The 125155-nt window shown below is 37.1% G+C and overlaps 3 protein-coding genes across 7 annotated transcripts; 2 read left to right on the forward strand and 1 right to left on the reverse strand.

Annotated features, from left to right (window-relative positions):
* Positions 1-22543: 22543 nt before the first annotated feature.
* mRpL38 (mitochondrial ribosomal protein L38) lies at positions 22544-28721 on the forward strand. 3 transcript variants are annotated; one of them, XM_067785720.1, is made up of 8 exons: positions 22544-22733; positions 22816-22971; positions 23029-23174; positions 25168-25287; positions 25352-25443; positions 26459-26757; positions 26829-27149; positions 27213-28721. In XM_067785720.1, exons 1-7 carry the CDS (start codon positions 22589-22591, stop codon positions 27116-27118), a joined length of 1248 nt encoding a protein of 415 aa, XP_067641821.1. In that variant the 5' UTR covers positions 22544-22588; the 3' UTR covers positions 27119-27149; positions 27213-28721. The 3 variants fall into 3 exon arrangements, with proteins under 3 accessions (XP_067641821.1, XP_067641822.1, XP_067641820.1); XM_067785721.1 differs by having other exon boundaries at positions 27246-28721; XM_067785719.1 differs by having other exon boundaries at positions 26829-27214.
* LOC137251328 (inositol polyphosphate-4-phosphatase type I A) lies at positions 27311-80804 on the reverse strand. 3 transcript variants are annotated; one of them, XM_067785704.1, is made up of 16 exons: positions 80697-80804; positions 76130-76363; positions 56655-56813; positions 56274-56582; positions 52407-52726; positions 52177-52315; positions 51766-51860; positions 51602-51702; positions 47093-47262; positions 45720-45903; positions 45016-45316; positions 43874-44954; positions 37545-37738; positions 37267-37481; positions 36619-37182; positions 27311-36542 (listed from the first exon to the last, which is right to left on the reverse strand). In XM_067785704.1, the coding sequence occupies exons 1-16, from the start codon at positions 80737-80739 to the stop codon at positions 36410-36412; spliced, it is 4242 nt and encodes a 1413-aa protein (XP_067641805.1). In that variant the 5' UTR covers positions 80740-80804; the 3' UTR covers positions 27311-36409. The 3 variants fall into 3 exon arrangements, with proteins under 3 accessions (XP_067641805.1, XP_067641804.1, XP_067641806.1); XM_067785703.1 differs by having other exon boundaries at positions 36619-37185; XM_067785705.1 differs by having other exon boundaries at positions 36619-37185; positions 80382-80797.
* Positions 80805-82279: 1475 nt separating this feature from the next.
* TAF1C-like (TATA box-binding protein-associated factor RNA polymerase I subunit C-like) lies at positions 82280-88124 on the forward strand. Its single transcript, XM_067785724.1, has 5 exons — positions 82280-82437; positions 82495-82834; positions 85337-85531; positions 85597-86850; positions 87054-88124. Exons 1-5 carry the CDS (start codon positions 82378-82380, stop codon positions 87686-87688), a joined length of 2484 nt encoding a protein of 827 aa, XP_067641825.1. The 5' UTR covers positions 82280-82377; the 3' UTR covers positions 87689-88124.
* The last annotated feature ends 37031 nt before the right edge of the window (positions 88125-125155 follow it).

The following is a 125155-nucleotide window of genomic DNA, read 5'->3' on the forward strand; positions in this document are numbered from 1 at the left end:
GTAGATGTCCCAATTAGATTGGGCGAGATTAAGCGAAGGCGAGAGGTGCACATGATCGACCAAGCGGGAAAGGCGTGGGTTCAAGCGTGGGGCTGTAAAGTGTCAAAGATTATGTGTAGGTCTTACAACCTTAGACTAACACAGTTGGTCCTCTCATTAAAAAGAGAGGACTCTAGACTCATGACGGGTATTCTGACTGGACACTGCCTTCTGGCGTCACATGCCTTTAAACTAGGCTTGGTCAGTGATAGCAGATGTAGGAAGTGCGGGTTGGAGGCGGAAACGATCGAGCACGTTCTGTGCTCGTGCCCTGCACTTGCCAGGCTAAGACTCCAGCTATTAGCTGTCAGATCTAGAAGCAGCAAGTGGCTTAAGTCCTAGGAAGCTTCTAGTATTTGCCAAGAGGACGGAGTTATTTTATAACATAGGTCCTGGTTTTTGATAGGGTTTTTCAGTTTGGTCGTTAAAACAAACTTCTGGTAACACTACGGACTCAATCAGTCTATGTGAGGTCCTCATGGACCGGCCAGTTCAACCTACCTACCTACGAATCACGTATTTTAACAATATATGACGTAAACGTAAGTATTTGATGAAACTTGATGAAATTTTAAGCTTCTAGCTCTAAAAAAGGGGCAAAAACGACAGTTTATATGGGGTATAAAATATATATATCACCGATCTCTTTGATTTTTTGAGAAAACAATAGATGCTATATACGTAAGCATTCGTTGAAATTTTAAGCCTCTATCTCTTAAAATGGGGCAGTAATTACGAAAAGTTTCTTATTTGAACAAGCGGTTGTGGGGGATATATGCTACATATACGACCGATGTCATCCATTTTTTCAGGCAACAATATGTGCAATATATGAAAGCATATGGTAAAGTTTGAAGCTTCAATCTGATAAATTGAGGAAGATATGACAAAAATCCTCTTTTTCTGAAAAATCGGTTGTATGGAGGATATATGCTATAGTAGTCCGATCCGGCCGGTTCCGACAAATGTCTAATCGGACACCCAAATACACCCGCTCACCAAATTTTATCAAGATATCTCAAAAATTGAGGGACTAGTTTGCATACAAACAGACAGACGGACAGACGGACATGGCTAAATCAACTCAGCTCTTTATCCTGATCATTTCGGTATACTTATTGGTGGGTCTATCTATTTTCGTTTAAGGACTTACAATTTTGAGATTCGTGCCAAAGTTAATATACCATTTCATTTTCATGAAAGGTATAAGAAATGGTCAGTAAAAACCGATATCGTTATATTTATAGATTCGATTACATTTATATAGCGATGGCAAATGTAGTTAAAAAATTTTGCGAATAAAAAAATAAAAAACAAATGCTTAATGCGAATATTCTTATTAAATTGAATATTAGTTTTATAATATAACCATTTGTATGTGGCGTATGAGTCATCTAATGCCATTAAAAGAAAAAATGGAATAGCACATTTGTTAATATGATTTATCTTCGCATAATTTACTGAAATATTAAAAATTCAGTAAATTTTAAGAAAATGCATAAGTAAATTTCACACGTACGAAAATGCTTTAAACAATTTTTACTAACGGTTTTGTTTTTCCTTTTGTGTGCTTAGTTTACTTGAATACTTTTCCACGCAATCATATATGTATTTATTAAAAACAATTTCTCTCGTTGGTAACACGCTCAACTGGCATTTAATGGCTTAAACAACAAAACAATTGACGCTAAAAGCAGTACTCGACCCAGACATTGAAAGTCACGTCGATGATTTCTGACTAAAAGTGGTTGACGTTGCTGAATTTGAAGGTGGTTTAATTGTACTTACACATATCTAAGCATGGCTTTAGATACAAAATATTAGAGTGCTCGTTTTATGATTAACGGTTCCCCCCATAAATTCAGAAACACATTTTTTCAGAAAACATTAGTCAGAACACTTTTTTTCAGAATGCCAAAATACAGAAGTCACAACTCAGAAACAAAAATTCAAAAATCAAAATTCAGAAAGCAAAATTCCCCGCAAAATTTAATGTTTTTTGCTCTCTGATTACTTTCTGAATTTTGACTTAAGAAATTTAACTTCTGAATTTTTTTTCAGTCATCAGGTAAGTTCCTCGAACACAGCAACATAGAAAGAAGGCGTTATATCCAATCGAATTATAGATGTATTATGTATAATAGCACCAAACTGAGTGAAGCCCGAACAAATAATTATATCGAAGGGTGGCACAGCGTCATTCGAAGTGCGTTTGGGACACACCTTAACATATTTAATTTCATAAATAAAATAAAACGCGAACAGTAATAACAGAAATAAAATTGCAGCATTTTTCAGCTGGAGGCGAGCCATATCGAAAACGCAAGAAAAAATATAAAGACCTCGTTTAATATTGTAAATTCATTTGTTGTTGTTGTATTAACAATAAAGACACTCCCCGAAGGCTTTGGGGAGTGGTATCGATGTTGATGGTCCTTTGCAGGATATAGATTGGTACGTTCCGGTAACAAATTACCATTAAGGTACTAGCCCAACCATATCGGAAACGATTAATATGACCACATTAAACCCTCTAGGCCATACCGCCCCCACCCCCTATTTCCATGAGGAACTTGGGGTCACAAAAGCCTCGCCTGCCAAATATGTGTATGATCATTCATATTTCTAACAGGATTCCTCTCGCGTAGGTAAGGTTGACAATTGGGTTGCGGAAGCTTTGGAGCTATAAAGCTGTATATTGCTCTTATCAACCGCTTGAGTCCCTGTAAATTCATTTGAAAAAGATAAACGCGAAAACGATTTAATTAATTACATGCTTGTACACAATTTAAAACTTTAGATCGTGCTACTTTTCTTTATATTGTGACGAATATTAGCAACACTAAGGCATACTGTCATCTCTAAGCCGATACTAAGCAGTCACTTTTATCTACATAAACAAATCAATCATTATGTCTACACATATGTGCATACAGTAGCGGAGAGTTACTCACAAAAGTATGCAATCATCAACAAAGTATTTCTCACACATACACATGCATATATCTAAGATGCTACAAAAGTAGTCATTTGTGCAAGTATCACTTACATATACACGCGCATATGAGAAGCTATAAAATTGCATCTCTAGTTTATAGCTGGCGAGTTTATAGCTGGTAAACAAGTACTAAATTCTAGAAATAGAAACGCCTAGAAATATGCCAACGAGGAAACCGAAGAGTATAAAAGCAGCACCAGCTGAGGCACGACCAATCAGTTTGATTTAAGCAAGCTATTGGTTGTGAAGTATCAGTGTTATTGGAAGTACTTTAATAAAGGCCATTTTGCATTATTGAATATTAGAGTTATTTATTCAACGTTTTAGCGATACGAACGTTAGTATAAGGTGTAAAATAAGCGGAGTTTCACTAAATTCGTTACAATATGCACAAAATGCCTTCCAAATAAATAAACTAGAGGAATGTTATGTTTTTTCTGTCGTCTGATTACTTTCTTAATTTTGACTTCTGAGACTTCACTTCTGAATTTTGTCGTCTGAATTCTGTCTCTCTGAAAAAAGGGTTCTGACTAATGTTTTCTGCAAAAATGTGTTTCTGAATTTTTGTTTTCTGAATTCATGGGGGCACCATGATTAAAATTTGTTTAATAGAAATCTTTACGAGATTACGCAATCTTTACGAGTCGCATCATAAAAACAATTTTAGGTATGTAAATGCCATTATGAAACTCGAAAGCACGAAGTGTTTGTGCGAGAAAATAGGAGCAACTCATTTGACCACAATTCCCTTTTTAAAGAAATGTTCTTTGCAAAGGTGGTACCATAGTTTAAAAAGATGTTAAATAAAGGAGTACCATTGCCATCATTATTGCTAATGGGAGGCTTGCCGATACTTATAGTTGAGAAAGAAACCAAGCAACACTGTTCAGCCCATTCAGGTCAAGAGGATCGGATTGGATCTATCCTTGTCTGTTACAGCTGGGAATAAACCATAGTAGCTAAAAAGGGCACATCCCTCGAAGCTTGCTACGTAGACGTCGCAATTAGATTAGGCGAGAATAAGAAAAGGCGAGACATGCACATGATCGACCAAGTGGGAAAAACGTGGACATAAGCGCGGGCCTGCAAGTGTCCAAAATCATGTGTAGGCCTTATAAGCTTAGACTAACAAAGTTACTCATATCATTAAAAAGGGAAAACTCATGATAGGTATTCTAACTGGACACTGCCTTCTGGCGCCACAAGCCTTTAAATTAGGCTTGGTTAGTGATAGCAGATGTAGGACGAAAGGGTTGGAGAAGGAAACGATCGAGCACGTTTTGTGCTCGTGCCCTGCGCTTGTCACGCTTATATTCCAGCTATTAGGACTAATACAGCTGTCAGATTTTGAAGCAGCAAGTGGCATAGGTCCTTAAAAGCTTCTAGTATTTTTCAAGAGGATGGAGTTTTTTAATAACATAGGTCTTGGTTTTTGATAGGGTTTTTCAGTTTGGTCGTTAAACGAACTTCTGGTAACCCTAGGCACCCATTCAGTCTATGTGAGGTTATCTTGGACCGGCCAGTTCAACCTTACTTAACCTTCTGGCCAGCAGTGGATAACAGATGATTTGCTGAAACTACTGGTTTTACCTAAACTCATTTGTCAATGGTCATTAGAGTTTTGACTGATCTTTTTACAGACGTACCGCATTATATACATATGTACATATTTCCTCTAACGTCCAGGCACGGATGCTCAAAATGTGAACATAAAATAAATTAACATTTTTTCTTGCAATGCATGATTCAAGGCTCTTGAAAATGAGTCATTTAAAATTTTTTTTCTCATTTCGAACTTATTTCATTTGTTTATTTGATAGTTATGCAAAATATGTGGCTTCTCCCCTAATTGAATCCATTTGGTGTTTATTTTGTGTATTTTTTTTGCCACCCAATGTTTCGTAGACTACCGTGAGGGTGTCAAAATGCATCTGTGGTTTGAGTTTGGATGAATCATTTAAAAAAAACTAACAGTGTTACAGTCGTGTCGTTAGTTCTGCATTTATTTGGCTTGTATAAAGTTGCGAAAGAGGGGGGGAGGGGGGGGGGGGGGTTGGTCTGGCAATGACTAAGCACAAGACCTATGCTGCCACTTCGTTTTAGACTTCAAATTTGAAACTACTTAAGAGAGATTTTAATTGAAGAGTTTCAAATTTTAGCTGCGATCTTCTAGATCTACATGAAGATTTTTCATATTTCAGCGGAATCTTGAATAGACGCTCCGAAATTCAGTCTGCTTTATTAGGTGGTGAAAGGAGCCCCTCATTGATTACTTCACTTAAGCAGTAATGACAGTCCCTGAAAGGATGTGTCAGCTGATCAAAATTAAATTCAACTATGACAAGAAACAAAAAAACTTAAACTATAAGACTATTAATCAAATTGGAGAGTGCCACGACCTCAAGCAAGAATGTGCTTTAATTTGTTAAATTAGAGTCTATTAGGCGTGGATTATTAAAAAGCTTGATATATGCGTCTTAGAAAATTAGCAGTACGCCCTTCTGGAAGAGTGGGCGTTGTCACGCCTCTTTATGGAAAAAATCACAATTCGCCGCATCATTGAGATGTGATTGGGCTGATGGGTTTTATAGATAAGGTTATTTGTATGTGGGGTGCAGAAGGTTAAGTAGAAGAATATGGAGAGATATAAGAAGAGGAAGGATAAGTTCAAAGAAAAGGATGTGGGAGTGGGACATAAGTCGAAATGGAAGTGAGGGATAGGGAGTGGGATTGGAAGAGACACCGGCATAGTTGGCCGGTTCCGGGCCAAAAGGCATGCCTGCTTATACTATCGTGTAGAAAATTTGACTACCTTAGAGGTAGCGTTGAATTATACAATTTGACAACAATACCAGTTCTGGCTGACTACCCAACCAATTGGGGACTGTCTTGCGTGTTAGGATGGAAAATGCATATTGCAACATAATTGCCACCGTTGCAGCGATATTGTTCCCGAGCGAAATGGAAAATTTAACTTCTCCTTTCTTGGTCTTAAAGGTTCATCAAAGCAAATATATAAATATAAAATATAAACAACGCCTTTTAAAGCCACTGTCCACCCGGAATCGCTTTCACATTGATTCAGTGTTGCGTTTAATATTTTTCGTTTTTTTTAACATATTAGATGTTTCTTCCCTTCTATCTTTATTAACTATTCGCATGTGTTCTTGAGCCGTCTGCGTTTTTGTTTCCTTATGATCTTCTTTTTTCCAGCGCTAACAGGTCGGTGGGGATTGTTCCGGTAATCACTTGTACGGCTGGTCCTAGTACAGTGCGATAAGCGGCAGCTTCTAGCTGCTGTTCGCTGTACATCTGTTAGAAGCTTACAGCAATTATTTTCCGAAGTCCGTTTAGCCACAGCCGTACAATAACTGGGTGGTCACCCACCGCAGCTCCTATTGCTTTCTGTTGGTCCTCCGATGTTTGCCATCAAATTGTTCTTCAACGATCCTTATTTAAATGCCTCCTCAGCCCCACGTTAAGCTTGCGCCCAATATGTGAGTTGGAAATCTTAGTCCTTCTCTGATGCTATGTTTCCGGAGAAATTGGTTAAATAGTTTATTTTTACACGGCGATATCACTGGCTATGGCAATTTTAACCAGTGTATTACTTCGCAACTCTTTGTAAAGCAGCTCTAATTATCTATCGGCTCCGATTCAGACAGTTTGGTTGATTGATAAGCGACTATCGATTACTACTTCTTCGAAGTGTACATATCCTACTGCTTTTATAACCAGTACAAGACGGGATACGAACTGATACCATAATTTTTTGGAACTAGGTCGCCATTTTACTGCAGGATATGTATTAGAGCACAAAAGTCCACATATGAACTGGAAAAATAAAATCGGGAATGACTAGATCTCCTTTGCTGCATTCAGTTAGCATCAGTTAGGCCGGGATTTTTCAGTAGTTGGTTAAGCTAAGCTTAAACTAAGTTTGCTTAAACTCTAGTCAAATTTAAACTCCAGTTAAACTACTGAGCAGTTTTTCAGTCACAGTTTAAGGCCTCCTTTGGGGTATGCTTTTTTGTGTGGCAAAATTTGTTTTTTATTATCAAGATAATCCTCGTGTTCCAATGGTACGTGAACCAGATACGTATAGAGATTTAACATGGAAATGCAACAACAATATGATCCATATCGTTCTATATGGTTCTCTATACGTATCTGGTTCATGTGCCATTGGAACACGAGGAATTTGTAGATACTGCAACAGCTGGATTTTGTTTATCCAACAAACATGGCAATATAGTTCCGGAATTGATATCCAACATCATTACTTAATTATTCTTAAACCATATAGTTCTTGAGTTGATATCCAATTTCATTCTCCAATAACTATCCAACCTTTGAAATGGTGAAGTTGAAAAAAAAATCTCCAAGGTGGTTCCACCAAAGCAAATAGCTATTTATTGTGAGAAATAAACACCTAATGAGACGTAAGTAATCAAAAATAAATTATATAGGTGGCCTCCGTGGTGTGGTGGTAGCGTGCTTCGCCTACCATACCGAAGATCCTGGGTTCACGCCCCGGGCAAAGCAACATCAAAATTTTACAAACAAGGTTTTTCAATTAGAACCCAATTTTTTTAAGCGGCGTTGCCCCTCGCAAGTGTTTTTCAAGCACTCCGTTTGTATTTCTGCCATGAAAAGCTCTCAGTGAAAACTAATCTGCCTTGCAGATGCCGTTCGGAATCGGCATAAAACAAGTAGGTGCCGTCCGGCCAATTTGTAGGAAAAATCAAAAGGAGCACGACGCAAATTGGGAAAGAAGCTCTGTCTAAGATCTCTTCGGAGGTTAGCGTGTCACATTTATTAATTTTTTAAATTATATATATTTCATTTTATTTTCGTGAAAAAACTGTAGTATGGAATTTATGTACATTTAAGTCCAGTTAAAGAACCACAAGTTGTTAATTAAATTTGTTCAATTCAAGTTTGCTTTATAAAAAATTCCCTCTTTTGCTGAACACGCTATGATTCTCGAGTTGAGCCACTGTTTCGAAACAACTCTTGAGATTTTAGAAGTATGCCTAGTTATCAACATGAGCTATAATGGTACTAGAGCCCAAATGCTTATTGGGTATATTCGACGCCATTTCGAACGAACGGAAATCACCGATAGGTTAATTAAAGTTTAACCCAGACAAATCGGCCGCTAAAGCTCAGCTTAAACTTAAGTTAAAGTAGACTGAAAAAGTGCAGAATAAGTTTAAGCGTAGTTTAACTGACAAATTGAGTTGAACTTGTACTGAAAAACCGGGCCTTAGTTAGAGAAAAAACAACCGCTCTTGACTGGTCTAGATGGTTAAGCGCCAGGGGAGAAAAAAAGAAGAACATTATCGTTTAATGTGGTGCTGTCCTTCTTGTCGGAAGATAAGTCATTTCACAGCAATACCTCTTAAATCTCTTTGTTGAAACTATAAACGTTAAAAATGTAAAAATAAACATATAACCGGATGTACATTTGTATGTGTGATGTGTTTAATGAGTATATGACATTATTTATGCAAGGCACATTGCCAGAGTTATAAATAAAAAGTTAGCAGCTTTAAATGATAAATATAAAAAAATATGACAATACTATAAAAACAGGCGTAAAAGTGATGCACAGAATGGGAAACCGGACCCATAGAGGCGGGTTTTTTTTATAGAATATAGACGACCTTAAGTAAGTAAGTAAGGTAACCTATGGGCTTATTAAAAGTTATACAAACTTAAAGAATACTTAGATCCAAAAGACTCAAAAAACGATTCTGTAAAGTTAAAATCCCCAAAATAGAATAGGATGCTAGCGGGAAGAGTAAGGTCAATATGGAGAAAAGAAACTTGGAGCGAATGGAGGGGCAGGCTGAAATAAAGGAGGATGTTTGATGTGGTCCCCACTTTTGGGTATCCTGGGTCTAGTTGGCTTATAAGATCTCGTTTTCTCACTTAAGCATTGGTTAGGAAATTTGGCGGGATTTGTGGTATTCTACTAGCGGCTATAAAGCTAGCTGAAGCAGAATTAATGACGTAGCGAATTCCTTATACATAGGTACTCCACATAGTTTTTAAAACAAGTAAGCATCGGCGAGCTGTGAAAATGCCGTAACATCTGCTGTTGGCTGGCAAGTTTGAATGACAAATGGCGTGATGTTCGTAAAAATCGACCAGGAGTATGCGATTTTCATCCGTTAGTAGTGCAGTGATATCGGGGCGACAGGTAGCGGGAGGAAAAAATTTTTTTTTAAAGTTTGTCATCGCCCGTTCCACCTTGACTTTTTAAAATGGTTGTCCTGGAGTCGATATACATGTATATTTATGGGTGTGCTGTAGATTTTTTTATTCGGGGTGTTATTGACCAGTTTTGACGAGCAGGCCAAATTTTATGGAAGAATTATAAATTTTTTAATCGAATGCAAACGATATCGATGAATGAACGGTTTTTATAAAAAGTTATCGAATAGTTCCCGATTTGTAGTTGAAAAATATGGGATTGTTATCGAAAAGTTATCAATTTTTTTATTTTTTTGATAAAAAAGGGTATATTTTTTTAGAAGACAAGTCCATATTTTATAGACAAAAAATCGTTTTTTTTATGTTAATTGGATATCTTCTCCATAAATTTTCTATAACAAATCGATGTTATTTAAAAAAAAAAAGCATCAATAACTTTTCGCTAATAAATCGATATTCTGTTGATGAGCCATCGACAACATTTTTATATCAAATCGATGCTTTTCGAAACAAATCGCCGAAAACAATCCGATAATAATAGCAGTCTGATAATTTTCTCGAAATGGCCTCGGAATGACACAAAGATGATGATGTAAGGATCTGAAGGTAATTCCGTAAAAACATTGTGAAATTATGCCGCAACAACCGAAGTGATTTCCAATTAGCCCCTGAATGATCCGGAAGAACCAAAGTTATTTCAAATTTGTCCCGGAATGATTAAAAGATTACTGCAAAAACGTCTCGAAATTATACAAAAATTATACCCGAACAGTCCAGATATGATCCGAAATTGGTCCAAGAAATAGCTCCTTTATGATCCCAAAAATATACGATTGGGGCGTAACATGGTTTTACCTAGTTTAAATATTGGTGAACAAGTAATTTTTCCAGGCCCTATAATAACCTAACCTATTTCGCTTGCATATTAACAGTTCTAAAAAAACACTTAAGCAATAAATAAGACAGACAAAAAAAAAAAATCAAAAATAAGCATATCTCACGGATACAGGAGATTCCGGGAGCGCTGATGGATTGCCTGCGGAGTTCCTAATTGATTGAATTGCTGACGACATTGATATCGTCACCCTGAACACCCGCGCCGTAAGTTCTGCTCACTCCAAACTGGAAAAATAAGAGGGAAAGATGGGTTTCATATTGAATGAGAACAAAATGAAGTACCTGCTGTCATCAAGCAAAGAGTCTGAGCATTTGCGATTTGGCAACCATGCCACTATTTCCAGCCAAATACCGAAGTAGTAAAATATTTCGTTTATTTGGGAAAAGGCATTAACACACACTTCAACATCAGCCTTGAGATCCAGCGAAGAATCAATCTTGTCAATAAATTTCCATCGAATTAAAACAGAGCGGCTGCGCTGGCTAGGCCATGTTATGCGAATGAAATATGATGCTCCGACCAAGAAAGTATTTTTATCGGTACTCGCCTATGAAAGCAGGGGAAGAAGGCGGCCCCCACGCCGCTGACAGGATCAGGTGGAAAACGATTTAAATCCCCTTGGTGTTACCAATTGGCACCAGTTAGCACAGCGAAGAAACGACTAGTGTGCCTTGTTGGACGGACTTAACCGTTTAAATGGTTGTGGTTAATTAAGTATGTAAGTAACTTCAGCCTTATTTAACATTTCCAGGAATTTCGGTATAGTAGACCAGTACACTACCGCCGAACGCCACGCTTCGCTAATACATAACAAAATACAAGGCGCTATAACCCTCTTCGAATTTGCTACGTGCTCTTTTTAATTTTTCCAACAAATTGGCGGCCAGATGAGTTTTCACAGAGAAGCTTTTTTATGGCAGAAATATACTCAGAGTATCTGCCAAATCACTGCTGAGAACGACCCTGCTTAGGGACCCGCAGCGGGTTAGGGGGTCAGAATATACCCGCGGTAAGTATGCCTGTCGTAAGAGGCGACTAAAATACCAGATTCAAGGGGCTGTGTAGCGCAACCCTTTCAGGTTGCCAGCGCAATATATAGCTTCTCCAAACCCAATTGTCAACCTCACATATCCGTGGCGAATGCTGTTTCACCAGAAGACAAGGCTCTGGCGGCCCCAAGCTCCTCATGGAACTTGGCGGTGGGGAAGGAGGGATGGCCTGAAGGTTTAATATGGCCATATAAATCGTTCCCGAGATTGTCGGGCTAGCACCTTAATGGTGCTGTGTTACCGGAGCGTACCGGATCTGTATCCGGCAAAGGACCATCACATCGATAACACTCCCCAAAGCCTTCGGGGAGTAACCTTATCGCTACAACAACAACAACAACAACAACCACCCTTAGAAAAATCCTTTTCTAAAAACTTAAAAAAACTTGATACTAAATTTTTGATGTTGCTTTGCCGGGAATCGATCCCAGGATAATCGGTGTGCGGCCGCCCATAAATACATAGTTATCATAAAGTACGGCATGTTTATACTTATAAGTATAAGTTTGCATATGGAAAGGCCAATGCCCGGCAGGTAGACTTTAAATACTTTCATATACATATGTATATACATAGATACCTAATAAATAATTATTCGATTAAAATGTGCGAATCATTATATTGCTCGTTGTTAATAATTGGGTGTGTACTCTAAACGCCAAAATATGTAATAAAGAAAATTAGAAATAGGGAAAATTTGCCAAATGGCAAATACACAGGTAAAATTGCACAAAAGCAGAGAGGAAGTTCAAGTTCAAATTTGTATTTGCGCAGTGTCCACATATGAAAGTACAAATAGTATATATCTATTTAGACAGGGGAAGCAAGCGAAGAACACAGCCAAATTTATATACAAATTTGTGTAAAAAGAAGCATTCTTTTCCTCTAAAATAACAAAAATGACCCCGTCTCAAACTCACCCACATTTCCCTCGTGGTTGTGACTGCACGTTTATTTATTTGCATAAAATTATAACCTGCCTGCAGTGAATGCTACATGTCCACTTAAATACTTCAGACCTGCTTAGCCTTGGGTTATATCAATGTGACCCTCGTCGCATGGGCGCAGCTAGAGCATATTTCATAAAAATAAAAAGTGAAAACTCATAAGCGAAATACGGTTGATGTACTTCACAAAGCGTTGGGCAATGGCAATGCGCCTAAAAGTGCGCTAAAAAGTTAGACATACGAACAATTGTACATTAGAGTGGTTTTAAAAATTTGTTTTTCGCAAAAAGACTGTACCGCCCCACACATTATTTCTTTGTATGTGAGTAATAAATATCAAAACTCCTAGGCATATTACACCAGCTTAAGGCGTGGCACATTCCCATTGAAAATATCTTATAAAAAATTGTAAATATGCTGTTTTACTTATAGCATATTTATAACAAGAAAATGGACGTATCAAGTCAAAATTCGGTACACATATTTCTCCCACATTGGTTAAGCACCACGCCTATTTTATAAACATTGTTTTTTTTTTTAATCAAGGATCATAGACCAATGTAAAAGACATTGTCTTTGCGAAAAGTATCTTTACATCAATTGTATTTTACTTTCAAAATACCAATATAACAAAAAATTTAAGAAACTAAAATATTTGAAATGGGTGTTTCCCCCTCCTTTTTCGGCGATTCATTATTCTGCGTTTCGATAGCCATTACTGAAAGAACAATTGCAGTATTGTGAAGAAAGTCTATATCCTTATTTTTTATAAATGCGAATATTTCTAATAAGATCGACCAAAATACATTTAACAAAAACTCCCGTTTTGACAAAACTTAGTGTAAAAAAACTGAAACTGACAGCCCTCTCCTTCTACTTAATTGGCGCTTAACCGTTTAAACGGTTATGTGCGCCCAACAAGGCGCGCCAATCGCCTTGCCATTCATATAATTGTTATAAATACACTTTAGAAGAGAAATAGCGTATTAACAACTATTTATAAGGTTTTGTGGCGCATGGCTCTCGAAAATAACACCATACCCGATTCTGGGCATTTGCAGTGCAAATGTACCACGCCTTAACCTTAAGCTATCTATCCGAGAGTTTGGAAATTAATTACCTAAATACAAAGGAATAATTTGAGGGGCGGTACTGCTTTTTCATAAACTTTTATTTTTTTCACACAAAATATGTCCAGTCTATTGTACATACATACAGACGATTATGAATTTGCCATCGTTGCAGTTCTTTCCCTCTACATTACCCGAAATTCTCTGCCATTCATAAGAAAACAATTCACACCCAATTCACATGGTTCGGGTTTAAAAAATAATCGCGCAAACCCATACGCAGGTATGTATGCTTTGAAACTTGGCAACAATGCAAAGTGCTCCTGAAAAGTATATGTATAGGCGAAAAACAGCGGCCGGCTTCTAATATAATGACGTACGGTTTCGAGTATTTAAAAAACCGGTTCTGTTTAGCCAGATAGGCATACTTAAAGGTATGTAGGATTTTTATTGACTATCCAGACCAACCGAACTTAACTTTGGTATTACCTCTGAAAGCATTGGGGCAACTACTGGACCATTCTGTCCATTTTTTGAGTATGCACCGCTTTTTTTTATATGCATAAAAGTTTTGCAGTCAGTGACTGTTTAGCAGACAGATCAAGGCTCGATCTTATGGCAGCAATTAAGCTCTGTTCTAGAAAACGTTAAGTATTTTCCAGGAGGACGGAGTTAATTCTTAACCTATATCCTGGTCCTAACCTATGTGCTTTTCATTTGGTTAAGTTGAAATGGCCGGTCCATGACGACCTCACATAGACTGAATGAGTCCGTAGTGTTACCAGATGTTTGTTTTAACGACCAAATTGAAAGCCCCTATCAAAAACCAGGACCAATGTTATAAAATAACTCCGCCCTCTTGGCAAATACTAGAAGCTTAACAGGACTTAAGCCACTTGCAGCTTCTAGATCAGACAGCTGGATCACTCCTAATAGCTGGAGTCTTAGCCTGGCAAGCGCAGGGCACGAGCACAGAATGTGCTCGATTGTTTTCTCCTCCAAACCGCACTTCCTACATCTGCTATCACTGACCAAGCCTTATTTAAAGGCATGTGACGCCAGAAGGCAGTGTCTAGTCACAATACCCGTTATGAGTCTACAATCCTCTCTTTTTAATGATAGAAGCAACTTTGTTCGTCTAAGGTTGTAAGACCTACACATTATCTTCGTCACTTTACAGCCCCGCGCTTGAACCCACGCCTTTCCTGCTTGGTCGATCATGTGCACCTCTCGCCTTCGCTCAATCTCGCCCAGTCTAATTGGGACGTCTACGGAGCCAGCTTCAAGGTATGCGCCCTTTTTAGATAGTTCATCCGCTTTTTCATTCCCAACTATTCCCATATGCCCTGGCACCCAATATAGATGTATGCTTCTCCCTGTCCCGATTCTCTCCAGGGACTGCTTACAATCTAACACCCATTTAGATGCTGTGCTATGCGAGATTATTGCCTTAATTGCTGCTTGACTGTCAATATAAAAGTTAACACGATTGCAGCTCAAGCTATTCTCTTCCAGAGTTTCTACTCCATATTCCGATCAGTTCGACCCAAATTACCCTATAAGTGCCAAGGCAACCCAAATAGGTCACTTCCCAATGAACATTTCACTCAATTTGGAATGCACCTTTGGAATGCCTTACTTTTTCCATCCGAAACAAACACTTCGACTTTAACTAGCCCGCGGTTTTTTATATATTGCATACCCACGATCCTTAGGTTGGTAAAAAGATGCACCTGGTAAGGTGGCTAACCAACTACTACAACTTATGGAGGAGGAGAAAAGTAAAGTACTCCCCTCATGAACAAAAATAATGCTGTAAAAGTCTATCCTAAAATTTCTGTCCTGATGTATGGCTCATGGACGGTATCAGAATAAATTGCGATGGACCTTGGAGTATAATATACGACGTATATCAACGCAGGTTTAGTGTTGAACTGTATGAGTTCTGCGCAGATATGCGCATAGTGCCACAAATAAAAGCCGAAAAATTTCCTGCCCAGGTCATGTTTTGAGCCTGAAAAAAGAAGCCAGAGAAAGTATTCCTATATGTCGCTATTTTAATGCAGTAGTAAAGGCATAACCACCCACTAAGTTTGTAGGGGTAGATGGAGGTAGATTTCAACTTCCTTGTTGCTGTCAATTGGTGTCAGTTATCGCGAAACAGGGATGGCCAGCGTCGCGTATTTCGGAACGGAAAAAATTACTTAGGCGGCCAATTAATGAACGAATGAATGAGTGAAAGTTAAAATACCTAGCCAAGTGCCGAGATAACAGCTCAGCTAAATGTATATAAAGGCTCAAGTTTTTTGGGTGGCCGTCATGATGTGATGGTAGAGTGCTCCGCTTGCAACACCAAATGTCCTGGGTTCAAGCCTCGTTCAAAACATCATCAGAAATTGAGAAAAAAATTGTTTAAATTACAACAAATTTTTTCGTAGCAGGGGCGCCCCTCGACAGTGGTTTGGCAAACACATCGCGTGTATTTCTGCCATGAAAATTCTTATGTCTGAGAGCTGCCGTTAGTAGTCGACGTAAACATATAGGTCGCGTCCCACTAATATGTAGGAACAGTTTAAAGAAATTGCAAGAGAAGCTCTGCCTTAATCTCCTCAGAGGTGAATCGCCTCAATTATTTTTTTTTTTCAAGTCCTTTACAGACTTCTTATCGGACGGTTTTGACCGTCCAAAAAATGGCTTCGTCGCTAACCTAAAGGAACTTAAATCGTTTTCTACTTGGCCCTTATGGAGGAGTGGGAACTTTTTATTCCTCGGCTTTCATAGGCGACTCCGATAAGAGTACCTTTTGGGTAGAAGCATCTACCTTCATTGGCATGATATGGTCTACCCAGTGTAGCCGTTGTGTTCTAAGAAGTCTTTGGTTATAAATATATTCTAGAAGAAATTGGGACAGAAAAGCACCGATATTCTTCACTTTAAAAACACTCGACATATTAATAGACTTGCATATACGGGAATACGATGTTATGAGAATACCTTCGATTCCTTTTAGAGTAACAACCGATTTTAGTTTTTTTTTTTAAGTAGTTTTGGAACCTGTGCTTGGTTCTTCTGAACTTGAATCTTAAACGAATTCATTTAGTCTCGCAATCGTGGGGTCTTTTAAAGAGTGTGCACCAGGTTTCGTTTGCTTGGTTCAAGGCATCACTGCTCTCCTGCCTGTGAGTTTATGTTCGCGACCGCGCTGCGCTGCTTTGGGCTGGGCCACATGACAATCAGAGCGGACACCGCACTTATTACCGTGCATGCTATGCCGGGTTTGGCCGGAAAGTTGTGCGCATGCGCCAAAAAACTTGTGCACCCACTATTTTGTTTGCTTTTCATTTTCATGTTTCTGCCTTGAAGATAAACTGATTCAATACCATTTTAGGAGGGCTGCACTCGCACATAATTTATGGCCATATGATTTCCCGGCTTTTTGGTGTATGTCTCCATTTGGCAGGCAAGTTCGTCCCACTGGCTATTGATTTTTTATTTACGAATATCTACATATACAGACATCTCTATGTAACTCAGTATGTATAGATGTACATAAAATTTAATATACATATGTAAATAGATGTAAGGATAGGAATTTAAGAATCCGAAGGTTCCATTCGTAATCGCATTTCAACTAAATTTAGGAATCAATCCAGTCCAATTACTAAATGGATTACCATAAAGAAGATCGCGAAGAAACTAAAATAGCAACCGCTTTCATATTAGGTCAATTTTTACAAAGGTTGTTGTTGTTGTAGCGATAAGATTACTCCCCGAAGGCTTTGGGGAGTGTTATCGATGTGATGGTCTTTTGCCGAATACAGATCCGGTACGCTTCGGTAACACAGCACCATTAAGGTGCTAGCCCGACCATCTCGGGAACGATTTATATGGCCACATTAAACCTTCAGGCCATTCCTCCTTCCCCACCGTCAAGTTCCATGAGGAGCTTGGGGTCGCCAGAGCCTTGTCTTCTGGTGAAACAGCATTCGCCAATGATAGGTGAGGTTGACAATTGGGTTTGGAGAAGCTATATATTGCGCTGGCAACCTGAAATGGTTGCGCTACACAGCCCCCCTTGAATCTGGTATTTTAGTCTCCTCTTACAATAGGCATACCTACCGCAGGTATATGCTGACCCCCTAACCCGCTGGGGGTCCCAATAGGTAGATTCCTTTAGCTCGGATAGTGTCATTGCCCTGAATACTAGCGCCACTAATACGTGCTGTAATGAAGCAAAGCAGGCATGCTTAACCAACGAAACGATATCATTTCGTTACGATAATCAACGTTAATAAACGAAACGAAGTCATTTCGTTTCGTTTATTAACGTTAAGATCGTCAAATTAACGAAATGATTTCGTTTCGTTTTCTGCCATATCAAAACGAAATCAAATCGTTTATGTTGATTATTAATTTCAAACTATGCTGGCAAAGCTGATTGATGGCGGAGTCATTAAAGGTGAAAGCATTAGCCAAGCTGATTGCAACTTTTCTCATGAATTTTGACAGTACGAACATTTCTCAGAGTATTTTTGACATTACCACCAACGAATTACACAAACAAATTACATAGAGTTTGTGTGTGTATGTGCGCTCGTTGTTGCCACCTTACGGCTTCACCATTGCTATAGCATTGCCAGCACAATTCAAACATAAAGTATCACGTTTTTGTTAACGTTTTTAACGTTAACGAAAGCTTTTCGTTTCAGTTAAAAACGAGATACAATTTATTTTGATAATTTCTTTATCGATAATATTTCGAAGTGTTTCAACGGAAACGGTGGAAATTTTTTGATAAACGATTAGCTTAACGTTAAGGTGCATCCCTGAAGCAAAGAGACAGTGCATTTGCGCCTGTTGTTGTTGTAGCGGTAAGGTTGCTCCCCGAAGGCTTTGGGGAGTGTTATCGATGTAATGGTCCTTTGCCGGATACAGATCCGATATGCTCCGGTACCACAGCACTATTAAGGTGCTAGCCCGACCATCTCGGGAACGATTTATGTGGCGATTTGCGCCTTGGCAGCCACGCCACTATTGGCAGCCATAACATCGAAATAGTAGAATATTTCGTTTATTCGCCAACAAGCATTAACATAAACGACATCCTCAGCTTTGAAACCCAGCGAAGAATCACTTTTGCCAATAAATGCTACTTTGGACTAAGTATCAATTAAAAAGTAAAGTCCTCTCTCGACAAGGAAATTACTTATCGTGATGCTATATGATGTAGAAGGGAGAAAAGTTCTTCGAAAGATTTACGGACCTCTACCGCTTAGCGACGGCGAATAGCGTCTCTCCCAAGTAACTGCTACGATAAATTAGCGCTACAGTCAGTGGCTGCTTCGCCAGGTCCCTTATCAGCTGGAGTTCCAGCGTTGCATCCCTTTGGCCTCTGCGAAGATGCAAAACACTTTATTTTGCCCCCCTTTGTCTTATCATTCACTTCCAAATCCGTGGCATCTGTAGTTAGTACACTACTATTGCCCCTTCCTTCCAGCCTTTGGGGTCCCTCTTCTTCACAAATGTTGACCCGCATGTCTCGTCTATGTTGCTAGCCTACCTCACGGCCCTGAGACTTACTTCTCTCGCTACCTCTTCATTCCGCCCGAAGCCTTTTCCTCATCATACCGTTTGCAATACAGAACTGCCTTCGATCTGTTTCTACTGCATTTCGAGGTCATTTCAAACGCTTGCTCTCAACTTTGTTAGCTGACCTAATCATGTGAAAACGACTTCATAGCTTAAAAGGACATTACACGGAAATGTGAAGCTTCTCAAGGTCAAAATAATGACATATCAATTTTAAAAATCGGACTTTAAATAACCAAGTTACAACGAAAAAACCTTTTCGGCTGTATTCGAAGGATCAAAAAAAATAAAAATAAAATTTTTCCGGAACCCTATCAACATAATCTTTAAATTTAGGGGCGGACATTAGCAACTTTTTTTTCGACCCAGTCTAATGTGGCTCCTTCCCGGTCCTTGAACTCAGGACCTTCGTTGTGGCCATTAGATTCATATTGTTACGAATATTAGCAACACTAAGGGGTACTGTCATCTCTAAGCCGATGCTTAGAGTGACTTGTATGCACATCCATAAATCAATCATTATGTATCTACATAAACGAATCAATCATTATGTCTACACATACATATGTACGTACACGCAGCGGAGAAGTGATGCACAAACATATGCAGATATCTTATCTGAGATGCTCCCAAAAGTATGCAATTGTAATTGTGGAAGTGTCGCTCACAAATACACGCGCATATGAGAAGCTATACACGTGCATCTGTAGCTATAATTATATGGCAGTAACTAAGTAAATTCTGGAAGCGCTTAGAAGATGCAACGAGGAAATCACAGAGTATAAAAGCACCAACAGTAGAGGCGCGAGAATCAGTTTCGATTAAGCACGCTATCTGTCGAGCAATAGAAGTGTTATTTTAAAAGTACTTGAATAAAGGCAATTTTGCATTACTGAATATTGGAGTTATTTATTCAACAGTTTAGTGATTCGAACTTAGCAGAAGGTTGCAAATAAGAGGATTTGCAATAAATTCGTTACAATATTATAAGAAATCGTGTAAAATAATTAAAGTATTTTTTCTTAAAATTTAGAAATAATAAGTTCATTTGCCAGTAAGCTTAATACTGTTAATTCTCTATCACTCAACATGTTTAAATGTATGACTAATAAGGCCCGGTTTTTCAGTAGCTGGTTAAACTCTGCTTAAACTCTAGTCAAATTTAAACTCCAGTTAAACTACTGAACAGTTTTTCAGTCTCAGTTTAAGGCCGCCTTTGGGGTATGCCTTTTGTGCGGCAACATTGTTTTTTTTGTTACATAATTTGTAGATACGGAAACTGCTGTATTTTGTTTACCCAACAAACTTGGAAAAAAATTCTCCAGCGAAATTATATATATAGTTCCGGAATATCCAACATCATTATTTAATTATTCTTAAACCACATAGTTCAACTTTATTCTCCAATCACTATCCAGCCTTTGAGAAATTTTGTAAAATTTAACGCTTCCGAGGGATGCTGGTCTGGTGGAAAGCACTGGACACGGCGAGCACCTCCAAAATGCTAGTGTCAGTGCAACGGACGGCGCTTATCGGTATCAGTGGCGCTATGAGAACAACACCTACCTTGGCACTGAATGTCATGCTGAATATACATCCAGTAGATATTGCGGGAAAGGCAGCCGCGGCCCGGTCGTTGGTCAGGCTTCGGGATATGGGTTATATGCTTTCTGATTTCGGACACTCTAGCCTTCTTAATAGTCTCGACTTTATCCCGGACAGGACGGACTATTGCATGCCGGTGGCCGCTACCTATACAACCTTCACCCCAGTCATTCCCCCGAGGGAGGAGTGGAGAAGAGGAATTATCTGGGGCATGGGACCGGTTAACTTGTTCACGGATGGGTCGAAGTTGGACGGAAAGGTTGGCGGGGGGGTCTTTTGTCAAGAGCTAAATGTAAGCCGCAAGTTTAAGTTGGCTGATCACTGCAGTGTATTCCAAGCGGAAGTTGCTGCGATTAAGGATGCGGTGGATGAAATGCTATCCAGCGCTACTACGGTTAGGGAATTTAAAATCTACTCTGATAGCCAAGCGGCTATAAAGGCCTTGAGCTCAACTACAGTGCGATCGAGGGTGGTCTGGGAGTGCCTGACCACACTTGCGATTGCATCGAATTATTTTACAATTAAGATTATCTGGGTCCCGGGCCATAGTGATATTCCGGGTAACTGTTAAGCGGATCTCTTAGCCCGAATCGGTACAACTGAACCGGACGAAGATGGCTGTAGGGATTTCGGGATTCCGCTAGCCACCTGTGGATTGCTCTTCCATAGCTGGGCCTCGAGTCAGCTCAGCAAACGTTGGGCGGACACTACGTCTTGTAGGATATCAAGATCTTTCTGGCCGAAAGTGGATGGCAGGAGGTCTGCTGAAATAATTGGGTTCACTAAGGCTCCCCTATCAATGGTCATTGGGGTTTTGACAGGGCACTGTCCCATGGGTATCCATGCGGTACGTCTCAATATATTGGAAACTCCATCCTGCTGCAGCTGTATGGAGGATGATGAGGTGGAATCACCAAATCACTTTATGCTTGACTGCCCAGCTTTTGCCAGAACTAGGCGAAAGTATTTCGGTCGTGACTCACTTGGATCTCCCGAGGAGCTATCCAAGGTTGAGATCGGGATCATTCGGAACTTTATCGTTGCTACCCAACGATTCTCTAAGTAGTTATATCTACGTCACCGTTAGTTTAGTTTATTATATGTGGTATCACAACGGACCGTCATGTTGTCCAAGTGAGCTTCCTCTATCAGGGAAGCTACCACCCAACCTAACCTAACCTAACGCTTCCGAGTTGATCTCCAACGTCATTAATATTTTCCAATTAATATCCTAATTTCGAGAGATCTTGAGAAATGTACATTTCTGAAATGAATATTCAACAAGTTTCTCCAGTTGATATCCTACATTGGATATCAAGTTGAGTTGAAAAAAAATCTCCAAGGTGGTACCACCAAAGCAATTAGCTATTTATGGTGAAAAATAAACACCTCACTGATAGCAGTAATGAGGCGTAAGTAATCAAAAAAAAAAAAAAAAAATATATTGGGGGTTCAAACCCTCCCCATGGGCTTACAACGACTGACTTTTTTTTCATAAAAAGTGGTAGATGGAAGAGTGCATTTTTTGACTGATAGCCAATAAATATGGTAAATGTTTCTCTTTACTCCCGTTTCTATTAATTTTTATCGCAAAACTAGTCTTGACAATAACGGATGCTTACTATGAGCTTCCATATGTTCAAAACCCCCCATAGACAATTCCTGCGCATGCTTCTGGTATGGAATCTTACATTTGAGTTCAGTTAAAGAACCACAAGTTGTTAATTAAATTTATTCAACTTAAGTAATAGCATTTTTTGGTTTATAAAATATTCCCTCTTTTACTGAGTACGCTATGATTCTCGAGTTGAGCCACTGTTTCGAAACAACTCTTGAGATGCCTAGTTATCAACATGAGCTCTAATGGTACTCAAGCCCAAATACTTGTTGGGTATATTCGATGCCATTTCGAACGAACGGAAATCACCGATAGGTTAACTAGAGTTTAACCCAGCCAAATCGACCGATTGAGCTCAGCTTAAATTCCAGTTCAAGTGGACTGAAAAACTGCAGAATAAGGTTAAGCGTAGTTTAACTGACAAACTGAGTTGAACTTGTACTGAAAACCATGCCTAATTAAATGCGCCCAAAGTGAATAAGAAACGTCATCTTTGGCAAACAGCTGATCAGCCCATTGTAATGGTAACTTTTTTCACTATCCTCGCTGAGCAATGGCATTTACTAATTTATTAGTGAAAAACAATTTATACAACATTAATGGCATAAGCAATCCTTTATTAATATGTGTACGTTTGGGACACGTTATGCGTGGCAAACGCCCAGGAATCGCAAGGTCATTGGAACAACGATTGCAAGGTGATGTATCACTGCGTGCTAAGCACCAAACCACTAGTCGAATGTTACGTATTAATATTTTTAATTCGAATTAATAATTTAGAAGAAAATGTGAAAGATCCTGAAATGTGTGCACGTGTTAATATTGGTTTCCCACAACTGAAATCTTCCCGTTCAGAACAATTAAAGCAACGTTTGGCACACTTGAAGGCTCAGCGTTCTAATGAGCACATTGAGAAGCTGGCGCGTTCAAATAAATGTAGGTGGAGTTAAAACATTTGTACGATATATTTGTTAAAATCATGTTCTCCTTTAGTGGTTATTGATTTGGATAAAGTGCAGCGAGATTATCGGCTTACAACTGGTCAATTCGATTTGCGCGTAATTGCTGATCATTATGGGATTTTCGATGATTTATTTGGCTTGGCATATTTTGTGCCGCGAACAGAACTGAATATACAGGTACAATTTTTATTGCGTTTTTCACCGCCAAAAATTTATCCAAATATCACTGGTATACGCAGTAATTTTTTTAGGTAATATTCTAGTTGAGGGGTCGACTGCTAATACGCGTCAAAAAATATCGAGAAAGGTGGCAAAAGACGCGTATTAATCTCGAGAACAATAATCCGAAGGCGGAAAAGAAAAAAGACCCGCGGGTACCTCCGAAACCGGGGGTGGGATCCATAGTATTTTTGCGCAGAACACGTTTCTACGTTGGCGGCCTTCGGCCGCGCTTTTAAAAAGTAACCGTGGGCTACGCTATGCCAAGTCCGGGTGCGTGGCACAATTTTTTTTTTGGGGTACGAACACAACAACAACCACATGAAAATCGCCAACTTCAACTACATCTCCGCCAACTTCAACAATATCTCCGGACAGAGATAAAAATTTTCTTTTCCGCCTTCGGATTATTGTTCTCGAGATTAATACGCATCTTTTGACACCTCTCTCAATATTTTTTGAGGCGTATTAGTAGTCGACCCCTCAACTACACTATTACCTTTTTTTAGGTAACGTTTTACAAGACGGTGCACCACCTAATTTTTATCAAAAATTATCGAAGGTGGTGCCAAAGACGCGTCTCGACCTCTGTTTTTAGAGTCCGAAAGCGAAAATTTTAATTTTTATTTCTGTCAAAAGATATAAGCAAAAATCTGTTCAAATTTGCATGTGGTTGTTGTTTTTTTTTTTCCCAGATTTGTTGTACACACACACAAACACTAATGCAGAAAGGTGTTCTGCGCACATCTAGTTTTGATCCCCAAACCGGTGTCGGTAATTTTTTATAAGCGCGGCCGAAGGTCGCCAACGCAGAAAGGTGTTCTATGCAACAAAACAATGGATTGGGTCCCATATTTCGGACCCTCGGGTGCGTGGTATAACCGTGGCTACCGCCACGGTGATGCATAATTTTTTTTGGGGGTACGAACACAACAACAACCACATGAAAATCGCCAACTTCAACTACAAATATCTCCGGACAGAGATACAATTTTTCTTTTCCGCCTTCGGATTATTGTTCTCGAGATTAATACGCGCCTTTTGACACCTCTCTCGATATTTTTTTGACGCGTATTAGTAGTCGACCCTCAACTACACTATTACCTTTTTTTAGGTTACGTTTTACAAGACGGTGCACCACCTAATTTTTATCAAAAATTATCGAAGGTGGTGCCAAAGACGCGTCTCGACCTCTGTTTTTAGAGTCCGAAAGCGAAAATTTTAATTTTTATTTCTGTCAAAAGATATAAGCAAAAAATCTGTTCAAATTTTCATGTGGTTGTTGTTTTTTTGCCAGATTTGTAGTACACACACACAAACACTAATGCAGAAAGGTGTTCTGCGCACATTTAGTTTTGATCCCCATATCGGTGTCGGACCCACCCAGGGTAATTTTTTATAAGCGCGGCCGAAGGTCGCCAACGCAGAAAGGTGTTCTATGCAACAAAACAATGGATTGGGCCCCATATTTCGGGCCCTCGGGGTCGTGGGATGTATCCTTCTAAGTTACTCTACTACTGTTGGTCACGGCTACTACTTCCACCTTAAAGACACTACAACCGCAGATCCTTCCATATCCATTTGTTAGGGTAAGGGGGCTTAGAACATACCGGCGGTAGGTATGCCTGTCGTAAGAGGCGACTAAAATAAAAACTAGATTCGGGGTTGTGTAGCGCAAAACCTTCGATTAGTGTCTTTATCGCTACAAGAACAACAAACTGTTGTAGGGCTACTTTGATGATGTTATTCATTTATTTTGAAAGACAGTAAATATATTTATTACTTATTCAATCCAGTCACAAGAATTATTATGTCAACATTTTTAAGTTCAAAAAGAGCATGTATGTAAGTGCTCCAAAGAAGATACATAGGTTCCATCAAGGACTTATATTAGTTTTTCACCATTCTCTAAAGAACACAAAAATTACTAAAACCAAAAAACCAATTTTAGTACCAATTTGATGACGATACATTCAGCATAGTTTATAATGGCAATGTAATAAAACCTGCAGAAGCTGCCAATGCTCCCGAAGTAAGCTTTAATGGAACGATCGATCCAATTACTGGCAAGGTGAGTTGATTGATTTTGTTTTAAGAAACTTAACGACATATTTATAAATTTGTTTCACATAAAGAAATCGATAGAAGATTGCTACTGGACACTTATAGCTACAAATCCTGATGCACATTTTACTGATAGTTCAGCCGAATATGTACACTGGTTTATGTAAGTTAATAACACTTTATGACAAAATCACTTCTGGGTATTGCATAACCAAAAAAATTTATCCCTATTTTTCGCAGTTAGCATCAAAAAATATAGATATTTTTTGGTTTACAAGTTCGATTTTGGACCATTTCTAATAAATTATATTTGTAATATTAACAAAGTTAAAATGTAGGAACGGTCTGCTTTCTTTTCCTAATTGTATTGTAATTGGTACGGCCACCGTGGTGTGATGGTAGCGTGCTCCGCCTACCACACCGTATGCCCTGGGTTCACACCCCGGGCAAAGCAACATCAAAATTTTAGAAAAAAGGTTTTTCAATTAGAAGAAAATTTTTCTAAGCGGGGTCGCCCGTCGGCAGTGTTAGGCAAGCGCTCCGGGTGTATTTCTGCCATGAAAAGCTCTCAGTGAAAACTCATCTGCCTTGCAGATGCCGATCGGAGTCGGCATAAAACATGTAGGTCCCGTCCGGCCAATTTGTAGGGAAAATCAAGAGGAGCATGGCTAAGAACGTAGAATGTGGTCATATTAAGTCGTCCCCGAGATGGTGCTTTAATGGTGCTTGTTACCGGAATGTATCAGAGATCAGAAAACTCCCATAACCTTCGGGGAGTGCCGTTATCGCTGCAACAACAACAACATCCGATATGCGCTAAATCCGAAACCTAAAAAAGAATTTGCCTAGTCCTGCTTCGACTCTTTCCTCAAAAAACACTCCACAACCAGTGATTGTTTTCATTTTTTGAGGTTGGAGCAAAGCCACGACCTGTTGGGCCAATGCGGAATGCCACAAAAAGAAGTTGGCAGATATGATCGTGATATTTCCATGAGCTTCGATGAGAAGAAATGATGAATTGACGCTGCAAAGTGAATTGAGAGTAGACATTTTCCCAAACCTTTCAGAATGTTATTTCTGTTGCATTGAAAATTATGACCAAACATTTCGAAATGCTTAAGAACTGTGTTTTAAAATTTTATCAGCCTGTACAACATGTTTTCTCTCTCATAATACAGCTCAAATATACCGAATGGCGATGTTAAGCAAGGCGAAGTGCTGATTGACTACTTGCCACCATTTCCACCTAAAGGTCTTGGTTTTCAACGCTTTGTATTTGTACTCTACAAACAAAATAGAAAACTAGATTTTAGCAAATACAAACTGGCTGCTAGCGAACAAAACAATTTGGAAAAACGTACATTCAAAACACTCGATTTTTATCGTGCGCAACAAGATCATATAACGCCAGCAGGTCTTGCATTTTTCCAAACCGATTGGGATGAATCAATAACAAAATTCTATCACAATGTGCTAAGTAAGAATAATATAGATATATTTATCTGTTGTAAGATACGCATTTGTAATACATCTTTTTTATCTTTATAGATATGAAAGAACCAATATTCGAATACGATTTTCCCAAACCGTATGTGGCAGATCAAAAATTTTTCCCCTTAAAACAGGCATTTAATTTGTATCTCGATCGTTACCGTGATATAAAGCAAATTAATAAAGAATTTTTGGAACGTAAATTAGCGAAAACTCATCCATTTGAAGGTCCTGAAAAACCACTGCGTTTTCCCAATGCGCATCCAATAAAGAATGTACCTTCGTGGTTAAGGACAGAAATGCGTAAAAGTCGTTTGGGTAGGGGGCGCATAAACGATTATAAATGAATTTTTTTAGGTGCTTTATTAAAAGAATATGGTAAATAAATGTTAAATAAAGAATTTTAATTTTATTACTAAATACAGATCCATTTGAAAATAGCACACGTGTGTTCTTCTATTTTTTTATTCCAAGGCGGGATCGCAGGTTCACTCACAATCGTGCTGTTTGAATCATATTTAGGCAAATACTCCAATAAATATGCTTTAATTTTGTTTATTTATTTCATAAAATCTAAATGTAAGCGGTTACAACCCTTTTCTAGCAAATTCTTTTTAGTATGTATATCTTAACATTTTTTAATTTAACTTATTTTTTAAATCAATATTTATGAATTTTCAACAATTTTATTACTTTGTTAACAACGAAATTACTTAAATTACTTAAAAATATCAAACTTTAAACATTTTGTTTTTAAGAATTAGCTTTCACAGCAGACATGTGACATATTTGCGTTAAGAAGTAAATAAAAATAACCTAAGTACTTTGTTTCAATGAATATTTAAAAAAAATTACATACATACTGTTATATACGTAGTAACAAATATTTGGCACAATTGTTAATAGTATAAATTCTTGTTTATTTTGTTGATTAATAACACGTGATCAAACTATTAGATATAAAATCCATAAAAAGTTAACAAAATGAGATGTGTGCTTTGAAACATTTCTCTGATTGGCACTGAAAGATCTTTGAATTATGAATTCCTTTTGATTTTGTGGAAATGGACGTCACCAAAAATGAATTGAATCGTGGTAGTCGTATACGACTATTATTTGTTGTTGTTGTAGCAGTACTATTATTTGTCAAAATGTTATATTAAAAACGGAACCTTTGATTTTTATATTACTATGAAAACAATGAAGGTGAGCTAAGAAAATATTTGAGCCCTTGTATTCAGACTTTTAACAACTGACCATAATACTATGTAGCTCTGTTCCGCCTATTGCTTGCTTCGCCTAACACACCGAAGATCCTGGGTTCAACTCCCGGGTAAAGCGACATCGACAATTTTAAAACAAGTTTTTACAATTATAAAAAAGTGTTCCTAAGCGGGCTCACCCCTCGGCAGTGATTTGGAAAACACTCGCGAGTGTATTTTAGCCATGAAAAGCTTCTCAGTGAAAACACATCTGTCTGGCGGATGCTTTCGGAGTCGGCGCCGGTTCCGTCCCGCCTATTTGTAGGAAAAACTAAAAAGAACACTACGCAAATTTAAAGAGAAACTCGGCCTTAATCTCTTCGGAGATGTATCGCGCCTTGTATTTTTTTAAATATTAAATATCTCACAACTAAGCTATAATAATAGTCACGTGTCAGAATAGGGGCGTTTTGTTCATGCCTAGATCTTTCTTTAAAAATTGACCCTTTCATAAAGTTAAATAAATTTGTAAAAGCACTTTCACATTAGCGTAATTATTAAGTACTATAAATTTTTTATTATTTAAAGCATAAATACTCATATTGCTTAAGTTAACAAATTCGAAGACATCGGTCAGTCTTATATACACAATTAAGAAAAATAATGTTACAACTACTATAAAAGACAATTGAACAACTTATAAAAATTGAATGAGCTAAATTAAATGAAAAAAAAAAAAAAATAATAATAGCCGGAGTTTTGTGATATAGAAATCTAAAGTAAAGCCAATAAACATTTCTGTCATGAATTCGACAATTCTTGGTTGCATTTCCATATTCAACCAAGATACATTTTCACAGTGAAAAGTAGTCTAGCATTCCTTAACTCTGTATTTTCAAGTTTCGTGGTGTAGTGATTTATGTTTTACCGCGTAATATTAACAAGTTAACTTTCAGTTAGCCACAGTACCAATACCAGTGTACAGCACCCGGCATGGCATTGAACTTAACAATATTTTTTTAAGAGATTGCGCCTTAAGCCAATCGTGATTTTCTTTTTTTTTCAAATGTGGCTTCCAAAACTTCGGTGTTGACTTTTGAAGTTCGACATTGGAACATTTGAAATGTATATTTAAACAAATAGAAAAGAAGATTTTGCACAAATTTATCAAAATTATGTACTTTTCACGAGCGGTTGTTTAGCAAGGCGTATGAGTAGGGAGAAGCAGGTGGGGGAAGACTTGACCTCATTTTGTGCTAGCAATTGGCGACAGGTTACGCGAAACAGGGACTTGTTACAATAGGGTGATGAATAGACTTATATCATTGGGCAAGGTCTATATATTCAAAGTTTTAAAGATTCAAAATCATTCAACAAAGTATAACCAGTATATCCTTTTAAACGATAGAGTTGTTTATAATTAAAAAGTAATTTTTATCAAAGACCACTAGCCTTCTGCCTGAAATCTCATTTCGCTCTAATCAAACAAACTCTGTTCCGCAAATAAACACTTAGGCATCCAGAAAGCCAAGCATTTACACTTTTGTATTTATAATGGAGGAGTTCCAAACCAAAACACAAAAGTGCATCCCATTTTTTTTGAGATATGGGGACTTAACTTCACTTTCTAAAAATAATGGTATATAATCTATACGAGAAGTAAAAACAGAAAATTTAGCCACATTTACAATTTTGACACTTTTTTGGGTTGACTTTTTTTATGTTTATATGAATGAGGATAAGTTGTAAAGTACTGGTAGTTATACTCCTAAAGGACGATTTCGGGAATATTTTAGTAATTTTTAAAGAATATACGAGTACACAACCACTGATCATCATATATATAAAAAATGTCCAATTTACATTGCGTTTTCCGAGGACAGGATCACCTACTTCAGCACGGTATACCCTTCAGAGTACTACATGGAACACCTAAAAGCGAGAACTTTGCAAGAAACCCTCAATAATTATTGATGGACTACTCACAAGCATAGCTGGAACTGGACCATGTATTTCATATTGAAGTACTAATATGTACATGATCAAACCATTTATTTCATATTGAAGTACTAATATGTACATGATCAAACCATTTTTTCAGAATTGTTGAAATTATAGCATTAGATCTTTTAAGGTGCTCAAAATCCAATGACTTCCAAACCAAAATGCAATAAATAAAATTTTTCAGACCAATACGCAATAATTACAATGAACTATCATGAACTATCTGGCTTAATTTCAAATATAGTTGTCCGACAAATGTGATTTTTGACTATATGTGGGTTCTTTCATAACTGGTATAATATCGTAGGTATCATTTGAAAATGTTCTTCCATTTAAGACTGGACAGTTTTTCTCATTTATTTAGGAACTTGTTATAAGTAACTTATTGCGTTTCGGTTTGGAACTTACTTACTTACTTAATTGGCGCTTAACCGTCTAAACGGTTATGGCCGTCCAACAAGGCGCGCCAGTCGCTCCTTCGCTCCGCCAACCGGCGCCAATTGGTCACACCAAGGGAGTTTAAATCGTTTTCCACCTGGTCCTTCCAACGGAGTGGGGGCCGCCCTCTACCTCTGCTTCCATATGCGGGTTCCGATAGACACACTTTCTTGGCCGGAGCATCATCTTTCATTCGCATAACATGGCCTAGCCAGCGCAGCCGCTGCGTTTTAATTCGCTGGACTATGTTGATGTCTGCGTATAGCTCGTACAGCTCATCATTAAATCTTCTTCGGTACTCGCCATCGCCAACGCGTAGAGGTCCATAAATCTTTCGAAGAACTTTTCTCTCGAACACTCCCAAAGCCGCTTCATCTGCTGTTGTCATGGTCCATGCTTCTGCCCCATATAGCAGGACGGGTACGATAAGTGACTTGTAGAGTATGATTTTCGTTCGCCGAGAGAGGACTTTACTTTTCAATTGCCTACCTAGTCCAAAGTAGCATTTATTGGCAAGATTGATTCTTCGCTGGATTTCAGTGCTGATGTTGTTGCTAATGTTGATGCTGGTTCCCAAATAAACGAAGTCTTTTACTATTTCGAAATTATGGCTGCCAACAGTAGTAGTCGGTTTGGAACTCCTCAATTATAATTAATAAGATTGTTGCTGCTATCTCCAATCTAGGCATAAGGCATTGTATAACTGCTTTTTTAATTCAATTTAATGGGTAAATACCCGCAATATTCCTTTGTATCTTTTTTTGGGTATTTAAAAATCATTTGAATCGAGAAAAATTTCTGAGTTTTTATTCCGGAGGTGCCTAGTTAATTGATTTTAATATTTTTTGTTTGTTCATAATTTCAATTTCATCATATCGGAGTCATAAAAGGCTTTAACATTTTTGAAGCTGATATTTTTCGGCCCCATATTGAACTCCAGAGCTGTAAGAGAATGTTTATAGTGTACACATATTTACGCAAACAAAGCTACTCCTCAAACATGCTCACGGCGCTCATAATTTAAGAATCCGAAACGAGTCCAAAATAAGTGGGCAATGTAGGAATCAGAAAAGCGTCGAAACGCGTCGGAGGGTAAAAGAATATTAAATTTTTGCTTTTATTTAACGGGCTAAAAGCTCCTTACCTAGCATGCAATTATCAACTATTTATGTTCGTCACAGCGAGTTTGGAACAAATTTTGAAACTTTGTTACGACAATTTTTCATTTGAATACAAAATGAATTACATTTGTACATTTTGTTACCCTTGCTATTCTTTTTTTGTATAAGCATCGACGTTTTTCCGCTCATGGACGCTTCTCGACATTTTTAATGTGACCGCAAAGCTGCCACACTCTGTCCTGGTGTGTCGAATTATAACGCCCCCAATAAGCGCTGACGATGCCTAATAAATAGGCCAAATAGAAGTCATATAATCAGAGTTTATAAAGACGCCGGAAAGAGTTCCAGTTGAGTACAATATGAGCTGTTTAAAAGTCTTTTAAGATTCATGTCGGGCTCTTGTTTAAGCTAAAATGATATAGTTAATAGGCTCATATAGGACGACCATTGCAAGAAGGGAAATACATGGGTTTCGGCATGAGCACATACCGACTTTAAACGCTCCAGTTTAGATATTTTCCAGACTATTTTTTGACTTAAAATTTTTACTGGGTAAACTTAAATTTTTGAAACGGCATGCATTATTGGCTAAATATTTTTGAAAAATGCTGGATTACAGATTAAAACTAATTCAACCGATATCGTAATGGATAAATACCCACCAATATAGGACAAATTGGGATTGAATTTGTGTGTTGGTCTCCCATATTTTCCAAAAGATTATTTTTACCCTTCTTTTGGGTAAATTTTTGGGTATTTACCCATTTTTACCATATATAACCAATTTACCGGGTATTTACCATTTGGGTATTTATGCCTTTCCCATCTCTACACATATGCATACCTTTCAAAATATAAATAATTTTGGCATCAATATCTTATAATAAGGGCCGGGTTTTCAGTACAAGTTCAACTCAGTTTGTCAGTTAAACTACGCTTAAACTTATTCTGCAGTTTTTCAGTCTACCTTAACTGAAGTTTAAGCTAAGCTTAAGCGGCCGATCTGCCAGGGTTAAACTCTAGTTAACCTATCGGAGATTTCCGTTCGTTCGAAATGGCGTCGAATATACCCAACAAGCATTTGGGCTTGTGTACCATTAGAGCTCATGTTGATAACTAGGCATACTTCTAATATCTCAAGAGTTGTTTCGAAACAGTGGTTCAGCTCAATAATCATAGCATACTCAGCAAAAGAGGGAACTTTTTATAAAGCAAAATATGGTATTACTTAAGTTGAAAAAATGTAATTAACAATTTGTGGTTCTCTAACTGGACTCAAATGTAAGATTCAATGATGTTGATGTAGGATCTTCGGTGTGGTAGGCGGAGCACGCTACCATCTTGCCACGGCCACCGCCTATAAAATTTGTTCTTGATTGATTGCTCTTCCTTACTGCTATTAACCAGGTGTTTATTTCTCACAATAAACAGCTGTTGGTTTTGGTGGTACCACCTTGGAGATTTTTCTCAACTCCACCTCAACTCGATATATAATGTAAGATATCAACTGAAGAAATGGGTTATATATTCATTTGAGTACTGTACATTTCTCAAAATTTCTCGAAATTAGGATAATAATTGGAAAAATTAATGATGTTGGAGATCAACCGGAAAACTTTTAATTTTACAAAATTTCTCAAAGGTTGGATAGTGACTAGAGAATGAAGTTGGATATTAACTCGAGAACTATCTAGTTTAAGAATAATTAAATAATGATGTTGGATATCACTTCCGGAACTATATGAACCCGGCCTATGAAAAGGTGGCTTACGACTCTAAAAAGAAATTGCGAGAAATAGCTGTTGACCCAGCGGGTTAGGGGGTAGATATATACGCCGAATGTCAAAAATATCGGCGCGGCGGCGGCGGCGATGGCGTCCGGCGCGTTACTATATTTTCTACTCGTTTAAGACTGTTTAGGCCATTTATTGTTCATGTCGAAAATTGGTCGGATATGGTCAAAAGTGGTGTCAAAGGATGCGCATCACTGCCAGTTATAAGAAACTAATTTCGAAATTTAACTCTTTCTAACTGTTCAAAAGTTATTTAAAAAAAAAAACAGGCGCTTTCGATGTCAGCTTAACACGGACTTTGCATCACCTAATTCACCAAGTTATTAAAACAAAACACTAATAGAAAAGTTACTTTGCATATTTTTTTCAAAAAATTAATAATAAACAATGAATTCAAATAAAATGGCCCAAGGCGAACATGTTTTCAAATTGTCCTCAAGTTGTTAAAAAAAGCAAATTAACCAAAAAAGGTGCCGATTTAAAAAAAATTTATATTGCAATTGGTTGAAAGAATAAGCGAAATCAGTGACGCGAAATCAGTGACGCAAAATCCTTTAGTAGGTTCTAGGGGCATACACACTCCTTTGAAATGATTCTTACCTCATACTTAAGTTGAGGATATATGTACGTATAAAGATTTAAAAAATCACTTGGGCTTACATTCAAACATCTGTTGTCTATTTACGAAACTATACAATAGGTTCTGAAATGTCAATTTTGATTTTCACACTTAATCTTTCAACAGCCAAGTCTCCCGGTTTGAGATTTCCTAAAGTTGGCGGCCCTATCCAAAACTAGTCCCTTGGAGTGAATCACATTGATTATAGCCTATCGACGAAGTTTAAATATCACCTACACGTTACGGCTCCTTTTACAAATGTGAATATGTAGGTACATATATTTATCAGGTGAGGCTTTGTCCTTCGCAAGAACACTCAAAGTGGTGAAGGAAAAGCTTTCCCAAGACAGTCCAACTAAGGACCGTGTGTTCTACTACCCTAACGTAGTGGACAGTCAAACTAGTATGAAAACTGAAGCTACGCGGTCATCCATAATGAGCTCTTATATCATAAGGCCGGAAAACAGAAATTAACATCTTTCAACTTAAAATCGGTCGACTTTCATTCTAAAATATCGTTTTGATGTAACGAAGACTATTGAAATCAATGTTGTGAACACAAACGTCTGCAAACTTTGCTCTACATTTTAAAAATTTTATCCAGGGTCCTTGTAAAATTTTATTTATGTAGATGCGCCGAAGATTATACGATTTTCACCCATTACGCAATGACATCCACTTAGACTGCTTATGATTTCGAGGGCGGCATCTTTGGCCGAATAGTCACTCCCTAACGTTTCAAGGTGTTTCTCTGGTGTAGGTCGGCAGCATAGCGCGACAAAAGCATCCGTTTGAAAGTCTTTGGAGCTACACCTAGAGCTTCTAGGAAAGTGACGTCAACGAAGGTATGAGTTCGAAGTCGCAGTCCTATAGCTTGTGTGCTGGTATATGGTGTAAGGGTCAGTTGTAGAGACTGGTGGTCGGGATTTCTACTGTTCGCACATCGGGAATAGCTCTTAAAAACAGCCGAAACAACTGGAGGCGCCCTGTACCACGAGAGTCATGAGTATTAAAAGACCATTAATAGCAACCGTAAGTCGCCTTTGTACGTGGCCGCCAAGGAGCCACAAATGATTTAAAGGAATTGTGTTCGCGACGATTATTAGGAGTTAACCCTAGGTGAAACTACGCTTTGCACGAGATATGCAGACAAAAGTGTGACTATTTTATGTATCTCTATTTCTTTTCAGCAGACGCAGTAGTACCAATTCCAAAGACCGGGGTTAGGTTCGAAGCCTCTCTGGAGTAAGCGAACGAGGGACAATCCCTCAGCAAGGAGCTACTCCTGAACGGACTCCGAGACCTTGAGGCAAAAACCCCGGATCTCTCCGAAATGGCCAACACGATGATTTCCTTAAATACATACAAACAAAACCTTTCCTAATTATTATTTTTTTAAATAGAAAAATCAAGCCTTTTAAAGTAATAACACCGGCGTAGGCCAGCGCGCCGCCCACGCCGTCGCCGCCGCCGCCGATAAGGTTATCGGCGTAAACCTCTATTAGGGGGTCAAAATATACCCGCGGTAGGTATGCCTGTCGTAAGAGGCGACTAAAATACCAGATTCAAGGGGCAGTGTAGCGCAACCCTTCAGGTTGCCAGCGCAATCCAACGCTCTTCATGGAACTTGGGGGTGGGAGGAAATGGCCTGAAGGTTTAATGTGGCCACATAAATCGTTCCCGAGATTGTCGGGCTAGCACCTTAATGGTGCTGTGGTACTGGATCTGTATCCGGCAAAGGACCATCACATCGATAAACCTCCTCAAAGCTTTCGGAGAGCAACCTTATCGCTACAACAACAACAGAAACAGCTGTTAAAGATAAACAATGCATTTCTTCAGTTTCTTAGTAGTAGTAATTTTTTTTGAGTCATAAGCCACCTTTTCATAGGCCGGGTCACATATATATAAATTTCGCTGGAGAATTTTTTTCCATGTTTGTTGGGTAAACAAAATCCAGTTGTTTATTTATCTACAAATTATCTAGATAATAAAAAAACAATGTTGCCGCATAAAACAGCACACCCCAAAGGCGGCCTTAACCTGAGACTGAAAAACTGTTCAGTAGTTTAACTGGAGTTTAAATTTGACTAGAGTTTAAGCAAACTTAGTTTAAGCTTAGCTTAACCAACCACTGATAAACCGAGCCTAAAACTTCAAAAGATTTCACTTCTGAATTTTGATCTCAGTTCACTTTGTGCATTATGTGAAATTATGTCTTAGTTTTGTTTAGTACTTCAATTTAACGCTTCAGTTGAGGTTCTAGGTTTTTGTATCATATTTTTAAATTTGTTTTTTTTTTTTAATTGTTCACTACCACCTAACTTATGAGGTTGACATATATTAGTGCTTAAAACATTAAATTCTTAATAATTTTTGAATATCTTTTGATTACAATATTTGCTGCGTTGTTTAATTAAGTACTGCAGTCATTTCTCTTCCAACAAAATTTTTAGCATTTTTAGGTTTCTGCTTTGCCATAGGAACCAGCTGGTGGCCTATACATTGACGGTAATGAGAGCACCTGTGGCAAATTAAATGCATACTTGCGCTTATCAATATTTTTAAATACGTTATCCATGCGTGTGCCTTCGCTAAAATTGAAAGGAAAAAAAAAAAAATGAAACACAATATTCTCAATTTTCCATACAGCAAAAAGTAACCTCCTACCTTCGCATTGTGCTTAATACATAAGGTACGCTTTTTGCGGGTAGATGAAACTCTTGCACCAGCACGCGACACTGCTCCAATGTCACCGACATACCTGTACGATCTTTGGCACTTTTACATGATGTGAAACGCAGACCCGACATCAGACGACATGCATCCTCTGCCAAATGCAAAATTTTTACATTTTTCGATACATTCGAACGCAACTGATCCTCCATGAATGTGAGTATATTAGCAAGTGCTTGTGTAGCTGGTGGATGTGGCTCATGTTTACTTGGCGAATCAGGTGTTACCAGTTGAAGTTTACGATATCGACTGTAGTATTGTTTCAAACGTATAAAATTATCTAAATTCGAACGATGTTGTTCGCGCGTTTGTCCCAAAGTTTCAGCTATCGTGGCCTTTTCATTTATACCGATATTAAAAAATACTGGTGTTAGCTTGAAGGTAAGCATCTCTTGTTTTGGCATAATTGTGTAAACATGCTCTGGCACTGGCAGTAATACATTTAGTGATTGTCTTGAACCGGTGATACGTGGTAGTGGAACTAAAGTGAGTGCATCGCTACTGTTAATGGAAATGTAAATGAGTTAGAAAAAAGTCAATGTAAGTTAATAAATATAAAAAAATTATGCTTTAGCCAATTACTTTTGTATACTACTGCGTATAAGCGTAAAATTTACTGCCGAAAGATCCTCAATGGCAATGCACATATCACCCCACATATCAGTCTCGTTGCCATACAGCGAAAGCAAGCCTTCAAAATAGGCCAATGGCCCCAAATCCTTGAGTATCTTAATAAAGTTTTCTGTTATATCAGTGCCCCATAATTTAACCATTAGTGCACTCACAAGAGCTGTCAACTGGGAGAAAGAATTAGGGAAATCAATAAAAATGTCCATTTTAATTTATCACACAGGACTTACTGCTTGTGAAAAGCACACATCTCTTCTATACATTATTTCTAAATTTGCACTATTTCGCTTCATATCCTGCTGTAGACGCTGCACCGAATGCATTAGGCGTGCTGTTTTTAGCAGGCCATCCATTGCATGGCGTAGTTTACGCATTGAAGGCCGCAGTTCGGATGCCCAGTCGGTAGTTAGTGACAAGTCGAGACCTAAAATTAAGTTTTGAAAATTTTAAGTAAAAACAAATAAGGAAGGCTAAGTTCGGGTGTAACCGAACATTACATACTCAGCTGAGAACTTTGGAGACAAAATAAGGGAAAATCACCATGTAGGAAAATGAACCTAGGGTAACCCTGGAAAGTGTTTGTACGACATGGTTATGAAATGGCAGGTATTAAAGAGTATTTTAAAAGGGAGTGGGCCATAGTTCTATAGGTGGACGCCTTTCGAGAATTCGCCATAAAGATGGACCAGGGGTGACTCTAGAATATGTTTGTACGATATGGGTATCAAATGAAAGGTGTTAGTGAGTATTTGAAAAGCGGTGGGCCTTAGTTCTATAGGTGGACGCCTTTTCGAGATATCGCCATAAATGTGGACCAGGGGTGAATCTATAATGTGTTTGAATGATAATGGGTATCAAATTAAAGGTATTTATGAGGGTTTTAAAAGGGAGTGGCCCTTAGTTGTATATGTGAAGGAGTTTCGGAGATATCGACCAAAATGTGGACCAGGGAGACCCAGAACATCATCTGTTGGATACCACTAATTTATTTATATATGTAATACCACGAACAGTACCTGCCATGATTCCAAGCGCTTTTGATTTCACCCTGCAGAACTTTTTCATTTGGTAATATGGTAGGTGTCGCATCCATTTTACAAAGTTTTTTCTAAGGTTATATCTTGAGTCAAAAAACCAATTCAATCATAATGTTTCATCTCTTTTTTCGTATTTGGAATTAGAAAAAGTGGGCGTGGTCATAGTCGGATTTCACCCATTTTTAATACCAAGATGAAGTGGGTTGAGATAAGTACGTGAATTAAGTTTAGTAAAGATATATCGATTTTTGCTCAGGTATCGTGTTAACGGCCGAGCGGAAGAACAGACGGTCGACTGTATATCAAAACTGGGCGTGGCTTCAAACAATTTCGCCCATTTTCACAGAAAACAGTTACCGTCATAGAAGCTATGTCCTTACCAAATTTCACAAGGATTGGTAAATTTTTGTTCGACTGATGGCATTAAAAGTATTCTAGACAAATTAAATGAAAAAGGGCGGAGCCACGCCCATTATGAAATTTTCTTTTATTTTTGTATTTTGTTGCACCATATCATTACTGGAGTTGAATGTTGACATAATTTACTTACATATATACTGTAAAGATATTCAATTTTTTGTTAAAATTTGACTTAACATTTTTTTTAAATAGTGGGCGTGGCGTGTTCGTCATCCGATTTTGCTAATTTTGAAAAAAAAAATTTTATTTAGCACATATATAGTAATAGGAGTAACGTTCCTGCCAAATTACAGCTTGCAAAACTTTTAAATTACCTTCTTTTAAAAGAGGGCGGTGCCACGCCCATTGTCCAAAATTTTACTAATTTTCTATTCTGCGTCATAAGGTCAACCTACCTACCAAGTTTCATCGCTTTATTCGGCTTTGGTAATGCATTATCGCACTTTTTCGGATTTTCGATATCGAAAAAGTGGGCGTGGTTATAGTCCGATTTCCTTCATTTTAAATACCGATTTGAGATGAGTGCCCAGGAACTTACATACCAAATTTCATTAAGATACCTCAAAATTTACTCAAGTTATCGTGTTTAGGGACAGACGGACGGACATGGCTAAATGAATTTCTTTTTTCGCCCTTTTTTGAACAAAATTAATATACTATGTGAGCTCTGCTCAGCTGAGTATAATAAAAGTTTTTGAAACATTTGAATTTCAATCAAAAACAGAACAAAACAACTTAACCTTGGCTGGTTCTGTTTTGCAAAATTGCAAGTCCTGTAAAACGATTGCATTTTTTCCTTCATTTTCTTCTCAAAAGAAGTAAAATTGTATTAAAATACTTGTAATTTTTGTGAAACGAGCCGCTGGTAGTGTTTCTCTTTTTAAACTAAATCTAGGGCTTTGAATACCCGCTACAGTCGCACAACAAAGAAAGCGTCACGGGAATGATCAACAGCATTATTCAAAGAGAAGAGAATGTACCCGCAAACGATCGAAAAGAAAGATCCAGCAACCAAATTACATACTTTCTTTGACGTGGTAGCGGACCCAACTAGAACATACCGACTAGAAAAGACTGCATGCCCAACAAGCAGCAAGCTCCTCATGGAACTTGGGGTGGGGAGGGAGGGAATGGCCTGAAGGTTTAATGTGGCCACATAAATCGTTCCCGAGATGGTCGGGCTAGCACCTTAATGGTGCTGTGGTACCGGGGCGTATCGGATCTGTATCCGGCAAAGGACCATTACATCGATAACACTCCCCAAAGCCTTCGGGGAGCAACCTTATCGCTACAACAACAACAACAGTACAAGTTCACCTAGTGCATTGGAATTCTCGAAAAATATACCGCCAGCGTGACAGTTACATAGGTCAAACAGTGTGTGATAATGGAAAGCTACCGACTATGGTCCTAATACCTATGATCCGCTGGAGATCAAAGAACAAAATTGGGTTACACTGTAATGACAGCCTTTGGTCGGGAAAAATAACAAGTCGCTCCGGTACATAGAGCCGGGTGCCTTGGGAAGCGATCGGTTCCTTGTAAACATTAGATGAAGATGATCTGCGGCTGTATATAGGTAGACGACTTAGTGCAGCAGCATTTGTTCAAACAGAGCAAAAGTAGCCAGGTTAAATTTCTCGAGTTCGGCCGTGAAAGACAAAAACTACAAGTTAAATAATTCTAATAATTATATTTACATTACAGTGTGTACGAGTCAAGATTTAATTTCAGTTACACGACGATGAAATTCGTGGATTGAACGAGCGTTGTCTTCGCCGCAATCTACTTTGCCGCCGTGGTGGTAGCGTGCTCCACCTCCCACACCGAGGGTTCTGGGTTCAGATCCCGGGCAAATTAACATCAAAAATTTAGATACAAGTTTTTTCAATTAGAAAAAAAAAAAATGTCTAATCGGGGTCGCCCTCGGAAGTGGTTTGGCAAACACTCAGAGTGTATTTCTGCCATGAACAACTTTTCAGTGAAAATTCATCTTCCTTGCAGATGCCGTTCGGAGTCGGCATAAAAGATGTAGGTTCCGTCCGCCCAATTTGTAGGAGCACGACACCAATTGGAAGAGAAGCTCGGCCTAAAATCTCTTCGGAGGTTATCGCGCCTTGCATTTATTTATTTATTTATAACCTAATTTGTGGGCAAAAGCTATATGATCTCGCCATACACCGAAAAGAGCTTACAGCACACTTTCTAGGTGCGCATACAGACCTGGCCGAGATGGAGACCATACGGGCAAGAGCGACATCAGATAGACACCTAGCAAAAAAAAACTCTACTGCTGTCAAGCGGGGAGTAGGATCTTTTGAGTGCTTCAAATCTGCGTAGTGGAATGAATCTACACAGCATATGAACTTATGCCACATCTGACGTAGATTATGAGGAACAGCATATCGCTGGCTTAGTTCTCAGCAGTGCTAAATCAGTTTAACCTGCTTTGTCCGGAGAGCAATGAAAAAAATCATGGACGAGATTAAATAAAATATCCAGCCATTACACTCGGGACTGATTCTGCTTTGTACCTGCAGAAATTCTGAGTGCATTCGACTCTGATGAGAATATGGGTTGGGTCTTCCTCGATATAGAGGTGGCGTCCGGCAACTCAACACGTACCCTTCAAGAGGTGGATCGAAACTCAACTTCACACAGGAGTAGCCGAAACTGTAATAGGAGGCGATAAGATATAACTGCGAATAACAAGAGGATGCTTGCCTTTTCTGTGGAGCTTAATGTTGAACTACCTCATAGGACGATTTTGATAATGCTACCATTAGTTTTGAAACGAGTTTTAAAATTTAATTTGGAGACAAATCAACTTAATAGGCATCAGTTCCAAAGCATTTCTCAGAGGGAAGTATTCGCGAACTGACATTGCGGGAAAGTCAAGCGTTCTCAAGCTCATGCTCTTCCTCAATCACATACGTATTCTATTCCATGCGATATCAAAAAAAAAAAAACCATATCGTCATAAAAAACTGATTTTGTGGAGTTGAATTTGCTTAAATGAAATGAAATAAGCTTTTATTCGAACATGGCCTCCCTGAACAAATATCTTAGATCGGGGTAAGACAGCAAAGCAATCTATGCAACCGCTATAAACAAATCCATGACTACTGGAATAGTACCAGACATGTGGAAAATTTCGACAATAGTACCAATTAGGAAAGTAAAAGATTCAATAATGGCAGAAGAACTAAGGCCGATAAATACATTGCCGAACATAGAAAAAATTTTGGAAATCGTAATAAAAAATCAACTGCTTAATTACTTAGAAAATAATAAAATCCTTACAAAGGAACAACCCGGTTTCCGAGAAAGGCACTCTTGCGAGACGGCGTAAAATTACGTCATATCTAGCTGGAAGGAAGAGCTGAGCCTAAAAAAACATATAGTAGCAGTTTTCATTGACCTGAAAAGAGCGTTCGAAACAATTGATAGGAATATAATGCTCGATAAACTACAAAAAATTGGTATTAGGGAAAATGAATTGCAGTGGTTTAGAAGCTTCTTATCAGACCGGAAACAAAGAACAACCATCGAGTCAGTAGTCTCATCCGAAGCACAAGTGGACATAAGTTTACCACAAGGGTCGGTATTAGCACCAATCCTGTTCAACATTTACATAAACGATATATCATCAGCACTGAAATATAGTAAAGTCAGGTTGTTTGCAGATGATGCGCTACTTGAAGTAAATGAAACGGACATTTCAATAGCAAGGAGCAAAATGCAAGAAGATTTGAACTTATCGTATAGATGGCTTTGCACTAATAAACTCAAGCTTAACGTTAACAAAACTAAGTTCATGGTTTTATCTAGGACGACCAATAGAGAATCACTTAATTTAGATCTAAAAATAATGAATACGAGCATTGAGGATGTCAAAATATTTAAGTACTTAGGGATCCTGATTGACAATAAACTGAGGTTTACAGATCATATTGATTATATTGTTGCCAAAATGGGCAAACAAATTTGATTTTGGAAGAGATCGTGTAAATTTATTAGTAAGAAATATAAGTTGAAAGTTTATAGATCCATCATAGAACCGCACTTCTTATATTGCCCTACAATATTCTTTATTGCCAATGAAACACAAGTAGATAGGTTACAAATTATGCAAAACAAAGCTATGAGATTTATATTGAAAGTGAGGTACGACACTTCCATAAAGAGTATGCTTGATGCACTAAACTGGCTGAGCGTGAAACAGTTGATATTTTACCATAGTATGAAATTTGTATTTTATATCAAGCATGGTAAATTACCAGCCTACCTAAGTGAAAAACTTGTTTATGTGAATGAAACCCATTCTTACATAATCAGGGAAAATAATAATTTTAGATTACCTCTTCTCAAAACAGAAATGGACTAGCAAAATATAGTTTACAAAGGCCTAAAATGTTTTAATGAACTACCTAATCATGTTAAAAATTGTGAAAACTTAAACACCTTCAAAAAAAGTTTATTAGAATATTGCAAAACCCTTCCAATAAGATAAAATATTTTGTATCTGTATTTCATGTTACTGATCCTTGAGCGTACACGGCAATCCAAATAGACACAGAGGAACCGAGGTCAAATACATATATCGCTCGCAATCAAATTAGGAAAGAATTCCTGAAAATATGGTCCCAGACAAACAGTTGGAGTGTTCATGTGAATCACGTATATTCCTACAACAATGATATATTATAATTAATTTTGTTTACATAAAAGCTGGTACAGGGAGGATTGGAAACCGTCCGATAAGAGTGGCTCATTCTGCTGAGCTGCCAGCCTTTGGGTTGACCGGAATCAAATGCATTCCAACAGCATAAATAATAAAAATATGTAATCATACGTCTTGGAATAGGGCAGGATTGAGAACACGTCCTTCCAACCTCCCAATGATATGACTCCAAGACTCGCCCGTTGGGACCACCAGTTCCCGTGCTGATCGGAATCTCATGCATTCCGACACCCCAAACGCTAGAAATCCTATTATTATTAAAATGTATTTATAATTTGTAATAATCTAAGTTTTAGGCTTAGAACGCCGTAATAATAAATAAATAATAATAATAATTTCTTTTACGCTTAATACGTACCATCCGTGAATTTGTTCCCCTTTTTTGGCACCATGATACACTCTGTATCTTTCGTCGAGTGTTGGTGTTCTTCTCTCCCATGTTGCTGCAGCGCGTTCACATCCTGTGTAAGATCTAAATTCAGTCCATTTCCATTACTAATTACATTTGCTTCCTCACTTTGTGCATCTATTTTGTCAAACGCAGCGAATTCCGCAGCCTTACTTTGACTAGCAACTAGATCTGGCGGCATTGGCGAATGCGTAAATCCAGCACGTTTCATATGCGTTTTTGGATGACGCAAACGTATTGCTGGGCTACCACAACGTCCACATAAAAACTTTATTTTACTTACTAAACACATTACGCTTGCTTCAATATTTAATTGCGTTAAATCGAGCGGTTCTGGTTCCTCAGTAGGACGATAATAATTCGCCGAAGGGGACGTGCTCATAATTTGCGTATCAAGAAAGCTGCCTTGTTGTAATAAATTAGTAGTACTGGTCAAATTATAATCCATATCCAATTCAGCATCTATGTGCGTATAAGAGTGAGTACTTGTGTGTGGTGTTTGTCGAAATGTACGCTGCCTATTGTCCATTGGATAAGCAGTTTTTTCAAAGTCGACATCATCCAAATCGATTAAATGCAGTGTTGAGTTATCATTTTTGTTGTCAGTATACAAATTGTCTGTTGGACTATAGCACGTTTCATTAAATCCAATATCAGAAGTAGGATCATTTAAATGCACAGGTAAGGATTGGAATGTTGCTTCTGCTACTGTTTCATCATATTCATCTGCATCAACTGCATGACTACTTGCAGTTGCAGCACGTTCACGTAATTGTTCGTTGTATGATTTTACGGTACGATGCAATGCATGTATGGCGTTTATATCCATTGTTGATGGTGATGGTCGTAAACAAAGACTATTGGAGCGGACAAGTGGACGACCCATACAACCTGTAAATCCCGCAGCAGTTTTTGTGCGTGGCCAAAGATCTGGTGGTGCAACGATGGGTGTAGCAAAATCTTCTAGTTCGGGTGATTTTAAATCCAAAGCGCAAAGTTGTTGTGTGATTTTACGAAATGGTGACATAGGCTGTGAGTAAAAACAAGTTTCAATTCAAATTCAGAATGTCTTTATCTATAAAATTTTGTACCATCAGCATATTATCTGGCTCCTCAATAATGCGATGTTGTTCAACAAATGCAAAAGCCTCTTCCACTAGCGTTGGCTCCCAAATATTTAACAAAGTTTTGGTTTTTGTAATCATTTCGCTACATAACGGCAACATACCTTTGGGATTTTTACTTTTAGCGAGCGCAAGTAGTTGTGACATTATTTCGACAATATCTCTACGCAATTGCTTGATTGCTTGGACAGCATCATTGGCCGCTTGTACTTTGCATGCGTTGCCTTGTTCGAATTTCGTTGGTGAATCTTTGCTTTCCTGCAAAAGTCTAATAAGAAAATGCAAATAAAATTTTATTTTATATTTTCAGTTAGGAAACGCTACTTCAATTATTATACAAATAAAAATAACTATTACTCTTGCTATGCTGTTTTCAATTAGCATACACTTTGTCGAGATTTATATCATTTATGTATTCGATCGAAACATTTTTTTAAATTAATAAAATTGCAGTCTCTGTATTGGTCTAAAATTAATTAAAAAAAAAATTGAGCTGGGAGCATAAAACCAATTTCCCTGTTTTTCGAAATTCCCACCAAATTTTATGTAGGTATGGGCTCTCGAGTTTCGAAATCGACCTTTTTAAGTTATTGCATTTGAAAACCTTTTTTTTTTGTTTTTTATTTGAATGCTATATACTTTTTTTCTTCTTAAGTGTGTAATATATTTACTTTATTAGCCCTCCAGTGCGTCCTTTGGCTACGTGGCGCGTAAATGCACCAACCGTTATAATATCGAGCACTCCAGACCGATTCAGTGTGTCGTTTTGTGCCCACATCCGCTGCAAGTGCAAATTGACTGGCACAAATTCGAGTGATTCATCTGTCTTTATGGAAGACCGTTTGAAATATGGTCCTAAAAATTAAGAAAAAATATAATATTAACAACGTCAAACATACATATATATACATTTTTTCCTAACTCATGCCAAAATCATTAATTTCATTTTATTAAAAAACACATTTTTAATGAACCGAAAGTAGTCCTAAGAAGATCCTGAAAACAATTTTCATCCCAAAATTGTCCTGAAATCATTCCGAAATGATACTTTTATGTTCCTTAAATGGTCTTAATTATCTCGAAAATTATTTGGCAGCCCCGAAATTGTCCTGAAACTATCTTAACAAATCCAGAGTTGATCCCTATCCTGAAAGAGTCACGAAGCGTCGTAAAAAAAAAACCAAAAATAAACAGGAAACATCCCAAAATGCTCCCGCGACTGCCCCGAAATGATTCGAAAATGGCCACAAAGTAGGAAGTTATCTCGAAAGCTCTGAAATGTTTGTTATAAATTATTTCCGAATAAACGCAGAGTAGAGCGAAATAGTATATTCCCTCAGTTTACCGAAGAAGGAGGCGCAGTTGGTGAAAAATCGAGAGGAAGTGGAAGATGAGAGGGGAGAAAAGTGAACGCAAGATACTTAGATATATTGTGGCGAATGTTGACATCACTAGGCTGTTAGTAAATAATCACGCAACAACAAAAACAAGCCACACTTGTGTATATGAATAAATCAGTCATCATTTACACACATACATACAAGGCAACGAAGAGATATTTCACACACACACATGTGGTCATCAGCCGAAGTAGTTACACACACATAAACACACATACACACGCATATGACTATGCGAGAGACATGGATTACAGATCTACATGTATATAGCTGTTAACCAAGCAGGAGATACAATTGTTCTGGAGCACATTTTCGCGAAATCACTGGACCTTAGGAGAAATGGATGAAAGAGAAACCGAGAGTATAAAAGCAGCGCAAGCTGAGTAATAACTAATCAGTTTTGATTTAAACACGCTATTGTTTGTGAAGTATTATTGTGAAGTACTATTCCCAAAGTAATCTAAATAAAGACTAGTTGCATACTGAATACTGTTGTGATTTATTCAACAGTTTAGCGATTCGAACGTTAGCAGCAGGTTTCAAATAAGCGGAATTTCCCCAGAATTCTTTACAATATTTTATAATTATGCGTAAATACAAGTTCTAGGTCTGCTGCTTCTTTATATAAAATAATATAAAATCACCTTCTTCCTTTATAAGTTGTTGCAGATTTTGTTTTGCCTGTGAATAATCTTTCAGCAATTTAAGATGTTTATCAAGCAAATCCATTTGACGCCTTCGCCATTCTCCGCCCAATTCTCCCATGCCTGAGATTTCTTGTAATAACTCCTTTTCACGTAATATCCATATAGACCTTCGAATAAAGAAATTAGTTATTGTAATGAGGAAATAAAAAAGTAGAGTCTTCTACATTAATTACTTATATAAGGTCTACACGTTTTCCAATTGGATTTTAAAAAAGTTAAATTGTATTGTAAAATAGAGTTAAAAAATTAAAAAAAAACCATTGTACAAGCGATAGAAGTTAAACTCTTTAGGAATAATATATCACATATATTTTGAGATTGAGAAATAAAACCCAATCAAATTCAAAGCTCTACCAGCCACTGACTAGGACTGGGGCTGAGACTCGCAGTGGGACTGGGACTCGGAATAGGACTGGAACCAAATACATACCACCCTCTGGGACTGGCAATAAGGGATGAAGAAGAATGAGAAGAACTTGAGAGAAGGGAAAAGAGGGAAGGAGAAGGAGACTGAGAAAGAGATATAGTGAGACGAAATAGAGATAGATGAATCGAAAAAGACGGAGGGAGGAGTCAATAAAAGGATTAAGAAAAATATAAGAGGGGGGAGGCAGAGTTAGACGGAACACGCTTATTAAGATGTATACAGATAGACCAAATTTAGGGCAGAGCAACGTCTGCTGGGTCTGCTAGTTTATTCATATATGTAACTAGCAGAGTACCCGACGTCGTTCGGGTATAAATAAAAGCAGTACTATATAGACTAATATATTAGACTAATCCCAATCCCCATTTGTATGGGAGATGCCACGCCCCTTTTCGCTATCCCCAATTTTTTCCGAGGGGGTAGGGATTAATCTTATGTACCTCCTTACCTAATTTCAGTCGCCTAGCTTTAATACTTTCAGATATATTGACAACGAAAAATTCCAGTTGTATGGGAGGTGCCACGCCCCCTTTTTCGTTATACCCAGTTTTTCTGGAGGGGTAGGGATTGGTCTCATAAAACCATCACCTAATTTCAGTCGTCTAGCCTTTATACTTTCAGATATATTGACTACGAAAAATTCCAGTTGTATGGGAGATGCCACGCCCCTTGTCGAAAACTTTTTTTATATAGCCCACCATAGATTGACGCACTCAGGGCATGTCATGGCAAAATTTCGTTCGATTCCATTCTGCGGTTTAGGCTGCAAGTCCAAACATACATGCAGACATACTTTCACAAATATATGGTAAGATACCACGAACAGTATTCCTGCCATGATTCCAAGGGCTTTTGATTTCGCCCTTCAGAACTTTTTCATTTTATTCTACTTAATATGGTAGGTGTTACACCCATTTTACAAAGTTTATTCTTAAGTTATATTTTGCATCAAAAAACCAACCTAATCACCATGTTTCAACCCTTTTTTTCGTATTTGGTATAGAATTATGTCATTTTTTTCATTTTTCGAAATTTTCGATATCAAAAAAGTGGGTGTGGTCATAGTCGGATTCGCCCATTTTTAATACCAAGATAAAGTGAGTTCAGATAAGTACGTGAACTAAGTTTAATAAAGATATATCGATTTTTGCTCAAGTTATCGTATTAACGGCCGAGCGGAAGGACAGGCGGTCGACTGTGTATAAAAATGGTCGTGGGTTCAACCGATTTCGCCCATTTTCACAGAAAACAGTTATAGTCATAAAAACTATGCCCGTACCAAATTTCAGAGGATTGATACATTTTTGTTCGAATTATGGCATTAAAAGTATTCTAGACAAATTAAATGAAAAAGGTCGAAGCCACGCCCATTTTGAAATTTTCTTTTATTTTTGTATTTTGTTGCGCCATAGCTTTACTGGAGTTGAATGTTGACATAATTTACTTATATACTGTAAAGATATTCAATTTTTTTTTTAAATCTGACTTAATTTTTTTTTTTAAGTGGGCGTGTTAGTCATCCGATTTTGCTAATTTTTACTCAGAACACATATAGTAATAGGAGTAACGTTCTTGCTAAATTTCATCATAATATCTTCAACGACTGCCAAATTACAGCTTGCAAAACTTTTAAATTACCTTCTTTTAAAAGTATTATAATTATAAGTATAAATTTACTAATTTTCCATTTTGCGTCATAAGGTCAACCCACCTACCAAGTTTCATCGCTTTATCCGTCTTTGGTAATGAATTATCGCAATTTTTCAGTTTTTCGAAAATTTTTGATATCGTTATATGGTTATAGTCCGATTTCCTTCATTTTAAATAGCGATCTGAGATGAGTGCCCAGGAAATCACATACCAAATTTTATTAAGATACCTCAAAATTTACTCAAGCGATCGTGTTTACGGGCGGACGGACGGCAATGGCTAAATGAATTTCTTTTTTCCCCCAGATCATTTTGATATATAGAAGTCTATATCTATCTCGATTAGTTTATGCCGTTACGGGGTATCGTTATGCGAACAAAATTATTATACTCTGTGAGCTCTGCTCAGCTGAGTATAAAAATAACTTGCCACTGTGCAACTGGGCCTAAGAAGTTCAATGAGCGTAGCATGGATTTTCGAAAACGGCAAGTGAATTTATAAAAACGTTAAATATAAATACACTTTTTTTCGCGCAATATAAAATTTAAAAATCAATCTCAGAACCATGACCCAATAAAACCAGGTGAAGTCAGCAGTACAACAAAAATTTTACGGCCCTCAAAATCCGGTCATGAATTTTAAAGTAGTAGGGAGCGAAAACGATTGGTACTATTTTGCTAGTTTTTTACTACCTTAGTAATGTAACGTGCGGAGAAGAGCCCAAATCGATATATTTCCACATTGGAAACGGGGACATGAAAAGAAAGGAGTAGAGAAAACAGAGGAAATGGAAAGAAAAAATTGAGGAAGTTGGAGGAAAGTTGGAAAAGTAAAGAGAACAAGAGGGGGATGGAGAGTGAGAGTAAATGTAAGAATAAGGGCAAAGATTTGAGTAGTAAAGTAGTAAAAAGAGGTTGACTCAAATATTCAGAATGAGGTTTAGATTGAAAGAGTTTGATTTGGATAAGGGCAAGAGCGGGAAGAGTTAAAGGTAAAAGCGGGAAGATTTACGGAAGAATGAAAGGGATAGGGAATTTAAATGAGCAGCTTAAGGTAAACTAGAAAATGCATAGCCACTCCATTTTGTAATATTGACTTCATCTATCTGGTTTATTGCATCATGCTCAGAACAAAAGAAAATAAAAAACTAAAAAAAAATTTTATAAATGTGAGGCGCGATAACCTCCGAAGAGATTTTAGGCTGAGCTTCGCCTCCAATTTGCGTCGTTCTCCTTTTAATTTTTCCCTACAAATTGGCGGGACGGGACCTACTTGTTTTATGCCGACTCCGAACGGCATCTGCATGGTAGATGAGTTTTCACTGAAATCTGCCGAGGGGCGACCCCGCCTAGAAACATTTTCTTCTAATTAAAAAAACCTGTTTCAAAAATTTTGATGTTGTTTTGCCCGGGGAGTGAACCCAGGATCTTCGGCGGAGCACGCTACCATCACACCACGGCGGCCACCAAAAAATAAACAAAGTAAAATGTTCAAATTTGTTTTTGTTTGAGAAAAAAGTAAATATTGTGGCGAATGTTGACATCACTAGACTGTTAGTAAATATCACGCAACACATTAAAGCAAGCCACACTTGTGTACATGAACACTTCAATCATCATTTACACACATACATGGAAGGCGACGAGAAGTACATGCACACACATAACCAGCAGCTCGAAGTGAAGACATATCTCACACACACATGTAATCATCAGCCGAAGTTTTACTCACACATACACACGCATATAACTATTTACCAAGCAGAAGATACAAGAGTTCTAGAAGGTTAAATGACTAGACCTTTGGAGAACTATGCGGACGAGGCAACAGATAGTATAAAAGCAGCGCAAGCTGAGTAATAAAAGTTGATTTAAATACGCTATTGTGAAGTGAAGTATAATTGTGAAGTATAATTGTACTACTCTCAAAGTAGTCTAATATACACCATTGGCAAAACTAAATATTGGAGTTATTTATTCGACAGTTCAGCGATACGAACGTTAGCAAAAGGTGCGTAATAACCAGCATTTCCCTAAATTCGTTACAATATATATGTTACCAATTGGGATATTTGAAAATTTTTCCTTTGCGGAAAAACGTCAACAATTTCAGAAACGATTACACCTTGTAAGTGTTTTTATCATGCATTGATCATTTCTAAAAAACGCTCATTTCATTTTCATAAAGGAAATAAAAATCATTGAGTCTCATGCATAAAAATAGAGCTTAGACTCTAGTTTTTTTTTAGCAAAAAGTGGGTATTTGGTTTCTGTAAGAACAAGCATACATCTTTTAACTTAAAGTCGAAGCAAAGGCTCAATTTTTATGCATAAGATCCACGCTAAGCTACGCTCTTTGATTTTACTTACAGTAATTGTTGAGGTATTGTAAAGCTATACTTGCTCTCAAGTAGCGTTTCATGAACACTTATATCGCCACCCATACTCGAATGTAAACGATATGTATGAATCTGGAAGATTTAATTAAATTTAGTATTAAAAAAAGTTTATAATAAAAAGTAAAAAAAACCTACCAAAGGATTTGCCAATACAACTTGTAAAAGGCCTTGAAATGGTACAAATAATTTCACACCCAATTTGGGTGGTAAAGATTGTGAGCGCCGATGACCTAGAAAAAAGCAATATGCAAATTAGATTTGAAATAGAAAACAGCATAAGTCAAATAATTATGTAAGCTAAGAGTGCTTTTAAATTCTCTTCCGTTTAGCAGTCGCTGAGTAAGCATGGTAGCAACATCGAAAGAGGCTATAGTTTATTTGCGCATTTCAAGAAACCAATTTGGTTTTAATTTTTTCTTGAGCCACTCTTTTAAATCCGGACAAAATCATAAAAAACGGAGAGCATATTCTACATTACTCTCTAACATGGCGTGTGTCGAGTACTTGGTAAGGGAGAGTCTTCATTATAAATACAAAGTTATTTACCTTTTCTCTGCTCCTCAAACACTTGCGTTGTGGAACGTGGCGGTGATTTACGATCAGTGTCGGGCGCCCATGACGCAATTGTTATGAAACCAGCTTCGCCATCGAATGCGCGCAATGGAATACGAAACCGTGTAGCATCCTTCAAGAAGTGAATTTTCAAATTACATTGTTATTTGTACATAAATCATTAAAATAATATTTACTTGATCAAATTTCAAGCGCACACTTACTTGTATAACACCTAATGCCACCTCAGCATACGCTAACGGCACAGCTGTGTGCGATAATCGTTCCCGCACATCGTAAACAGTAAAACGCAGTAATGTGTCCGCTGAAAAACCATCACTACGCCTAAATTGAATGGTGCACAAAAATTGGGGATTTGCGGAGCGTTCAAAAATTTCGGTGCATGCAAAATCGCGCCACAACAGAGTATCACCAGATGTCAGCGACGAACAAACGACGCGTGTGTTGGGAAATCGTCCGTTATCGCCACACGGCAAACTATCACAGGATAAGGCAGACTCACAAATTGGTATCTCAGCGAGGTCTGATGAGAGTAATGAGCACGAGGCGTAATAAGAGATTGAAAAAAGAGAGTTGGAGAGAGACAAAGAGAGAACGTAATGGAAAGTTTAAAAAGGGGATATTTGAAGTTCAGGTCAAAATATAAAGTGATAATTGTGAAAATTTATATTTTAATAATAAAAATGGTAATTGTTTAAAATGAAGTTAATAAAATACAAATTGATTTCTTTAATTTGGTGTTTATTTTACTTGTAAAAAATTTTATTACAAAGCAAATAAACAAAAACAAAAGTTTTTATAATGGAATTAAGTTAAGAAGAATGCATGCATTGGTACGTTATTATTTAAGACCTGTGCTAAATGGTACCAAATTTTGTAGAGAAAATCCGATGGGAACTACATACCATACAAATAGCTGACTGTTGTTATGCTATCACGAAGACTGAATTTTACGTCCTTACATCACACGGGTGTACCTTGTATACAATTTTAACCCTGAAGATGGTTACCGTGGTGTAACTTATCAAAATATATGGGATAAAAATCTATTGCCTTTTATTTGCACAGTTCATATTTCCAGACAACGTAACAATTAGCAAACATATGTATACATCACCGATCCAACAAAAGTGTAAATATGAAGGGCGAAGAGCATCATGAAAACTAAAGTTTACGGCACAACCCTAAGGTGAAGTATTTTTGCAAACTTGAAACGGAAAATCATTTTTGACGGCTCATCTTATGAACCATTTGTTTTTGCATTTTAAGCATATATTTTTATAAAAGAATACATGGCAGGAGAGACCTTTAGGAATTTGACAACAACAAGGCTAAGGAGATGAACTTCAAGTGCTACTAAAGAATTCTGGTTACAGCTTAAAACGCTGGTAAGTGGAAAGCCCCAAAAAATATCGTTAACAAAATGGATCGAATGCCCTAATTGTGTTTGAAAGGTTAACTGCTCAGCCGAAAACAAGTCGAGCGTATTAAATACCTTCACTATAACAACATCTAAGTTACTACACACCACACTACTTTGCTACCGTTTGGCACATGCCCTTACTTAAAGCTATTCTGGAAGTATGCACATATGTATACCACAACCAAGTTAATGGAACATTTAGATGCTGTAATAACTGCAAGGCTGTAGCTCTAACTATAATACTTATTCTCTAAATCATGAAATGGAAAATGTTTTTATAATATTGGAGAATGCAAAAATTCCTGTTTTTTTTTTTTTTTTGCAAATGCTGTTCGGAGTCGGCATAAGACTGTAAAGGCGGAGTTGGTTTGACACTTTAACAGCTCCTTAAGATAACAATGAAACACCTTGTCGCTTGATTCGTTTTGAAGCCGTTTATGTAACCTGCCTTTGTGTAAGATATATTCTACGCTTCGCTCCGCTTTTAAATTTTTACAGCGCATAAGTTAACATCATCGCACCTTTTTGCTTCGCCTTAGGCGCACTTGCAGAACGGCAAGTTATCTTTTTAACTCAGAATTATCCTGACATGAGGGGTTAAACTCATACATTTTTGCCGAACGTTTTGAATTTACCCTGCCATAAAAAGAAAACTTGCCATTCTGCAAGTGGCCCTTAATGTTCAATGTTTAACTGAGCTATCAATGGGAAGAGCAAGGCAAAGCGTTCCATGTATTTCCGGCGTAAGTCGGCCAGAAAAAACAAAAGTAGCATACGCCAAAATTGAATTTCATCAAATTTTACTGATTGCTGGCATCTCACTACAAATTCAATTTAGGCCTGGTTTTCAGTGCGAGTTTGAACTACACTTAAAGTTGACTAGCGTTTTACATTGCCACGTTGGCCGTTAACATAACATTTTACTGCTCATTTCAGTTCACAAGGCCAAGATTGCAGGGTTAAACTGTAGTCAGCTTTAACTGTCGTTCAAACCCGCGTTAAGAAGCCAAACCTTAGTATACTAAATATACTTATTTGCCATGTTTTAAGTGAACTTGAAGTTCTACAGCTGAATATACACTTTTGGTTCAAAATTAAAGCAAATAACGATTGACAGGCAAACATTTGTCAAATATTTTTATTTAATGCATTGCGAGTATTAAACTACATTTTTAAACCAGGTACTGTTGTTTGTACAAGTTTTTACCAACTAACAAAAATATTTTTATGTATTTAATCTATTGGGGGATTTCCTTGTGGTTTTTCTAAACCATATATGCAATACTCCTAGTACAATATTCTCGCAATTAATTTCGAATTCGAAATCAAAAAAAGACAGCCTATAAAATTTTTGTGATTGTAGCAGCATAAGTGTGACAAGAAAAATTTTAATTTAGGTATATTCGATTATTGAATACAAAAACAACAAGTAAAGGTGTCTAAGTTCGGGTGTAACCGAACATTATATACTCAGCGTGAGCTTCAATTGCACATTTCATTACAGATAAATTACTTTTCTACATAACACGTGGCACCGCCCGTTTAAAAAAGAATGTCTCCCCATTTCCTCTTACAATAAAATTTGATAAGTGAAATATCATTGATTCAAAACTATTTTTTGCTAAGTTATAGGTTATTATTCTAATCTAGGACCCTTTTAAACCTTCTAGACTTGTTTTATAACTAAGTTGCCGTGGTCTTTAACCGATCTCGTCCATTTTTTCTAGAAATATTTCTTGCTATAGGGAAAATTTGTGTACCCAATTATATAAAGATCCGTTAATTTTTCTTCGAGTTATGGCTCCCGAAACATAGAAAATTGCTTAGTCATAAAAGGGGCGGGCCACGCCCATATTTTAAAATTTGAAGTTTTTCCTATTTATTGTTATAAATCCACTTGGGAAATGCAATAACATTGTTATAAAGCTCTTTTTTGCACCCTTTTAAAAATCTTTTATATAAAAGTGGGCGTGGTCCTTAACCGATTTCGTTAATTTTTCTTCAAAGCATTCCTTATAGTAAAGGCAACCTCTCTGCTGAAGTTTGTTACGATAGGTTTAACGATTTTTGATTTATGATTAATAATATTTGAAAAATTGATTTATCACAAATTTTTATCAAGAGTCTCAATATCAGTCCACATGTCAAATTTCAGCATTCTAGGTGTATTATTTACTAAATAATCTGGTTTTTTGTGTTTTCCAAAATGTTATATATATAAAAAGTGGGCGTGGTTTTCGTCCGATTTCAATCATTTTCAATAGCAATCTATTCTGGGTCCAGATAAGCTCGTGTACCAAATTTGGTGAAGATATCTCAATATTTACTCAAGTTATCGTGTTAACGGACAGACGGATGGACATGGCTCGATCAAATTTTTTTCCGATACTCATGATTTTGATATATGGAAGTCTATATTTATCTCGATTCCTTTAACCAACCGTTATCCAATCAAAGTTAATATACTCTGTGTGCAAAGCACAATATAGAAGTATTACATACATATTTATATGGTGAAAACTATTCGCTATGAAACCTTAATTCTATCTTAGTACATATTTACAAAATTTAGTTTAAAAGTATCATTTATATACGCATGTATGTAGGATAAAGCAATTCAAACATTCTTAAAATTGTATAAGATCACCTTCTTCCATTTTTTTGGTTGTTATTTCTTGCCGTCTTGTAGCCAAAGCTGTTGCAGCAGTACCATCACTACTACTACCAATAAATGATGATGAGCTCAGTAAAAACGCATCACTTGCTGGATTTAATGTCACCTCAGCTGGTAGACCACGCTCAATACGATTGCCCATTTTCTTAGCAATTTGGTCTTGAAAGTATTTTATTTGACGATCTAAATACGCATAAGAGGCCAATTGTATGCACTTTACCCACTCTAAACGCTCTTTGGCGGTACGCGTGGAAATGCGTTGCGATTGGCTGCCTTCGAATTCTAAAATTTATAAAGTAAAGTATTATAATTAGTATTTATATTTTATATTTTGCTATATTTAAAGTTTTTCACCTAAAATTAATGCAAAACCATCGAATTCTCGCTCCTCGTTTCGTATCAATGGGCGACAATTTTCAAGCACCAACAAGCCAGTGGGTGGCGATTGAGGATCTTGATCTTTTAAATAAAATAATAAATTGCCACGTAGTTTACACCAGCGTGGATAATTTACTGAAAAATATAAGAAAAAAAATATAAAGCAATATATTTAATGTGAAATTCTCCGAATAATTTTTTTATTGACTAATAGAAGCGATTACATGTGAGTTTTTAGCAGTAAGACGAATCAGAAAAGTGGAATTTATATGCACTCGTCGCCAAGCGAACCTGAGATCCCCACTTTGTCATATTTGGTTTGACCTTGATACCAAATATTATAAATGTATCACATAGTATCAGTGTAATAAATCGCTATTGTTTCCAAGTAGTGGCACTGCACAGTTTTTCAAAATCGGTTAGACCTCAGTATACCTAATATCATTGATCTAGGCAAATGTACTAAGAGTTGACGATTAAAATAATTAAGAAATGTCCTTTCCCAGGGAGCGTGTGGGGATCACACTCCCATTCCTCAACAAAAAAGTTAGCCAGTAGGTCCTGGCAGACTATTAGCATCTACGTGACGTATATCGTCCAAGTCCGTCGAGTCGAGTCGTGCGACACTGCAGCGCGCGTTCCTGACCTTTTAGGATATTGTTGCAAATGGAGAATTTTAATGCATTAAAGTACTTCTTCAGGATTTTTACTGCACATCACCAATGTATTGAGAGTTACGCCACCTAGATAGGATAGTTTCTATCTATCTTACGCAAATCTCTGCGCCAGGGTCAGTACTCGTATGTATACTCTCTATACTTAGGTTTTATATCAGACCTCTCCTGATGTGTGGCTGAGAATCATGTAAGGTTTCGAAAAAAAAAAAACATGGGATGACCTTTGGAGTATTCGGTGTACTATGCGCTGTATGAGTTTTACGGCGTTATGAATATAGTAGTGCAGTTATATAGAAGTCAAAAAGCTTCGCCGCCTAGCTGGGGTGCGGAAAGTAAGAACAAAAATTCATCCGAGCTCGTAAGGACCACTACGTCAGAAAGGATTGGCCGGAAAGAGTCGAGTTTACCGTTGGTGTGGATAACACCAAATACACTCCTCTTGTCAAGAAAGAGAAAATCATACTTCCACCCTTACACATCAATCGGTCTCATTAAAAACTTTGTTAAGGCTTTGGAAAAAGAAGGCGAAGCATTCGACTATTTGAAAAGAATTTTTCCAGATATTTCTCAAGCCAAGATAAAGGAAGGTATTTTTGTTGGACCAAAAATAAAAAAGTTGATCAACAATAATCAATTCAAAGGACTACTCTCATCAGTTGAGGCAGCAGCGTGGGAATCCTTTGAAAAGGTCGTTGCTTCTTTTCTCGGTAGACACAAAAGCCCTAACTACGAGCAGATAGTGAACGACTTAATCAATAATTATGCGAAAATGGGTAAATATTAAAGGCTTATTAAAATTAATTTCCCAAAATTCTATAACTTGTTTACCTAACTAATATTTCTTTCCACCAGGCGTATATATGTCTTTAAAAATTCACTTTCTGCACTCACATTTGAGCTTTTTTCCGGCAAATCTTGGCGACGTAAGTGACAAACATGGCGAAAGGTTTCATCAGCAAATGAAGTTAATTGAGAATCGATATCAAGGATTCTGGGACGTCGCAATGATGGGTGATTACTGCCGATCCTAAACTGAATAAGCGTCAAAGTAGAACACATAATTATTTCGACTACATAGTAAAATCAAATTAAGATAAAGATTGTTAGAATATAGTATAAACATAAATAAATTTAAAAACAAGTAAGGAAGGCTAAGTTCGGGTGTAACCGAACATTACATACTCAGTTGAGAGCTGTGGAGACAAAGTAAGGGAAAATCACCATGTTGTAAAAAGAACCTAGGGTAACCTTGGAATGTGTTTGCATGACATGTGTATCAAATGGAAGGTATTAAAGAGTATTTTAAGAGGAAGTGGGCCATAGTTTTATAGATGGACGCCGTTTAGGGATATCGCCATAAAGGTGGACCAGGCCTGACTCTAGAATTTGTTTGTACGATATGGGTATCAAATGAAATGTGTTAATGATAATTTTAAAAGGGAGTGGGCCTAAGTTTTATAGGTGGACGCCTTTTCGAGATATCGCCATAAAGGTGGACCAGGGGTGATTCTAGAATTTATTTTGTACGATATGGGTATCAAATGAAAGGTATTAATGAGTATTTTAAAAGGGCGTGGGCCTAAGTTCTATAGATGGACGCCTTTTCGAGATATCGCCATAAAGATGGACCAGGGGTGACTCTAGAATTTGTTTGTACGATATGAGTATCAAATGAAAGGTGTTAATGAGTATTTTAAGAGGGCGTGGGCCTTAGTTCTATATGTGGACGCCTTTTCGAGATATCGCCAAAAAGGTGGACCAAGGGTGACTCTAGAATTTGTTTGTACTATATTGGTATCAAATGAAAGGTGTTAATGAGTATTTTAAAAGGGATTGGGCCTTAGTTCTATAGGTGGACGCCTTTTCGGAATATCGTTATAAAAGTGGACCAGGGTTGACTCTAGAATGCGTTTGTACAATATGAGTATCAAACGAAAGGCGTTAATACGCGTTTTAAGAGGGAGTGGGCCTTAGTTTTATGGGTGGACGCCTTTTCGCGATATCGCCATAAACGTGGACCAGGGGTGACTCTAGAATGCGTTTGTAAAATATGGGTATCAAATGAAAGGTGTTAATGAGTATTTTAAAAGAGCGTGGGCCTTAGTTCTATAGGTGGACGCCTTTTCGGAATATCGTTATAAAAGTGGACCAGGGTTGACTCTAGAATGCGTTTGTACAATATGGGTATCAAACGAAAGGCGTTAATACGCGTTTTAAAAGGGAGTGGGCCTTAGTTTTATGGGTGGACGCCTTTTCGGGATATCGCCATAAATGTGGACCAGGGGTGACTCTAGAATTTGTTTGTACGATATGGGTATCAAATGAAAGGTGTTAATCAGTATTTTAAAAGGGCGTGGGCCTTAGTTCTAGAGGTGGACGCCTTTTCGAGATATCGCCATAAAGGTGGACCAGGGGTGACTCTAGAATTTGTTTGTACGATATGGGTATCAAATGAAATGTGTTAATGATAATTTTAAAAGGGAGTGGGCCTAAGTTTTATAGGTGGACGCCTTTTCGAGATATCGCCATAAAGATGGACCAGGGGTGACTGTTGAATTTTTTTGTACGACATGGGTATCAAATGAAAGGTGTTAATGAGCATTTTAAAAAGGAGTGGGCCTTAGTTCTATATGTGGACGCCTTTTCGAGATGGTGCCATAAACGTGGACCAGGGGTGACTCTAGAATGTGTTTGTACGATATGGGTATCAAATTAAAGGTATTAATGAGGATTTTAAAAGGGAGTGGCCCTTAGTTGTATATGTGAAGGCGTTTTCTAGATATCGACCAAAATGTGGACCAGGGTGATCCAGAACATCATCTGTCGGGTACCGCTAATTTATTTATATATGTAATACCACGAACAGTATTCCTTCCAAGATTCCAAGGGCTTTCGATTTCGCCCTGCAAAACTTTTTCATTTTCTTCTACTTAATATGGTAGGTGTCACACCCATTTTACCAAGTTTTTTTCTAAAGTTATATTTTGCGTCAATAGACCAATACAATTACCATGTTTCATCCCTTTTTTCGTATTTGGTATATAATTATGGCATTTTTTCATTTTTCGTAATTTTCGATATCGAAAAAGTCGGCGTGGTCATAGTCGGATTTCGGCCATTTTTTACACCAATACAAAGTGAGTTCAGATAAGTACGTGAACTGAGTTTAGTAAAGATATATCGATTTTTGCTCAAGTTATCGTGTTAACGGCCGAGCGGAAGGACAGACGGTCGACTGTGTATAAAAACTGGGCGTGGCTTCAACCGATTTCGCCCTTTTTCACAGAAAACACTTATCGTTCTAGAATCTAAGCCTCTACCAAATTTCACAAGGATTGGTAAATTTTTGTTCGACTTATGGCATTAAAAATACCCTAGACAAATTAAATGAAAAAGGGCGGCGCCACGCCCATTTTGAAATTTTCTTTTATTTTTGTATTTTGTTGCACCATATCATTACTGGAGTTGAATGTTGACATAATTTACTTATATACTGTAAAGATATTAACTTTTCTTTTAAAATTTGAATTAAAAAAAAAATTTTTTTTAAAAAGTGGGCGTGGTCGTTTTCCGATTTTGCTAATTTTTTTAAAAAGTGGGCGTGGTCGTTCTCCGATTTTGCTAATTTTTATTAAGCATACATATAGTAGTAAGAGTAACGTTCCTGCCAAATTTCATCATGATATCTTCAACGACTGCCATATTATAACTTGCAAAACTTCTAAATTACCTTCTTTTAAAGGTGGGCGGTGCCACGCCCATTGTCTATTCTGCGTCATAAGTTCAACTCACCTACCAAGTTTCATCGCTTAATCCGTAATGAATTCTCGCAGTTTTTCGATCTTTCGAAATTTTCGATATCGAAAAAGTGGGCGTGGTTATTGTCCGATATCGTTCATTTTATATAGCGATCTGAGATGAGTGCCCAGGAACCTACATACCAAATTTCATCAAGATACCTCAACATTTACTCAAGTTATCATGTTAACGGACAGACGGACGGACGGACGGACATGGCTCAATCGAATTTTTTTTCGATACTGATGATTTTGATATATGGAAGTCTATATCTATCTCGATTCCTTTATACCTGTACAACCAACCGTTATCCAATCAAAGTTAATATACTCTGTGAGCTCTGCTCAACTGAGTATAAAAAGTTAAAAATATGGGTAATTTCATTCATAAATTGAACTTTCAACTAAATAGAAACAGAGCATAGCTAGATATTTCACTCTTCTTTATACCATATATACGTTTTGAGGTATACGTTGAAATTGCGCAACCTGGGTATTTTTATTTGATCGCTTATAACTTACCTAGTTTTGCATCGATTTTCTTCGATGATAGCTTATCTTTTTTCTAATTAAACAGAGCTTTACGTAAAGAAAAAATATCTGGAAAAAAAGTGGTGGTTTTGGAACGCTGCCCTCGCAAAGAGTAATTTTTTTCATATTTTTTCATAAAAAAAAAAAACAAAAATCTGAAATGAGAGGCTAATATCTCGAAAACTATCTGCTTGAGCAAAAAACAATGTATAATATATTTATAGCAAATTTTGTTGTCTTTCCGATTCTGTAAACTTTTGCTTGACCCGTTCGTGAGATATACGTAATTAAACGGAGCCATCTTTTTGGTTTTTTCGAATAACGGTAAATTGCAAATATCTCAAAAACGGTACCATAGAATCAAAAACGAACTCAATTTTCGAAATCAGGGGGTGATTTTGCATACGAATTTCATAACGGCGTCTCTGGTAAATTTTGGACGTCGACCAGTGTAATAACTCATTCTACAATTTATTGGGGTTTCCTTACCATTGAATGTTCTTGCAAAGTAACGGTGGTCTTGCAGTGCGATTGGGTTTTATGCGTCGAGCTGTTTAAAAGTTCATAGAGACAAATTTGTGCTCGTCGACTTGCTTTGTACTGTTGTCAAATTCTGGTTTTTGCAAAGTCGCTGTTTACACACAAAATTTAAAATCGTATTTTATTTTGACTATGACGATGCGCCAAATAGTTTTTTAGCGCATTGTCGGTAAGTTCTCTTTTGAATTTGCGGATTCTATTTACACGCGGCAACTCTATTCGTGCAACTATCTGACAATTCGTTTAAATAATTTTCTTAACAATTTTTTTATTCATTAAAAAGTTTAGAATAAAACGTAAATAGCCTAAATTACAAATAAAATTCAAATAACAATAATTCAAGTAAAAGAAAAATGCCAAAAAGAAATATTGAAAATACAGGAATTTGTGAAAAGAAGTAAGACAGCGCAAAGGAAGTTGCCGAGCAAAGTGACTCGTTACCCATCCCCTTTCCTCGTCACCCCCTCTTCCTCAAGTTACGAGTTTCAGCAACAAAACTGTTTGTGTGTAAACAGCGACTAATTGAAAAACTTTTTGAAAAACTTTTTGATGGTTTTGATCACATTTTTTAATAATTTTATTTGATATTTCGCAATAATTTATCAAATTTTCAAAAGTTGAAATAAAATGTTAAACTGTTGCTTAGATAGAGTCGGCGAGTAAAAATGATACTCAACTCCAAAAGAGAAGTTGCAGATAATCAGATACAAACGTTTTTGTGTGTAAACAGTAAAGGTTGTGATGTTCGATTAATCGAATGCTAAAATATTCAATGGCCACCGTGGTGTGATGGTAGCGTGCTCCGCCTACCACACCGTATGCCCTGGGTTCACACCCCGGGCAAAGCAAAATCAAAATTTTATAAATAAGGTTTTTCAATTAGAATAAAATTTTTCTAAGCGGGGTCGCCCCTCGGCATTGTTTGGCAAGCGCTCCGAGTGTATTTCTGCCATGAAAAGCTCTCAGTGAAAACTCATCTGCCTTGCAGATGCCGTTCGGAGTCGGCATAAAACATGTAGGTCCCGTCCGGCCAATTTGCAGGGACAATCAAGAGGAGCACGACGCAAATTGGAAGAGAAGCTCGACCTTAGATCTCTTCGGAGGTTATCGCGCCTTACATTTATTTATTTTTAATTCTATATGACAGCAGGACACTCTTAAAACATGTCCAAAAATATTAGGTTATGTATCAAAAGACGCGTTTTGGATCCAGGATCGCGAAACGGAAGTTACAAATTTTTAGCCTGTGAAGGGATAGTTCGTATAGAATTATTCGATTTCGGAATTCGGTTAGTGTAAATCGAATGATCGTATATCGTCGATTATTCGAATAATCGCTGCTGAACTATTATTAGAATGTTAAAATATACACATAGGAAAACTTTGAGCATAAAAACTAAATATTTCTCATTTTAAGCCAATGTTTGTAATTACTACTCCAGAGCAGCAGTAGCAACAAAAATTATGCTCTGCAGCTGCTTTGGCTTTTAAGACCGGGGCAAACTCCTGTAAGAACGAAAACGGCGACCTTGTAACTGATGTCCAGAAAGTACTTAGATTATGGAGGGAGCACTTCTCTGCTATCCTAAATGGAGACAGCGATTTGCCGCACAGGGATGACGAACCCGATCCGGCAATCGATGATGATGGAATAAATGTCCCCCCACCCGATTATGACGAAGTCAGAATAGCAATAACCAGATTGAAAAACAACAAGCCGCGGGCGCTGATGGATTGCCTGCGAAGCTATTCAAATACGGCGGCGAGGAGTTGATAAGGCGCATGCATCAGCTTCTTCGCAAAATATGGGCGGACGAGTGCCTGCCCGACGATTGAAATCTAAGTGTTCTTTGCCCAGTCCACAAGAAGGGGAATACTGCAAACTGCACCAACTATCGCGGAAGCAGCCTTCTTAATATCGCATCCTGTCAAGTGTATTGTGCGAAAGATTGAAGCCCACCGTGAATCGGCTGATTGGACCTTATCAGTGCGGCTTCACACCTTGTAAATCTACCATCGACCAGATTTTCACAATGCGCCAAATCTTGGGAAAAAAACCGCGAAAAAAGAATCGACACACATCACCTCTTCGTCGATTTTAAAGCCGCATTGGATAGCACGAAAAAGAGCTGCCTATATGTCTGAATTTGGGTTCCCCGCAACACTTATAAGGCTGTGCAAAATGAAGTTGAGCAACACCATCAGCTCAGTCAGAATTCGGAAAGACCTCTCCGAGCCGTTGGAAACTAAACGAGGCTTCAGACAGGGTGACCCTCTATCGTGCGATTTCTTTAATTTGATGCTGGGGAAAATTATACTAGCTGCAGAACTTCACCGCACTGGAACAATATTCTATAAAAGCGTGCAATTACTGGCATTTGCTGATGGCATTGATATCATCGGCCTAAACATCCGCGCAGTTAGTTCTGCTTACTCCAAACTGGAAAAAGAAGCAGTAAAGATAAGTTTGATGGTGAATGAGGACAAAACGAAGTACCTGCTGTCATCGAGCAAGGAGTCAGCACATATGCGCCACTTGTCGTTCCCGTCCTGCTATGTGATGCAGAAGCGTGGAACATGACAACATCAGATGAAACGGCTCTAGGAGTGTTCGAGAGAAAAGTTCTTCGAAAGATTTATGGACCTCTACGCGTTGGCGATGGCGAGTGCCGAAGAAGATTTAACGATGCGCTGTACGAGCTATACGCAGACATTAACATAGTCCAGGGAACAAATTTTTCCCCAGCGGGTTAGGGGGTCAGAATATACCCGCGGTAGGTATGCCTGTCGTAAGAGGCGACTAAAATACCAGATTCAAGGGGCTGTGTAACGCAACCCTTCAGGTTGCCAGCGCAATATATAGCTTCTCCAAACCCAATTGTCAACCTCACCTATCCGCGGCGAATCCTGCTTCACTAACAGACGAGGCTCTGGCGACCCCAAGCTCCTCATGGAACTTGGGGGTGGGGAGGGAGGGATGGCCTGAAGGTTTAATGTGGCCATATAAATCATTCCCGAGATGGTCGGGCTAGCACCTTAATGGTGCTGTGTTACCGGAGCGTCCTGGATCTGTATCCGGCAAAGACCATCACATCGATAACACCCCCCAAAGCCTTCGGGGAGTAACCTTATCGCTACAACAACAACAACAACAGCGAATTAAAACGCAGCGGCTGCGCTGGCTAGGCCGTTTATGCGAATGAAAGATGACGCTCCGGCCAAGAAAGTGTTTCTATGGGAACCCGCCTATGGTAGCAGAGGTAGAGGGCGGCCCCCACTCCGCTGGAAGGACCAGGTGGAAAACGATTTAAACTCCCTTGGTGTGACCAATTGGCGCCGGTTGGCAGAGAGAAGGAGCGACTGGCGCGCCTTGTTGGACGGCCATAACCATTTAAACGGTTAAGCGCCAATTAATTAAGTGAGTAAGCTGATATGGCTGTGAATATGAGTAGATTATAGAGTCGAGCCATTGCATAGAAGGGATAGTAATGCTCTGGGGCCTTGTATGAGCTACGTTGTGTTTTAGAGTGAAGAAAATAGCAAAATAATAACTACGTACGATAAGTTTTTTGTAGCAGAGAGGTAATATAGGTAGTAGGGTAGATATTGCCTTCCGTAGTTCGGGATCATTTCGGCCACTCCCAGAATGTTTTATGGACCATTTTCGTTGTAGTTTCGGGAGCCATATTGGGACTGGGCTCTTCCGGGATCATTTCGAAATCAATTTGTAATCATTGCAGGTTTATTTCCCACATAGTTTCTGGTAGGTTGTAAAGGCAATTTCAGGGCTCCTCCAAGGTCTTTTTTGGATCAATTTCTAATAATTTCGTGATGATCTTGGGGAATATTTCAGGGTTCTTTGACTAATGCATGAAGTGCACGGCTTATCTTGCCACTATTTTCGTTATAATTTAATGGTAGGTCAAAACTTTCTAGAAGGATTAAGGGATTGGTTAAACTGAAATTTTTCGAAATAGTTTCAAAATTGTTAGAAATAATATCGAAATAAAAACCTTAATTCCAAACATGTCTGGTATTTAAAGTTCCTTCGTGATCCAAAATATTCCGTAAACAAAATGCATCGGGCAATGTTTAGTTTTTTGTCACTTAAGTATGTATTCGTAAAAAACGTCTGCATTTTTCCGATTAATTAGGAGGATTTAAACTTTATGCAATGTGATATGAACTGGTGATCCAAAATGGCATTTAAATAGTTTGCTTACGTATTCCTGGAGCCCAGACGTAAAAAATATGGTTACATTTTTGGAGAAATCGGGGCTCAAAGCTCTCGTGGTAGCCGATTGTCACACATCACATCTCAAGCGCACTTTTCATTGTAGAAAGAACAAGTCTTCTTTATTTTTAAAACTAAGGATATTTGCGATGACCACAAATAGGTTCTCAAATTTCCTGAGAAATTTCGATCATTTTTGACTCTCTTACCAAAATATTGATTTTTCCCGAAACTTTTGTATGCCTACTTATGTTTTTCTTACCGGAATCGGAAAGCTCGGAAAGCTTTACTTGGAGACACCGGTTTTGAGACATACTATAAGTTTTGCGTGGCCACGAGTGTATATGTGTGAAAAGGCCCTGGTAAAGTTGCCATAATCATAATGTCTTAGCCATAACCATATTTATGCCCAACCATATCTATTGCCATTTGTTATTGGTGCCTTAAACTAAAAATTGTGATAATTTCATAAAAAAGGAGAAAATTCAGAAATATGCTAAAAAAGTTACACATAAAATAAATCACATCGTCAAAACATATCCAAAACAAAAAATAAAATTTCAAAAAGGTGAATAAATTCACCAACTCAAAAAACCAACTGGTTGGCAATGGTAAGGTTATGACTAAAGGGCCTGGCAGACTTGCCATATCCATATCCATATAAAACAGGTGATCCAACCAATCATATGAAAATCAATCTAATTGGTCAACGGTACAATACCACAACTCCATAGCCAACCAATTGGTTTTTCGCCATATCCACTACCTATAAATATTTGAGTTGATGCATTTATTAACTTTTTGGATATTTTATTTTTTGCTTTGGATACGTTTTGAATAAAGCTTCCATTACTCATACTTAGCATAGACTTGACTTGGCAACGTAACCTTGATTATAGTTCACTTAGCACATCACATACGATTTGTTTTGTACTTAGTTTTCCGAAAATTGAAAGAAAACACAAATAAATGTATCACTTTGAACTTACGTACAAAATAAAAAATCAACAAAGTTTTAAATAATCAGTTACATGCAAAGCTCAACGTAAGTGACAGTCTCAAGTCATGTCAAGTCCATGCTAAGTATGACTAACTAATGGGCGCTGTGAAATTATCACTGACTTATCTTGTTTGGTTGATTTTCCGACAGGGTGGATAAATGATGTATATTGGAACGATTTTCCGTCATCCCTTGTCAAATTTGGTTTTGAGACAAACCGGTTTCGGCGTTGTGCCATCATCAGTGTCGATATTCGTTCTGATCTGTTGTTGTCGTTTGTCCTGTATTCATAGTTCGTAGGTATATCAGCAGGTATTGTCAAATTGATGCTTGTGTATATTTTGTTATGTGTATGTGCTGTGTGTTCATTCAGAACCGAGGGTGGTTTACTAATCGATTTGTGTGGCTGACTGGGGTAGGTAGAAATCTGTGATTTTAGTCGTTTGACCTTCTTTGTCGGTTTTTTGTTTTGGTGTGTTAATTGTTTTGTGTTTATTTGTTGTGTGTTTGTCTGTTGTACCTGTGTGATTAAGTTTTTTCCTGTAAACAAGTTTTAAAGGCTGGAATATTGTGTCAGAAATTGTGTTTATCTGTTCGTTCGTTGAGACGTCGGCCCTTTTCTTGTATGTGAAGAACCCTGTTTCATTGATGTTTGCTGGGAACATTCATTCTCGACCATGTGATTCGCGAAGTTAGACTCGGGTATAATGTTTGGATTACGTATTTTTTTGTTGTAATATCTAATATGTTCTCTGAACCTCGTTCTTATTTGCCGTCCTGTTTGTCCTATGTAACTTAGCTGGCATCCGCAGGTAAGCTTGTATACGCCGTGGCTGCTAAACGGATCCTCTGAGTTAATGTTAGTTCTTAGTTTTCGCCCTAGATTGTTCGATGTTTTGAATGCTGTGTTAATGTTGTATTTTTTAAAGAAGTTTGCCAATTTATATGTTGCTTTTCCAGTATATGTCATAGTCGTCCAGCTATTATTTTCCTTTTCATTATTTCTTTTTGGTTCTCCAGTTGTCTTTCTGAGCTTATCTACTAGTGCTTTTTTATATCCGTTATTTGCAGCGATATTATATATGACCTCAAGTTCTCTCTTATATGCCTCTTGTGTAAGAGGTGTTCTTTCAAGTCTATGTACCAAGTGCCTTAATGCTGCATTTTTATGCTGTTGAGGGTGATTTGAGGTATTGTGTATTATTGTGTCGGTGGCCGTTGACTTTCTATATATGTCATAGTTAAATCTTTTGGCTTCTTTATCAATATTTATCGTGAGGTCTAGATAGTTGATTCCTCCGTCTTTTTCGGTTTCCATTGTAAATTTTATATTTCCGTGCTGCTTGTTGAGGTACTCCAGTACAAGCTCTTCGTTATTAGTAGTTAAAACGCATATTATGTCATCCACGTATCTAGCATAAAATGACACTCCTAATTTGGACTTCAGCCCCTGTATGTACTTTTCTTCCAGATTTTGCATGAACACTTCCATAAGAATTGCTGATGTGGGGCTTCCCATTCCAAGACCGTTTGTTTGTCTATATATTTTATTGTTGAATTGAAAATAGTTTTGACGTAAAGTGGTTCTTAGCGTATTTGTGATTTACGTACTTTTCACTTTGTTTTTTGTGTTATGAACTATTGTTGAGCTAACTATGTCCAAAGTCTCCGATAGTGGTATAGATGGGTATAAATCTTTTATGTCAAAAGATACCAATTTGCTGTTTCTTGTTAGCTCTATGGTCTCGAGTCTCTCTATTAGTTCTGTTGTGTTAGCTATTGCATATTCGTTCCTTAGCTCCAGAGTATCTATCAATATCGTTTTTAAATATTTGGACAGTTTGTAGCATGGTGCCGATTTAAAATTAATGATGGACCTCATTGGCGTCACCGGCTTGTGGATTTTTGGTAGCGCAACCAGTGGAGGAGCCGAAGGGTTCATTTGGACCAATCTATGCGCCATGTTAGAATCTACTATATTTGTTGCATTTTGTATAGCAACTTTGATTTGTTTTTGGTATTCATCTGTGGGATCCTCTCTCATTCTACGACATTTCATTTCCTCTATGAGATCCTCGGTTTTGGATATATATTGTCTTTTTCGATTAGCACAGTGGTGTTTCCTTTGTCCGCTTTCGTTGTGACAATATTGTTTTCCCTTAGTTTATGCCATAGATTCTTTATTGTTTTCTCCTCTGTATTCGATTTTTGTCCTTCCTGTGCTTTCACCTCATTTTTTATGATTTCCCTGCACATGTGTCTTGCGTGCTCCTGTTCTTTCTGTGGTATCAATGATATGGCGATCTCCGCATCTACAATCGCTTGCTCCGTTTTTCTTACTGTATTCTGGTCCATGATATTGTGCTTCAGGCCCTTTTCGAGAAGTTGTGCCTCTTCCTTGGTAATGGCCACTGTTTTGAGGTTAACGAACTTGTCATGAAACTGGTGAGTGTTTTGGTTTTGGTTACCCTCTCGTCGTCCTGCCAGCTTGTCCAATTTTCGGTTCAGCGACCTGTATTTTTGTTGTAGTTCCTGATCGACCTCTGTCTTAATGCGGTCGAAACATTCCATTAATGCAGTCGTGGGTAGTTGTTGTGCCAATTTTAAATGGATAGATAATAACTCGGCATTTATCTCATCCTTCTTCGAGTATAAGCTTTCCAACTCATATTTTAAAAAATCCTTTTCCGCTTTTCTAACTGTTTTCCTGCTAGATTTGGTATTTGCCTTTATTGTTATTTTTGCGAATTTCGGAGTAACATTCAATTCCAGGCATTGTTTGTTGAACTAAAGACAGAGGTCGATCAGGAACTACAACAAAAAGACAGGTCGCTGAACCGAAAATTGGACAAGCTGGCAGGACGACGATAGGGTAACCAAAACCAAAACACTCACCAGTTTCATGACAAGTTCGTTAACCTCACAACAGTGGCCATTACCAAGGAAGAGGCACAACTTCTCGAAAAGGGCCTGAAGCACAATATCATGGACCAGAATACAGTAAGAAAAACGGAGCAAGCGATTGTAGATGCGGAGATCGCCATATCATTGATACCACAGGAAGAACAGGAGCACGCAAGACACATGTGCAAGAGGGTTTTAAAAGGGAGTGGTGGTTGTTGTATAGGTGGTCGCCTTTTCGAGATATCGCCTTAAAGGTGGGCCAGGGGTGACTCTAGAATACGTTTGTACGATATGGGTATCAAATGAAAGGTGTTAACGATATGGGTATCAAAATAAAGGTATTAATGAGAGTTTTAAAAGGGAGTGGTGTGAAGGCGTTTTCCAGATATCGACCAAAATGTGGACCAGGGTGACCCAGAAAATCATCTGTTGGATACCGCTAATTTATTTATATATGTAATACCTGCCAAGATTTTAAGGGTTTTTTATTTCGCCCTGCAGAACTTTTTCATTTTCTTCTACTTAATATGGTAGGTGTCACAACCATTTTATAAAGTTTTTCTAAAGTTATATTTCGCGTCAATAAAACAATCCAATTACCTTACCATGTTTCATCCATTTTTTCGTATTTGGTATAGAATTATGGCATTTTTTTCATTTTTCGTAATTTTCGATATCGAAAAAGTGGGCGTGGTCATAGTCGGATTTCGTTCATTTTTCATACCAAGATAAAGTGAATTCAAGTAAGCACGTGAACTAAGTTCATTAAAGATATGTCGATTTTTGCTCAAGTTATCGTGTTAACGGCCATGCGGAAGGACAGACGGACGACTGTGTATAAAAACTGGGCGTGGCATCAACCGATTTCGCCCATTTTCACAGAAAACAGTTCAATTCATAAAATCTATGCCCCTACCAAATTTCAAAAGGATTGGTTAATTTTTGTTCGACTTATGGCGTTAAAAGTATCCTAGACAAATTAAATGAAAAAGGGCGGAGCCACGACCATTTTGAAATTTTCTTTTATTTTTGTATTTTGTTGTACCATATCATTACTGGAGTTGAATGTTGACATAATTTACTTATATACTGAAAATATATTAAATTTTTTGTTAAAATTTTACTTTAAAAAAAATTTTTTTTTAAAGTGGGCGTGGCCCTTCTCCGATTTTGCTAATTTTTATTAAGCGTACATATAGTAACAGGAGTAACGTTCCTGCCAAATTTCATTATGATATCTTCAACGACTGCCAAATTACAGCTTGCAAAAGTTTTAAATTACCTTCTTTTAAAAGTGGGCGGTGTCACGCCCATTGTCCAAAATTTTTCTAATTTTCTATTCTGCGTCATAAGTTCAACTCATCTACCAAGTTTCGTCGCTTTAGCTGTCTTTTGTAATGAATTATCGCACTTTTTAGGTTTTTCGAAATTTTCGATATCGAAAAAGTGGACGTGGTTATAGTCCGATATCGTTCATTTTAAATAGCGATCTGAGATGAGTACTCAGGAACCTACATACCAAATTTCATCAAGATACCTCAAAATTTACTCAAGTTATCGTGTTAACGGACGGACGGATGGACGGACGGACATGGCTCAATCAAATTTTTTTTTGATCCTGATTATTTTGATATATGGAAGTCTATATCTATCTCGATTCCTTTATATATGTACAACCAACCGTTATCCAATCAAACTTAATATACTCTGTGAGCTCTGCTCAACTGAGTATAAAAAGTTGAGGAAGATTTAAAGTATATAATTTTGTGCTTGGAGTATCTACTAGCGAGTGCGCATAGATAAGTTAAATGTACTTGGTACGTTATTAAATAAAATCTTTACCTATACATATTTATAATTGTTATACAAAAGATACATGATTTGGTGGTGTAAAAGAATTTGTTTATATGTATGATAATTGCAGTCCTGTTAAATATGAAAAGAATGGATGTTAAAAATTTCAAAAATAAAAATCAAACCAAGAATATAGATACATATGTACATACATAATAAAATAATTTTATATCATTAAAGCATATATGAGAGTTTCCATGAAATATGACCCCTTTGAGCTATTAAATAAAGTGCATCTTGCACTATAACATAAGACCAGCTCAAAGTTGATAAGAAGATAATTTAAAAAAATCTTTAAAATCGTAATCGTAGTTGTAAAGATTTTTTATGAAGTTGTGCGTGAGTGTAAGATCAAATTAATTTTACATACTTTTTCCATAATTCGAAACAAATCTCAAGATCTTTGAAAATATATACGGTTCACAGTAAATATTTAAGCTTTAAAAGAAATGGCGCCGCAAACGTGTCAAACATCATCTAAATGTTACAATCAAGAGGTTTCCAACCGTAATGAAGTTTAACAATCTAAGTTCTAATGATGACAATGAAATTGTCAATATCAGGGACGGAAAATAATATTTTTTTTTCGGAGTCGAAAAAGTCCTGGTCAAAAAATTGTCTTAGGTGAAAATGTTTGAGTTCCCAGGTATCCCTATAGCAATATCATGTCGAATAATGCATCTTTTTTATTTTTCGAACTTTTTCCATAAAAATCCACACATAAAAGTATTTTTATTTTTTGAGTCCGATAGAACTAGTTAAACTCGGACTTTTAAAAATAAAAGTCCGGAAATAAAAGTTAAATCCGTACTTTTATTTTTTAAAGCCAAAATAAAAGTCCCGCTTGATAAAAAAGAAATTGCTTATCCGAATTAAAAAAACTTTTATTTTCGGACTTTTATTTTTAACAGTCCGAGCTTAACTAGTTCAATCGGACTCAAAAAATAAAAATCCGAAAATAATTTTTATCTAGATCCAAATATATTTAAAATACAAAATTAATAGTTTTGCAAGGAATTATATTATAAAAGGAATAACAGTTTCAGCCACTGGTCAATATGTTTGCCACCTGTCCTCGATTAATTCAGCATTTGCTCCGTATATTCATACAGAAGACGTACTAAGACATCTGGAAAGCCTAAAAGTTTCCTATTCCAGCGGAACTGATGAAATTCAATTTCTTGTGCTAAAAGCGTGTGCTGAATCCCTGTGTAAACCTTTTACATGTTAAAAATGGGAACAGATCAAAGCAAAGCTTAGTGCTATTCCCAAACCCTTTGAATCGATCGTCCAAAGCAACTAGCTCATTGGGTATCCTCGACAACTGACTTGTCTCAACATGGTTTTTGCATGAGTAAATCTACCGTGACTAACTTGCTTGAGTTCACTTCTCATGTGCTGAACGGATTTAAGGTTAACAGCGAAATTGATGTACTGATTTTAGTAAAGCTGTTGTTTCTGCTGGTCATTAACGACCTTCCAAATGTTTTGAAGTACTGCAAACCGCTAATGTATGCTGATGATGTCAAACTTGTTATGCCTATCCGCTCACCAGTGGACAGGTCAAATCTACAATCAGACCATAGTTGAATGGTGTAGCGTAAATGTAATGTCACTAAACCTGCCGAAGTGCAAGTTCGTGTGCTTCACAAGGAAATCATACCAATCCCACGAATATATGATTGATGATTATACAATTAACCAAGTTATTACCTACGTAGACCTTGGCGTTAATATGGACCCTAAACTTGACCTTAAATTGCACAAAAAGGTTGCGAGAACAGAGCCAAAGGAACTTCGATGATCCATATATTACTAAAACTATCTTTATATCTTTGGTGAGGCCAATATTGGAATAAGCTTCGATAATCTTGAACCCTCGGTACCAGACTCACTACGACAAATCGGTTCAAAACGACCTCTCAAGGATACTTCCTCTCTACTCCTGCCGTTTAAAACTTATTCAGCTCCCTACGTTACAGAGTCGTAGAGAGATAGTAGGTGTGTTGTTTTTAACAAAACTTATTAGGGGGATGGTAAGTAGCCCGTTTTAGCTTGATGAAAGTTTATTTAATGTTCCCTCTAGACCATCTAAACATTTTCAACAGCCCCATATAAGCACATGCTGGTCGAATTTTGTAATGCACGAATCTCTTCGTTGTCTGTGTACTGATTTCAAAAAGCACTGCAAAAAAATTGATACGTGTGACTCACACCACGTAATAAACTAATATGTACTGACTACCTTAAACACGCAATGATTTGGGTGGGTTGCTTGGAATCACGGCATTTCCTACCTCCCACTCTTATCGTCAGCTCCAGTAATTTTGGGCGGGTGGCTTGGAATCACATCCTTTCAAACGTCCCACACATCGCAGACCTACTTATTCTGTGTTAAGTATACATCAGCTGCTCGAAACCACGTCCATTCCGACAGCAATAATAATAAATTTCCCGTTGCGCGGGTTGGTGGCTTGGAATTATACCCTTTCCAATCTCCCAGACAACGCAGCCTTAACTAGTGGGCCTATATATACGTAAGCTGCTCCAAACCATGTCCATTCCGACAGCACTAATAATCAATTTCCCGGTGCTCGGCACCACAGTCCATACCGACAACTGATTTAATAATCTACATACATATTTCATAATATAAATTTTGACCACTTTGTATGCGCCTGTATAGTAAATCCGTAACTATATTTAGTGTGATTAATTGTTAAATTTGTGAACTAATTAATAAATAAATAAATATATACATAAATTTCATTAAAAAAGTTAAGCCGTATAATGTCGCGACCGTATCTTTTGGTACATTTTCTTTGAGACTGAAGGCACTATACTTAAATATAAAATTTTTTTAACCAAGCGGGAAATGGGGCAGATTTTCTATGTAAGCCAACGTTGTCGAGATATTGGCCAAGGTTTAGACTTGGATGACCTTAAAATATTTTACATTAATATGGATATCACGCGAAAGGAGCTCCTCAGACTATGAAGAATACAATTCGTTTATATAGAGCAATCTACATACATATTTTATAATATAAATTTTGACCACTTCGTATGCGCCTGTATAGTAAATCCGTAACTATATTTAGTGTGATTAATTGTTAAATTTGTGAACTAATAAATAAATAAATAAATATATACATAAATTTCATTAAAAAAGTTAAGCCGTATAATGTCGCGACCGTATCTTTTGGTACATTTTCTTTGAGACTGAAGGCACTATACTTAAATATTAAATTTTTTTAACCAAGCGGGAAATGGGGCAGATTTTCTATGTAAGCCATCGTTGTCGAGATATTGACCAAGGTTTAGACTTCGATGACCTTAAAATATTTTACATTAATATGGATATCACGCGAAAGGAGCTCCTCAGACTATGAAGAATGCAATTCGTTTATATAGAGCAACCGGACTACGGATGACGTGACTTTGGTCGAGAGAAGGTTTTGAAGAGATTTACAAAGTATAATCGAAACAGCTGTCCATCCTGATTTCGGGTTATTTAAATTTTTCCAAAAATGCTTCAATACACAGAAAAAGTCCACTCATATAAAACAACCTTTGTTGAACAAACGAAATATACTTAAATACTTATCATTATTTACAGTTTTTACGATTTTCTATTTTATACATATATGTAATACTCCTATATTGCTAACAGAAAATGCTCTCAATGTGTTTTGAATTCGAAATCAAAACAAGACAGCTTATAAAATTTTTGTGATTGGAGCAGCATAAGTGTTACAAGAAAAAATTTAAATTTAGGTACATTCGATTATTGAATACAAAAAAAAACGTTTAAACAACAATATATCGGCACTCTGATGTTTGGGAATGTACCTAGCCTGTTGTAGCAATATAAGAGTATTACATATGTATATGATTTTATATGTATATCTTACCATCAGTACGACGAAAGAATCCTTCTTGACGTTCAGTAATAATTAATAGTCCTTCTTTCTCAAATTTTGTTGCTGGATTTGAAGCTAATGTAGTTAAACCAGTTTTATTGAAACGCATATTTAAATTATTCCTTGACGCAGCAAAAATAGTTATAGCATATTTTTGAAATTGTGACTGATTTTGTAACCAAATATTGGCACTTTGGAAGCACTTTAACTGTAGGATTGCTATTCCTAAAAAAAAGCGAACACAAGATATAAATTACCATGTTGGCCTAGTTCAAACTAATTAAACCTCATGAGCATTCAGAAATCCAATACTCGCTATAGTAATCCGACATATGCTTGAGAGAACGAGTTGTATACTGAGGGAAAAAGGGAAATATAGAATGAGGTAGAAACAGCGGGTTAGGAGGTATAGAATATACCCGCGGAAGGTATGCCTATCGTAAGAGGCGACTAAAATACCAAATTGATTCAAGGGATTGTGTAGCGCAACCTTCTCAAGGGATTGCCAGCGCAATATATAGCTTCTGCAACTCAATTGTAAACCTCACCTACCCCTTGCGAATCCTGTTTCATTAACAGCCGAGGCTCTGGCGACCCCGAACTCTTGATGGATCTAGGGGGTGGGAGGGCGGGTTGGTCTAGAAGGTTTCATGTGGTCATACCGAGATGGTCGGGCTAGTACCTTTATGGTGCTTGTTACCGGAACGTACCGGATCTGCATCTGGGCAAAGGACCATCAACATCGATATCCTTATCGCTGCAACAACCACAATAAGTAGACAGGTTATAGCATAAGTAAGTAAAAATAAGGTTTAAAAATGGGACAAAGAAAAAGGGAAAGGAGATAGAATCAGAGAAACGGCAAGGGAAGACGAAGGCAAGAATAAGGGTAGACGAAGAGCGAGAATAAGAGAAGGAGATATGAAGGCAAAGGGAACAACCAGCGAGCTGAAGGGATTCAAGAGGTTGTGTAGCGCAAGCCTTTCAAGGTGTTGCCAGCACAATTTATAACTTCTTCAACCCAATTGTCAACATCACCTACAAGTGGCGAATCTTGTTTCTTTAGCAGGCGAGGGTCTGGCGACCTAAATTCTCATAGAACTAGGGGTTGAAGGGCGGGATGGCCTAGAAGGTCCAATGTCATATAAAATCATTCTCGAAATGGTCGGGCATGTACATTAATAGTGTTTGTTACCGGAACGTCTCGGATCTATGTATATCCGGCAGAGGACCATCAACATCGATACCACTACCCAAAACCTGCAGGGCTGATAGTTTTTTAAAAACATATATGCCAACATACATACATATATAAAAATTATCTTAAATTAAAGTTAATGATTTTATCAAAATTAAAAAAAAAACAAAGTCCATAAATTTTCTGGACATTTCTAAATGAATCAATTTTTTTTTTGAGTATGCAATTTTAAACCTCACCTCTACTCCCACTTCCGAATTTCTTCTAGGCTAAAAAAATTAGCATCGAATACATTAGAAACAAGAGCTTAGAATATTACCGCGGAAGGCATGCCTATCGTAATAGGCAATCAAAATCCTCATACCTAGAAGGTTCGACGTGGTCCTATCTAATCGTTCCCGAAATGGTCTGGCTAGTACCTTAATCGTGCTGATTTCCGGAACGTACCGGATCAGCATCCGGCAAATTATCATCATCATCGAAAATACTCTTCAAAACCTTCGGGGTGTGACTTTATCGCTAAAGAAGATAATACTGTGCACACGGTTTTCTTTGGATCTTATTATTATTATTATTATTTTTTTATTTATTACGGCCAAAAAAGCCTAATTCATTGTATAGTACGATTTACAAAATTCATAACTGTTTCTTAAAACTATTTCATTAAAAAGAAATGAGTAAATTTATTGTTTAACTAGTATTAAATATTTAAATTTTTACAATATAGAAATAGTTTTTCTTTAAACTTAACAACGTTTTCACAGTCTTTTATCTCTGCTGGTAGTTCATTATACATTTTATAGCCTACGTATTCTAAGGTCTTTTTTGCGAACTCGGTTCTTACTTTGGGCAGTCTTAAATTTCTGCTACTCCTAGTTCCATAGTTATGGATCTCATGATTGTACTGTATCCTATCACTCAGATAATTTGGTAACATTCCCTGTGTTATGTAATGTATAAACTTCAAAGAGTAATAACAGATTAATTGTTTAATACTAAGCCAATTTAACATAGGAATCATAATACTTTTTGATGTTCTATAAGAGCATTTTAGTATCAATCGCATTGCTTTGTTTTGCTGTATTTGGAGCTTATTAATTAACGTATCATTTGTTACTAGTAGTATTGATGGGCAGTAAATAAAATGTGGTTCTACAATTGATCTATATACTAATATTTTGTGATGGTGGCTAATATGCTTACATGTTCGATACATAAATCCTATTTTCTGTGCAATTTTCTTCTCTAAATGATTCATGTGTTCTGTGAAACTTAGTTTCTCATCAATTATTACACCTAGGTACTTCATTTGATCTACTCTTTCAATTGCATTGGTTTTTATTTTCAGACTAGATTGGATTAAGTTATTATGGTTCTTGTTAAATATCATATTCTTAGTTTTATCAATATTAAGTTTTAGCTTTCTACTGCATAGCCACTTAAATAAATTATTTAAGTCTTCTTGTATTTTCATGACAGCGCAATCTACATTTTTTTCACTAATGCTAACTAATGCATCATCCGCAAAAAGACTTATTTTACAATTTCTCAAGCAAGTTTTTATATCATTGATGTAAATTATAAACAATATCGGAGCAAGTACTGAGCCTTGTGGCAGCCCAATGTTAACATCAACAACCAACCAATGAAACTGCGTCTCCATAGCATTTGATTATATAGGTAAATGAATTATTAAAGAGATTATATAAAGTATATATAAAGTAATCACCTTTCACCCATAGTAAATTCTATAAACAAAAGCTTATCAGAAATTCATGACTTATTAACATATTGTTACGAATATTAGCAAAACTGAGGAGTGCTGCCGTCTCTAAGCCGATGCTAAGCAGTGACGTGAATGCACATCAATAATTCAATCATTATCTATCTACATAAACGAAACAATAACTGCTTCTACATATATGTACCATGTAGGTATACGAGCAGCGGAGTCAATGCACTAACACATGCATATATCTGAAATACTCCTATAAGTATGCAATGAGAAAAACTATAAATATAAAATTGTGCAATTGTAGTTACAGCTGAGAAGTTTGAGAGCTACTGGACTAGTAGATTCTGGAAGCGCCTAGAAGATGTATAAAATTGTGCAATTTTAGTTATAGCTGAGAAGTTTGAGAGCTCATGGACAATGCTAGTAGATTCTAGAAGATGCGAACGAGGAAACCAAAAGAGTATAAAAGGCGACAGATGTAAAGGCGCTGTAAATCAGTTTGATTTGAGTTGTCAAGCAGTTTCGATTAAGACGATATCTAGCGAGCAATAGCAGTATTATTTTGAATAGTAGATTTTCATTGAGCTATCAATCAGTGTGGTTATTAAGCAAGCTATTCGTTGCACAGTTTGAGTGTTATTGTGAAGTACTTTAATAAAGGCCATTTTGCATTATTACAAATTGGAGTTATTTATTCAACAGTTTAGTGATTCAAACTTAGCAGAGGATTGCAAATAAGAGGATTTGCAAGTAAAAATCGTTACAATATGTATGCATTTATGTGCAGCACTTTTAGGACCGGAAGACAACAGCACACAATTTAACCGTTAAAGTTTAAAGAGATGCGCTATGAACATTTGATAATTAGGAACAAAAATGGTTTGTGTACGTATACCCATGTGGGCTTACTAGGAACTTAGCGTTAACTACGTCCTAATAAGCTGCCGATGTGATGGAAGCTAATAAAATATATTAACCGAGATTAAATTTTTTTTGGGTAAAACATTTATTAGCACACAAGTATTTGATCTTTCAATACAAACAGATAAAATTTGCGTATGATTGATTACTAAAAAGTTGGGTGTGGGTTGAAAGCCGACTTTGGTCATATATGTGCATGCACATAAATGTAATAAGGTAATTTGACTTTGCAGCCTCCTTGAGTTAGCTTAAAGATACATACATGCATATATGTATGATTTTGACTAATTTATGAACACAGAGTTTAAGCGTAGATTAGAGCAATAAATGCTAACATCTTCAGGAATAATATAATACAGTTATGCACATTAACATATACATCTTTTTACCTTATCTTTTTGGAAATTCAATAATCTATATGTATGCTCTTTTAGGTATTTGATGTCATAAGAACATTTGGGCTAATGGATCCAACAAAGCTACAACGCGACTGATGGATTAAAAGTGTATTCGCTAGCTTAAAATTTCGCACATTTATTTATTGTTCTTTCATATTCATGTCTAATTTGTAATATGTATTTTGAACTTTATAAGCTCGTGTGCAGAAAAGAGTTAACACTTTCGCATATCACTTATTCCAAAAGATACTTATTAATTCACTGCACTTTTTTCACAATCTTAGAATAATAATCTATTAAATGTACTTTCAGCTGCTGATTTGCAACATGGAAAGTCAGATTTTCCCATTGGCTTATCAGAACGTCCGCAAAAAATTTTTCTACCAAATGATCAAATGACAACAAGCATCTATGACAACAAATTTAATGTCCACTGACAGCCAAGCAAAATCACACAACGACAGCTGTACGAGAGTTGCCAGATAATTTGGGTCCCAATATCGAAAATGCAGTGCTGCCACACGGCAAGAAACTTTAACATTATTACCTATGTAAATACAAGAGCTCTATTGAGGCGACCAAAATACAAAACTGATTAAAGTGCTCGGGTAGCGCAACCTTTTCAAGTGGTTGCCAGCAATATTTAAAACTTCTTCAACCCAATTGTCAACCTCACCTACCCGTGGCGAATATTGTTTCATTAGCAGCCGAAGTTCTGGCGACACCAAGTTCCTCATAGATCTAGGGGCTGGGTGAGCGATTTGGCGTATAAGGTTTCATGTGGGCATACTAAATCGTTCCCGAGATGTCGGGCTAGTGCCTAAATGGTTCTTGTTACCGTAACGTACAGTACATCTTGGGCCTATGTAGATATGCTCATGAAATAATTGCAGGCTTAAATTGCTGCTTCTTTACATAATTTCTTTTGCGATATTTAAAAAAACTGAAAATATATCAGAACCAATTTGTTTTAGCCATACTATAATATAGCCCATAGAAACTATTACTACGTTCATACCTAAAGACGGTTTAGGTAGTGGTGCCAAACTAAAGCCAAGAAAAAAAATGTATCTGCCTCAAAAATTAAACCAGGCTTCTTCTTCTTGCCTTATTTAAAAGTCATGGACACCACAATCGCAAAATGTTTGTTCCCTACATATATGTAATACTCCTAAATTGCTGCAAAATGCTAGGTACATTCCAAAACATCAGAGTGCCGATATGTTGCTGTTTAAACGGTTTTGTTTTTGTATTCCGTAATAGAATATAAATATAAACATTGCGAGCATTTCCTATTAAGCGCCAAATACACGACAGGAACATTTCCGCGAACATTCCGCAATCTTGTTCGCAATCTTGTTCGCAGCTTTAGCCATACACCATACGAACTTTTGGCCGAACATTAGTTCTCTTTCAGACAGCGATGAATACGGACAACAATTGTGCAGGATCTACTTCTTTTTATTTTTCGATTAAAGTCGCATAATAATTATTCTTTTTAATTCTATTACAATAATCTTTGCTTTTTACTTGCCACAATGATGGCAAAGATATATACATTTCAATAAGTTCACTCAGAAATGTTTTATTGTCCATTTTACTTTTCCGCGCACGTCTGTTCCGTTCAGAAATTACTACGATTATGAGCTATTTCGCCGTACACGCACGAACAGTTCGCGCAAATGTTCGCCAAAAATTAAAATATTTTGATTTTTGGCGAACATTTGCGCGAACTGGCAAACACCACCATACAACCATACACGACAGAAAAGGTCGCAGAAACAAGACATAACGGGAATGTTCGCGGAAATGTCCGTGTCGTGTATTTGGCGCTTTAGCAAGATAGGTCATATTTAAAAGCAGGCAGCACAACACCTTTTGATTGCACCTAAAATATCGATACACTTCGATAAGTTTTTAGCTGAAATGAGCACGTGTATTTGGTTTTTAGTAAAGATAAAGTTTTTAGTAAACAAAACAAAACTAAATGCCTACACGCCCTTATAAACAACATTTCCAGAGGAAGTATTCCAAGAATAACACAGAAGTAAGTAATGTAAGCTACTAATTTTAACAATGTGTGAGTGGTTTTCTACTCCTACAGAAAAATGGAAGTGCTCCCAAGGAGAGTATTCCATCGTCTTCACATGGCAAATATACTGGTACTAAGGAGTTGGATAGACTCTTATTGCACAACTCAGATGATCTTACGTTGCGCGAAAGACATTGTCTATTTCCTGCTTTTAATGTCGGACAAACACCATTAGATAGTATCGATGAATTGCGCTTATATCCAAGCTGTGAAATTTCGACGCCCTGCCCAATTTATGTGGCAAACAGGCAATGCAAACACATTGATATTTGCCACCGGCGTACAATGGCGCGTGAGTTATTTCGTAAACGTGTTCATACATCACGTACGCGTTATCTGACAGCACAAAGAGGTTAGTTGAGATAGGAATAATTATTTTATGCGGGTTTGAAGAAAATAGCTGAAATGGAGTTGTGGTTGTTGTTTTGGTGATAAGGACACACCCCGAAAGCATTGGGGAGTGTTATCGATGTTGATGGTCCTTTGCCGGATGCAGTTCCGGTACGTTCCGGTAACAAGCACCGTTAGTGTACTAGCCTGACCATCGGGAACGATTTGGTGTGACAACATGAAACCTTCTAGGCCATCCCGTCATCCATCCCCCTAGATCCATAAAGAAATTGTGGTCGTCAGAGCGTCGGCTCTTAAAAAAACAGGATACGCCACGGTTAGGTAAGGTTGACAATTGGGTTGGATAAGTAATATATATTGCGCTGGCAACCTCTTGAGAGGGTTGCGCTACACAACCCCTTGAATCATTTTGGTATATTAGTCGTTTCTTACGACAGGCATACCTACCGCGGGTATATTCTAAGCTCCCTAACCCGCTGGGGCGTTTCTTTGTCTTTACCCCAAGTGCTGCCGGCAAGAGATTTTAGGTATAATTGCGGTTGCCAAAATTTTTGGGTGTAATGCCATCGACGTGGATGTCCAATATGGTCGATATTTGCCGCGTCCATGTTGTAAATAAGATAAAACTGTAGGATACAATAGTGACTCCTTCTGGTGGTGCAGGTGGCTTCGATGTAGAAGGTATACAAAAGCGATGATAGCACACCACCCTGTGGTACCCCTTGTTTGATTCTTCTGGGTTTATATGTTATGTTCCTGAATTGCATCGATGCTTGTCGACCAGACAGATAATTCGCTGTCCACCTTTTGAGACTTGGAGGAAGCGAGAGCCCTTCCAAGTCTTGCAGTTGTTGTTGTTTGTAGCAGTGCTTCGCCCCCCTAACAGCTGCGACCGATCACAAATTGTCATGAATATCCTCTAACGGGAGTCCAAGGAAACTTGCTGTTTCAACAGGGGTGGACCATAATGAAAGGGGTGCTAGAGGCGTTAGTTCCACAGTTAAAGAGATGGTTGGTGTCATGTGGGGACACATTGCAAGCGGGGCATACATTTTGTATGTCGGGGTTAATTCTGGATAAGTAAGAGTTTAACCTGTTACAGTATCCAGAACGGAGTAGAGCTAGAGTGCCTCGCGTTTCCCAGGGGAGTATGCGTTTTTCCTCCTCAAGTTTTGGGTACTGTGCTTTGAGTACTGGATTAACCGGGGAATTCCTGGCATAAAGGTCCGACGCCTGTGTGTGGAGTTCACCAAGGACCTGCTTGTGTTTTTTTGCTTCATACGGCTGAGTTCTCAGGTGCCGTATTTCCTCAAAATGCTTATGGAGATGACTCCTTAAGCCCCTGGGCGGTGTTGGCTCATCAATCAGATGTCTGTTGGGATGCCCAGTTTTCTGGGTATTCAACAGGAACTGTTTGGTTAGCATCTCATTTCTCTCCCTGATGGGAAGTATTCTCGCCTCATTATGTAGATGGTATTCTGGAGACATAAGAAGACAGCCCGTGGCGATTCTGAGAGCAGTATTTTGGCAGGCCTGTAGCTTCTTCCAGTGGGTAGTTTTTAGCCTTGGCGACCATATAGGGGACGCGTAGCACGCAATCGACTGGCCAATTGCTTTGTATGTGGTAATGAGCATGGAACTTTTGCTCGGGCATTGCGTGAAATGAATGCTTTATTTTCAATCACAAACCATGTTGACTTTGCTTCCTCAAAATCACACTTTGTAAAAACACTTAATGCAATTTGTTAGTAAAAAACTTGTGTTTTTGTATTAAAAATAAAATAAATGTAAGGCGCGATAACCTCCGAAGATATCTAAGGCCGAGCTTCTCTTCCAATTTGCGTCGTGCTCCTCTTGATGTTCCCTACAAATTTGCTGGACGGGACCTACATGTTTTATGTCGACTCCGAACGGCATCTGCAAGGCAGATGAGTTTTCACTGAGAGCTTTTTATGGCAGAAATACAACCGGAGCGCTTGCCAAACACTGCCGAGGGGCGACCCCGCTTAGAAAAACTTCCTTCTAATTGAAAAACCTTATTTCTAAAATTTTGATGTTGCTTTGCCCGGGGTGCGAACCCAGGGCATACGGTGTGGCAGGCGGAGCTCGCTACCATCACCCCACCCACTGTTGCCGCCGTATATTATTCTATATAATATTTACTTCCCTATTTGGGATTTATCAAAATATATTGTTCTAGTCTGTAACGTATTTGGTACTGTAGACTTAAATAATTAAATAAATAAATTAATAAATAATTGTTTTTTTGTTTTTATCGGCCTATTGATAAATGATTCAAGGTTCGATTCGAGCTCAAGTCCAGAACAATAATTTTTTTCATTATCAATTTCATTATCATTCAATTATCATTAGAAAAAAATTATTGTTCTGGCCTTGAGCTCGAATCGAACCTTAAATAAATAAATAAATAAATGCCAGTCATCTGGAACTTACCGAACACTTTCGAAATTTAACCGTGTTATTATTTTTTCTATTTCTAAAGTAAAAAAACTGAAATCGAACGACAAAGAGCGAACTTATCACTCATCATTATTCGTACTCGCTCAGCGTTTGGAATGTGAACCAGATCCATACTTTCATGGTAGCTACGATTATTACTATACTGGAGGCAATCTTTGTATATTGGGAAATGGCGAAAATGTGCTACATGTTGATGGCGAAAATTTAAATAATTTAAGTAATTATATATTAATTATAAATATTTAATGCGAATAACTAACTTCACTCTCATTCTTTTTGCAGATATTGGTGTATTACCAAAATTTACACGTTTCGCCAATAGCTTTTTGCTTCCCATTAGCTCTTTGCAATTACAAGACGAAGACGAAGTATTCGAAGTGCGCCCTATTGCAAGCATACGTGAAAATTGCGCCAACTATTTTGCTGTTCGGCAGCGGAACACCATTACTTTACATAACTTACTACCGACAGGTGGTATGAAAGCATTAACACGTTTTAAAACTACTTCTACACCATTTATTAGTTTTACGCAATCGCCAATTGAAGCTAGTACCTTCCTTGTTACCACAATGAAACAGTGTGTACTGCTATACGACTTAAATGCTTCCACTCCAATACTAACAGTTACACAAGAGTTGTGCGCACGTGACGATGCCACAAGAGTAAGTTGGAATATGGTCAGACCCTGGCAAGGTAAAACCTATTTATATGCCAACGAAAGGAAAGTGCACATAATAGATATACGAACCACACCAGAACAATGGCTGAAAAATTGTGGCTGTGGCTATAAAAATAATAATAATTTTGAATGTGATTTTATATCTTCGATTGCCAAAAGTGAGTTTCGAGATTTAGCTTATGTAGCTACAAATCATAAATTACATTGCTTAGATCTACGTTTTTTGGGTGATGATTTTGAAACGGGCGCAGCTGCAATTTGTCATTGGACGCATCAATTGGAATATGCTCCTGCTTTTGTCGAAACCTTTCGTAATGGTGCAAATGAATTTATAGCGCTCAGTAGCGCCTTGGCAGATGATATGTGCATTTGCGAACTTACACGAGAGCATGCAGCACGTACTGTAGAGCGTGGTGATGTTGAAGCTCACAATAACTCGCCGGATATGGCACGCTCCACCAGAAAAAGTGTGTACAAATCCTATTGCTTACCATATCTACCGCCAACACTCGAGAACGCCTATCAGCAGTCGCGTGTTGCAGGCAAATGTTTACAGCCTGATGCTGATTTGAAGTCACGTATAAAACGCTGTAGCACCGGTTTGGCATTCTATGATACTGGTACATTTTCAGAGTGTATTGGCGAAGATGATTGTGCCACATTTGCTTTATTGCTGATGGCAAATTCAATTGGTGACTTGCATGCGCATCGTTTGATCGAAACAGACGAGAATTATGAGGAGACAGGAACTCGGTCTGTAAACGTATCTGATGAAAATACTATGCACGATTATGCGAAGCGCGTTTGTGAACTTACGCAACCAAATTTAAACTATACTGAAGTTGTGAATTTGAAAGGTAACATTCATAGATTTTCGTGTTGGAAGTGTTAAACTGCGATGTCCCGGGTTTATCCCTTTCATTTTGAGACTGCCGCCAATTTCGCAATAACATCCGCCGCTCCCAATACCGTACATGAGTCGTAGTTTCGCGCTTTCTTTAGGGACTACATTTTGTTGCAATTTTGTGTAATCTAAAAAAAAAAAACATATTTTTTTCAGGTACGCGTAATGTTTTTCGCTGCAATCGTTTAAGTAAACCATTAAATTTTGATGAAGATGATAACATCAAAGCAGACGATATAACAACAAAAGGGCGCGGTTTGGGTCGTTGGCGAAAATCTATCCAAACATTACATTCATATAAAGATGCATTAGCGCAAGATTTACTATCTATATGGGATATTGATTATGATCCCGATGATAAGAATAATAAATTATATTCTCACATAAAACGTGAATTGGGTATGAAACCTGAACCCGAAAGTCTTGTTAGTTCTTGGTTAGATACAAATATTAAAACAGTGGAATCACCGTTACTACCACAAACTATTGCAACGAATTCTGCTCTATTAGATTCATCTATTCTGACTATAGTACATACACCTTTTATTGATACAAATACAACTATTGAAATCGAGAACTCCTTTAATAATGAAAACAATTTCTTGAATCCAAATATTACCTGCACGTTTGGTGAATTTATGACTGATGGTCCTACAACCCAACAACAATCAACACAAGCTTTGGATGCTATAATGAAAATGCCCAACTCACCGACAGAACAGGAAGAGTTCATATCAATAAAAGCAAAACCTAAACCAGTCAAGAAGACAAAATATGTTAAAGGTTTTTAATAGTGTATTGAAGCCGTTAAGACTAAGAGTCATGTTAGTACGTTGTGAGTGAAATAGTAATAGAAACAGAACTATAAACCACTATACAAATGAGTATAATGAAAAAAGGACGGATGTATTTATTTAAAAAATTCCGATGTTTCCAACGGTTTTTCGATACCTCGAACAATGCGATTCTCACATTACGAGATTAGGCTACACTTAGTTGTAGCCAAATTGATATTTTCTTCATCTTCTAGCCTATTAGACTATATCTATTGTACAAATTTGTTCAGAGTGTGAATTTTCGAAAAAACTTTAATATGTTTATGTAATTCAAATATTTATCAAATCCTTTAGTTTTTTTTAGTTTCATACGTATTTATCAACAATAAACACAGTTGCATTTAAATTAGAAAACATTTCTAGTTGATAAATTTACTGCCTGTACGAAAATGATATACAATTATGATGTCGTAATTAACGATGTTTACGTATAATCGATCTATAACACTAGTCAACAAGAGAAACTACTTTGAAGTCTAACTATTTAATTTCGATGTATTATGGCCCCCTAAGTACAAAAACACCCAAAATTTAAAATTCTATGGATACGATTTTTTGTTTTTTTTCTTTTTCTAAAATCACGAATTTTCACAGAGGTCTTTCCACTTATTTTATCATCTTTTGGATTTACTTATCTAAATTCGTTGAGAGAAACACCACTGGATTCACCGCAAAATTTTCTTCAAGTCTTGCTAAGAAAATTTTTTATATGATCGACGGTTGTGAAGTTATTCACATAAAAATGTAAAAAAAATTTTTTTTTTGCAAAATCGAAAATTTTTTTATTTTTCAAAAATTCATAAAAAATCGAAGGTTTTCAAAACTTACCATTTTTATTTCACGGTCTTAAAACTGTTAACATTATAAATAATTGAAACCTTATTTCGTGAAAATACATGAATAAATGTTGGTTTTATTGACAATAAAGTGAAAATACCCAGTTTAAAGAAAAATTTGCATATCAAGCCTATTATTGTTTTTGACAAACAAATTAATTAGGTATGACATTTTGTGCATTACTGTATGGAAAATTTAAGTTGCCAACGCGGGTTTTCGTAAGAAAGAAATATGGTCATATATATTTGTTATCAAATAAATACAACTTTTTCCTTGAGGCATTTCTTGCGATGTTCTTAGAATGCTTAAATCATAAAAACAAAAAATCAAATTATCACACCGTCATAGAAACTGTTATACCTACCTACTGAACATCCCAGCCTGCACAGGCTATTTCCCATAGCATATGAAGTTTTTTTGAAAACCTCTTTTTTCAAACCCTTTCGCTGGTAGTGGTTAAAAAATTTACAGACTCATTAGATGCCTGCCCTGCAACAGCAAAAAACTATTAATTGGTAAGTGAATTTTAAAAAAATGAATAATAACAGTAGAAAATTCGTCTGCAAAAATGACCCGAATATACTTTGATATGTTTGTGGTCTTTACACTACAGCAAAAGGGCGGAGAAATTTCACTATTTCACTACAAAAGGATTATTTTAAAATAGATGTTGAGAATTCAGAAAATTACAGTAGACAAGCAAAAATTAGACACTATTTTTAAATATTTCAAGTACTAATGTTTGTAGAATTTCTTTAAAAAGGTAGATAAATAGCTAAATAAACAAAAATATTAAAAATATGTATTTTCCCTTCATTCACTTAATTGTTAATAATATTACCGTTTATCCATGGATTTTCAGGAAATAAAGCTTGCCTTATTTGGAATGTTCACAGTTATACGATCATCTAATAAAGGTTGCAAGTTTTTTTCTCTTTCGATTTTTTTACGAATTAAAGAAGAAAAAAAAAATGGAAATTTTTAATATAAAAAATCGATTTTTTTATAATGCGATGCAAATAACTCTGAAACCAATAAGTATTTAAAAAAATGGTATTTAAACAATTTTAAGGTAATTTCATTTGCTATTATAAGCTGTTTTCTCCAACAAAATCGGACAACACGTTCCAGAGATATGATAAAATCAATGGATCTCCCTTTTCAAAAAGGGCAAATTTTAGAAAAAAAAAAAAACGTTTCCATAGAATTTTAAATTTCGAACATTTTTATAATTAGGGGACTATAGCAAATAAAAAAAAATAGTGGTGATCCAGGGTAATGCAAAAAGTTTAATTTTGTAGAGCAGTGTAATTAGTATTTAATATAATAATATGGCTTATCATTTTACTTCATTTAGTTTTTCTAACAGCAGTACTATTTTGAATATATCTAAGCTGATTAGGCAGTTTTACATCTGCGGTAAGGCATGCATAAAGGGGCAGTTGTCTGACTGGTTGATGTACTCGTGAAGGAAAGTGTCGACATCACCGCCATTCAGTAAGCACGATGGCGGATGAACACAAGCGGGCGAAATGGGAGGAGCACCTAAGTGGTTGTACCCTCTCTGCCGGTGTAGGTAAACTTTGGTCCACCGTTAAGTCCCTATCGAATCCGTCTAGGCACAATGACAAAGTTTCCATCGCCTTTGGGGATAAAGTGCTGTCGGATGCGAAAAAATGCGTGAAAGATTTTTGATGACAGTATATAATGCATTCTACGGTCAACAAAGATAGACCGAAGGCCAACAGACACGCACATAAATATAAATTCAGCGCGTCACCAATTACCATCACCGCCAAAGAGGTTAAGGATGCCATCGGTCAAGCTAAACCATCCAAAGCAGTGGGCCCAGACGGCATGGCCATGCCGATGCTTAAAAGCCTAGGCAAAAAGAGTTTCAAATATTTAGCACATGTCTTCAACCTGTCTCTTTCCACCTTTGTCGTACCCGAAAAATGGGAAATGGCCAAGGTGGTCCCGCTACTAAAGCCTGGGAAACCAGCTAACATAGGTGAGTGCCATCGCCCGATATCTCTCCTATCGCCAGTAGCCAAGACGCTTGATGCCATTTTGCTCCCCTACTTCAAAGCAAACAGTACTCGGTGCGCTAGACTTATCAAAAGCTTTTGATACAGTCAACCATGGCACGTTACTGCAAGACCTGGAAGGGTCTACCCATATCTTAAAAGGTGGACCGAAAATTATCTGGGTGGTCGGCAGGCATCGGTGCAATTTAGAAATGAAACATCAAAATCAAGAAGAATTAAACAAGGGGTGCCACAGGGTGGTGTCCTATCCCCACTTTTGATTAATTTCTACACATCTAAGCTACATTCGCCACCAGAAGGAGTTACTATCGTTTCCTACGCCGATGACTGCACAATAATGGCCACAGGCCCAGACCCACAAATCGATGAGCTTTGCAACAGAATAAACGGCTACCTCCATGATCTCTCCAGTTTTTTCGCCTCGCGAAACCTGGCATTATCACCGACTAAATCCTCCGTGACCTTATTTACAACATGGACGTCCCAAATGTCGACAATTTTGAACATCCATGTCGATGGCACTACGCTACAGACTGCCCTAGACCCCAAAATCTTGGCTGTGACGTTTGATCAGGATCTACATTTTGGTGAGCACGCAGCCGCAATTGTTCCGAAAATCCAGAGGCGTAATAAAATCCTCGAATCCCTTGCTGGCAGCACTTGGGGAAAAGACAAAGAAACGCTCATTACCACATACAAAGCAATTGGCCAGCCGATTGCATGCTACGCGTCCCCTATATGGTCGCCAAGCCTAAAAACTACCCACTGGTAGAAGCTATAGGCCTGCCAAAATACTGCTCCCAGAATCGCCACGGGCTGTCTTTTTATGTCTCCAGAACACCACCTACATAATGAGGCGAGAATATATATGCAGAGAAATGAGATGCTAACCAAACAGGTCCTGTTGAATACCCAGAAACCTGGACATCCCAACAGACATCTGATTGATGAGCCAACACCGCCTAGGGGCTTAAGGAGTCATCTCCGTAAGCATTTTGAGGAAATACGGCCCTTGAGAACTCAGTCGTATGAAGCAAAAAAACACAAGCAGGTCCTTGGTGAACTCCACAAACAGGCGTCGGACCTTTATGTCAGGAATTGCTCGGTGAATCCAGTACGCAAAGAACAGTACCCAAAACTTGCGGAAGAGGAACGCATACTCCCCGAATCACTCTAGCTCAACTTCGTTCTTAATACTGTAACAGGTTAAACTCTTACCTATCCAGAATCAACCCCGACATACAAAATGTATGCCCCGCTTGCAATGTGTCCCCACATGACACCAACAATCTCTTTAATTGTAATGTGGAACCAACGCCTCTAACACCCCTTTCATTATGGTCCACCCCTGTTGAAACAGCAAGTTTCCTTGGACTCCCGTTATAGGATATTGATGACAATTTGTGATCGGTCGCAGCTGATAGGTGGGGCGAAGCACTGCTACAACAACAACAACAGGGGAGAAGGCAGAAGAACAATATGGCCTTAAGACGTATATAACAGTAGTCATAACGGAAAAAGTTTAATTTGGAGCCAATGCGCGGGTTATGGCTGAACGTCACACCACCAGCCATATCAAGGCAAGATACTTCAATATAAATACTACGCCAATAGAAGATGCGATCGAAGTAGATATGGACTCTTTCTACAAGAGGCGTGAGGGTGGGCAAAGAAGGGTTCCTCAGTCTTATAGTCCAAAAATTTTGCAACCAAGCCAAGTAGGTGGTCTCCTGATAGAACAAGCGCATAGAACCCGTCGGCTTGTGTAATTTATTTGCTCACACTAAGGATGTGTAATGCAAAGCTCCTTAAACTTCGAGATACTGTGAGCTATGAACTTAATGCTTCGAAATCTGGTATCTTCGAAACTTATGTATATGCCATGTAAGCAGAATTGGAGTGAAAATTAATCTTTCTTGCATATGTGTCTACGATGAACAGGAGAGGGGGTTTTTCAAATCAAAATTTCGGTTTTCGTTTTGGTTCAGGTTTCGAAGAATGAAACGGTTTCAACGGTTATGGTCTTGGTGTCCTTATTTTAAATAAAATAAATAAATAAATGTAAGGCGCGATAACCTCCGAAGAGATCTAAGGCCGAGATTCTCTTCCAATTTGCGTCGTGCTCCTCTTGATTTTCCCTACAAATTGGCCGGACGGGACCTACATGTTTTATGCCGACTCCGAACGGCATCTGCAAGGCAGATGAGTTTTCACTGAGAGCTTTTTATGGCAGAAATACACCCGGAGCGCTTGCCAAACACTGCCGAGGGGCGACCCCGCTTAGAAAAATTTTCTTCTAATTGAAAAACCTTATTTCTAAAATTTTGATGTTGCTTTGCCCGGGGTGCGAACCCAGGGCATACGGTGTGATAGGCGGAGCATGCTACCATCGCACCACGGTGGCCGCCCTAATCAAAATAATGCTTACAGATTCGGTTTGAAAAAATTAGCGGTTTGAAATGATTACAGTATTGTTTTAACTCTTTTAGATATCGAAATATCGGTTTCCGTTTAATCCTACACTAGCATGAATGTTTGAGATTCGAGTTCAATACTCAGCTCCCGAGAAGCTAGCTGATGAAGAAGTCAAAAACATGTCCTAGTAACCATCGCCGTTTGTAAACTTTGCAATTTATATCTAATATCAATAACAAAAACAATTTTATAAAAGCAATATGAGCATATCTCGCTAATTAAATACAGATGAAACGGTTATTGTTTAGGTAAAATTAATTTTCAAATCCAAATATCGGTCTCCGTTTCGATGCCACTTTTGAAACCTAAAGCGGTGACAAACGATTATGGGTGCGGTAATTTTTAATTTATATTTTTGTCAAATTAAAATATTGGTTATGACTTTCGCATTAAAAAAAGGAATATCGGTTTAAATTTCGGTTTCAGCTTTGGAAAAAGTAACCGTTAAAACGATTTTGGTCACGGTTTAATTATTTTTCTTATCGAATTTATGGTTAAGGCTTCAGCTGAAACGATTTCAAATGATAACAGCTGCGTTTTGACTCTTTCTCAAATCAAATTATTTTTCTAATCGAAATTTGAAAAGGAATATCTGTGTCCGTTTCGGCTCTTGCTTGGGAAAATGAACGGTTTCAAAAGATTACTGTTTCGGTTTAACATCTTGTCAAATGGCAATGTCAGCTTTCGCTTCGGTAAAGGTAGTACAAATGGAAATGCTGATGCAATGTCACGAAAACCATGTTATTTGGAATGCAAGCACTGTCCAAAAGCTGAGGCTAAAGAACACATTATGGATGTCCGCCTAATGACTATAACGTGTGCGGATGAGTGGGACAAGGAAGAACTAAGGAAGTGTCAGCTAGAATATACAGATCTGTCACATGTTATGCAAGGGCTTGAACGTAACGAAATACCCAATAGAGAGGAGATGTCAGCGGAGAGTCCTATTGCGATGTCATATTGGGCACAGTGGAACAGTTTAAAATTGATATCCGGTCGCTTGCATCGAGTATGGGAGAGTGAGGATGGTCAATGTAAGAGGAAACTGATAGTTGTTCACAGGAAAAGGATTCCTGCCGTTGTCAACGAGCATCTGGGAATCACTAAGATGCTCGAGAAAATTAAGCAGAGATTATATTGGGTTGGTTGTCGTCAGTCGGTCACTGAATGGATTCCCAACTGCGAGGTTTGCAGCAGGGCGAAAACTTCCAAACCCCGAAGTCATGGCCAGATGAAGCAATATAACTCAGGTGCGCAATTTGAAAGAATGCCTATGGATGTCGCAGGTCCTTTTCCTACTAGCAACTGCGGAAACAAATATGTACTGGTGGTTATGGATTATTTCAGCAAATGGCCAGAGGTATACCCAATCCCAAATCAAGTAGCGGAGAGAAATGCCAAGAAATCCACCGGTGTCTTGGAGGAAGAGATGAGGGAAATACACGATCTTGTAAGACAACGAACTAAGATTATGAGTTACAAGATGAAAGACAGATATGATAAAGCAATTAATTCGGAAGGTTTTCGGGAAAGAGATTTGGTGCTGTTATACAAGCCACAGCGAAAAAAAGGCTTGTCAGCGAAATTGCAGTGTAATTGGGAAGGCCCATACAAAGTTGTAAAACGGATAAATGATGATGTAGTTTACCGTATACAAACCGTTGGCAAACTACGAAACAAAATGAAAGTGGTTCATTTGGAAAGGCTGGTAGCGTTTAGATCAGAAAATTTGATCGGGACGATCCGATTTAGATGGAGGGCAGTGTGGCGAACTTAGGCATCACTAAGCTGTTAGTAAATAAAGGCACAACAACAAAAACATTAAATCAAGCTACACTTGTGTACATGAAGACATCAATCATCATATATACGCATACATAGAAGGCGACGAAGAGATAACTCACTCACACACGTGTAGTCAATAGCCGCAGATGTTACTCGCACATACACACGCATATAGCTCAATTACCAAGCTGGAGATACAATAGTTCTAGAAGGCGAAACGTCTAGACCTTAGTGGAAATATGCGGACAAGGCAACAGAGAGTATAAAAGCAGTGCAAGCTGAGGAATGATTAAACAGTTTGATTTAAACACGCTATTAGTTGTGAAGTGAAGTATAATTGTGAAGTACTCCCGAAGTAATCTAAATAAAGACCAGTTTGCAATACTGAATATTGTAGTGATTTATTCAACAGTTTTGCGATTCGAACGTTATCAGAAGGTTTCAAATAAGCGGAATTTCACAAAAATCGTTAAAATACTTTGAACAAAATCTTGATTATGTAATCGCGCTTAGTTTCGAACAGTGTTGTTACTCAAAATGTATTGCACTGCTCCCAACTCTGGTTAAGTGCCAGTCTCCGATAGAACATAGTAGCAGTTTGGAAAAAGATGAAACTAATAACTTGTACGCTTTGTTCTTTTCATAAAAATATAAGCCTAACATAATAAGAAGTTTCTATAGAAATGTCATTTTAAAAAGCTGTATAAATATTTTGTATTTTTCGTCATTACGGGCATTGAAATTTTAATTAGACACTTCTAACTAAAAATTTACTCAAGGTTAAATGGGTTAAGAAAAAAAATATTTCTTTCTATAAATATCCAAACAAGCAAAGTAAACGTAATATAAGTTTTTAATAAGTTTTCTCAAAAAAAAAAAAAAAAAATAAAGCTTAAAAAACGTGTTTGGAACCCCAAATTCTCTTTCAAAAACATCAAAAAATCTAGAGTAACAAGGTTGTTTTATTTGAAGCGAGGTAAACTCATTTTCAAAATTGCCTATAGAAGCCGTCTAAAACATTAATTTTACGATCATGAGAAAGATGGAAATATGCTTAAATCCATTACAAATTAAGGTCTCAATAACACTGAACAAAATCTTGCTTATGTCATCCCGCTTAAGTTCGAACAGTATTGTTACTCAAGATTTATTGCACTGCTCCCAACTCTGGTTATTTCGCAGTATACGATAGAACATATTAGCAGTTTGCCAACAGATGAAACTAATTAAGTGTACGATTCGTTCTTTTCAAAAAAAAAAAAAATAATAAAAAAATATAAAGCTAACATAATAAGAAATGTCTATAGAAATGTCGTTCTAAAAAGCTGTATAAATATTTTGTATTTTTCATCATTACGGGCATTGAAATTTTAATTAGGCACTTCCAAAAATTTACTCAAGGTTAAATGGGTAGAATGAAAAAAAGTGTTTTTATTTTTCAAATTCCTGGAATCTAGAAGGAAACGTTTTTGCTTATTTTTCATTCACACCACCCAATTATATATAAATAGCGTCCCCAAAATTAATCTTGGTGTAGTTTATACTTAAAAACCGGTGGAAATAGTCTTAAACTGAAATGAACTCACGCAATTATTTTGCGCTCATTTTTGTCATTCTTGGCAGCATTTTGAGTTATACGAATTCGGAATATTATATGGAAGGTGGCAGATATTCGACTATAGAGTTAAGTCCGTATTTAGTATCAATACGTGATGGCGCCCGAAATGATTGCGTTGGCTCAATAATCACTTCGCAAAAGGTCGTTACAGCTAAAACTTGTATGGATAATCCAAATAGGGTCTCGTACTCTGTTGTAGCTGGTGTAACGAATTTATGTAATATAAGAGAAAGACAAGTTCGCAAAGTGAAGGATGTTGCCTTTCCACATGGGTTTAGAGACGATACAAAACATTTGAATATTGCTGTGGTGACAGTGCATGACGAGTTCAACCTGAATGCCAGAGTACAAACAATAGAACTTTGCAGTTGTTCATTTGAAAGGATCACAGAAATAGAAGTTTTTGGATGGGGTCAGAGATTTGTAGAGGAGCTTTCGTATCCACTCCTACATAATGTCTTGCTTTCATCTGAAACTTTTCATTGTAAGGCGCTTTATAACCTACGAGGACAATCTTTCACACCAGCAATGATTTGTGCTGACCAAGCTACAGCTGATGGGTGCTTTGTAAATCGTGGAACACCGGGCGTTATAAATGGAAAGCTTTGTGCGGTGGCGGCCACCGTGGTGTGATGGTAGCGTGCTCCGCCTATCACACCGTATGCCCTGGGTTCAACTCCCGGGCAAAGCAACATCAAAATTTTAGAAATAAGATTTTTCAATTAGAAGAAAATTTTTCTAAGCGGGGTCGCCCCTCGGCAGTGTTTGGCAAGCACTCCGGGTGTATTTCTGCCATGAAAAGCTCTCAGTGAAAATTCATCTGCCTTGCAGATGCCGTTCGGAGTCGGCATAAAACATGTAGGTCCCGTCCGGCCGATTTGTAGGGAAAATCAAGAGGAGCACGACGCAAATCGGAAGAGAAGCTCGGCCTTAGATCTCTTGGGAGGTTATCGCGCCTTACATTTATTTTTTTATTTTATTTGTGCGGTGGCATCACATAATCTTGATTGTAATTATAACCGCCGTTTCCCGACTGCATTTACAAATGTAAATAATAATGAAGTTCTAAGCTTTTTAAATCAACATATTCGGCCTTAATTGCAGGGTGTTGTTATATATCGACTACTGAGTGGAAAATCCCCCTAACTCCGCAGAACGCCCCATTTCAGAAATTTTCATGCAGCTCACGTCAAAGCATATAGAAATTATTCTAAGATAGAGCTTTTTCGAAACGGCAGTTGAGATATGGTGATATTCTAATCAGCAGTCGAAATGGCGATAATTTTTTGTGTGTTATCTTGAAATAAATGTTTATAACTGCAATTTAAAAAAAAATATGTTTGATTGTATGCAATGAAAGTGTGACATATACAAATGCCTTAGGTTGTGAGATGAAACTTTATTCTTAGCTTTAAAGTTCCCTCTTAAATTAATAGAATGAGATAAAAAGAAAATTGCTGAATAAGTACTTTGTGTCCCTGGAAAACTCCGCATAAAACAACTGATGCCATCAACCTTATGGAAATCAATGTATTCTGTTATTGATGCCATAGCCATAACGCCTTAGTGATAACCATACCGTAGTTAAACAATTTGTTTTTAGTTGAGTACATAACTGAGCCTAGCCTAGCAGTTCACCAATAAATCGCTTGAAATAGGGGTAAATATCAAAAGATGTCTGGAATATTTGCTACTTTTAAAATTTGTTTATCAAGAAAAAAATTTGATAATCTGGAGCAGTATCGTTCCATACGATCACTGTAGCAGGTTTTATGTACCCGAGCGACTCGGGATTTTTACAGATCCGGGGCTGTCATTTCAGCGTAACCTCATTTAACACGAACCGAAAGTGATTTTGATTCAAACGATCAATATAAATATGTAAAACTATGGAATTGGTAGCAAATTGTTAATCTAATAATTTGTCGTGTTTTGGTGGCTAGTTCACCATGTTATTTGTTCGATTTATCATTTTTGAGCTATTATTATTCAGAAAATGCTTTTCCATTCGATGTAGAACAAGATAGCGGTCCTGATGTAGTTCAAAGAATACATAGGTTAGGTTAGGTTGAACTGGCCGGTCCATGAGGACCTCACATAGACTGATTGAGTCCGTAGTGTTACCAGAAGTTTGTTTTACGACCAAACTGAAAAACCCTATCAAAAACCAGGACCTATGTTATAAAATAACTCCGTCCTCTTGGCAAATACTAGTAGCTTCCTAGGATTTAAGCCACTTGCTGCTTCTAGATCTGACAGCTGTATCACTCCTAATAGCTGGAGTCTTAGCCTGGCAAGTGCAGGGCACGAGCACAGAACGTGCTCGATCGTTTCCTCCTCCAAACCGCACTTCCTACATATGCTATCACTGACCAAGCCTAATTTAAAGGCATGTGACGCCAGAAGGCAGTGCCCCGTTAGAATACCCGTCATGAGTATACAGTCCTCTCTTTTTAATGATAGAAGCAACTTTGTTAGTCTAAGGTTGTAAGACCTACACATAATCTTCGACACTTTACAGCCCCGCGCTTGAACCCACTCCTTTCCCGCTTGGTCGATCATGTGCACTTCTCGCCTTCGGTTAATCTCGCCCAGTCTAATTGGCACGCTTCAAGGAATCCGCCCTTTTTAGCTAGTTCATCCGCTTTTTCATTCCCATCTATTCCCATCTGCCCTGGGACCCAATATAGATGTATGCTTCTCCCTGTCCCGCTCCACTCCACAGACTGCTTACACTCTAACACGCATTTAGATGCTGTGCTATGCGAGATTATTGCCTTAATTGCGGCTTGACTGTCAATATAGAATAGAGAATACATACAAGTTTCAAAAAAATATACCGGCAGTGAACGTTTGGGATGTCAGTGACCAAGAACTGTCAACCTCCTAATCCAGGGTGTTATACAGACCGTACCTATTAGATGATTTGAAGCCAGGGGGTATTTCGGCTGTTTTTGAACGGAGCCTTCTCGGGAAGTAATGACGGCCTTACCACAGCAAGGGGTGCTGTTGTGGCGGACGGTTTTTATCTCCATTTTTAACATTCGGACGCTGAGCCTGTTATGTAAAAAAGTCACAGTATCTTTGTATATATGCAAGTCACTTAAAATATATGTAAGAGAACACAAATGGGTATATAATGTTCGGTTTCGTCCAAACTTATACTGCCTTACTTGTTTTCTATTAAAATCAAAACATACGCTCTCATTTAAAAAAAGTTTCTTCACTATTGGTAAAAAGAACTCAATTGGATAGAGTTTTCTCGATACCTTTTACTGAGTATGGGTACTAGCATCGATACTTTGATCCGAGTATATTATATCGGCCTAAACACCCGCACCGTTAGTTCTGCTTACTCCAAACTGGAAAAAGAAGCGGTAAAGATGGGTTTGATGGTGAATGAGGACAAAACGAAGTACCTGCTGTCATCGAGCAAAGAGTCAGCGCATATGCGCCTCGGCAACCACGCTACTGTTGGCAGCCATAATTTCGAAATAGTAAAAGAGATAGAAGGAACCAGCATCAACACTAGCAACAACTCTGAAATCCAGCGAAGAATCACTCTTGCCAATAAACGCTGCTTTGGACTAGGTAGGCAATTGAAAAGTAAAGTCCTCTCTCGGCAAACGAAAATCATACTCCACAAGTCACTTATTGTACCCGTCCTGCTATATGGTGCAGAAGCATGGACCATGACAACATCAGATGAAGCGGCTCTGGGAGTGTTCGAGAGAAAATTTCTTCGAAAGATTTATGTACCTCTACGCGTTGGCGATGGCGAGTATCGCAGAATATTTAACAATGAGCTGTACGAGCTCTACGCAGACATCAACACAAAAAAAAAATAAATGTAAGGCGCGATAACCTCCGAAGAGATCTAAGGCCGAGCTTCTCTTCCAATTTGCGTCGTGCTCCTCTTGCTTTTCCCTACAAATTGGCCGGACGGGACCTACATGTTTTATGCCGACTCCGAACGGCATCTGCAAGGCAGATGAGTTTTCACTGAGAGCTTTTCATGGCAGAAATACACCCGGAGCGCTTGCCAAACACTGCCGAGGGGCGACCCCGTTAGAAAAATTTTCTTCTTCTAATTGAAAAACCTTATTTCTAAAATTTTGATGTTGCTTTGCCCGGGGTGTGAACCCAGGGCATACGGTGTGGTAGGCGGAGCACGCTACCATCACACCACGGTGGCCGACATCAACATAGTCCAGCGAATTAAAACGCAGCGGCTGCGCTGGCTGGCCATATTATGCGAATGAAAGATGACGCTCCGGCCAAGAAAGTGTTTCTATCGGAACCCGCCTATGGAAGCACAGGTAGAGGGCGGCCCCCACTCCGCTGGAAGGACCAGGTGGAAAACGATTTAAACTCCATTGGTGTGACCAATTGGCGCCGGTTGGCGGAGAAAAGGAACGACTGGTGTGCCTTGTTGGATGGCCATAACCGTTTAAACGGTTAAGCGCCAATTAAGTATGTAAGTATTTTATGAGTATCGGTATCGGTACTTTCTCTAAAAGTTCTATCACTACCGAATCCAGCAGGTATTCTCATAAAACTCATAAATTGCTACAGATTTTGTAAACTTTTAACAATGCGCCATGATATTATAGCTATTCATGTACATTGTTGTAAAGAAACGCCCTTTTCATTACTTAGCAGAGGGTTAGAGGTTAAATTTTGTATCTCAGAATCTGTTCCCAAAAATTCATTATAGCGGAATTAAAGCAATATCGGCTTTTCATAATTTATAACCAATACATTAACAGCCGACAGTTTTGGACTAAGCTCTAAGGTAAAGCTTTCTTCAACAATTTTTGTGCCAGTGATTTTTTTACTCAACCGTTATACTCATATAGCAGTATACGTGAGATATGATTAAAATACTCACGTCTAAGTATATAAATAATATTAAAAAATACTTGTTGCGATTCCGAGCTTGCGGGGGCTACAACATTCACAGGCAGATCGCAAAAGGGGTAATGGTGGTGGCCTTGCCTTTATTACCCATCACACCGTGCAATATAGTCTATTTCAACCTAATATCAGCCGCAGGGATAAAACCTTAGAAACTCAAGGCATAACCATCCGGTCAGGCGATGTTGACCTAGACATAATTAACATCTATATTCCTCCTACCACCTGCTGTCCAAGTGGCTATCGCCTCGATATCAGCACGCTACTCTGTGGCGAAAACCACCTTATCCTTGGCGATTTCAACGCTCACCACGATCTCTGCCATTCCAACTTGCCAGTCGACAGCAGAGACAGGCAGCTAGCAGAGCAAAAAGACAATATGACTTTCTGCATGAAAAACGGCGATAACACCCGGTGAATTTCAGGTAATTGCCACAGCTCGCCTGACATCTCAATCCTCAGCGCAGGGCTCATAAACTGCGTTGGATGGCAGTGGATGCTTATTTTAGCTTCTGACCACCTGCCCATACTCCTTTCAATACAGTGACGTGCCAATTTCATCACCTATGAAAAGCGGAATTTTATTAATTTTAAAAAAGTAAACTGAGTAAACTTTTTAATAGGTCATGAAAAAAACCTTAAAAATTAAAGTCGAAAAAGAGTAAAAAAAATGAAATTTCGCAGGCTCGAAAATAATTTTTTTTGGGTATGCGTAGTGGACTTTTTTCCTGAGCCCAAATCCTATCGAAAAATCGATGGCGCGATATCGGTTAATAAATCGACCCAGTCTAATATACATACATAACTCGGGGGTAAGTTTTTCATTCTTTCAAAGCTTCATCGCTAATTCGTTCAGTCAATACCCTGCAAAAATCGTTGGATCATGTGGTCCACTTGTGTCATACTGGAGTACTTACAATTATACTCCACTGTAATGCAGCAATGGACCAATTCATGTTTCTACACGAACGTATTGTAAGCCGATCATTGCTCGTTTTTAACGATTGTAATCACTACACGATGTTTATTGGACTGTGGGTACTCCATGGATTACTCCGATGTAATGCGGAGCTGGAGTATATGGTCCAGTCCTAGGACATCGCAATGTTAATTGGACCATATTTTTTGTATGAATTGTGGTTAATTTTGGAGCACTCGCTTGGTCCATAGCGAGTACTCCATACATGCATGCATGGAGTACTCGCGATTTTTGCAGGGTATTTTTCAGCTATGCTTGAAACACAATGCCGAGCTAAATTGACGCTGTTTATTCAGAGTGGCCATTATTTAGAAATAAAGATGAAAACCATTGCGGATAAAACAAGTGTGATATATTATCCGCCAACTGCCTCACAGGCAGCTTTTTGACAAGGTGTTCAATATGGCGGCGCATAGACCCAGCTATCTGCAGTGGTTGATAGAAAGAGATACAGAATGAGACAGCGATAGTCAATTAAAAATCAGGTGATCCATTCTATTTGTAATTTTGACGTCTATGCAGAAGTTATCACACTTGTTTTATCCACAATGATTAATTAAATGTTGAGCTGTGTTAATCCGGAGGGCGAACATTAATACTATAACCCTTTAGCTTGCATGAGTTTAAATTTTTGACAGCGCACGTACCCGGTTAGTTGAAAACATTTATTGAAAAAAAACGAAAATTTAGCAAATGTTTGTGCTAATTACCTTTTAGTTTTGAATAATATTAATCAATAGTTGGCGGTTTATTAATAATGATATCAAAACACGTCTTCCGATATCCCTCCCAATTTTTTTGAAAGTGTTTTGGCAGCAAAATTACGAATTATAAATAAAAAAAAATAAAAAAAATGTTTTTTTGGATATTATGTTTTCTTTTTTTATACTTAAAAAAATTGAACAGCCGCATCCCTTGGGATGATTGTCGTCATCGCCCGGCGGCGACGATAGAAATAAATATATCGTCGCAAAATGACGTCGCGTAAATTTCGATCTTCGCTTTCATTTTATTCACCTTTATGGAATTACGGGTATTCAATTTTTGACCAAGCGAAGTTCGTCGCGTTTATTTCGCGGCGCCAGGGCATTGTGTTTCAAACATTAGAACAAACTTATCAACCAGTACTGCAGGTTATAAAACTCACTCAAACACCAGCGCGCCCTTTACAAGAGTCAACAGCTTTCTTTTTATGTATTTTGTTGTTACATATCATTTGTTGCTGGTTTCACACCTACCCTGTATGAACCCAACAACATTTTCCTTTCACTTTCACTGTCACTTGCGTTTACACATTCAACCCCCATAAAAACCAAAAAAGTCTTTATCAATTAGCTACTCGTTACACTTGAACTTTATCGCTCCTTGGCTACTCGTTATAACCTTCATTTCATTTTGGTCATTTGGTGCGACATCCGCTCTGGTTTGCCCAAGTGCCCAAGTTGACTCGCAACTTAACAGTCTCGCCTTTTACTTTGTGACACTCGCTTGTTGTATCCGCCGTTAGTCCTTCGCCATTAACGCCACGCAGTCTAAAACCACCTCTAAACGACATGATATTATACACATAATAATTTCATTTCATTTTTTTCATCTGAGGCGTTTTGCATGTGTAATGAAAAGTTTTGAAAATAATACAATGGAAAATGTTTAAGTTAGTGCACTGTGGACAGAAAAATAAATAATTAATATTATGTTGTTTTTATTGTGAAAAAATTAGTTTGCATTACAAAAGTTGTTACGCAAACATTGGGCTTCTCATTTAACATCTGTAATTACCTATCAATGTAAATATATTTGTGTGTATGTTAGCGCTTATCTTTGGTTTGGTCGTTTTTGTTCTTTTGTTTTTTGTTGAAAAGCAATTATTGAGTATTATTATCACGTTAAATCTATTTTTATACTGTGCATTTGGATACACAAGAAAGGTGTAATGACAAAAGGATTGTTGTGAGCATTCATATCAAATACATACATATATATGTATGTACATACATCTACATACATTTACATAAGTGATTGATTGGAAAGGTTAGTTATTTATTCATACGGGGTTTTCCTCGCCAACTTATCTTATTAGGACATCCCTATTTATCCTTCGAAAAAGGTTTCTCTGATTTTTTTTCCAAATTTTGTATTTCTATGAATCTCCTGCTATGAATTTTTAAAAATCGTGCGATTTATTTTTACAACTTTGTTTCAAGACCTGAAGCCCGGTTTCTCAATGCGAGTTTAAGTTAAGTAGAGCTTAAACCTTTCACTTTGGCCACTTCAACCGTGAAGAGCAGTAAAATTGTATCTTAGCGGTCAACATTTTACCTTGAAATATATTTTTGGTCCAAATGCTGGCAAAAAGCACGTTTTTGAAAAACACCTTAAGCTAAAATCTGCAAATTTATATGCGGTTATTATTACACCGTGGAACAAATTCAGGTTAGCAAAAGTTCGGTCGATTCTGAGAGTGAGGGGTGGAAATAGAGGCTAAATTAGAAGACCCGTTTCGCGGCGTTTGTTTATGTTAATTCAAATTTTTTTTAATCGACCTTCGAACTTTGCAGTTCCAATAATTATAATGTGGAACAAAGTCAGGTTAGCAAAAGTTAGGTCAATTCTGAGTGTGAGGGTTGGAAATAAAGGCTAAATGAGAAAACCCGTATCGCGGCGTTCCTCGAACTTTGCAGTCAAATGCCGATTTTTCTTCAAAACCAACACTGAAAAAATTGATACATAAGAAATGAGAAGTAAACGAATATTAAGCTGGAAAACGCAAGTTTTGTATTATGATTGTGTTCTTTTCAAATGAAATTTATTGAAGAAACTGAGAAGCATAATATAGATCAAATAGAAAGAAAAAAGACTTAGTTTTGTGGAAAATTTGTTCAAAAAGCATGAAAAAAAAATTCCAACATTTTGCTTCATAAACACTACAAAAAATTTCTAAATCAATTTTTTATTTAATATTAATTGTTGCACAGGTCTCTAGCAATAATTTAGCTTTAACAGAAAATATCAATTAGTCGACGAGTTATAGCGAAAAAACCATACAAACAATATGCTGAAAATCGGCATTTTACTACAAAGCTCGAAGGTCGATTAAAAAAATTCGAACTAACTATAGTAATAACTATATATTTTAATAAATCTTTGTTTATTACTTAATTTAAAATTAATGTAAAGAAACTCAGTAGAAAACTTGAGTTAAATATACTTTATTTTTGTAAATTATTTTTGAATTATTTTATTTTGTATATTATTTCAAAATGAAAATTTTATTGATAGTTATTTTAAATTAAGTAATAAACAAAGATTTATTAAAATATATAGTTATTACTATACTAACATAAACAAACCCCGCGATACAGGTCTTCTAATTTAGCCTCTATTTTCACCCCTCACTCTCAGAATCGACTTTACTTTTGCTAATCTGAATTTGTTCCACCGTGTTATTAAACAAAAATATCGATAATATAAATTTTTTTAAATAAACCGTTTTCGAAATCTCTTCAAAGATTTATCTCAGCGGATTGTGATTCGAAACAACACTCCTGTAGTGGCTTTCGCTAATTCGATATTGAACATAAAATGTCGACGCGTCGTACCAACGTTCGATAAAAACTATTCGGATCGTAATTAGCTATCAAATCGCATATTTGTAAGTTGAACAACTGTGACTCCGAGATCAATTAAGGAACGATTTTTTTTAAATAAAAAGCATGATGCAATAAAACCAGACAAGTGAAGTCAATATCACAAAATGGAAGTTTTTTTGACAATACTTGCCCATATAACTTAAAGTATTGCTTCTTGATTTCTTCTGCAGCATTGATTTTTTTCAGTATCATAAAAAAATATTACATTCATCTTTTACTGAAATATAAAATAACGCACAGAAAGTAACGCCTAAAGTCTTTTGTTTTTTAGTGGACGTTGGGGTCCGCACCCCGTGGGACCGCCGTTAGGCATAACGTCACGGGGCGCGTAAATGCGATTTAGGCGCCACAACTTGGTATGCACATTTCTCTCAATTGTGTCATAACTATAAAGGCCATGCTCACCGCAGTCCAACAATCTATTTGCCCGCATATTCGGTTAACTAAATTCCTAATGAAAGGCTCCTCTCCAAAAACTCTGTGTACAGAGAGTCTTTCGCCGTGAAAATGGGGGCAGTGAAACATAACATGTTCTGCGCTTTCCAATTCGGAGGGATAGTGTGGGCAGAAAGGATCCTCCTCTGCCTCAAGCTTATGTAGATATTCCTTGAAGCCGCCGTGCCCGCTCAATATGTGTGTGAGGTGGTGTTTTCGCTCCAACCATTCTGCTATATTCCGAACGAGCATGAAAGTCCAGCGCCCTTTTATTGTTCGTGACCTTACGCTTTTCTTAGCATCTTCAGATGGTCGGCTGATTCCAATGCCATACAGATCGGCCATTTCACCTGATAGTCTGTATCTCCTCCTGTGGGCGAATATTATTTTCTTTTTGTATATGGCCCGCGGAATAGACTTCCATTTATTAGGCGTCATTTTCGCGGATATTATTTAATTGAAAGAATTACGGAGCTTCTGAGAATGTGTTCATATTGTTCACAACTCTGGAATATACAGACCGTTGACGTCAATGAGATGACTGAAGATCTGGAACAACGTCAGGAATTGCGGATTACTCATCCTGAGAGGCCTGTAATATAGAAACTAGGCACAAGACCCACCATTACCTATGTTAGCCAAGCGTCATGGTAGAGTCATTGGGCAGATGTAAAAATATATCTGCTGAAGAAATGCATTGTTTATTTAACAGCCGTTTCTTTTTTGAGTAATAAGCCACCTTTTCATAGGCCGGATCACATATGCTATTGTTTATACATTTACATTTGAAGCAAAAAAAAAAACACGTGTTTCATTATTGTGACCAAACAGCAACATATTAAAATTCCATCGAAATCAAAAATCATGTCCTGCTCGAACCGGGTGTTTTGAAATGGTATGTTTTATGTTTTAATTTCTATCTAGGAAAATAATGTTTTTAAGTTAACTCGACGTCATCCACTGGTTGAGGTAAATCCACAACTTAACCAAGACCAAATAGTGTTGGGCTTTTTGAGAAGAGCTCTGTCTGCTTCTTATGGGGAACCACCGATACTATTGTTTTACTATTAATTTATTATTGATAGCGAATTATTATGTTCGAAATCTCGATTTGCCCTCAGCTAGCTTTCGATTTGTTATGAGCTTGTCATTGTCTTCTTATTGGTTTCTTAACGGCTTGCTATCGAAGAATTGCATTTGTGTTATCGATTCTATATTGAAGTTTTGAAAATATGTGTTTCATAACAAACCGATGAGTCGACGTAAGCATATCGCTAATATGCCGATAACAAATTGTTTACATTTCGATAAAAAATCGATAGCTTGTCGATAACAAATCGATACATTTTTGATAACAGATTTGACAACTTTTCGATAAGACCCCGAAAACAAATCTATAAGTTTCGTAATCATATTGCTATCCTTTAGATAACAAGCAGGTCACTCGCCGATTAAAAATCGATTTAAATGAATTCATATTAATTCAATTAAATTAAATTTTGCTTAATTTACTTTAATTTAATTTAACTCAATTTAATTTATTTTGATTTAGTTCAACTTATTTTATTTTAATTGAATTAATATTTTATTTAATTTAACTTAATTTTGCTTTATTTCATTTTACTTTATTTTATTTTTATTTTTATTTCTTTTTTGCTTAAATTAATTTTATATACATACATTTTTAATTGTTTTCTTTTTTTTCTTTGTGCAAATATAATCTATAAATCTTATAAAATAAAGTCGCTAAATGCCATGTATGCACATAAATTCACACAGAATGCTCCGATTTTAAAACGGTTTTTTGAATTTGAAAGCTTAGCTACGTGAGATGGTACAGTTAATATAATTTGAAGGTATATATTATAGGGGCGTGGCAAATTGCCAAAATGTAGTAAAAAATCATAAAATTTTTGTTTACACAGCTATAACTCATAAACGGATGGATGGATTTAAAAAATTCTATTTTTCAGTAAAACTTTGAAATATTTCCCTTCGATCTGCATCAAAAAAAATAATTGATTCCTTTCTTATATCAGCTAAATTGTTTAAACAAAAGTAACATTTTTATCAAAAAATGCGTATGTTTGTTTGTTCGCTGTGAACTGTCCGCGCTAATTGCTTTTGAGTGAGGCTTCATGCGACACAGACATACGTACATATATAATAGCATTCGCTTCGATGTACATCACTACATAGTATAAAACAAAGTCGCATTTTCTGTCCCTATGTCCCTTTGAATGCTTAAACCTTTAAAAATACGCAACGGATTTTGATGCGCTTATTTTAATAGATAAAGAGTGATTGAAGAGGAAGTAACGGATGAACATATTTGGCTGAAAATTGGTGGAGGGGTAGCTTAGAACCAGGAGACAGACATAGGCTAATTTTATCCCGTTCTGGATAGTGTTTTGAGATCAAAACGTGGACCTGGGTAATCCTGGGATATGTTTGTACAATATGGGTATCGAATGTAAGCTGTTTATGAGTACTTTGATACGGGGTATTTTCGTACCCGCGTGTAACTAGGGTCTCGAGATATAAGCGAAAACGTGGACGCGGGTACCCCTAGAATGTGTTTATAGAATATGGATAACAAATGAAAGCTGTTGATGAGTGCTTTAGTACAGAGTTATTTTTATACCGCTGGGTGACTAGGGTCTCAAGATATGGGCAAAACCTGGACGCGGATACGCCTACAATCACCCTTATCGCGAAGTTCACGCGGAAAAGTGTTCGCCTTCACTTCTTTTGTTCGGGTGAACTTTTTCCGCCTATCGGCAATTTAGGGCGAACAAAAGCTCACTTCGAAACAGCTGATGCTTTCTTTATTGCGAATTGGCAGTGAACAAATAATTTACTTACAATTGTGTAAATTTTGTAACCAAACATATATTTCCTTAAAATACAACAAAAATATAAATAAAAAATTAATAAAATAATGTTTAGTATTGCACTTAGGTTGGTATTGATTGAGCGCGAGGCAAATATATATGTGAAAGCGATTCGGTGGCAATTAAGGGACAGTTCTAACCCTTTGGAGCTAAATGATTCACTGTAAGCTAAAAATTACTATTTTCAGTACTTTTGAATAACAAGTTAATTTTTTTCAATTAGCTTTCGGCAATATTACAGGCTAAAAAAGCTGGCATTCTAATATGGCGGCCACCGTGGTGTGATGGTAGCGTGCTCCGCTTATCACACCGTATGCCCTGGGTTCAACTCCCGGGCAAAGCAACATCAAAATTTTAGAAATAAGATTTTTCAATTAGAAGAAAATTTTTCTAAGCGGGGTCGCCCCTCGGCAGTGTCTGGCAAGCGCTCCGATTGTATTTCTGCCACGAAAAGCTCTCAGTGAAAACTCATCTGCCTTGCAGATGCCGTTCGGAGTCGGCATAAAACATGTAGGTCCCGTCCGGCCAATTTGTAGGGAAAAATCAAGAGGAGCACGACGCAAATTGGAAGAGAAGCTCGGCCTTAGATCTCTTCGGAGGTTATCGCGCCTCACATTTATTTTTTTTTTTTATAATTGTAAAGTTGGGTAAATGTCTTCGTTTTTTCGCATAGGGAAAAAGCGTTGGAAAGGACCATGAAGTGGGTCTTAGGTAATCTTGTTTCAGTGAGGTGATCAACATTTTGGAACCGTTGCTTTGTCCACAATGGATAACTTGGCCGACTGATACGTTGTGAAAAAATAGAATTTACATACTTAGCAATACAGGAATTTCAATTTTTTCCACTCAGCTTCCGATTGTGCATTATTTATTGATTTATTTCTAATAATAGAAGTACATATAATTATAAGAGTATCAAATTTAAAAACAAAAAATTAATTACATTTTGTTTTCCTCTCGTGAACAATGAGTTGCCGATAAGGTGAAATCTTTTTCTAACATGAAAAATTGTTTCGCCACCCTCTGCGAAAGGGAGAAAAAAAACTGTGAATATTTTCGGGTGAAAATAAAACTCGCGATAAGGGTGAATGTGTGTGTAATAGGATATCAAATGAAAGTTGTTGCCGAGAGCTTTAAAGTAATTTTCATTGTGATATTCGATTTAGTTGCATTAACCTGGCAAAACTGATAAATGTGCATGCGAAGCCGAAATAAAGACATGAATAAATAATACCCACATAACTATTTACGAACGTCCTATTCGATTAGTTAGACGGAAAAAGTTTATTAAAATTTATGGAGATAGAACAAATTTATATCAGAACAACGTCTTACGGGTCTGCTAGTTTCATATAAATCCAACCAAATAATATAAAATAAATAAATGCAAGGTGCGATATACCTCCGAAGAGAATTTTGGCCGAGCTTCTCTTCCAATTTCCTACAAATTGGCGGGACCTTTTACAAAGACTATGCTTACGTTTACGCCTTCATATTCATCAAAAAAATTAATTTTTGAACCACCCTAAAGTTGTCATCTATACTATGTATGTATGTGTGTATTGCTACGAGTATATTCCTGGTTTTCAATCGTATGCTCACCGTTTTATAAGCATTCAAAGCATGATTCGTAAATTTTTGACAAAGAACACCAACGAGTTAGATCAAACGTAAAAGGAAAGTGAAAATAAAATAAACAATTCAAACAGACCCGCAAGGGAGTAAGCGAAGGGAAGTGTGAAGTGTAAAAAAAAGCATTTGGGAATCGTGTGAGGTAGTTATTTTTGCATTTCAAATAAATTCTCTATTTAATCGAGAGTATTGAATGAGTAAAAAATTTTACTATTTCTTTTTTTATTGTGAATGTTCAATCATCCATTGATGGCAATTCACTTATGTATGTGGTATTTCATTTTATAGTGTTAAATGAATGTAATGACATTAACACAAATAGCTAAAGAAACTAAGTCAAAAGTTTCCGTTTTCGTAATAATACATACAACCAACCTCCTTAATTCATTTCAAGGAAAAGTTTGCTGAATGTTTAAAACTATTTTGGTGAATATTAACGCTTGAAAATTTTGGTTTATATCTTACACTTTTTGGTCTACATATATAAGCAAAATCACTTTGGCTCAGGGGTGTAGCGACGGGGGGTTTTGGGGGTTTAAACCCCCCTTGCCTCAGGATAATTTGATTTTTTAGGTCGATAGAATTGAAATATTTGATGTTTTTATGTCTATGTTAATAAATTTCTTTATAATTCTGCTACGTATTTACTTTGTTGGTGATATTATATTTTTAATATGCAAGCATATGCGGCCACCGTGGTGTGATGGTAGCGTACTCCACCTACCACACCGTATGCCCTGGGTTCGCACCCCGGTCAAAGCAACATCAAAATTTTAGAAATAAGGTTTTTCAATTAGAAGAAAATTTTTCTAAGCGGGGTCGCCCCTCGGCAGTGTTTGGCAAGCGCTCCGGGTGTTTTTCTGCCATGAAAAGCTCTCAGTTAAAACTCATCTGCCTTGCAGATGCCGTTCGGAGTCGGCATAAAACATGTAGGTCCCGTCCGGCCAATTTGTAGGGAAAATCAAGAGGAGCACGACGCAAATTGGAAGAGAAGCTCGGCCTTAGATCTCTTCGGAGGTTATCGCGCCTTACATTTATTTTTTATTTACAAGCATATGTATGTACGAAGTGAAAACTTATATTTTAATCATATTCTGTTTCATAATAACTCTGCAATTTATTAAATATACAAATGTACATGTTAACTTTTACTATAATTTCATAAAGAAGTTTCCTTGTAAATTTGCCTAACGACCATCTACATACATATCAGAGAACAGCAAAAATCGATAACAACAAAGTTCGGCAACAACGGCAACATGATCGTGTTCAATAATCCAACTTGCTTAAACGAACATAATCGACATTGATTTATAATCAAACAACTTATTGCATGCGTGAATATAATCAATTCAGGCGTTTGCTCGTTTGCCTCAACAGCGATTACATTCATCGGAATGAAAAGGCAAATATTTTTATACTCAGTTGAGCAGAGCTCACAGAGTATATTAACTTTGATTGACTAACGGTTGGTTGTACAGGTATAAAGGAATCGAGATAGATATAGACTTCCATATATCAAAATCATCACTATCGAAAAAAATTTGATTGAGCCATGTCCGTCCGTCCGTCTGTCCGTTAACACGATAACTTGAGTAAATTTTGAGGTATGTTGATGAAATTTGGTATGTAGGTTCCTGGGCACTCATCTCAGATCGTTATTTAAAATGAACGATATCGGACTATAACCACGCCCACTTTTTCGATATCGAAAATTTCGAAAAACAGAAAAAAATGAGATAAGCCACGCCCAGTTTTTTTACACAGTCGTCCGTCTGTCCTTCCGCTCGGCCGTTAATAACTGGAGCACAAATCGATATATCTTTACTAAACTCAGTTCTCGTACTTATCTGAACTCACTTTGTATTGGTGTAAAAAATGGACGAAATCCGACTATGAGCACGCCCACTTTTTCGATATCGAAAGTTACCAAAAATTTAAAAAAATGCCATAATTATATACCAAATACGAAAAAGGGGATGAAACATGGTAGTTGGATTGGTTTATTGACGCAAAATATAACTTTAGAAAAAAACTTTGTAAAATGGGTGTGACACCTACCATATTAAGTAGAATTAAATGAAAAAGTTCTGCAGGGCGAAATCAAGGGCTTTGAATCTTGGCAGGAATACCGTTCGTGGTATTACATATATAAATAAATTAGCGGTACCCGACAGATGATGTTCTGGGTCACCCTAGTCCACATTTTTGTCGATATCTCGAAAACGCCTTAACATATACAACTACCACCACTCCCTTTTAAAACCCTCATTAATACCTTTAATTTGATACCCATATCGTACAAACACATTATAGAGTCACCCCTGGTCCACCTTTATGGCGATATCTCGAAAAGGCGTCCACCTATAGAACTGAGGCCCACTCCCTTTTAAAATACCCATTAACACCTTTCATTTGATACCCATGTCATACAAACACATTCCAGGGTTACCCTAGGTTCATTTTCCTACATGGTGATTTTCCCTTATTATGCCTCCATAGCTCTCAACTGAGTATGTAATGTTCGGTTACACCCGAACTTAGCCTTCCTTACTTGTTAACATTTAAATAATGTAAAATTTCCAGATTTTTTTTGAAATACACATATTTTTTTAAAATATAATGCAAATTTGATATTATTTTCCATCTGGGAAACACATTAATATAATGTAATATCTACATTTTTTTTCATGTCAAAAACACATTTCAAAAATGTAAAATTCAAATTATTTGATAAATGAAAAAATAATGTGTTTTCACATTTTAAAATGTAAAAAACACTTTAGTGTTTTTTCCGTGTAGATATGACTTTTTTAAATTAAATTTTTTTCTATTCGATCAGTTTCTTTTCAATTTTATATACGTATTCGTTAGATCTCATGCATAGGCTCAAAAAGCGTGAATTCTACTTATTCCTGAAGGAGGTACTTCGGTTGTTTTTTATCAATTTATCTATGATTAATATTACAGGAATGCGATTCTGTGGCTTTTCCTAATGTTCACATGTTGTTGAAAATCTTGTGTACGCTTCCAGTAAGAACGGCAACGAACGAGAGATCTTTTTCAACTCTTAGGCTGATTAAAAACTATTTGAGAAACACGATGAGTGAAAATCGATTTAATGGCTGTGCATCACTAAGCATCCACCGTGATCAAATTGTTACCGTTGATGGAGTTTTAGATGAAATGGCAAAGAAAAGCCGACGCATGCGCTTGAGATTTTAATGTAGCCTTTTTCATATCATATTCTAAATATATTTACTTTAATGTTAAATCTAAAGACAACATTTTTTATTTATTTAACTGCTTTATTTATTTAATTGCCCCCAAAGGCAATTTTCTGGCTACGCCCCTGCTTTGGCTTAAAATGCAGACATTAGAAAGTTTAAAAAGAAACGTGCCCTTATAACTGTTTTTGAATTGAAACATATTGGTTTAAAGTTTTGTCAAAAAATTTCCATTTTTCAAACCAAAAAATACTAATATGAAAACATTTCGGTCTAGATTCAAAACTTAACTGTTTAAATGTGAAACCAAAGAATACAAGAACTAAAACATTATATTTGCTTTTCAAACCCTTGAGTGTATACTTGAAACCTTCAAAAATTAGAATTTAAACATTGGAGTCTAAGTTTTAAGCCGAAAATGGTCCATATTTTAAACTACATAATCTGCAGTTAAAATATTCGGTTTGAAAAAGAAAACCCCAGAATTAAAACATATCGAACAACTTCGATTACTCAAAGCAGCAATACATTTACAGATGTCTTATTGGAGAAAGTATTTTAATTTAATAAAAGTAGTTTTACATCGAGTTAAGTTCTTTTCTGCAGCTAAATTGTAAATCAAAAGTCGCAGTGCTTCCTTTTAGATTCCTGCCGCCACGCACGGTGTGAAAACCCATTCGTTAACGATTTAGAAAAAATGTATCATAACAATAATAATGATAAAATAATTATTGTTAGGCTTTGAGCTCGATTCAAACCCGCGATCTTACAAATCAGTAGGCCGATATAACAACAAAAATTGTTAATACATCACAGAGCACGGGGAAAAGTGGCAATAAAATATGACACTATTGCCATCATCCGGTGGCAAAATCCTGAGTCAGATAAATAATTTTGCATGTAAATGCAACAACAACGATTTGAGCCAGATAAATCCAGATAGAAGTTTGGTTCAATTTGTGAGTCAGATAATTTGTTAATTACTTCTTTTTAGTTTGCCTACGCTGCCTTTAATAAATCTAATTTCTCAAAAATAGATGTCGCTGCTTAGCCTTTCGCCGTATGAGTTAAATGAAAAACAGCGGCGGCATCTACCTATCACATTTCACGTGTGCGAAAATTTCACGACATCTGCTTCTCAAGTCTCTCAATGATCCAGAGCATTCCCGTGAGAATTGAGCGTGAGCCGGAGCTGTAGAACTCACTGGAAGATGGCATATGTCATCATTGCCATGAAACAAGTCCAATTTTCACATCCATTCTGCAACAGATGTCGCAGTGCTGTGAATATCAATTGGCAATAACCAGAATAGAAGTAGAAATAATGAAGACAAACAAACAACCACTGTGATAGCTGAATGGTTATCGCAGCGGCGCCTAAACGTTGCCGATGAAGGAATTTAGCATTCCCGAAATGGATCTATAAAACGAGCTTTGGCAGTTGTCTAAATTTTTTCTTTCTTCTATTCTTATCATAACAATAATAATGATAAAATAATTATTGTTAGGCCTTGAGCTCGACTCAAACCGGCGATCTTACTATTCCTTTACATTCAATTCTAAAAGCATATGCCACTAAAATGAAAAGCAGATGTTATTGGAAGTTTATTTATGAATTTAAAATTATTTTACTTACCAATTTGTTTAATACGTGGCGTTTTTTTAATTTGCTTTACGCAATTAAAGCGTTTTCTTGCGCTACATTTTTCACGAAATCAGGATGTATACATATGTATATATAAATAAAAGTTTATGTAACAACGGGAGTATGGGAAGAACCTTTTGGTTTTAAATTTAAACAATCCTTGGTTTAAACTTTTAACCTAAAAAAATTAAAAATTATTCCTCCGCTGGCTTAGAATGTACGAATTTTAGGTTTTAATTTCAAAATACTCACTGGAAATAATATTTTTTAAATTTCGAATCTAAAATTTAAACCCAAAAATATTAGAAATTGGAATTGGAAATTTATAATATAGCGATAGTTTGAATTTTAAAACTTTCATCGAAAATGATATTTTTTAAGTGTCTGGATTAAAATTGAAACCCAAATATCTTGAAAATTACCCTAAGCTATTTAGTGGCAAGAAAATAAGAGTAAAGAGCCTTAAAATAACACTGGTCGACGGCCAAAATTTACCAGAGACGCCGTTATGAAATTCGTATATAAAACCACCCCCTGATTTCGAAAATCGAGTTCATTTTTGATTCTATGGTACCGTTTTTAAGATATTTGCAATTTACCGTTATTCGAAAAAATCAAAAAGGTGGCTCCCTTTAATTACGTATATCTCACGAACGGGTAAAGCAAAAAAGTTTACAGAATCGGAAAGACGATAAAATTTGCTATAAATGCATAATACATTGTTTTTTGCTCAACCAGATAGTTTTCGAGATATTAGTTTATAATTTCAGATTTTTGTTTTTTTTTTATGAAAAAATATGAAAAAAATTACTCTTTGCTAGGGCAGCATTCCAAAACCACAACTTTTTTCCAGATGTTTTTTCTTTACGTAAAGCTCTGTCTAATTAAAAAAAGATAAGCTACCATCGAAGAAAATTGATGCAAAACTACGTAAGTTATAAGCGATCAAATAAAAATACCCAGGTTGGTCAATTTCAACGTATACCTCAAAACGTATGTATGGTATAAAGAAGAGTGAAATATCTAGCTATGCTCTGTTTCTATTTAGTTAAAAGTTCAATTTATGAAGGAAATTTCCCATATTTTTAACTTTTTTTTAAATTTATTTATGTTTATACTATATTCTAACAATCTTTATCTTCATTTGATTTTACTATGTAGTCGAAATAATTATGTGTTCTACTTTGACGCTTATTTAGTTTAGGATCGGTTTCTCTTATGAGAAACCAGCAGCAATCACCCATCATTGCGACGTCCCAGAATCCTTGATATCGATTCTCAATTAATTTCATTTGCTGATGAAACCTTTCGCCATGTTCGTCACTTTCGTCGCCAAGATTTGCCGGAAAAAAGCTCAAATGTGAGTGCAGAAAGTGAATTTTTAAGGACATATTTACGCCTGGAAAGAAAATATTAGTTAGGTAAACAAGTTATAGAATTTTGGGAAACTAATTTTAATAAGCCTTTAAGCCAATTTCGCATAATTATTGATTAAGTCGTTCACTATCTGCTCGTAGTTAGGGCTTTTGTGTCTACCGAGAAAAGAAGCAACGACCTTTTCAAAGGATTCCCACGCTGCTGCCTCAACTGATGAGAGTAGTCTTTTGAATTGATTATTGTTGATCAACTTTTTTATTTGTGCTCCAACAAAAATACCTTCCTTTATCTGGGCTTGAGAAATATCTGGAAAAATTGTTTTCATATAGTCGAATGCTTCGCCTTCTTTGTCCAAAGCCTTAACCAAGTCTTTAATCAGACCGAGCTTGATGTGTAAGGGTGGAAGTATGATTTTCTCTTTCTTGACAAGAGGGGTGTATTTGATGTTATCCACACCAACGGTAAACTCGACTCTTTCCGGCCAATCCTTTCTGACGTAGTGGTCCTTACGAGCTCGGCTATCCCACTTGCAAAGGAAGCTGCAGTGCTTGGTGTACCCACTTTGTAGACCGCATAGCATTGCAACGACTTTGAGATCCGAACATATTTTCCAATCATGCTCTTCATATTTGATAAATTTTAGTAGTTTTTGCGTTTCCTCGTAGGTTTCCTTTGTATTTACTGCATGTACGATCGGGATAGAAGGCTTTTTGTTACCAATATGCAATAATACAGCCTTCAACATTGCTGTCTATGAATAAGCGCCACTCTTTTGAATCATTTGTTTGACCAAACTCTTTCCATAAACCAGGAATGTCGTTGCAGTAGCATATAATGTCTTTCTTGGTATAGTGTTTGGAAAATGGTTTGTGACGAGTTCTACAATATATCACCTTAACATCGGATGACACAAATTTAAATTGTTGCATACGAGAAGTGTGGATCTCGGCCTTTTCTTTGGATAGTTCCAAATCTCTTATCCAATCATTAAGTTGTGCTTGTGACAGAACGTTTCTCTCGTTTCCCATGCGAAATTCAGTACAACTTGATTCCCCGCACTCAGATATTACTGTTGACAATGGAACTGCATCCGCAACTGCCGTTGAATGTAGTACTGGTAATGTCACTGTAGGTACGCTGGCATAAGTTTTTGTTTGACAAATATAACACTCTATTGAATGGCAAGTAGGTTCTCTCCATATCATTGGTGTATAAAATTTTATTTGTTGTCCTGATTCCGACTGAATCAAGTCTACTCGACACGATGTACATGGTTTTTCAGCATTTTTAGGGTCAATGCCAAAATACTTGGAGTATAAAGTTTTGATATGATCTGAGAACACTCGTCGTCGTCTTATGATAGTATATTGGCCACACATGAAACAGAACATATCTGGGTCGTTATTACACTCAAATTCTCGCGTCCTATTACTCATTTTATTTTTTTTAATAAATCACTGTTTTAAAATTTGACTTATGAACTGAACTATCTCCGGCGAGCCTTGCAGATGTTATGAAGTTTCAAGGCGCATTAACTCATATTTATACTCGGAACAAGAATAAAATTGAAAAAATCAAATCTTACCTAGACAGAAAGGTTCCTTTTTATACGAAGCCGGGAAAAGAAAATACTACCTGCTTTAGATGTAGGCTTTAAAAATTTTTTGTGTCTTATAATTTTGAAAATCTACCTGCATACTTACCCATAAGTGACGGAAATACATGTTTATAACTACATGCCTACAGCAGGTTTCGAACCCAACCACTCTTCCTTTCGATGCAACCACTCTACTTACTATAAAACAATTCGAGTATTAAAAGTACTATTTGATTTATTTAAAGAAAAAGTATTATCATTGTTATGGTGTTATTCGTTTATCCGGATAATATCCCATTTGCACTTCATACCTTTAATATATGTATGTATACATACATTGAAGTTGCGCAACCTGGGTATTTTTATTTGATCGCTTATAACTTACGTAGTTTTGCATCGATTTTATTCGATGATAGCTTATCTTTTTTCTAACTAAACAGAGCAAAGAAAACAGAGTAAAGAAAAAATATCTGGATAAAAAGTTGTGGTTTTGGAATGTTGCCCTCGCAAAAAGTAATTTTTTTCATATTTTTTCATAAAAAAAACAAAAATCTGAAATGATAAGCTAATATCTCGAAAACTGTCTGGTTGAGCAAAAACCAATGTATGTGTTTATAGAATTATCGTCTTTCCGATTCTGTAAACTTTTTTGCAATTGCTTCACCCGTTCGTGAGATATACGTAATTAAAGGGAGCCATCTTTTTGGTTTTTTCGAATAACGGTAAATTGCAAATATCTCAAAAACGGTACCATAGAATCAAAAATGGACTCAATTTTCGAAATCAGGGGGTGATTTTACAAACGAATTTCATAACGGCGTTTCTGGTAAAGAGAAAAAGTTGAAATTCGTGGTCCAGTGTAATCAGCAAACTTTGCTAGTTTTAAAAAATAAATAAAAAATTTTGACCGCCGTAAAAAGGCTGCAACTTTTTCTTTTACGGCGGTCCTGCTTCATGCCTTTGGAAATAAGCGTTACATTTAATTTTGTTCAAAATCTTTCAATTTCAAAAAAAAAAAAAAAACAAATATGTAGTATGTATTAGGGTGGGTCAAATTTATTGTTGAAAAGGCACATCCAGTTTCTGAAGCTATGGGTCATACTGAGTAATATTGTCCATGGGACCATAGGTCTGAAATGAATTTCGAGCCTCACTATTTTTGTTAGAAAATTTTATATCCCAATCCGAATAGCGGCTCTCATAAATAAAATACATGCAAATAAATGTTAAATTCCGATGCGGATTGGGATATAAAATTTTCTAACAAAATTAGGGAGGCTCGAAATTCATCCCAGACCTATGGTCCCATGGACAATGTTACTCAGTATGACCCCTTAGACTCAGAAACTGGAGATGTGCACCTGAAGTCCCCTCCCCCCCCCCCCCCCCCCCCCCCCCCCCCCTTTATCCATACAATTTGACCCGCCCTAGTAGTATGTATGTGTATGTATTTCATTCTTGAACAATTTATGAAAAACGTTTACATCAGAGAACGTATAACTATAGAGAACCGCCAACAGAACGGTTAGTGGGAAACAGTAAACCATCAATTCGTCAATTTCAACGTTAGAAAACCTTTATTTTGATATACATACATAATAATCACACTAAACTATTTTCTTAAAGTTTTCAATAATTTTTTTTTTGAAATTTTACCGAAAACACCGCGTTTTTTGCTAATCTTCAAGTAGGTAATGTGGTGAATTACCTACCTTCAGTTTGACAATTTCTATTGCTCCCCGTCTTTGATTATTCTCTATAGATTAACGTCTCTGGTTTATATGGTGTTACGAGGTGTCACGTCTCTAAGAAACCAAAATGTTACGTATACGCCATGGTATGCATATGGCTGTTTCTATATGCTGTTTCTACATGCATATATAGTATACGACCATGATTCAATTACTAGAGGTTTGCTCTTCAATGATGGCAGACACTCCCAATTTGAAAAATCTGGACAGGTTGTTTTTGCGAAGTAGGGAAAATGGGTAATAATTCAATCCCCTATAGCGAAAATTATAGTAGAAAAGTACCTTTAGTAGTATATTAGTAGTGATAATAAATTTGTAAATGCCAACAGGTTTTGGAGGAAATAATTAATTTTCTACTAAATATTTCGTGAATTGATAAAGAGCTATGTTGGTTTAGAATTTTATTCAAAAATACACTATATCAAAATTTGTTTCAAAAACTCCCTATATGAGCATAAATTCAATGCATTTTGACATAATAGGGAGTTAATGAAAAGCATTCTGAGATAGGCCGTTCTTCAATCTAATTCTAATATAGGGCGTTTTTGTGACAAATCCTGAAATGGGAAACTTTTTAAAAATATTTTCAGATAGGACGATTTTGAACAGGCATAGGGTGCTACTCTACTCAGCAGCTGCAATGAACTGGCGCAAAAAATAAAAGAAAATGGCTTATTTTCTTAGAACTTTATATTCCGGCTTTGACTTTGACAGCAGAGTTAAACTTTTGTGCGGTCCTGCTACACAGGGAGTATTCACCTTTTTATTCTGAAATTCCGGAAAGTTCTTCCGGATAAACCGTTAATTTAGAATATTCGGAACACGTTCGTATAATAATACCTCACGAGGTCCGAATATACATATTCAGGGCTGTCATGGAATCCAATTGTTGTCGGAATCGGATTTAAAAACGACAAAAAAATTACTTTGGTGTCAAGAAATCCAATGTTATCGGTTAAATGTTCCAATAGGATTTAGTGTTGGTTTTAGGTGTCACAGAATATAGATAATATCGGTTTGGCTATCGGAAACAAACCAATCAGTTAAATGCTGTTGGATTTCAATGGATTTCATTTTTTCATAGTTGTTTTTCTCTTGCAGTTGAATTTTTCTAAAAATGTAAGTAAATAAAGGATTATTTTAAAAAAATAAATGTAAATTTACACTGTTAATTTTACTGGCAGAACTTTCGAGCGAGTTAAGCGTCCTTCAATGGTGTCCAATACCATTCGGAAAGCTCCTTTGTTTATGCGATAGTATGCAATGTAACTGCAAATACACTATAAATATTTAGAAACCCACATTAAGAAATTTAGTTACGCTGTCTCTGGCAACTCAAATGGATTGCTGCGTCCTCTCAAAATTATCCTTTTGACCTTCGCGCAACTTTCTTCTTCCAATGACATAAACGCTACAACTGCTGAAATTTTGATGCCAATAAATTTGTTTATTTCTGTTTAGATGCACAAAACAATTATTTTATAAAATTTTGCCAAAAAAATTAACATCAAAATTGCCAGTGCACCGATAACACTGCAAAACAGCTGATTCGAACATCGCTTTTATTTACATTCGAAAACAGCAAAACCAATACGGTTTATGACACCAATTTAAATCAATATTGGTTTGCAATTCCGATAAAACGCAAAACCGACTTGGATTCCATGACAGGCCTGAATATTCCAATATAAACCGATTCCCCAAATTCTTAAATGGAGACGAATGTTCCGAACATGTTCCGAATAAGCTAACATGCTCAATGTACTCATATTTCGTTGTGGCATCTCTATTATTTACTAATGACATTTTTACATGAATCGATTTACTAGTCGAGTTTTTGACGTTGAACGATGAATTTTGAATTGGTTTAAGTTTAGTATCTTCATAGATTTACGAAAGTGCACGATTCCTTGGTGTCCGTACTCTTCATAAAACCACACTAATAGATCATGGCATAGTTAATAAACTCATCATAAAATTAAAAAAAAAAATGTTCTAAGAAATTATGCACTTCAGTACTTATCGGGTATATGTATGTAAACTGATTGCTTCCTTTTTCTATTACTTTCGAAAAATTGCAAAGAAACAACACAGTTAACGGATGTCCATTCGATTTGGGAGCAAAATGGCTGCAATTGTCAGAAAATTTGTCAGTCGAGCAAACCTCTTATGATTGAATCATGATATACGACAAATATATTGAGTTGTAAATTTTTGAAATGATATGCATTAGACTGGGTCGATTTATTAACCGATATCGCGCCATCGGTTTTTCGATAGGATTTGGACTGAGGGAAATAGTTCCACTACACATACCCAACAAAATAATTTTCGAGACTGCGAAATTTATTTATTTTTTTTTTTGATTTTTATTTCGATTTTGATTTTTAAGGTTTTTTTCATGACCTACTAATATCCGCTAAAAACGTTGTCGATAACAGTTTTTTGAAAAAAAAAAATAAAATTTTTTTTCGATAATACATAAGCATTTAAAAATATTTTATGTACATACATATTCCTTCATCCTATTTTAACACCAATTTGAAGAGTTGTGCTCGCCCCTTGGAAGTTATTTACATACATGCATATTATGGCGAATATTAGCATCACTATGCTATGCAGTATGTTAGTAAATAATCACAACAACAAAAACATTTAAGCAAGCCACACTTGTGTACATGAACAAATCAATCATCATTTACACACATACATAGAAGGCGACGAAGAATATCTCACATGCACAAATGTAATCATCAGCTAAGAGTTGTTACTCACACATACACACGCATATGGCTAGTAGAAAAGCACAAACTACAAATATACATATATACAGCTGGTAACCAAACATAAAATACAATTGTTCTCGTACACATTTTCGCGAAATGGCTAGACCTTAGGTAAAACGGATGAACGAGAAAATCGAGAGTATAAAAGCAGCGCAAGCTGAGAAATCAGTAACCAGTTTGCTTTAAACACGCTATTGGTTGTGAAGTGAAGTATAATTGTAAAGTACTCCCAAAGTAATCTAAATAAAGACCAGTTTGCAATACTGAATATTGGAGTTATTTATTCGACAGTTAAGCGATTCGAACATTAGTAGAAGGTGTATAATAACCAGGACTTCCCTAAACTCGTTAAAATATCTAACACCTGAGCGCAATATGGAAAAGAAGCTCGGTCTATTCGGATGTATTCCAAAAAGCTTCATACAATCTTCGATAAAGCTCTTAAATCTATCTTTCTCTCAAACACTCCCAGAACACCCTGATTTGGTCGGCTTCTGCACCATTTACCAGGACGTGTGCGATCGCTTGTAGAGCATGGTCCTCGTTTGCCGAGAAAGACTTTACTTTTCAATTGTTTACTTAGTTCAAAATAGTATTTATTGACAAGAGTGATTCTTCGCTGGATTTATAGGCTGACACTGCTGTTTGTGTGAATGCTGATTTCTAAATAAAAAAAACCAGCAGTGACGTCATTGCGAAGTGGAAATGTACTGACTCTTTGCTCATTGACCGCAGGTACTTCGTTTCATCCTCATTCAGCATTAAATCCATCTTTGCGCTTTTTTTTCAGTTTAGAGTAAGCAGAACCGCGAGTGTTCAGGCTGCTGATGTGTTATCAGTATACGCAAGTAATTGCACACTCTCAGAGTGGTGAAGTTCTGCAGCTGGCATAATTTTCTCCTACATCAAATTAAAGATCGAGGTTCTGTCTTTTGTCTAAAACCTCCTTTAGTTTTGAACGGCTCGGAAAAGTCGCTCTCATTTCTTACTGACCTGATTATAATGCTGAACGTTACATCTCACAGACGTATAATGTTTTGCGGGGACACACAATTTAGACATAGCGGCATATAGGCAGCACCTTTTCGTGTTGTCAAAAGCGGCTATAAATCGATGTGGACGTGTGTAAATTCTTTTGTGGCGGGGGTTTTCAAGTGAAAATAAGGTCGATGATAGATTTACCAGGTCAGAAGCCGCATTGATAAGATCCAATCAGCCGGTTTAGGGGAGGCTTCAATCGTTCACGGAATACGTTTGACAAGAATTTATATGCGATACTAAGATGGCCGATTCTACGATAGCTGGTTCGCCATCATCTTGAGGACTAAGCAAAGAAAACTTGGACTCCAATGGTGGAACATGCACTTCACCGAGCATATTTTGTACGGAAGTTGATGCACCCTACCCACCCCTCGCCGCTGTATATGAAAAGTTGTTTTCTATTGTAGTTATTGCTATTTTGACTTCGACATAGAATTCTATCATTATCGATTGCAGGCTTGCATTTATCATCTTTCTTGGGCCTGACATTGCCTTCTCCTTAATCCATGTACTCTCTGGATATCGGTTACCACATCACCGTTTTCGTTCTTAAAGAAATTTGCTCCGGGACTAAAACCTTCCGCCTGTGTCCGAATTCGTTAGTTAAATTTTCGCGCGTTATTGCTGGCGGTTAGCAGCTGAAGCTCTTCGAATTTACGCCTTACTGCCTGTAAAGGATCGCTTCCCTTTTCAACTCGCATCTGTAATACTCCATTACCATTCGGGGT

The sequence above is a fragment of the Eurosta solidaginis genome, chromosome 4 (assembly GCF_040869045.1).
Source record: "Eurosta solidaginis isolate ZX-2024a chromosome 4, ASM4086904v1, whole genome shotgun sequence".
Lineage (NCBI taxonomy): Eukaryota > Metazoa > Arthropoda > Insecta > Diptera > Tephritidae > Eurosta > Eurosta solidaginis.

Excerpts from the sequence above, each read along its gene's own strand:
- mRpL38 (XM_067785720.1), top strand. The coding sequence starts at position 22,589 with ATGGCATTTACTAATTTATTAGTGAAAAACAATTTATACAACATTAAT. Across the intron at positions 22,734-22,815 it reads ATTGGAACAACGATTGCAAG|AAGAAAATGTGAAAGATCCT; the intron begins GTGATGTATCAC and ends TTAATAATTTAG. Across the intron at positions 22,972-23,028 it reads GCTGGCGCGTTCAAATAAAT|TGGTTATTGATTTGGATAAA; the intron begins GTAGGTGGAGTT and ends GTTCTCCTTTAG.
- LOC137251328 (XM_067785703.1), bottom strand. The coding sequence starts at position 80,739 with ATGGGAAAATCTGACTTTCCATGTTGCAAATCAGCAGCTGAAA. Across the intron at positions 45,317-45,719 it reads CGCACTGGAGGGCTAATAAA|ACTTTTGCAGGAAAGCAAAG; the intron begins GTAAATATATTA and ends TTTTCTTATTAG. Across the intron at positions 37,186-37,266 it reads ATACGCAGTAGTATACAAAA|TAGCGATGCACTCACTTTAG; the intron begins GTAATTGGCTAA and ends TTCCATTAACAG.
- TAF1C-like (XM_067785724.1), top strand. The coding sequence starts at position 82,378 with ATGCCTACACGCCCTTATAAACAACATTTCCAGAGGAAGTATTCCAAG. Across the intron at positions 82,835-85,336 it reads TTATCTGACAGCACAAAGAG|TAAAAAAACTGAAATCGAAC; the intron begins GTTAGTTGAGAT and ends CTATTTCTAAAG. Across the intron at positions 86,851-87,053 it reads TGAAGTTGTGAATTTGAAAG|GTACGCGTAATGTTTTTCGC; the intron begins GTAACATTCATA and ends TATTTTTTTCAG.